The sequence below is a fragment of the Aethalodelphis obliquidens genome, unplaced genomic scaffold, assembly GCF_003676395.1.
Source record: "Aethalodelphis obliquidens isolate GAN/ISIS:26980383/991018 unplaced genomic scaffold, ASM367639v1 scaffold51, whole genome shotgun sequence".
NCBI lineage: Eukaryota > Metazoa > Chordata > Mammalia > Artiodactyla > Delphinidae > Aethalodelphis > Aethalodelphis obliquidens.
The window spans coordinates 12,601,998-12,730,745 of record NW_020837995.1 but is presented as its reverse complement, the minus strand read 5'-3'; the positions used below and the strand labels follow the sequence as shown (position 1 = coordinate 12,730,745).

The following is a 128,748-nucleotide window of genomic DNA, read 5'->3' as shown; positions in this document are numbered from 1 at the left end:
CACACACACACACACACACACACACACACACACACACACACACACACCTGCAGCTCTCAAAGATACAGACACCAAAGGTAGAGATGGTAATAGGGGTGGTGGGAGGTGGGGAGGACGTCCATCCACCATTCTCCTCACCTGTGGGACTGAATGAAACAGCTCAAGATTTCCCCACCAGCCAGGGCAAAAGCGAATGAACTTCAGACATTAAGTGGCACCAAACTAATGTGTCAGATCAAGGAAAGCCATAGAGCCATCTACTGGTCACAAGTGAAAAGGGAAGTCATCGGAAAACAATAAACGGGAAAATAAAAATAATCAAATTTGACTATAATAACTTCATTATAGAAATGTGAAGGGAAGTGTCATCTCATTCCCTTCAACACAGGAAACTATAAGAGACAAGGAGTTAGACATGCCTTGAGTAAATGTGTTTAGGAAATTAGAATTGTAGCAGGTCATCCAGCACACGGTTCTGAGGTGCTTTTCATTTCTCTCAATTCTACAGATTCAAATTCTGTAAAAATAGGACACGGGTTCATTTTATGAAACCCAAAGCCTCCACCTTTAATTAAGGAATTTGCAATCCTGCAGCTCGGCTGACAAATGATACACTTAGCACCCTGCTCTTAGGTGCTGTGCTCACAGCCTCCACGACGCTGTGACGTGAGACTGACGCTCCTGAACGGTCAGGAAGGTTTTTTTAACACAAAAGAGCTCCGAAGACCTGGATCGGGGGTGGGAGCAACAAAGGCCTCACTCAAGTCGTTCCCACTTTAAAGGCCAATATTGGATTTAGAAATTGAGCTATGTCAGCTAAAACACTAAGCAGCCTTGCTGCTTAAAAGAAAGCCAATGAGTTACGGTCAACCCAGTTTCCCCACCCTCACGGGCTTAGAATGTGACCTTAGTGTAGTCTCTGCTTCCAAGTACAAAACCCAGAAAAGACTGCCCAGGCAAAGGCTCAGAAGAAACACCTCAGGGTCATTTTCACAGCCTGTGGGCATAATTCCAAAACTCAGCCCAGGATATGATCCAGCCTACAGTGAATGCTACATTTGAGCATGCTACAGAATGCTACAGAATGGCTGACCTTCCGTTTAGGGTCAGAAATTGGCTAATCTGTTTCTCAGACTTGCTCCACAGAAGCTGAACAGAAAGATCAAGTTTAACTAAAAGGATGCCAGACGCCTTGCCTTCGCCAAACGGAAATCTTGGAGATACGCTGACCACCATGCACTGGTACACAGCGCCACCTACAGCACTACTGGTGCAATTCATCACAGCACTCTTCAAAGGCGGCGTTGGAGTGAATAGCAGAAAGTCTGGGAGAACCCTTCAGGAACCTGTACAGGGCAGAAAGAATCTAACCCAAACATCAAACTTGGCATATATTATGTTTACTTGGGGGTGGAAAAAATAGAGAAGTTTGATAACAGGGAGGAGGTTGGGCTGATTGGTTATAGGCTTGTCTATTTGCTTTCTTGCTGGCTTCAGGCTAACAGCATTGAATTCTGACATGTTGATTTTTTTTCTGATATCTGTTGCAAGAGTTCACCAAGGAGGAAAATCAATCAAAAATAACTGTCAAGAGCAGTTGCAATTGAAATCTGATGTGAAGCAGTCAGTCAATCATATCTGCCATCTCTGAAATTTAGAAAATAAAACCCCAGCAGAAGTCCTCATCTTACAAGTCCTTATGGATTTGAATGTGATCATAGCTGAGAGTTCTAAAAAGGGTTGCTACAATCATCTTCTCGCTAATTCCTGAAATGACGAGGATAGAGTGTGGGGTGTCTTGAATGACAGGTAAGAAGCTTGGATTCTTTCCTGCTTCTTCAAAACTGCCAGCTTGATCAAAAGATAATGACAGTAGCCAAACCAAATTAGATTAATCTGGTGAAAGTATAAGATGAATTTGAGGGGAAAGAAACTGGAGCTGAAAGGAGCAGTTACTTTAAAATAAACAATGATAGTGATGGGTTACAACCATTGAATAAAATGGGAATCGATAAGGCCTTAAAGATATAAGTAAATAAATGAGTACAAGTGTGAGTCTGGAACATCTTGTTGTGTAAGAAAGTAAGGAATCAATGCAATCCCTATCAAGATTGCAATGGCATTTTTTTACAGTAGAAAAAGCACTCCTGAATTTATATAGAACCACAAAAGACCCTGAATAGCCAAAGAAATCCTGAGAATGAAGAACAAACCAGGAGGCATCACACTTTCTGATTTCAAGTTATACTATAAAGCTATAGTCATCAAAACAGTATGGTCCTGGCATAAAAACAGACAAATTGACAAATAGAACAGAATCGAAAGCCCAGAAATAAACCCAAGCATGTATGGTTAGCTAATGTTTGACAAGGAAGCCAAGAATACTCAATGGAAAAAACAAACAAACAAACATTCTCTTCAATAAATAGTGCTGGGATAATTGGATTTCACATGTAAAAGCATAAAACTGGACCCATCTCTTACAGCACTCACAAACATTAACTCAAATGTATTAAAGACTTCAATGTAAGACCTGAAACCATGAAACTCCTAGAAGAAAACATAGGAATAAAGCTCCTTGATATGGGCCTTGGTAATGATTATTTGGATATGACACCTAAAGCACAGGCAAGAAAATTAAAAATAAAGTGGGACTCCATCAAACTAAGGCTTCTGTACAGCTTTTTAAAACCATCAATGAAGTGAAAAGACAACCTATGCAGTGGGAAAAAATATCTGCAAACCACATATCTAATAAGGGGTTAATATCCAAAATACATTAAAAACTCATACAACTCAATAGCAAAAAAGAACAAATAACCCAATTAAAAAATGCGCAAAGGACCCAAATAGACATTTCTCCAAAGAATATATGCAAAAGGCCAACAGGTACATGAAAAGATGCTCAACATCACTAGTCATTAAAGAAATGTAAATTAAAACCACAGTGGGATAACACCTCATGCCTGCTGGAATGGCCATCAACAAAAAGGCAGGACATAACAAATGCTGACCTGGATGTGGAGAAAAGGGAATCCTAGCACACTGTTGGTGGGAACGTAAACTGGTGTGGCCACTATGGAAAACAGTACAGAGGTTCCTCAGAAAAGTAAAAATAGAACTACCATATGACCCAGCAAGTCCACTTACGGGAATATATCCAAAGGAAATGAAAACAGGTATTTCAAAAAGATATCTGCCCCCCCCCCATGTTCATAGCAGCATCATTTATAATAGCCAAGACATGGAAACAACCTAAGTGTCCATTGACACTTGTATATTTCAATGAAATATTATTCAGCCATTAAAAAAACAACAACAACAAGGAAATCCTACCATTTGCAACAATACGATGGACCTTGAAGGTACTATGCTAAGTCAGAGAGAGAAAGACAAATATTATATGATCTCACCTATATGTAGAATCTTAAAAAAAAAAACCTCATAGAAAAAGAGATCAGACTTGCGGTTTTGCTAGAGGCAGAGGGTGGGGAGAGAGGGAATTGGAGGAAGAGGGTCAAAAGGTGAAAACTTCCAGCTACAGGCACACCTCTTTTTGTTGCCCTTCACTTTATTACACTTCACAGATACTACATATTTTACAAATTGAAGATTTGTGGCAACGTTGCAGTCAAACAAATCTATTGTCGCCACTTTTCCAACAGCATTTGCTCATGTCGTGTCTCAGTGCCACATTTTGGTAATTATCACAATCCTTCAAGGTTTTTCATTATTATTATATTTGTTATAGTGACCTGTGATCAGTGACCTTGGATGTGACTATCCTAATTGTTTTCAGGCACCATGAACCACACCCCTAGAAGACAGCAAACTTAACTGATAAATGTTGTGCGTGTTCTGACTGCTCCATCAACCAGCCATTCCCTCTTCTTTCTCCATCTCCTCCAGCCTCCCTACTGCCTGAGACACAGCAATATTGTGATTAGGCTAATTAATAACCCTACAATGGCCTCTAAGTGTTAAAGTGAAAGGAAGAGTTGTACATCTCTCACTTTTCATCTCTCACTTTAAATCAAACAAATAATTAAGCTTGGTGAGGAAGGCATGTCCAAAGCCAAGATGTGCCGGAAGCTAGGCCTCTTGCACCAAACAGTTAGCCAAGTTGTGAAGGCAAAATTTTCTTGAAGAAAATTGAAAGCAGTACTCCAGTGAATACACGAATGATAAGAAAGTAAAACTGCCTCGCTGCTGATATGAAGAAAGTTTTAGTGGTCTGGATATAAGATCAAACCAGCCACAACATTCACTTAAGCCAAAGCCTAATTCAGAGCAAGGGCCTAACTCACTTCAATTCTACAAAGAGTGAGAAAGGTGAAGAAGCTGCAGAAAAAAAGATTTGAAGCCAGTAGAGGTAGGTTCATGAGGTTTAAGGTAAGAAGCCATCTCTGTAACATCCAAGTGCAAGGCGAGACAGCAAGGGCTGACGTAGAAGCTGCAGCAAGTTATCCAGATCTAGCTAAGATAATTAATGAAGGTGGCTACACTAAACAACAGATTTTCAATGTAGACAAAACAGCCTTATTCTGGAAGAAAATGCCATCTGGGACTTTCATAGCTAGAGAGGAGAAGTCAGTGCCTGGTTTCAAAGATTCAAAGACCAGGCTGACTCTCTTGCTAAGGGCCAATGCAGCTGGTGACTTTAAGCTGAAGCCAATGCTCATTTACCATTCTGAAAATCCTAGGGCCCTGAAGAATTATGCTATATGTACTCTGCCTGTGCTCTATAAGTGGAACAAAGCCTGGGTGAAAGCACATCTGTTTACAACATGGCTTAATGAATATTTTAGGCCCGCTGCTGAGACCTACTGCTCAGAAAAAGAGATTCCTTTCAAAATATTACTGCTTATTGACAATGCACCTGGTCACCTAAGAGCTCTGACAGAGATGTACAATGTGATTTCATGTTGTTTTCATGCCTGCTAACACAACATCCATTCTGCAGCCCATGGATCAAGGAGTAATGTTGACTTTCAAGTTTTATTGTTTAAGAAATACATTTTATAAAGCTATAGCTACCATAGATAGTGATTCCTTTGATGGAGCTGGGTAAACTAAATCAAAAACTTTCTGGAAAGGATTCACCATTCTAGATGCCATTACAAACATTCGTGTTTCATGGGAAGAGGTCAAAATATCAAACATTAACAGGAGTTTGGAGGAAGTTGATTCTAATCCTCATGGATGACTTTGAGGGGTTCAAGACTTCAGTGGAGGAAGTAACTGCAGATGTGGTGGAAACAGCAAGAGAACTAGATTTGGAAGTGGAGCCTGAAGATGTGACTGAATTGCTGCAATCTCATGATAAAATTTGAATGGATGAGGAGTTATTTCTTATGGATGAGCAAAGAAAGTGGTTTCTGGAGATGGAGTCTACTCCTGGTGAAGATCCTGTGAAAATTGTTGAAATGACAAGGGATTTAGAATATTACATAAAGTTAGATGATAAAGCAGCGGCAGGGTTTGAGAAAATTGACTCGTTTTGAAAGACGCTCTACTGTGGGTAAAATGCTATCAAATATCAAAGAGCAGGCTTCCCTGGTGGCGCAGTGGTTGGGAGTCTGCCTGCCGATGCAGGGGACGTGGGTTCGTGCCCCGGTCCGGGAAGATCCCACATGCCGCGGAGCAGCTGGGCCCGTGAGCCATGGCCGCTGAGCCTGCGCATCCGGAGCCTGTGCTCCGCAACGAGAGAGGCCACAACAGTGAGAGGCCCGCGTACAGCAAATATATATATATATATATATATATATATATATATATATATATATCAAAGAGCATTGCATGCTAAAGAGAAATTGTTTCTGAAAGGAAGAGTCAATTGATGCAACAAACTTCATCGTTGTCTTATTCTAAGAAACCACCATAGCCCCCCAGCCTTCAGCAACCACCAGCCTGATCAGTCAGCAGCCGTCAACACCGAGACAGGACCCTCGCCAGCAAAAAGACTACAACTCACTGAAGGCTCGGATGGTGGTTAGCATTTTTCAGCAATACAATATTTTTTAACTAAGGTATGTACATTATTTTTCTAGACACAACGCTATTGCACACTGAACAGACTACAGTATAGTATAAATAAAGCTCTTATATGCACTGGGGAACCGAAAAATTCATATGACTTGCTTTACTGCAATACTCACTTTATTACGGTGGTCTGTAACCCAACCTGCAATATCTCTGAGGTTTGCCCGTATAAGATAAATAGGTACCGGGGAAGTCCAGCACGGTGACCATGGCTAACACTGCCGCTGTATAGGAAAGTTGTTGAGAGTAAATCCTAATAGTTCTCATCACAAGGAGAAAATTTTTTCCCTTTTTTTTTTCTTTCTATTGGATCTATATGAGAAGATGGATGTTAGATGAACCTGTTGCGGAGACCATTTCACAATATAACTATCAAACCATCGTGCTGTACACCTTAAACTTATATAGTGATGTATGTCAATTATTTCTCAGTAAAACTGGGGTGGGTAGGGGGGAGAAACAGATTTGACCTTCCACAAAAGTAAGGAAGCACCCAAAGGTTAATGAAGACATGTCCAAAGAGCTCAGGAGTCAGCTTGAAGGGGTTCCCGCCAGCCAAACTTGGGAAATGTGAGCTTTAGAGCAAATGATAATAATGGGGTTTACAGCCCATTAAATAAAATGAGAACCCATGAGACCTCAAAGCTGGATGGATGGATGGAAGGAAGGAAGGAAGGAAAGGAGGGAAAGGGAAAGCTCTTCCTTACAGTAAAATGCCAACTAATAAATGCGGCAGGAATGATGAAAATAGAAAATCACCACTTGGCAACCAATATGGAGGGTGTCATCAGTAATTGCAAAGACTGTGAGTAAAGGTTTGATGAGAAATAGGATATTGGTGTAATTTCAAAATATCTCCCCACAAAAATACTTACTAATCGCAAGGGGGGGAAATGGTGGCTTTATGGTGGAGAGATCTGACAGAAGACATTTGAAAGGTGGTCAAGGTGAATATCACCCGTGGTGGAAAGAGTTCTCATCAGGTACCTGCTAACGTGATGCACCAAGTGGAGCAGAGCATCACGTCTGTGGAATTACTGCCAAGAATGCGTGGCCTCAGTGGCCATGAGAACACATCAGACAGACCCAGGTTGAAAGCCAGCCTCCAAAATGAAAGGTCAGTGCTCTGTAAATCTTTCTAGGTCATTCAAGACAGTGAAATACTGAGGAATTATTCCAGACTGAAGGAGACTAAGAGACATGATAAGTAAATGCAATCTGATTCTGGACTGGATCCCAGACCGGAACAGCAAAAATGGCATTGTTGGGATAGTTGGGAAAACGTGGGTATAAATGTATCAATGTTGATTTTTTTTTTGGAGGATTGTACGATGGTTATTTAGGAAAGTGCTGTTTGGAGGGGGAAGATCCACTGTAGTATTTAGAGGTGTTGAGGCATCATATCCACAGCTTGCTCTTATTAAGTAGTTCAGGGGAAAAAAAGAGGAAAAATGATTCTATATAAGGTTTTGTTTTTAGTTGCAATAAGGCGATATATGCAAAACACCTGGAACATGGTAGCTCCTCACTTCAAGTTAGTTGTCTCCCCCAAGAAATTAGGAGGAAATGTTAAGGCTGTGTCTACACACTGTCTGAAATGAAGACTGACATCACATAAACTCTCCTTCTTAACATACAAGGGGAAAGCCCCCATGAAAACGGCAGTGATAGTAACTGGCATTTAGCAACATGCAGTATAATGATAGCTCTTTTTGGATTACAAAGCACTTTGGAGAACATTATCTCATTTTATCCTCATAGTACTTGGCGGGGGGGGGGGCAATTATCTTTATTGTTGCCATTTTTTAATATTATTATTACATTTTCTATTATGAAGAAATGGCAGTTCAGAGGCTTCAAATTGGGACTAAATAAATAATATTTTCAATGATGGTTTACTTAAAATACTGTATCACTGTAAATTTGTGAGGTTGATAATTGTACTGTGGTTACATAAGAGACTGTCCCTATTGCAGTACACCTAATATTGTAGTTCAGTATTTAGTGTAATATAGTATTTAGAGTTAAAGGCCATGATGCATGTAACTTACCCTTAAATTATTCAGAAAAGAAATGTATATACACACATATATATAGTATGTATAAATATATGTATATGTATGCATGTATATAAATGTATGTATATGTATATAAATATGTACGTACAAAGATTCCATATATTTAGAGAGCGAGAAAGAAAGATAAAGACCATGAATGATACAGTAAACCGGAGTAAAATGTTCCAAAGGGTGAATCTCAGTAAAGGGTATATAGGTGCTACTTGCACTATTTCATGTTTGCAAACTTTTTGTAAGTTTGAAATGATTTCCCCCCAAAATTGGAGGAAAGACATGGTAGTTCTGGCCCTCAGGGCTGGGTTCTGGAAGAGCTAACAAGCAGGAAGAATTCAGGTATGTCTTTGGCCCTCATCAGACAGACCCTTTTCTGTGCCCCAAACTTTTTAACAATAACATTAATTCACATTAAAATGGCTAATGCTTTAATAGCGCTCTTGTGCTTATCAGACACCACTTTACCTTAAGACACCAAAATGCCTTAAGTATATTAACTCATGTAATAATGGTTCACACACTATTATCCCATTTGATATCATAAGCCCAATTTTATAAATAAGAAGAGTATAAACCAGTAAGCCAGTGACTCTCCGTGAAAGGCGGTCACCTTGGGTAAGTGGTGAAGCCAGGACACACACCTGCCTCTTTCTGTTCCACGTTCCATCCTTTTTCCACCCCCATATGCTTCCCAAACCTGGAAGAGCACCCAACTTACTCAAGAGCCTTTTAAAAGTATAGACTCCTAAGTCCTCCCTCAGATTCACTGGTCAGAATCACCAGAAAGGGCATCCAGAGACCAGTTTCTGGATTTTGTTTGGTTGTTTGCCACCCTCTTCTGTCCCCATTATGCTCCCGCATTACCCCTGCTCCTAGACATCCAGTGTCCCCCTGATCACACCCTCCCAGACCTGCACTCCTACTCATCTGGCCTCTGGCCTCCTCTATGGAAACACCAGCACCCAGAGTCCCTGCGTGCCCTGGAAGGCCCTAGCTCAAGGATGTCTATGGCCAGCTGATTCGAGCTGAGGGGTAAAAGGCCCCATAGGCCAGTCCAACCTTCTATTTCACTCCCAGGTGATGTGGGATATGGTAAGCCTAGAGGATTCTATACTCGTATGCCCATTACCATACCTCCTTCACTGTAAAATGAGGTTTCTGGTCTGAAAAGCTGTTAGGTAGGCTCCCATGACAGTAAACAAGCACTCTGTGAACACTGGGATGATATTAGCGGAGGCGCAGGAAAGGCCAATGAATATCTGGTGGGATCAGTTCCAAAAAGGATGAATCACTGTCCCATATAGGGTGATAAAGGCCTGAGGGCATCAACTTGGTGACAAATGTATGGCTGGACTTCTTGAGAAATGGTACCATATCAAGAGTTCATCTTTTATCTCTGCCATTAACACATCAGGTATTCAGAAGTGACAATAACTGGACCAGCTTTGGGCAGAGGAAGCCCATGCAGAGCCTCTATCCCTGCTACTGTAGCTCCATCCATGGGCCCATTGGGTGAGCACCGGGACGGCCAAGAGCACAGGCTGACAGACGTCCATCAGACGAGTCATCTTGACTACCTGGTTGTTGAGTGACCCCTCTGCTGGGTATTGATGGTCAACATAAAGACCTGCCCACTCCCATAGTTCAATCACATGCTTCTTCCCCAGACTCCTGGTCTTGGATCTTCCACTCCTAATCCTTCCAGACACCTAACCAAATTATTTACCACTGCCCAGGAGTCCGTGGAAACTACCTCAGGCCACCTCTCCTTCCATGCGAAATGGACAAATAAGGGTACCACTCACAGCTCTGCCTATTGGGATTATCTCCCTCATCACAGTCCTTAAGGCCACTCTTGTGACAGCAGTCCATTTCAACCCCTGCCAACAGACCCAAGCTCTTCTCCCAGCATCATAGGGAACCTCCACCCCACCCCACCCCATGAAGCCATAATAAGAGCCGGGGGAGATATTGGTGTGGCAGAGGTAGATGCCACAGGGATGCGCACCACCTGTCCACGTAACACCGATTGCCAGGCTTCAGCCCAAAGTGATCTAGACAGAATCCCCAGGCAAAGACTTTAAAAAGAAAAAAAAAAAAAAAAAGTTGATTGTACTGTACCACCAGGTTTGGGAACCACAGATATGCAGCTGCCCAGCATCAAGACTCAACACAGTACATAGTAAGGCTTCGTTGCATAAAGTAGATAGATCTTTGCCCTCCAGAAACCTAAAGTCTGGTGGGGGGCAATCAGTGGCTACGTACTTCCTTAATGAAGGTTTAAAAACTATCACTTTAAATCGATTGATAATTAGAAACTAGAGTGGTTACTTACAATCAGAAATGACCTGTTGAAACGAGGCAATCAGGAATGGCCAATAGCAATATTCTCCTCTGTAACGAACACGTCATTTAGACACCCCTCAATCAGACCAAGAGTTGGGAGCAAGGGAAAATTGGGAGAGGGAAATAGAAAAAGAGGAAGACTGATGCCTTTAGGTTATCTCAGACAGAGGAAAACAGCTACTCCAGACTTTAATTCTAAGTGTTATCCGGCAAGGGAGAACCCAGCACTAGCCTGCGAGGACGCTCTAGGTAAGTGTGCAGCTTGCACGCATAGGCACACGGTGTGGATTGCCAGCCATAACTCACCAAGGCCTCTCGTGGCTTTACAGTTCCCTCCCATATGGTATCGATGACCAACATCCCAGATTGTAGAAGACTCCTAAATTCAAAAATTCTGCCTCCTGTCACACCAGATGTAGTCTAATTTCCAGTTCCAGAAACGTGTTCATCCTACCTACAGCCCATATTCCCAACGCTGTCCATTTCCTCCAATAAATAAACACAATACATACATACATACATACATACATACTGTGTTTATGTGGGTTCTTAACATTTGTCAAAATACATTGCGGGTTTTCCCCAAGGAAAAGCAAGACTCATAGGACAGTATTGAAAAAGGAGGTGCGCCCTCTTGTGGCTCTGGCCTGACCTGGTCGCTTCCTAGCTACGTGCGCTGGGCGAGTTACTTCTCTAATTTAAGTCTCAGTCCTTTACAAAACACAAGTAAAATGCCCTCCCGTATGGTGATCACGAAGATGAAGTATGAAACTGGATGCAAAGCCCCTAGCCAAGTGTCTGCCTCAAAGTACTCAAAATTATACCAATTAATTTTTCTTTCTTTTTTTTTTTCTTTTTGCGGTACGCGGGCCTCTCACCGTTGTGGCCTTTCCCTTTGCGGAGCACAGGCTCTGGACCCGCAGGCTCAGCGGCCATGGCTCACGGGCCCAGCCGCTCCGCGGCATGTGGGATCTTCCCGGCCCGGGGCACGAACCCGTGTCCTCTGCATCGGCAGGCGGACTCTCAACCGCTGCGCCACCAGGGAAGCCCCACCAATTAATATTATTTTGATTATGATTGTGATTATGGCTGAGCCGACTCACCTCGCAGGACCTGGTAAGGAAAGGGAACGCGGCGCCGTCCCTGTGGTCCCTGTGCCGTGTGAGGTGGTGGGGAAGGCGGCTGGACAGACGGGCAGAGGCTCCCAGTGACGCGGAATTCTGGCTCCTTTACTCAGCGCTCACCTGGCTGCCAGTTGATCAGGTGCAGGTGGTAAACACACACGGCTTGGCGTTACTTCAAACCTAGCGTTTACTGGGCCCCATTTGTAAAAGAAGATCCGCAGGCGCTCCAGTTCTCCAGCAGGCGGCGCCCACAGCCCGGCTCCGGGACCCAGCCAGGCGCGCTCTCGCCTTCCCCACTCCCTCTCCGCGGGCCAGGACTTCACTGGCTCTGTCACAGAGCCTACTGAGAGACCCTGGGAAGCTGAAAGGGCTCTTGTTGGCAGGTCCTGGCAGGAATCCCTGGTGTCAGCGGGCATCCTGGAGGAGCTGCAGTCCCCCTTCCTAGTCGGGAGGATGCTTTGCGACGGTGCAAAATGATCATTCCTGAGAACGCAGGCTCCCTGAGGGTCTAAGCTCCTCCAACGGGGGAACCCACCTGAGGACCCCAGCAGCCGGCCAGAGACTGAGTGAGTAAGCAGACTAATGTTGACAATGGAGAAGAAGATAGGATGTGTCCACCTTCTTATTCTTGTAGTAAAAAGAGGTTTTTAACCCCAGCATCTCATTGGAGAATCACCACCACCACCCACATTCTCAGTCCAAGTGGCTGCCACAGAGCTGACCCAATCCTCTCCCCCAAGATTGGTTCAACAAGTCACAAACTCAGCTTGGATCATCACACCTTTCCCCAGATTTTTGCCATTTTAACAGTTAGAAAAGAGGGACTGTGGGCTCTAAAGACCAGAGGTAAGCCTGACCCTGCCCCACTTTGTCAGCATGTGAAGTGGTGTACCTGAGGAAGAAACCAACACAGAGAAACGCAGAGCAAGAACAAGAGAGGAAGAAATTGAGCCTCTGTATCCAGCCATGCCTGATCTCCTTCCCAAACTTCTAAGTACATAAGCCAATAAATTGCTTTTTTGCTACTTGGAAAATGAGAGAACTTGGACTAATGCATGTCTCCTTTTTCTTTTACTCCTGAGAAGAAATATGACAGCACTGAAGTAAGAGAAGCCTTCCAAAGTAATCCTGATATCAACAATTTTTCTAAGACACAGTGAGAACAGACTGCGATGCAAATCCCAGTTCTGTGTCTCATTTGCTATGCAATCTTGAAAATCTTTTGGAACTTTTGACAATGAACACATAGTTCCTAGTCACAAATAACAGCTTTTTCCTAGATTTATAAATTGGATTCTAGAAAAGTTTCATTTTAACCACAACCATTCAAATTACTATATTGTTTGTACAGTTATTGATGTTGAAGTACCTACAGTATTGCATTTGCACAGAAAATCCATAAGAAGGCATTCCTCATTTAGAAGACAACCACTAATTAGTCAGATATACAGTGGGTTCACAGGATGTATGGATGGATTTACAAGCTGGACTATTACCAATTTGGAGGAAGTAAGCAATAAAATCAGCTTTGCTGGAGTGAAAAGGCCTCCATTTGCTGAGATAAGGAAGAAATAAGGTGGGGAGAGTTTTCTGCCACAATCTTGTTAAATTTCAGAGGATGGTCCCCAGTCAACCTAGGTCATCTACTCTGGGAAGAAGGGCCCTGACTGACCACCAAGATAGTAAACAGGGGCGGGCAGAGGCCAAGGGCTGGTCAGCAATCATCCCTTTCCCCACGTCCTCCCATTGCCCCCATACAGGGATTAAGTGACCACTGCCCTTTTTAATGAGGTCCTCCCAGGTGCAACGCTTTCTCTCCTCTCCACCCTCTGCCTCTCACCACCTCTCCCTCCACTCTGCTCTTTTCACCTCATTGCTTTGCTTCAGGCCTCTCTCTGCCATTCACGGGACTACACAGGCCAACAGGGCCCTTGGGCCAAAGAGATTGCCAATGTTTTCCATCTCCTGGAACGTCTCCTTTAAAAGGAATACTTATAACTTGCTTTAGCCTATAAGCTTGGAAAGATATGTTAATCCCAGGCTTGTAAATCCAATTTTCTTATGTCAAAACTCCTTTATGGTTTCACTCCATGAATATCACTGAGTGACGGAGTCTGAGTAAAACCCCATCGCAGGGGCTTCCCTGGTGGCGCAGTGGTTGCGCGTCCGCCTGCCGATGCAGGGGACACGGGTTCGTGCCCCGGTCCGGGAAGATCCCACATGCCGCGGAGTGGCTGGGCCCGTGAGCCATGGCCGCTGAGCCTGAGCGTCCGGAGCCTGTGCTCTGCAACAGTAGAGGCCACAACAGTGAGAGGCCCGCGTACCGCAAAAAAAAACCCATCGCAGAACTTGGCTGAGACCCCGCAGTTGGCAGGGATTTGGGAAACTAACCTGCTGGCAGTGCCTCTCTCCCTGTCCAGAATCTTCTCTTGCACCCCCCTCCCTCTCCGTGGCGGCACTGTCATCCATCACAGTCGCCGAAGCCTGGCAGTCATCCCAGCCTCCCTATCCCCCACCCATTGTAGTCATCCCAAAGCCCTGGGCTTCTGTATCCCTGTCTCTCCTATACTCACCTCTGTATCAAGGACGAAAGCTGGGAAAAGACAACTGGTTTCATCCAAAGTCTTCCAGTGAGGGAGGGGCATTTGCACCTCCTTCCAGATTGAAGATGGAAGGGAAGCCCTTTCCCTTTGGCAATGGCTGGCATACCAGTCCGTAGACATGAGGCTTGCAGGCAATCACCTGATTTGATGGGGCAAATCCTGAGATCAATGGGGCCAGTATTCCTGCAATTTCTGTAGCCTCTTGACCCCCTGAAAACCAGCAGTACTTGCCCATGATGTTTGTTTCCCCAGCCATTCCTAGAGTTCTATACGTACCAACTTCCCAATGTTCCAGGAGTTGGTGAAGTTTTTTCTGTAAAGGGCCAGCTAGTCAATATTTTAGCCTTTGAGGGCCACATTCAGTCTCTGTCACAACTACTCAGCTCTGCCACTGTAGTGCAAAAGCAGCCCTAGACAATACAGAAATGGAGGAGGATGGCTGTGTTCCAATAAAACTTCATTTATAAAAACAGGCAGTGGGCTGAATTTGGCTCACAGGTCATCGTTTGCCAGCCTCTGCACTTTCCAATTCCTTTCTGCCTGCACTATTTATATAGTGGTTTCTGTTTGCCTGACATACAGTATCCTAAATATTCCTGATTTTTTCCCCTCCTCTCCTTCCTTAGTGCCTTAATTCAAGCCCTCACCCTTCCTTGCTGAAGTTAGTTGGCCCTGGCCTTGGTCAGCCTGTCTGGAGTCTTCTCCTCCATGCATAGCTCACCCAAGCTGCTACAGTCTCCTCTCATTCACGCGTAAATTCCTTCAGTGGCTCTGCACCCCTTTGAGTTTACGTTGTGTCAGTCAGCGGCCCAACAGAAAGCAGATGACACGGTCAAGTGAGGCTAGTTCACGAAGGGCTTATGTACAAAGGTGGGCCAGGTTGGGGGAACCGCAGGCCCAGTGAGGTCCCTCGGGATTCGTAGGCAGGGAGCTGTTGCCACCCTTGTGCCCGTCAGGATGGGTGCAGGGAGAGGGCATCAGGCATCGGAACCCAAAAAGAGAGTGGGGCTTCTCCAGCCATCTGTGCTGAAGGACCAGATTTGTGGGATTTGTTTTCATTTTGTTTGATTTTTTAAAAATCTAATTCTTCTCAGACTAGTACTTCTGCAAAATACAATTAAAAATTATTGGGAAAAAATGAAATTTGAAAACACATAAAACACAAGCCCCCACAGGGAGATCAGCTCAGTGCTTTGTGACCGCCTGGAGGGGTGGGATAGGGAGGTGGGGAGGGAGGGAGACGCAAGAGGGAAGAGATATGGGAACATATGTATATGTATAACTGATTCACTTTGTTATAAAGCAAAAACTAACACAGCATCGTAAAGCAATTATACTCCAATAAAGAGGTTAAAAAAAAAAAACACAAGCCCCAATTTTTTTATTATTAGATCCAACAGGTAACATATATAAATTATCTCTGTCAAATTAACTCCTACTCTCAATTTCTGTTCTTACCTCATCATAGGGCCAAGATAGCCCCGCCAGGAGGGAGCCAGAAAAAGAAACGCCCCAACCTTACCCTCCTCCCTCCCTCCCACCTCTTACCAACCCACACTGGCCAAACCCAACCAGAAACTAGACAGCAGGGGAGACCATTCGCGGCCAGTGCTGGGCCGCCTCCCAGGGCAGACAGCAGGATGCAGAAAGTCCAGGGTGGGGCTGGAGGAACAAAAGGCAACATCAGAGATCCCAACCCAAGATCCTCCAGAAGCCCATTTCCCACCGTCTTCCTGTCGTTCAGTATCCCTCGTACACATACCAAGTTACCCACAGTCCCCACAGCCTCCCGCCTGCATCCCTTTACACATACAGTTCCCCACGCCTGGGAAGTTTCCACTCCTCTGCTCCTGGCCAAGTCTAACTCGCAGATCAGGACTGCAGTGGTAATAATGGTTTGGAGTGCTGAGAACATTTGTCCATCGATCTACTTCTTTAGGTAGCAATCCCCACTCCCCTAGCTATTAAGTGGGCACATGGCCAAAATGTAGCTGGTTCGTTCAGCTAACAAATATTTACTGAGAACTTACTGTGTGCTGTTCTAGGTACTGCTAATACAGCACTCAACAGAAAGAGCACTCTTTCGGATAGGGGAAACACATTTGTTTGTTCATCTGCTGATAAGCATAATCCTTCCCCAGAACTGGTCTGTGGACATTTAGAAAGCCAAGTTCTTTTTTCCACTAAGGAGGCCAAGCCAGGAGGACATGCATGTAGCCCTCTTCCCTGGGCACAGTGAGAAAGCCTGTCTGTCGCAGAGAGTGAGTCAGAGGGAAAAAGAATTGAGAGAATTGAAAGGAAAAAGAGAGCACCTTGATTATATTATGACTCCCAGATTTAGCCAAATCTGAAGTGAACACCTGAGTTTCCCAGTTACATGAGTCAATAAGTTCTCCTTTTTCTCTTAGGCTTATTTGGGTTGGATTTCTGTCCGAACCAAATGAGACCTGGCTAATACAGGGACTCATCTCAAACTTTACCTTCTGAATATTCTCCCTGAATGTCTGGTGTAAGACAGTGGCATATTCTGAATGCTATGACCACACACAGATGGGACATCTACCTTGGCGCTTTATGGAAAGAACCCAGCAGAGCTCACTGAGGACAGGGTTTTCATCTCTGAATCCCCAGGGCCTTGTGTTTATTAGATGCCCCCAAAATATTTGTGGGAGTAGCTGATAGTGAATTCTTGCAGTCAGTGAACCCCTATAACCAATAGTATATATCTATCATATGTATTTATACAGCCTGGAGATTGGGACTGATTGAGATCAAGAGAGATTGAATACAAAGGGCCTTCTGTGATCTAAGTTAACCAGTGGCCCAGAGAGTTTCAGGGACTTCCCCTAGGTAACACAGCCAGTGAGAGGCAGATCTGGGATTCAAACCAGGCAAGCTGGATCCAGACACGTGCTCTTAGCCACTACCCCACATGGACTAATCTATAATGCTGGCAATTTCCCAACTCTGAAAGTCAGTCGAAATGAGGCAGGGATCTGTGGTGGTATCAAGTGACAGAATCCGTCTTGCTAGAACAAGGATGTTGGAGAGCCGTCATGACCCCATGTCTCACAGACAGGCAGGAATTTCTAGTCTAAGGGGAAGCTGTATTTCTGAGCACTTCATTCACTTACTGGAGTTAACAACAACAATCACAGCTACAGTCTATGTGCCAAACTGCTAAAAGCTCTACCTCAATTCATTTAATGCTTGTGTTAACCCTGTGAAGTAGGTATTGTTACCCACTCTACAGGTTATAAAGTGGTGATGAAAACGCACTAGTGGGACGCTATGAGGCACGAGTCAGTGGGAGAGCCAGGACCTGAATCCCCGTCTGCGGCTCCAGATCCTGTGTTCTATCCAGCTGTCCCTCGAGAAATCTGAACCCAGCTTGTGCCAGGACAGCGCCAGAGTTCCTGCCTTTTTGCACCACTGCGGGCCTGGGTGTGGCCTCAAATTGTAGCTGAGGGATGCAATTACAGGAGTTTTACTGCATGTAAACATGGGAAGTTATAACTTCATTTGGGGTTGTTCACAGCATGCACTCCTCCCGGGAAGTTACTTTTTAAAAATCAGTACGGGGGTGGGGGGAGGGGTAGAAAACTGTTCCATATTTCACCATCCATCTTTCTCAACTGTGTCTTGTGACCTTTCTACCTAATATCTGTTGCAAAGTATTAGCCTTGACTTTCCCTAGCATGAGACAAGCAATCTCCTCAGCTACTTGGCAGTTAACCTATGCAGAGACCTGGTTTTCATTTATCCTTTCAGAAAGCCTCATCTTATCCAAAGCATTGCTCTTGTTCCTTCCCCCACCCCCCACCCCCACCCCCGCCCCCCTGAAATGATCACAATGAGCCTATCCCAAACGAAAGTTCCGTCTGTGGTCTTAGGGCATAAAGCAGGGACTTTGCTTTAAAATCAGACTGGACTTATCCAGTGCATACAATCAGAGGAGCTACTCTTAACTGTTGCATTACAGAGCCACCTTCCACAAAAAGACCTTCTATGTCTTTGATAATTACCTGTTATTGGAGGATTATGTGAGAAAAGTATCTAGTGATGACTATATGCCAATACTCTCCAAGGCACATGACATATATTTGTTACATTAATTAATTAGCAGTTTTCTCAGCCAGGACAAATGATCCGTGCACCTTGAGTAATTACTCACCGATCTCCTCCTCTCTACAACCAACCCCTGGGTCTTCAACGCATATTAAGTGTAAAACACAGGTCACAAAACAGTACTTACAGTATGATCCTATTTGTTTTCAGGAACTTTATATGTAACAGCAATATTAGGACACTGGAGAAAAAGACACCAAGATGCTATTAGCTGTTACAACTGGGTGATGAATTTGGAGTGATTTCTATTCCATTTGTTGATCTCTGTTCTCTAAATTTTCTACAAAATTTAGAAATAAGGGGGGAAAAACATCAAAAATGTTTTTAATACAAAAGAAATAAATAAATAAGAACCAACTGAATCTGAAACCCTGTGCTCTCCCTGCTGACTTAAGTCTCACTTCCCTCCCTGTATCTCAGTGGTCCCTAAGCTGCCACCCAGCTCTGTTTTCACTATATCCACAGCTCACCCCGGGCTGACACCAAGGGTGGGGGTGGGGGGGGGCAAGGAGGGATTTCCCAAGTCAGCAGTCCTAGCCCTGAGTCACTTCTGCGCTCTGCAGGCATCAGCCTCTGAGCTGGAGCCCTCCACAGGGTGGGACCAGCCACCTCACCCTGCCCCAGGCACCACCTTTGGAGAAACCACCACCTATCCTGGTCTTAACCCCTCCCCACTTCCTGCTGCTGACCCGGCTAACCTGAGGCAGTCCCAGAGAAGGGCCTCGGCCGCCCAGAGAAGGGCCTCGCCCTCGGCCGATCCCACATTCGTGGTTAAGGAGATATGGTTTCAAAGGCCAGACTTTTCTGGAATTCAGCACCTTTCTGATCTTTCCCAGCTCGGAGGAGGAACAGCTGGAGACCAGTGTACTGACCAATAGTGGTTACTGCTCCCTCCAGCCCCGGCAGTAAATTCTGCCCAGCATAATGTGAACAGAGGCAGTTTCCTGATGCTTGGAGGTTTATTCGGAATGCATGATCGTAAACAGACCCAAGAAGCTCCAGCTCACCCCAGGAGGGATTTCACAGTGACTCACCCCGGAGCCTCAGCCATTCCCAGAGACACAGCCTCACTCTCTGAAAATACATTTTTGTCCACATTTAGGGAGAGAGTCCTGGCTGGTTATTCCCAGGACTTCTTGGACCTTGCAGGGAAAGATCATTTGGGGTGAAGCGCCCCCAGCTCTCGCTGACTCAGCGGTCTCAGGCAGGAACTCTGTAAAGGCCCAGGGACTCCGAGAACAGGGCAGAAACCCACCTCTGCCTGTTTCAGAGCCGCACAGAGGGAAAAACAGTGCCACCTGTTATAGCACTGCTCTCCCATTCTAGAACTGAGGTGGGAGTGGGAGGGCTCAGTGCGACCACTACAGTGGTCAGTATAATCTATGGTCCAAATAGGACATTTCGGAGAGTGAAAGGGGGCGTCATGGATAGCTATGCCGGAATAACATATGTTAAACGGGAAGATGTGTGGTCATGCAGAAAACATCTCCCACTTCTAGTGCCCGATTAGGGGTCTGCTGCTAGGATGGTACCCCGTTCCTCCTCAGAACTGTGCCACTGAGGAAAGTCTACTTTCCAAATCAGAGCAAGGCCTCTTTCGGTGAGCTCCCCAGCATCCCAGGGAAAGGAGAGGAAACTATCCTTTAGGAACCACAAAACTGTGGCAGGGCCGTTATCTGTCGGTTCACCACTGCATCTCCAGGGCCAAGACAGTGCCTGGCGGCTTGTAGCAGCTCAGTAAATCCTTGCTGAATTAATGAATGAATGCCTAAGCAGAGTTTCTAAAGTCATCAGGGAACTTCAGGAAACCAGAGAGACTTAGCAACCCTAGGTAACACTGTTACCTAAACTAGGTAACAGTTTAGGTTTGAACTCTAAACTGTTATGAAAATCTAAGGCATTGCATAGACTGCTAAACAATGCCCTTTGGTGGAGTGTATAAATAAATGTGAAACATGCAAAGCTTTCAAATACCAGACTGAACTGAAACTGCAAGCTTCCAAATAAACTGGCTGGGGACAAATGATTTTGCTGCTGAACTTCAAATAAACTGCAACTACTTCCTGCAATATTTCCAATGTGATCTCATTCAAAATTTTTTTTTTTTTAATAAATTTATTTATTTTGTTTTAATTATTTTTGGCTGTGTTGGGTCTTCGTTGCTGCGCCCAGGCTTTCTCTAGTTGCGGCGAGCGGGGGCTACTCTTCGTTGCAGTGTGCGGGCTTCTCATTGCGGTGGTTTCTCTTGTTGTGGAGCATGGGCTCTAGGCACGCGGGCTTCAGTAGTTGTGGCACGCGGGCTCAGTAGTTGTGACACACGGGCTTAGTTGCTCCGCGGCATGTGGGATCTTCCCGGACCAGGAATCGAACCCGTGTCCCCTGCCTTGGCAGGCGGATTCTCAACCACTGCGCCACCAGGGAAGCCCTCATTCAAAATTTTATTGGCCAGAATTGGGACTGAATCAACGACATCCTCGCTGTGTGTATGTTCTCTGCAAAGCAGGGGCCATGAGAGAATTAGATTTGCAAGAGATTTACTGGGGGAAATGTCTGTCAAGGCTAAAGAAGGAGGAACAGGAGAAGGCAAGGGAGGGCTTTCAGACCATGATTCGGCAGGGACACCTGGGAAAGGAGGAGGGGAAGGAAGGAGGGATGGGAAAGAACCACCTCAGGCTTGATGCAGTCCCGAGAAAGTTTCAGCCAGGCTAATGGGAAATCCTGGAGCCAAAGTTGCCAGGAAGAAGAGTTCCACATCCTGTAGGAATAGGCCAGCATGAGTACCCACCCCACTCCCCACATCAGTCACTGGCTAGGAGAACGTGGCCTCCGCGTGAACATGGTGGCGGAGCAGAAGGGCAGCAGCCGGGCTCTCGGTCCACTGCCCCCGCAGCACCAGTTCTAGGCCGCACGTCTTTGGGGCTTTCACAGGCACTGTTTGAAATACTATTCTCCCTGGAATGACTCTTGTTTTCTGTAAATCCAAACAGGCTCTGGAGAAATTAGGCCCGCTATCAAGTAGATAACAGGTTAGCTATCCCACCACCACCATCTTTTCCTCGCCAGGGCCGTAACTTTTCATTCCACTAGTCAAGATAGAATTTTCTCACAGAATGTCAATCAATGGCAAGCTTTTATTTAAAAAATAGAAGTCTATTCTTTCATTTGCGTATTTCCAAAGAATCAAACTCATCCTGGGCAGCCTGCATGGTGGCTGTCCAGAGGGACTGAAAAGGGAGGCATCTGGTCACCATCATCCAGCAGTAAATGCTTTACGGGGTTAGATTTTGAGTTCTTCATGCTGCTCGCGGTCAATCAGTGGCTGTGATTTTGGTCCAGGAGCCATCCAAAGATGGATGGCCATCCCTGCAAGCCATCCAGAAGCTGAGCCATCCTCAGCTCCTACCCAGATGGAACAACTTCCGCAGAAAGGCTGGTCCTCCCCAGTAACCCCTGTAAGAAATGACACAGAAAAGTTCTTTGCGTCGGAAAAGATGGGGGTGACTTCGGCCAGCCTGGCGGCTGCTCACACAAAACACTTATCAGGCCATACAGCAAGACTGACAGCGAAGTAGAAAGATCCCAGGACTAGGAGGGGACAAGTCCTGGCTTTGACACTGACTTGCTATGTGAGCCTGAACACGCTGACTCGGTTCGGCCAAACAAAGCCCCTACTACGTGCAGACTGCAATCCCTTCTACCTTCACCTGCTCGTGAATTAAGTATAGGTCAGGGTTTCTCAACCTCGGCCCTACTGACATTTTGGACCAGATACTTCTCTGTGGTGGAGGCTGTCCGGTTCAGCAGCATCCTAGGCCTCTGCTCACTAGATGCCAGTAGCATCCCCTCCAGTTGTGACAACAGAATGTATCTCCAGATGTTGTCAAACGTCCCCTGGGGAGCAAAACCGCCCCTGGCTGAAAAACACTGGTATCGATATTCTGACTTACTTTTCTTAAAGGGTTTAGGAAAGTCAAATGAGATCATTTTTTTTTTGCAACAAAAAAAGAGGAATTATTAAGTTTGGTACTCTGTTTACTACTTGAATGCCTACTAGGTAGCTGTCTCTTTAGGTATTGCCTCATTCTTCCCCATGCTGTGAGGAAGACAATGTTACTTTCATTTTGCAGATGAGAAACTTAAAACACAGAGAGTTTAAGCAACTGGCCCTAGGACACACAGCTAGTAAATGGCAGACACGTGATTCAAACAAAGGTCAGACTCCAAAGCTTATGCTCTTAATCGCTATGTTTTCTTTGTCCTATAACATAATAAAAACAAAAGCAAGGTAGCAGATGATAAAGTACTTGACATGTCAAAGTGATTTACTATGATGATTACTATTATTTATCCAGCAGCAAGAAAGAACCAGAAACTGGAAGACAGAAGACTCGGTCACTGCCAATAATGGAGACAGCAGGCTGCATCCCCTGTGGGTGGTAGCTGTGCTAGGGCTCCCTTCCCTCACCCAGGGCAGCCTCTTTCCCATCACATCTGGCCGATGCTTCAGAACCCTTCTCAGGCGGCCATCACTAATCTATGAGACCTGGCACAGCAAGGTGGTTCCCTTTCGACAGTCCTGCTCGGGGTCATATCTCCTGAAGTTGGAAGGCCTTTTGGAAACAACCGCCCTGCACAAGTCGGTGCAATCTGCTAACAGCTGTGCCTCTCCCCCAGGCAATGCACTGACCTTAGCATCATATTCCAATACAGGAACGGCATCATGTCAGCCTTCATGAGGTACATGGAAAGCCTCTCTTTGCTCTGGTCAAAGGGGAAGGTTTCCAGGGGCTGAGCGTTGTAGTCAAATTCCGCGAGAATAACACGGTTGTAGCCAGTCACCAGTGGACACGACGTGTAGCCATCATACTAAAATTGGCCATGAGACAGAGTTGGAAAGTGGCTTCTTTCACGGTGCTATGTAGATACTTTAGAATTTATTATTTACTCTGAGCAGTTGTAATTTTTTTCTTTTTTTGTATATTCTAATTTTTTGTACAGTGAAAAAATAGAAATTATATAATACACTAAAGGCAAAAACTGAAGTGCCCATATTAGAGAAATTAATTAAGAAAGTGGCAAAATTGTGGGAAAACACTGTTTTCATGCAGAACGGAAGATGGTAAATTGAGACAGTGATTCTTACAAGGCATACAAACCTTCTTCACTGGTGTTTGATTCTTCATAATCAGAGAAATTGTTCTGTCAAGTATTCCTGACTGGGCAGCTACATGAGAAATGGAGAAGTCAGAAAAACATAAGCATCTAGATTTTCCATGAAAACTAATTTGCAAGTAACTTTAATGTGAACAAGTTAAGAAGACCACATCCCTCTAGACTGTAACTAGAGCACAACTCTTAACCCAGTGATGAAATCTAGCTTCACCAGGGACAAGACAAACTAACAGGAGGGGCTCCTGAGGTGACACAGTGGGAGGTACACAGCCTCACTGTGCAAGTCTTGCCGAAACGTATGATCTGAATCTGATCATCAAAAACTACTAGAGGGTTGTAAATTGTGGGATGTTCTACAAGGATAACCGGCCTGGACTCTTCAAAAATGCCAATGTCATGAAAGGAAAAAAAAAAAAAAAAACCCAAATGTCAGAGGCTTCTAGATTAAAGAAAACCAAAGAGACATGACAACCAATACAGAGTGTGGCCTTTGACTGGCTCATGAATTTAAGGGGAATTGGGGCCGGAGGGGCAGGGAAAGCTATAAAGGACATTTTTAGGGAAAATGGAGAAATTCAAACTGGATTGTATTGATGATTTTATAATACAATGTTCAGTTTCTTGGACATGATAATGGTCTTGTGGGTATAGAGGAGAAACTGCTTTTTCTTAGGAGATAGAGGTTGAAGTGTTTGAGGGTGAAGCATCAGGATGTCAAAACTTACTTTCTAATGACTCAACCAAAAAGTGTACATAGTGATCAAGCAAAATATTAAGTTATTGGTTAATTATTATGTTAGTCACAAAATATTAATAACTGGTTAACACCTGAAGGGTATATGGGTATTCACTGTACTTTCAAATTTTTCATAGATTTGAGATTTTTGAAATGAAAAGTTGGGGGAAAATTACTGTTAATACTGAAAAAGACAGGTTTCCCTGGTGGCACAGTGGTTAAGAATCCACCGGCCAATGCAAGGAACACGGGTTCAAGCCCTGGTCCGGGAAGACCCCACATGCCGCTGAGCGACTAAGCCCGTGCACCACAACTACTGAGCCTGAGCTCTAGAGCCCGCGAGCCACAACTACTGAGCCCACATGCCACAACTACTGAAGCCCGCGCACCTAGAGCCCATGCTCTGCAACAAGAGAAGCCACCACAATGAGAAGCCCGCACACCACAACGCACCGCAACAAAGAGTAGCCCCGGCTCGCTGCAACTAGAGAAAGCCCACGCACAGCAATGAAGACCCAATGCAGCCAAAAATAAATTTTAAAATAGTAATAATAATAATGAAAAAGACATTCAATGGATTTCCTAGAAAGTCTTTCTTAGGTTGACGTATTCAAGCAGAAGTAACACATGTTTGGCAGGTGTGTAATTCACACAAAACACTCCCATACCCGTCAGCAGGGAGGTCCGTGTTTCATAACATCTAAAGAAGACAGTCCCTGTCTACAGAAAACAGAATCTAAAAGGCAATTCCCTCCATCACTGCTAGAGCAGAACATCGAAGTGAAGAATTTAGTTTCCCAGGCTGAGGCCTTAATCATGTACCAATCAGGGCACTCTCCACTGTATCTGTCTTAGTGCAATTTTCTGCTCTGCAAGCTTTCAATTGACTTGCATGTGTTTTCTGGGGAAACAAATGCTTCCCTAGTTTTACGGTGTTTCAGGCAGAAGAAAAATAGCCAACCTACCTGGCATCGGGGGCAAAGAAGGCCAGGGATGTGAGCACGGCAGTATGAGAAGTAACAGAATCCTAGAGAGCTGGAAAAGCGGTACCTCTCTGTCTCTAATGCCCCCTCCCCTGAAAACCACCCCTCTGACAGAGAAAAGGCAGATGAGGTCGTGCTACTCTGGTGCAAAGCACTCAACAGATACTTTCTTCTTTACACAACACTAGGTTCAAGGACAACTTGCTTCTGTGTTGGGGAGGCCAAAGTCATTTTTAGGCCACAAAAGTTTCTTCATTATTAATGAAGATAATGAAATCTATCTTCATTAATATAATTAGCACATAATGAAATGCCACTTGTGCCCAACTTTTGTTTTTGTTATGACGGTGCCTGAGGATGACATCATGTTGAGTGGGGAAGAAACACAACTCGTGGTCTTACCTACGGCAGCAGCGGTCTTTGACGTCGGCAGGTTGGTGCAGTCCCCGATCCCAAACACGTTTGGGTACCGCTTGTGCTGCAGAGTGTCTTTATCCACGTCCACCCAGCCGGCAGCGTCAGCCACAGGACTTGTCTTGAGGACATCTGGTGGGCTCATTGGTGGCGTAACGTGAAGCATTTCATACTGCAAAAAGGGAGAGCATCCAAATGTGTGTTTCTTCTGTTATTTCTATAGCCCCACAAGCTCCCGTCCTAACTCCCTGTGGCTGTATGGAGCAGTATAAGTGCTCATTACTGATCCACACCCACTCCAAGATTTTACTCGCTCCTGTGCAAATGTGGTGATAAAATAACTGACATGGTCTCCCTATACAGAGGGCACGTGATCCCTTGGGCAGCAGGCATGGGGGAATCCGAAATACTGGAGTGAACCTCACTAACATTTTGAAAGAACTCATTGATGTTTCTATTTATTACTAAAACAAAGCAGGGGGTGTATCTCAGTTGCTCTCTCCCTGACCCTCAGCTGTCGACTTGTAAAAGTCTGGTACTTCAGTTTTATTCTGCAAAGAGGTTCTCAGAGCACCTGAAACTTTTAAAGGCCATGTGAGGAGCTCATAAGTGGGCACCATTCCCAAATGTGGGCCAACACTCAAAATACATAAAGGAAACCATCAAAATGCCAATTTAAGGTGAAATAAAGGTGGCAAGAATATTGGCTAGCACTTTGAAGAAGGAGGGGTCTGATTCAGTGCTGGGTTTACTGAACCATGCGGGAGGCAGGGTGGATTTTTTTTCCCCAAAAACCTGTATCAGGGTTACCCTTGGCAATAGGGCACTAACCAAACCTGGTCAATTCTGATGGCTCATTTAACTCTTTTGTTTATGTAATGTTCTTTTTTGTTTACATGATATTTTGCAGTTTATCCTTTTTATTCCTTTCATTTAATAAACTCCATCTAGCAATATCAAATTGATTTAAATGTCCACAAAACATTTCATTACGGTGAAAACTTTAGCATCTTAGGACAATCCTAACCTTGTAATAGTCAACAACCCCTGGTTTCCATAAGGAGCTCTGTCCCCTCACCAGGGCCTGGCAGTCATTGGTGGCAGAGGGAGTTAGGAAGGTGACTTGTATTTATTCCCACTCTCAGACAATTATAAGCTTAATCAACCTTAAGGTAGAAGGAGTGGGGCAAATGGGCAGTGTTCTGCAAAGCATTCTGGGTGGCTCTTTAGGGGCCTGGGTCCCTGAGGCTGGGTCTGTTCATTTACATGGAGACTGAGCACATGTCTGCAGGACAGCAGATGGAACGGTCAAGAACCGTCATCCACCAAATTATTAAGGCCATGTCTATATTTCTGCAGTTAACCAGACCACTTTTTTTAGCTGAGGGCTAAACCTTGCTAAAGTTACTGTGCTTGAATTTCACAAATACTCATGAATTTCATACAACTTTTCTAGAAGGAAGGTTAAATATTTCCACATAATCATCATAAAGGTATGAAGTTTTACTTGAGAAAAGAACTACTGGGGTTTGCAATATAGATTTGCTGAAAATTAACATTAGCATTCAGTTGTAGCTTGTTCTTTAGCCATTATTTCCATAAACTGAATCTGATAAATAACTTGGTTATCCTTCATTAACATAAATCATCTATTGAGAATATAAACTTTAATGTTCATAAGCAGCATTTGGGAGACTTGTGGAAAATGCAGGTTCCTGGGCCCCACCACCCCCAGATCCCAATCCAGTAGGTGTGGGAGAAGAACAGGAATCTGCACTTTAACAAAATCCCCTAGTGATTCTGACATATGAAACCTGTAGATGATAGTCTTAGAAGCTCTGGCTTGAAGGAACAGGTTCATTTACAATGAAAAATGAAATGCTATTACTTAGAAAGTGATTTCACCTTTCCTTTCCTCATCTATAAGGAAATGCACTACATTAGACAATCTCCAAAACCTCATCTAGTTCTAGGACTCCATGATATAAAAAAAGTTTAGGACTTCCCTAGTGGCGCAGTGGTTGAGAGTCTGCCTGCTGATGCAGGGGACATGGGTTCGTGCCCCTGTCCAGGAAGATCCCACATGCCACGGAGCGGCTGGGCCCGTGAGCCATGGCTGCTGAGCTTGTGCGTCCAGAGCCTGTGCTCTGCAACGGGAGAGGCCACAGCAGTGAGAGGCCCACATACCGCCAAAAAAAAATTTTAGATATTTATAAACGTAGGAGACTTGGACCAGTTCACAAGCTCTCTATGAAGGATCAGAGACTATAGGCTTTTGGGTACATTTAATTCTTTACAGCATGGTGCCCAATCCTGGTTACACAAGAGAATCATTAGGGGAACTTTTGAAATTCCCAATCCTCAGTCCACACCCTAGACCAATTAACCAGAATCCCTGGGGGTTAGACCCAGGCATCAGCACATTTTAAAAGCTCTCCAGGTTATTGCAATGTGCAGCCAGGGCTGAGAGCCACTGCTCTAAAGACTTTTGGTCGATTTTTTGAAATTCATATTTTAAACAGTGGAATTGGGTCTGGAGGGAAAATCTTACCTAAAATCTTATACTTCAAAAGGGCACAAATAATCTTCTTTCCTTATAAACCCTTTAGAAGAACCATAACCATTTATTTATGCAAGTCTCTATCTGCAGCCTCAACTATCCACAGCACAGCTGAGAACCAAAGTAAAAAGGCCCAAATAACAAAATTAAGTCCATGCACTCAAGCTCATACACTTTGCTCATAAAAGTATGCTGTGGGCCCTCACACATAGCCTATTTGCTTTTACTTTACATAAAATTTAATGAGTTTGGCTATCTCATTTTCCAGCCAATAAAAAATTAGAAATAGCGATTTAAAAGAGCTGAAGCTGGAGGGACTTTCCAAAGTCACAACTGCCTTACAGCCAGGAAAAAAGAAAACCGGAAAACCACAAAATGGACACACACAATAGCAAATAACAGAGTAGTCTGAGACTCTTTTGTAAGGTGATAACTAGCTCTAAACAACCCAGTAGGCCCTAAGAGCATAACTCTGCAAGAGCTATGCAAAATTATGACCCTGAGCTGGGGCAAGCAGATGAGCCTGAGACATACTGTGACACCAGAAAGCAAGGAAGTGCTCAAAAATATGATGGGGACATGTCACAACAGCATAGGAGCCATCCTGAAAGGGCTCCTACTGACCAAATCTGGGACAACTTGAGCACCAAAATAATTAAGGACAGGGATGAATTATAAACCATTGGGGGAAAAAACAGAAATTCATGAGTTCATACTAATAATTAATTAATTGAGAAGAGAGGGCTTTTGCTGACAGGATGCCGAGAGTCTACCAGTAAAGGTGGAGGGAATGCTGGACCGCAACATCATTTTGCAACCATCATAGTAAAGACTGAATTAGGCAAAAATCATCAATGGATGTTAAATCTAGTGGGAAACTTTACTGAGTAGGGTGTTTGCATGGTCTGAAATTGCACCCCCCTCACCGCCGCCAAACTCCTTATTATTAGCAAGGAAGAAAAAGAATAATAATTATACAGTGGAGAAATTGGACCATATCTTGACTGGTGATCAAAATGAACATCTTCAGGGAGGGGCAGATGAGCACTGCGTGCTTTCCAATGTGATGCCCTAGGAAAGACACACCACTTCTGCGGTATTTCAGTCCAAAAAGCAGAGCCTGAAACTCATCAGAAGAAAACATAAACAAACCCAAAATGAGGAACATTCTATTAAAAAATAAAAGTGGGGTGGGAGGGAGCTGTATTATTCTAAAATGTCAGTGTCATGGAAGACAAAGAAAGGCTGTGGAAACATTCCAGATTAAAGGAGGCTAAAGAGACATGGCAATTACACCAGCTTCTGTCCTGGAGGGGATAGCACTAACAAATGCTACTTGTCAATCAACAAAACCAGACTGTAACTCATAGATTAAAATATTGTATCCATGCTAAATTTACTGAATTGATAACTGTACTGTGGTTATGTAAGAGAATACTCCTATCTCTTAGGAAATTTACAGTGAAATATTTACGGGTAAAGGACCATGTTGTACGATGTACATAACTCACCTTTAAATGCTTTGGGAAAATATATTATATTACATTACATTACATTATACTTACATACAGAGAGAAACAGAAAGTGAAGTCAATGAGTAAAACTCTATAATAAGTGAATCTAGGTAAAGTCTGTATACAGTCTTCTTTGCACAATTTTTATTTTTGCAACTTCTCTAAGTTTGAGATTATTTCTAACTCAAAGTTTTTAAAAATATGACCTTGAGTCATTAGCAGCATTTTAAATGATAGTCATTACATGCCATTTAAGAAAGGAAAGATGTGTGAAATACATTTTAAAAAGAGTTTGTACTAGGAAGCTTAACATGTGAAGTTTTGATATTTACAAAATTCATCTTTGGTTCACTTCAAAATTTCCTTTTATGGACTCCTTCATTCCTCTAAAAATGCTGAATGAATAAACTGTGACTCTATGTACTGTTTCCTCATTAGTAACAGCTCTTGCCAGAATGACAATAAACAAATGATGCTTCCATGCATCTTCTCCAGATGGCTTTACATCTTGTTCTTAATGTACTAGTCCCACACTCCACAGAAGAAGAAACAGACACATAGAAGCCAAGTCCATATACAAAGGCTAGATCTTTCCAAGCAGGATGTGGCGCCACCAGATCTTTCAAGGATTTTTAAGCGTCTCCTTTCAGGCACAGGTGAAAGATGTTTAAAGACAGCCCCTTCCACAGATGAAAGATACCCATCATTCTTGAACTGCCCACAAGCAGGACTGACTCACAAACCATAAATTGAGACAATCACCAAATCCTGCATTTAAGGAGCCTTTCTTAAACTCTAGGCAATAAGTGAAGCTGTAAAATATTTTTGGCAGCTTCAAGTGACTCAATGCCAAGGAAGTACACACAAAATAGCATAAAAATTCACTTGGTACCAGTAGATGAACCCTCCTCACCTCCCATAGACACAGCCTCTTATCTCTTTCTCTTCCCCACCCATTTTGGTCCACCGTCTCCCCTGTTGCAACCCTAATATGCTCACTGTAACCAGCCTCCCAGGCACATGATGAAGATGGACAAGGAAGTGAGGGCCTCAGCGTCGCCTGCATCTATGGCACTGCTCAGCTGACAGCTTCACCTCCACACTCACTGAAATCACTTGGGTCTCTCCAGGTTTGTCCAGATTTTCAAAAACAGCCTCTTGTTTATCAGCTCGGACTTCAATGAGGTTTTGCTTGTAGTTAACGATGAGGTTCCTCTCCCGGATAATCTCCTGCAGGGCATCTGCATACTTCTTGACCCCAAAAATTGCTCCAAGAGAAGTGTTGAAAATGATATTGGCCTTGGATCGCTTCCCTGTCTGAGAAAAAGAAAAGAATGGAAACAACCAACATCAAAGTATTACTCCGGCCACCCTTTTTTTCTTTTTAACCTAGACAAGACTTAAAACCCTCAGAAGAGACCTCGCCAGCTTTCTCCATCACTATGCACTGGTGGGTGAGCTGTGGACCAATCCACTGCCTCCTCATTTTCTGTCAGTGACACAGCAACTAAGAGCAACTTGATTCAGGTGTTGACATGGACCCTGTTCAAAGAGGGCCAGAGTTGAAAGTCAAGCCCAAGGGAAGATAGAACTGAATTGTTTATTCATATATTCATTTGTTGATTCACTCAGTAAACATTTAATGAGGTCCTAGAGTTGGCCCGGTACTATTCTAGGTGCTGAGAGGACAGAAGTGAACAAAACAAAGTTCCCGTCCGCTTGGCTCATACGCTCTAGTATTGTTCATATGTTTCAGAGAGGCTGGTATCCTCCCAAGTGCCTAAGATCTTAAGGCACCTGAAAGAGAACCTTCCTCTCAGGCCATGTAAGACTTGGGAGATGTTATGCAAAGAGAATTCCAGGAGGGAAGAAAGCTAACCTCTGACTCTTTTCTTTTGTTCAGCTCCTTTTAGGATTTGCTCACCTGGATCACACTATTTGAAAGAAGATGGGTGGGTAAGAACCTCAAAAGGCTGTGCCAACCTGGAATTCTCATGACCCAGGAGCGACCTTTTCTTAGAAACAGCAGTGATGGTGGACCTGTTCCTTAACTGCCCACCCCACAGGGTTGGAGCAGGTTTACATAACCCAGGGGAAGGCCTTCCCAGTGCCAGCCTCCAAGCACACATTCAACACCTCTTCAGCCCCACCTTCCCCTCCCCTTCCGCCCACCTGTCCCTTTACAGAACCAGAGGCTGCTTTGAATCCTGTCACTGTCTCAAGTCAAACCGTGCTTTGGTAAACCAACTGTGACATCCCACACATGGGCAGGAGGGCGACAGCAGCTTCTCCACAGCTTCTCACCAGGTGTACCTGAGCTGTGGACACCTGAAGTTGTTTGAGGAACGCTGAGAAAGGATCCTCACCCAAACATCTCTTTCCACTAAGGTCCAAAGTTCTAAGTGAACAATTTTTTGTCTTTAGAGTTGGCGGTTTGCCTATTATACATCCAAGAATATATAATAAGAGCCAAAAAATATTCATAACACTGAAGTTGAGCGGGAGCAGCTGAGGATATTATTATGTACAAACATGAACAATGTGCAACTAATTGTGCAAATGCACGGATATATTTAAACAATCTGTAGCATATCTCACCAGTAGACTTTTATACACACATTTAAAAGTATATTACAAAGACTATTTAATAACATATAATACATATAAATTTGTATGTACAGTATGATTATAACCTTGTTAAAAAAATATGTATAGGGAAAAGAATGGAAGTACATGTCAAATTGATGACAGCAGCTATACCAAAGCGATTGGATTATGAGTGACTTCTTCCTTTTTTTCTATTTTGTAAACTTCCAATTACATAATTTTGTACATATGTAATAAAAATTTAAAAACAAAAAAGGTATTTTGACATGGATAAAAATGAAATCCCGGGCTTCCCTGGTGTTGCAGTGGTTGAGAGTCCGCCTGCCGATGCAGGGGACATGGGTTCGTGCTCCGGTCCAGGAAGATCCCGCGGAGCGGCTGGGCCCGTGAGCCATGGCCGCTGAGCCTGCGCATCCGGAGCCTGTGCTCCGCAATGGGAGAGGCCACAACAGTGAGAGGCCCACGTACTGCAAAAAAAAAAAAAAAAAAAAAAAAAAAACGAAATCCCTTCTGCCCTCCTTGTCTCTATCCCTGGAAAAGAAGCATACCTTCCTGAAATAGGCCTCTGATAAATACATGATCTTCTGCGGGGCTCCAGCGCACTTCACTGGGGTATTAGGGAAGGTAAAGATGGCATTGCCCTCCTTAAAGTCCTGCAGAGCTTTCCATGTCTTCTCTACCGTCCTAACTGAATAATTGGACCCTATTTGGGGATGGGCAAAACCTTCAGGGAGGCCTTTGATCTGCAACAAAGCACACAAAGAAATTATTATTTAACAAAAGTGCAAATGGAGCCTGTGTTTAGAGTCCTTGTTCTCTGCCATTTCTACAACCTCTCAAGTATTTCAGCACAATCATTAGCCCCAGGACTCACACACAGTGGAGCAGGAGGTGGCTGAGGGATCTGCTAAGCCCAGAGCTGTGGTGTCTGCAGTCACCTGTCAAAGCACAGAATAGGCTTGGCCCGGCGGAAACCCTCGGCCTCCCTGGCCTGGAGACCAGGATTTGAACCTATCTCTGCCCACCATCAGAGTGAGGACAAGAAGCCAGAATTACTTCCTTTTCAGAGAACCCGTTGCCTTACTGGGGAGAAAAAGAACAACAGGCAGAACCAAGAGCCATACTGTCAGTGATTAACAAAATTAAATTACTCTGTATCAGGCTGGACCAGGCCCAGCTCTTGGTAAAGGCCGCAAAGGCAGGAAATTAAAAGCATGGACTTGGGAACCCTACAGACCCAGCCTGGGTCCTAGCTTTTCCACTTACAAGCACTGTGATCCTGTGTAAATTACCCAATAAATCAGCTGGTGGGTCTCAGGTGTGGTCCCCAGAACAGGACCACCTGGGAACTTGTTAGAAATGCAAATTATCAGGCCCCACCCCAAACCTACTGGATCAGAAACTCAGAGACCAGCCCAGAAATCTGTTTTAACAGGCCCTGCAGGTGATTCTGATGCGCACTGAGAAGCTTATGTTCAGCATCTGTGAAATGGGGATAAAAGTAACTGCTTCATGGGGTTGTTGGCAGGAATAAAGGAGACCAAGCGTGTAAGGTGATTAGAAAAATGACACTTACGTGGTAGTGTTTTGTAAGTATTAGTGTATTCCTGCCAGGAAGATTAACTGGGTCCCTGTCTTAAATGTTAGAAGGTGCATACAATGCAATGAAGATGGAAAGGAGTGAGTTAAGGGACTCAGGCACAAGCAGGGAACCATCAAAAACAGTCACCAAGATGGCCTGGTCCTTCAGAACCTCCCCAGTCTGTTCTCTAGCCTGTTCTCTCGGCTGTAGGGCACCCACCTGCAGAGTCACCCAACACCTATTCCTCAGGTCTCAAGGAAACAGAGTCCTATGGTCTCCATTGCATCCAACATTAAGAGCAACTATTCCTCTGATTACTGACCATATCTTCTGCTGCAGTTTAAGTAGTTGTAATATTCTCAGTCTCAACAACAGTAACCATTTATTACCATAAAATCACCTTGCATTTTAATGTTTCTGCAGTTTCACATCTATGTTTATATTCACTCTATTCACTATACCCCTCTGAGGGAGGGGGTGGAATATTACTGACCCACAGACACAGACGAGGAAACTGAAGAGCGAGGTTGAGAGACCCACCTAGACTCTTACAGAACTAGATACCGAGGCCCCTGACCACTGCCTGTGGCTCTTCCCACAGGACCTCCATAACTCCCGGCTCCCAAAGAAAAACTCAGTGTCCAAGAGACAAACAAACAGCAAGTCTGCCTTCATCGTTTCTCTCTAGTCTGAAGAAGCTGTTGCTAAGGAAAAGGGTAACCAAGTTCCTTTTAAGGAGACTTGTTCGTAAAGGGCAGTTTATGACGCCACTGAATCCAAGTTGCTTCTGGGAACCCTGAAGCAGGAGGAGACGGGAAAGTCTGAGATGAGATAACAGGCTGTGCGCCGGGAGCTGCGGACCGTCCTACTGCACTGAGCAGACCAGCGAGCAGGACACGGCGCTGCAGAGACCCCCTCGGGAGCTGGTGGGGGAAAGAGGCGGAGGCAGCTGGGCAGAGGGAAGCTGCTGCGGTTCAACAGAGCCCAGATCAGAGATCCAGCCCTTCTGGAGGCCCAACTACATTCCTGCCCCCGAGATCCAAACACCCTGGTATCCTCATCAGAGAAATCCCTTTTTGTTTACACTAACCTGGGTAGTTTTCTAGTACCTGCAAAGACTGCTAAGTAACACAGTAGCCCTGGTAATGTTATTCACGCTCTCTTAGCCTCAGTTTCCTCATCTATCAAGAGGAGATAAAAATATCTACCTCACAAGCAGTTGTGAGGAGTCAGCATTAGATTCCTAGCATGGTCCCTGTACATAGTAGAGACTGCACAGTAACAGTTACTTTTAAATATTATTGTTTCTCGGTTTACTGCAAGAGGGTGCTAAGAACTCTCAGCACTGGTCTCTTCAAACAGTCCTCCTCTCACGGCACTGGGCTGTCGGGGCGACAGGATGGTGGAGATGGGCTGTCTTTGCTAAGTCAACTCTGGTGGGCTTTTTAAGAGGCACGGACGTCCCAGAAATTATAACTGGCACCTTTCTCCATAGAGTCTCCTCCACAGCTTGTCGTCCCCAGGTCATTTTCACTACACCCTAGCCTGGACATGTCGCGATTCTGGTTTTTTACACAGAAACACACTTCGAAGACCCTGCTGATCCGACTCAGACGTGGCCCTCACCTGGACCGCATTCCTGAAACTTGTGATCTGGTCATCACAATGCTTTATGTGCTTCAGCTACTTATCCACGGTCCCCAGTAAGCTTCCGGAAATCATAATTACTAACTCACCCCATTATGTTTTAGGAAAATAAATTTGAATCTCACAATTGTCAGAAGGCATCTGGCTCTCTAGCTCACTGAAAAGGAAGGTCTAAGGAACTTCTAGGGCAGCATTTATATTGTGTCGGTCAATTCATACCAAAAACCCCAGCTCTATGCAACAGAACTCAAGACATCCTTCCAGCTCCTGATAAGTTAACTGCTGGTATTCTACCCTTAAAGTCTGCTTAGGAATTCACAATCTAAATCTTACTTTCAAAGGAAAATTTAATCTGTAATATAACCAACTAAGTCCTACAGAGAAAGGTAGTTTTCTTGTAAGTGTGGAAAAGGTGGCTATTTTGCAAGAATTACCATCAGGCCATGGACACGCCGAACTCTGATGATAGTTCAAAGCTAGAACATATCATGATCATTGACAGAATCTTAGAGAAGACTTTTTCAAAACCATAAAAAGACTGCTGAGAAATAAAACTAGAAGTGGACTGCTTAATACTCTTTCTTGTCAAAATGAATGTAAAGCAACTAAACGCTGTTTTGATCGTAGCGTAAGGACGCCAGTGTAACATAAAAGTAGCTTAAGACAGTACCTTCTCATAGTCCAGCTGAATTCCGAGAGCAATGATAAGATATTTGTAGGAAATCTGCAACACACAAAAAATGACATTTTAGACCAGCACCCAAAAAGTGGCAGCCCGAGGGCTGACTCAGGCCCCAAATGTGTGTGGCCAACACTGCGTTTCCATTTCTTACCGTGACTGACTTGGGGCTGTGGGTAGTGCGCAGGACAGCAGGCAGAGATGCACGCTCCAGTTTGCCATCATGCCCACCGTTCTCTGCTGCCTCACACCTCACTGCTTCACAAATATTGTATAACCTGCCTGGCCTCTGGGAGCTGGAGACGCCTGTATTTTTACACAGTGGAGAACGACAGCAAAGAGGCCACAATGCTTCCCTAGTGCTCGTGTTAACACAATATTTTTCATGTTGAAGAGTGGGAGGATGACTTTCAAATCTTAAAACAATCAGCTTTTTTTTTTTTTTAACATCTTTATTGGAGTATAAGTGCTTTACAATGGTGTGTTAGTTTCTGCTTTATAACAAAGTGAATCAGCTATACATACACATATATCCCCATATCTCCTCCCTCTTGCACCTCCCTCCCACCCTCCCCATCCCACCCCTCTAGGTGGTCCCAAAGCACCGAGCTGATCTCCCTGTGCTATGTGGCTGCTTCCCACTAGCTATCTATTTTACGTTTGGTAGTGTATATATGTCCATGCCACTCTCTAACTTCGTACCAACTTACCCTTCCCCCTCCCCGTGCCCTCAAGTCCATTCTCTACTACGCCTGCGTCTTTATTCCTGTCCTGCCCCTAGGCTCTTCATGACCTTTTTTTTTTTTTTTTTAGATTCCATATATATGTGTATTAGCATACGGTACTTGTTTTTCTCTTTCTGACTTACTTCACTCTGTATGTAGGTCCGTCCACCTCACGATAACTCAATTTCGTTTCTTTTTATGGCTGAGTAATATTCTAAAAACAACCAGCTTTCTTTAAAAGCTATCTGGTAGCTTGTGAATCCCAAGCAAATCTGACCTGTCGTATGAATTGGATCAATATTGTAACTGAGAAACCGCTCTTTTGAGGGCCACTAGAAAGGATGTGTGTGGTATAACCTACCTGATCTTGTTTAATGATCTGTTTGGAATTTAAAACTCCTCTCTTTAAATATGGGCATTGTGCTTATCCATGCTGAAGGCAAAAGTATCCATGTTTATTGTGATGGAAATGGGGGTTTAGGATCAGAAGTTGGACAAGTTGAAGCACAAGAGTGTAAGCAAGAAGGATGTAAAGTGAAAGGACTTGCCTAGAAAACTGGAGAATGACTGCCGTGACAGGAGCCCAGAATGGAGCCACAGGTGGTGACTGCCACAGTCTTGTACCAAATAGAGAAGCACTGCTGTGTTATACAGCAGCAATGTTCTCCTCACTACATCGAATGCTCCTAGAGGATAAAGGTTATGTCTTGTTCCCTACAGTCCTAGAATCTAGCACAGTCACTAAATTAAAGTGAGGAAGTTGGTAATGTTTGTTGGATGAAAGGATAGGTGGATGGTTGATTTCAGTTGCTTGTGAAAAATACAGTTTATCAAAGTAGACAGATAATATATACATCTTCACCTGTATGATTTGCCTACCCACAGAGACTGGGCGCCCTTAAATTCCTTGGTCTGTTGGAAGGTGTACCAGGCCCATTAAATGGCTGAGTGAACTGTGTTGAGTCTTCAGGGTGTGAGGTCAGAGATGGCATGGGGTCTGGGGGTGGTGCCCTACAGGTAAGACATATGCACACTGTCAGCAAGAAAAGCCATTGGTTTGTGCATGCCTTGACGGTTCTATTAGAGCATAATATTGATTATTTTAAGGACTAGTAACAGACATGCTTAAGATTATTAAAAAAATAAATAAATAAGGGAGAATAAACCCTAAAGTAGCAAACAACACAAGAAAGCCTCAAGTCTTTTGAATGAGTTCAAGCTTCCAGGCCAGATGACCTAACTCTAAGGAATTGCAAAAAACTTGTAGACAAAACTTTTGAGCAATTTCAGAGAACAGTGCAGACCCCGCTGGAAGGCTAAATATGGGCAAGTGTTCTAATTTTATACAGGGGATGGGGGAGGTAAATTCTGACACTAACAATTTAGTAAATAGGATGTTTAAACATTTCAAAATTCCAGGCTCATCTACTAAATAGATGTCTTGTAATAATTTAGAAAAAGAAAAGCATCAGCATGTGTTCACAGATTGTAAACCTGCTTTCCATCAGTCAGCAGTCAAATACTCCGCGGGCGCAGGGGGGATACTCAATAAATCTTTCCTTTTCCTTTCTTCCATGTATTCTTTTTTTTTTTTTAATAGATCTTTATTGGAGTATAATTGCTTCACAATACTGTGGTAATTTCTATTATACAACAAAGTGAATCAGCCATATGCATACATATGTCCCCATATCCCCTCCCTCTTGAGCCTCCCTCCCCTCTAGGTCATCGCAAAGCACTGAGGAGCTGATCTCCCTGTGCTATGCGTCTGCGTCCCACTAGCTATTTTACATTCGGTAGTGTATATATGTCGATGCTACTCTCACTTCACCCAGCTTTCCCCTCCCACCCCATGTCCTCCTCAAGTCCATTCTCTATGTCTACAGCTTTATTCCTGCCCTGCAACTAGGTTCATCAGTACCATTTTTTTTTTGAGTCCACATATATGTGTTAGCATATATGGGTATTTGTTTTTCTCTTTCTGACTTACTTCACTCTGTGTGACAGACTCTAGGTCCATCCATCTCACTATAAATAACTCAGTTTCATTCCTTTTTATGGCTGAGTAATATTCCATTGTATATATGTGCCACGTCTTCTTTATCCATTCATCTGTTCATGGATTTTTAGGTTGTTTATATGTCCTGGCTATTGTAAATAGTGCTGCAATAAACATTGGGGTACATGTCTCTTTTTGAATTATGGTTTTCTCAGAGTATATGCCCAGTAGTGGGATAGCTGGGTCATATGGTAGTTCTATTTTTAGTTTTTTAAGGAACCTCTATACTGTTTTCCAAAGTGGTTGTGTCAATTTACATTCCCACCAACCAGTGCAGGAGGGTTCCGTTTTCACCATACCCTTTCCAGAATTTGTTGTTTCTAGATTTTTTGATAATAGCCATTCTGACCAGCGTGAGGTGGTACCTCACTGTAGTTTTGATTTACATATCTCTAATAATTAGTGATGTTGAGCATCTTTTCAGGTGTCTCCTGGCCATCTGTATGTCTTCCTTGGTGAAATGTCTATTTAGGTCTTCTGCCCATTTTTTAACTGGATTGTTTGTTTTTTTGATATTGAGCTCCATGAGCTGTTTGTATATTTTGGAGATTAATCCTTTGTCTGCTGTTTCATTTGCAAATATTTTCTCCCATTCTGAGGGTTGTCTTTTTGTCTTGTTTATAGTTTCCTTTGCTGTGCAAAAACTTTTAAGTTTAATTAAGTCCCACTTGTTTATTTCATGTATTGTTTAAAAAATAATAACAGCAACATTTCTTGAGCATTCACTCTGTACAAGGCACTGCTCTGAATGTTTTACATATTTTAATTCATTTAATCCTCACAGTAACCCAATGAAGTAGATATTATTAGTAGTACCATTTTACAGATGAAGAAACTGAGGCACAACTTGATCACAAAGATTTACTGAACACCTTCTATGTGACAGATATTGTGCTAAGTCCTGGACATATAACACTGAACAAGAAAGACCCAGTTCCTACCCCTCCAGGAACTCAGTCTAGTGGGCAAGACAGACATTACCAGGTAATCACACAAACAATTACTAAACCACAGAATGCTGTGATGGCATGTCAAGGGGGAACCTGACTAGTCTTGTAGATCAGGGAAGGCTTGTCTGAAGATGTCATCTCTAAGCTAACAATAAGCAGGAGTTAGCTAGGGGAAGAGGTGGAAGCAGCATGTGCAAATGTCCTGGGGAAGAAGGAGGCCAAAGTATTTGAGGAAATGAGAGGCCAGTGTGCTGGAGTAGGAACAAGGAAGAGAACAGAATCAGGTTAAATCTGGAGAAGGAGCAAGGACCAGTCTACGTGGGGCCTGGGGGACACATTCCAAACAAACAGAACTCTGAATCAGGGAAAAATCAGAGACACAGACACACTGAGGCTAGATTTCAGCAGTACCCTCACATTGTAAATAGGATAGGAAAGTGTAAACAAAGAATGGAAATGATTTGGTAAATTTTTAATATTTTCAAAAGAATATTGATTGATTTATGTAAGCTAGAAAAAAGTTCTCTAGGGGCATGTTAAAGAATTAAAACCTTAATGAATGAAACTTAAATGAAACCATCATGGATAATGGCAAGGAAAAATGGCTAACTGGATGTCTGAATCAAAAATCTAAAAGATCCAGGCAGGCTGGGAGGGTGAACCAAAACCAAGAAGAAGAGATGTTATATGTAGATTTCTGTGGCTATGGAATATTTTTGCTTAAAAAATCTCGGAGAAGAGTCTCACCAACTAATACCAACTTCTTTCACAGCCCTAAAACAAGACTCTACAACTCTCCCAAGGGTCTAGGCCTTAGATGTCGAAGCAGCACCTCCCAGTGCCTCTCATTCTCAAGAGATAAGACAAGTTTATGTTCCTTAAGATACACACAAACCCAATCACAGAGGACTCTGAGCTATTCCTATAATGCAAAGGGGTCTGACTAGGAGGCAGGCACTGCTGTACCAAAGGGGGATGTGTATTAGAAGATACAAGTCCGCTGGTCCCATGAGCTGGCAGCAGACTGGCAAGGGAAAAGAGCCTCAAAACTCAGTCTTGTGAATTGAGAACAATCTTGTGTTTAATCCAGTCTGCTCTCCTGGACATGCTGGGGAAAATATGGAAGTGTTTCAACAGGGAGAACATAATACATATATAACATATAAACTTTTTAATTTAATGTAAATAAATAAATATGTATGTATATATTTTAGGATGGGGGATGCTTGACTTGACAGTAGATCATGTGAAAAAAAGACCCAGTGGTTTGAACTGACCTCTAGCCCAGCATGAATCAGCACTGTGATAACTTGGCAAATGCTAGCTTGGATTCTATCTAGTTGTGGGAGAGAATGTCCCACTCTATTCTGGGCTGTTCTGTAGTGTTGGCTATTCTTCCAGGCACCTCTAGGGGCCATGGATCATGGGGGCAAAACAAGTCAGATGCCGTCTCAAGCAGGGTAAAGAGGGTAGTGAGAGGGCTGGAGCTCCTGAAATCTGAGGAAAGTGGAGACAGGAGGACAAGTCTACCTGAGGAGAAGACTGACACAGACTCTAGGAACCACCTTCAAATAGTTGGAGGGTTTCTCCACAGAAGGGAGAGAAGGCCTTCTCTCCCACACTGTAGGAAGAATAAGGGACAAGAACAGTATTATGGCCACTAACACCCTGGCCCAAGAAAGAACAAAAAAGAGGTTACAGGGAGGTAGATTCTGACTCATTAAAGGCAGAACTTTCATATAACCTGTCTGTCTATAAAAAATGAAGAGGGATAACTTGTCAGAGAAGTCCCTGGCCCTGGAGAGTATAAATACTAACCCATTTTAAATTCAACCCCCTACCCCACGTGCCCCAATCCCAGTAATTCGGCTCCATTTTTTAAAATTAATATTCATCACCTTCTAACACATTATATAACTTATTACGTCTACTGTTTATTGTATGTCCTCCTCCACTAGAATATAAAATCCAGGACAATAAGGATTTTTGTCTATTGTCGTTCACTTGTATATCCCTAAAACTGTACCTAGGTTATAATAATGCTTAATAAATATTGAGGAAGGAAGGAAGGAAGGGAGGGAGAGAGGGTGGGGAGGGAGGGAGGAAGGAAGCGGGGAAGGAGGGTTGGTTCAGGGTTGATCAGGGCTCAGGGAAAGGCTGCAAACAATCTCTGAACTCCTTGAAATTAAATGCAAAATTAGGTACCTATATGCATTCTCTAGACTGGGCTAATTAAGATCCACACTCAGAAAGATCCATGACCTAAGGAAAGGCTGAGAATGCCTGGCGCCAATGGTCCCTGCTTAGAGCAAGGGGTTGGATCTGAAAGATTCCCACCAACTCTCAGATTCCACAGTTCTGTGAAAATGCTGGAGTGCCCAGTCTGGAGGGAGCCGGGTCAGGATATTAAGGCCAATAACAGCCGGGTCAGGATATTAAGGCCAATAACACCCTGGGGGCCCAAGAACCATGGAAGCCCGGAACAGGGCTGTGCGGCACGACGGCTGTCCTGGGCTCAGCAGCAGACGAGGGGACACGACGCCCCGATGGTTCCTAAGCCTGTCTTCTCACCATCCTGCCCTCATGCCCTCAGTCAGACACAGGGGCTGCAGTTGCTGAAAAGCTGTGATCCCTGTGTGGTGGGGGTGGGAGGAGACTTCTGAATGGTGCAGAGCAACCATGAGCCGCAAGCTGCGGCAGCAGCAATTCTCAGCCCTGGCACCACCGCAGTCACACGGTCCGGCAGAGCTCCCCCGAGTGTGACTGGGATGGATACTTCCCAGCACCCCCTTCCTCTGCAGGACCAGGGTCAGATAGAGAGGCTGGCTGCTTCAAAGGAAAAAGGAGGGAGGTACCTGGTATTTTCACACAGAGCAGTAGTATTTGTGCAATAAAAATTCAGCCATATGATACTGTACCAAGCAACAGGACAAACAGTGGTGTTCAATAAATACTTGTCTTCGTTGTTCATTTATTAATTCAGCAGCACTCAGTCCTTCCATCTATCCCATCCTCCATTCCCCACACCCCCTCCCATCTCATGCAGTATTCAGCACACACACACATGCACACACGCACATGTATACTGCCCTCTTACCATGAAGCTGTCCAGTTTGATAATGGCTGTGCGTTCAATACAAGCCCTCAGGTTAACAAAAGCCAAAGGACCCGGACGGTTACCTCCTTGTCGTTGTCTGTATGGATGCAGTTCTTGTCTGGGTTCAGATCAACCACTCTAGCTTTGATCCACTCTACACCAGATGGAATCACACTCGCTGTGGGACGGCCAGATGAGGCTAATGGTTTGGCACCAGCTCCCACCAGGGTCCAGATTGGCTGGTAGAAATGTCTCTAAGAAACAAAGTATTGGGAGATTCATTTCAATGTGAGGCCGATCAAAAGGGTCACAGCTCAAAGTACCTGAGCTAGACTCTCTCAGTTCTTCCCTCCAGACCCCTGGAGCGTCACAGAGAAAAGTCTCCAGGAGGTGAGTCTTCCCCCCACCGACTCCACTGACGTCTCCTACTGTGTTAAGCTCTGAAGGGCAGTCACCTACAAAAGAACTCTGCCAAGATCAGCGAAAAAAGCCATAAACTATCTTTAGTGAGCGCTGTACTATTTATTGCTTAGAGTAGATTTGGTGTTTAACATGTACGTGTTACTTATACATGCATATGAACACACACACATTATTAATCCGTTTACGTGCACGGATATAAAGAAAAAGTAAGCCCAAAAACCTAAATGCGGTTCCTCAGAAATTTGTGAGGTGAGTCTGAAAAGTTTACTGCCGCTTTGGGGATGCTCAAAACTTCATTAACTTCCCACTGTGTTTCCCAAGACCATGGGGAGGACTACAGACATCCCCTATCAGCACTAGGATCCCTCTTCTCCTTTCTCAGAGGCATCAGATCCCACCATGATACCCAAACTTCCAGTATTTTCTGGAGTTCTTCTGCTTCAGATGGTCCACTCTTGATCTCAGTTAGCTGTGAAAGTTCTAGGCTTGGGGCCAAAGGGTATATTGGCTTAATGGTCTCTGAGAATTCCAATACATCCATGGAGCAGACCGGGGGACTAAGAGATCTCAACTTTGTCAAAATGCCTCATACTGGCCAGACAGAATTGCCAACACCCCCAGAGAGTGAAGAGGACATAAGGAACAGCTCTGCAATCTCCCTACAGCCATAATGCATGGGATCAAAGATAAGGGGGTTAGGGCTTCCCTGGTGGCGCAGTGGTTGAGAGTCCGCCTGCCAATGCAGGGGACATGGGTTCGTGCCCCGGTCCGGGAAGATCCCACTTGCCACGGAGCCGCTGGGCCCGTGAGCCATGGCCGCTGAGCCTGCGCATCTGGAGCCTGTGCTCCGCAACAGGAGAGGCCACAACAGTGAGAGGCCCGCGTACCGCAAAAAAAAAAAAAAAAAAAAAAAAGATAAGGGGTTAGAGGTCTCCAGTTGTGAGAGCTCCAGCTGTGAGAGCTCAACGATTTCAAGTCCATCTTGAACAGAAAAGGGAATGAAAATACAAACTCGGATTATTTTTTAGACTGCAAACAAGCACGAGCTCTAGCAATCACTAAACCAGACACAGGAGGGAAAGTGCCAAAGGCCTGAGCCGCTGGCAGCTCCTGGGACAGCCCCTGTCATGCACTTCCTCACAGAGCAGGACAGACTCCATTCTGGCCTCCTGAATTGTGTCCAGTGCCTTGGAGGGGCCTGTCTCATCACAAAGAGTAGCCCCACTGGGAGGCCTTCCATGGGTTAGCTACAATCCACCACAGGCCACCTGATACAGCTCTCAGACCACTGTCATTTAAAATGTTGTCCCTGAATTAAAGTCACTTTTAAAAGGAAATAGATGGAGAGTGCCCTCCAGTCTCCCCACAAATCACAACGTATCAGTTGGAGATTGTAAAAAAGCCCTGGGCAGCCTCGTTTGGTACTGGGAAGACTTCCTGAAAAGGACTGTGCCTTTCTTGCCCTACCCTCTCCACCAAACCGGCGCCAGATCCATTTTGCTTTTTCCTCCCAAAGATACAGCTTCCCACTGGTGCACACCCAGTTCCTTAGGAAAGATTAAGCCAACCGCCAAAAATCTTGACTAGTTTTTGAAGCTTTGGACAATCTTAAAATATTTTTCATGAAATAGTGCCTTACAAACACTTCCCAACTTCCCACCTCATGTCTGCTACCTTTTTCTGCTTTATAATCTGTTTATAATCTCTTACACTTAAATTTCTCAAGCCCACTGACACCTTTTCAGTGGGTTTTCACCTTTTCCCCACCGCCCCTCAACTCATCACCCTTTCTCCAGACTGGAACAGGGAAAGGAAAGTGCAACGGCCACTGATTTTCCTCTGGACATGAGACTGAAGGTGGAGGATGACATGAGTTGAACTGTTTCTCTCCAAAAAATATGCTGACGTCCTAACCCCAGGACCTGCGATCGTGACCTTATTTGGAAATAGGGTCTTTGCAGATGTAATCAAGTTAAGATGGGGTCACACTGGATTAGAATGTCCTTGACTCTCTAATGTCTATCCATCAGATTGTCTAACGTCTAATCCAATGACTGGTGTCCTTATAAGTAGGTCATGTGAAGACACTAGAGCCACACAGAGAGAAGGCCATGTGAAAACAGAGGCAGAGATTGGAGTGATCTACAACAAGCCAAGGAACACCAAGGACTGTCCACAACCATAGAAACTAGGAGAGAGGCATGAGACAGCTTCCCCTTCCCCCTCAGCCTTCGAGGGGAGCATGGCCTTGCTAACACCTTGGTTTGGGACTTCTAGCCTCCAGAACTGCGAAAGAATAAATTATCTGTTGTTTTACGCCACCCCCTTTATGGTAATTTGTTATGGCAGCCCTAAGAAACTAACAGAGAGAAGAACGTAAGCCAAGAGATCTGTCCTCGCTCTCTCCCTCCCCCCACCTTCTCCCAATTCTTTTGGACGACCTGCTTTTTGTGCCCAGAAAGAGAAGCACTAACCTGGGAACACGGTGGCCTAGGCATGACAGTCATCCCCAACCCAGCCCCTAACCTACACATGCATGTGCACGACACACACACACACACACACACACACACACACGCACACGCACGCACTCAAAAGGGGGAGACTTACCTCGCTGGGCTCAACGATGGCCACGTTCTCTGCGCCCACTTTCCTCTTCATGCGGGCAGCCATGGTGATCCCACCACTGCCCCCACCCAGCACCAGCACCTCATAGTGGTTCTTGGCTGCGAGCCTGGCCCCCGTGTGAAGCTGGAGTGGTTTGGCCTGCTGACAGCCCAGCCTGAGGAGGCAGGCAAAGAGTCGGACACGGGGGCCAGACACCACAGCGGCCAGCGGGGTCATCTTCAGGCTGGATCAGGCTAGAAGGGAACAGATAAGGCTCTGTGTAAGGAAGGAGCCACTATGGGACCGAAGCATTTTCATTCAGGGAGGGAGGGGAGGCTGGCATCTGGCTGGCTCGAGCTGGTTGCCGCCCTTTCAACACCACCTCCCCACCTGGCTGTGGTCAAGAGCTTCTCGGGAATGCTCCACAGATGGCTAACAATTGGCTAAGCTTTCCTTTTCTCCCTCTCCTCCTCCTTGCAGGACATCTCAGACTTTGAACCACGTAAGTCTCATCTTTTAAGCTCTCCTCATAATGTGCCTGTCCTTCTCCTTGTCCCTCCCTAAAGCTAGGGCATCATCTACAGTATCCCGCTGTCACCCTTCTCCTCTCAGGCACATTCCTCAATTCTTTCTTTGGCTTTTCAGTCCCCCAAATATGTATGAGTCTACAGATAGACACCTGAACAATCCCTTGCCACAAACGGCACCCGAGACCTTGCTGAAACAGAAAGAGTCCAGCAAGAAACCCACCTTCTCTGCAGCTCAGAGTTCAGGCCAAGGTAATCAGAGCCTCAGCCCCACTAAGAAGTACCCGGATCTGCCAGCCCAGCGACACACGATTTAAATCACTGGCTACAGACACATAAGCAAAGGCCCTCCATATCTTTGGCAGTTTCAACCCGATGATGCAAAAGCCATAAAAGGAGCCCTGCCTGGTATCATAAAGTTATATTTTATGAAAAGAATCTGCATATGCTGCTGACTAGTCTTTTATTATATCCACCCAATTCGGTAAATAATCTCCCCGAACAGTTTTTCCAAGAGACACACTTTAACCTTTAGGAAAAGGTGTTTCTGCTCTGAGCAGCTGGTGCTTTGGCGGTGAGGAAATGAAGGCGTCTCAGAAGCTGGCCTTGGCGTCATCCCATCCACAGATCCGGCCTTACATCTTGGATACAGTCTATTGTATAACTTGAGGGGTCCAGACCAAAATATCTCCCTCCCTGCGTATTGCAGCACCCCAAATTCCACCACCAAGCTCAGTCCTGTGGGTTCAACAATGTCCCAGGAACCCTTTATTAAAATGCAAGTACCCAGCTGGGGGATAACACTTCTAGCTGCTAAGTTCCCCAACTTCTTAATGGGAACAACTTAATTATATGACTCCCCCCCGCCCCCCCGCCCCACCGCCTCCAGTGGAGAAGAGGAAGGCTACACGAGGGAATTAGAGAAAGCTGGGAGGGAAAAGGAAAGGAAGAAAGAAGGGCCCTGGAGGAGTGAGAAGGAGGGGCCGGAGTGATGATTTTAATTAAGATTAACTCTACTCCAGTGTTTTGGAACCCCTGACAATTTCCTCAATATTTCAGATCTGAAAAGCAACCCAGAGCTGGGGGAAGGGACATGGGGGCTACAGAAAGTGGGGCAGGCTCATACACGGTTGCCACAAGTTTAAATCAGTATGACCCTTATAGAAAACATTTCTCATCCTTTGACCCTGCATTTCCATTTCTGGGACTCTGTTCTAAGGAAGTAACCTCTAATACTTAAGAAGACAAACCTTTACAAAGATATATCTCACATATTCATTCATAATACATTCAACCCTGAGTTAACTGGTTTGTGGATTGGATCTGATTACGTCCTGGTTACAGAAAAAACAACTGCAGCCTCCACACTGGCCAAGGAAGGCTCAGGCTCCAGTCTATTCTAACCAAGGCTAATTTATGATTACTTCTCTTTTAAATATGGGGGTGGGTGCGGGGAGATGGGCAGGAATAGCCATCTGCTTGTTAAAACTTTGGGGAAGGGTTAAGTAAAATATGGTTACACAAGATGACCTATGTAGTCTTTTCAAATTATGTTTACATAATTAGTCTTTTCCAGAATAATTACGTAACGATCAGGATATAAACTGGAATTACAATATGAGCTCAACTATGTAAGAGAAAGTGTATTTTAAAAAAATAGGAAAATGTTAACACTGGGTAAGTGGTTTTTCTCTGGGTTTTAGAATAATGGGTGATTTTGATTTCTTCTGCTTTTCTGTATCTTATAAAATCTCTACTGTACACATATATTAATGTTATAATAATGAAATCTATTTTGATGACAATAACAAACATGTACTAAGTCCTTTACATAAACATTTAACTTGTGAGATGGCTGTCATTATCATCCCCATTTTACAGATGATAAAACTGAGGCAGGGAGCTCACAAATGGTGGGCTGTGATTTGAACCTGGGCACTTCAGTGCCAGAGCCTCTGCTTTAAACCACTATATCTATTATCTCTATCAATAACAACAAAACAGTGCTTACATGATAATCTTAAATGAAAAAAATCCAGATATCTTTTCCACACTTCCCACAAAAGGGAAACCATTTTTTGCATACCATATTTGACACCTAAATATTAGCAATGTTTTGATAACACTATAATTGATTTTTTCCCTCTTCTTTGCATGTGCTTTTCTCACGTTTTCTTTAATGAGCTTTAAATTTTAAAAATCACTCAATTTGGTTTTATTTGTTTGGTTGGGTTTTTTGTTTGTTTGTTCTTTGTTTCTTAATCATTGAGGAGTGGAGGAAATCACCACGTAGGATACTGCTGTTTGCTAGGGAAGAAGATATTTTATGGTGAATAGACAGTCATCACATCCTGCCTTTCTATATGTCCACAGAACAACGGAATCACAGCAAAACTCCTCACTTGCCTTTTAGGGAAACCACTTTTTCATGGTCCTGACACAACATCTTAACTCCATGGAAAGAGTTACAAAATAATGATCTAAGAGGAGGCCTGGCTAAGTTTCTGCTTTCCAACCACGCCATCTGAGGCTCTTCAACCTCCTAATTCCCTTCCAGCCTAATACCCCATGGTTCTCCTCTTGAAAGAGGAAGAGTTTATGCAAATATTTCCCTCATTCAGCCAAGAAGGCTGGTTCTGTTTTATTTCAGCAGTTACCCATAGCCTATTTCTGGATTCGGTGTAAATAAACACAAAGTCCTCTGAACCAGTTCTATCAACTTCATTAAAAACAGTCATCAAGCAGAATATCCTGGTCTTTGCAGTCAAATTTCACTTGTGAACCATCAACAAAAATTTCACAAACATAAAAGAACGTGTTAGAGGAAATGTTCCAAGCTTGAAAACACTTGAAAATCTCAGGAACACTCCCATTCTAACAATGTAATGTCATCCTCACTTTCGGATCAGAAAAACCAGAACCACAATCTAATGCTATTTATGGAGAAGGTAGGGCATGATACAAGGTCAAAGACCAGAAAAAACCCAGGACAATAATCATAATTTTTTAGTATCCCACTTTGCAACTGTGGTATAATAAAATACATATATTTGCACTTTATTCCCTGTTCATGGTACAAAGCTCCTAAAACCCTTGGAATTTCCTGGGTGACAGGAGTTGTTATTCAATAGCAAATAATAATAAGGAGCCCCTTTCAACCATAACTGTTAATGTTAATGAAGCGACTCAGGGTGGGACCCCTAGATAGCTTCACGATGGAGGCCGTTCACCAGAAAGACCAAACACGTCATTAGAGGGTTGGAATTTTCAGTCCCGCCCCCAGTCTCTGGGAGGAAGTGGGGCTGGAGATTGAATTCTATAAAAACTCGTGAACAGGGGCTCCTCTGGTGGCACAGTGGTTAAGAATCCGCCTGCCAGTGCAGGGGACACGGGTTCAAGCCCTGGTCCAGGAAGATCCCACATGCCGTGGAGCAACTAAGCCCGGACGCCACAACTACTGAGCCTGCGCTCTAGAGCCCGTGAGCCACAACTACTGAGCCCGCGTGCCGCAACTACTGAAGCCCGTGCACCTAGAGCTCATGCTCCGCAACAAGAGAAGCCCCCGCAATGAGAAGCCCGCACACCGCAAGGAAGAGTAACCCCCGCTCGCTGCAACTAGAGAAAGCCCGCGCACAGCAACAAAGACCCAACACAGCCAAAAATAAATAAATAAATTTTTTTTAAAAAAAAACCTCTTGAACAATGAGATTCTGAGAGCTTCGGGGTTGGTGAACGTGCTGAAGTGCTGGGAGGGTGGTGACACACCCAGAGAGGTCATGGAAGCTCTGTGGCACCCCCCCACCCTCTCCCCCAACCCCAGCCCATACCTTGCCCTACGCATCTCTTCCATTTGGCCATTCCTGAGTTGAAATAAGCTTTATAAGAAACTGGTAAGCATAAGTGAAGTGTTTTCCTGAGTTCTGTGTGTCATTCTAGCAAATTATCAAACCTAAGAGGGCATCCTGGGAGCCCCCAAATTTGTAGTCAGGCAGGCAGAAGTGTGGGTCGCCTGGGATGCCATTTGCAGCTCTGGGAGCTAACATCCGAACTGAACTGTTGAACACCCAGTTGGTGTCAGAGAACTGGCTGGTGTTGGAAAAGACATACACCAGGTGTTAGAAGTAGTGTCAGAAAATATCGACAGGAACCAAGAGAAATTTCTGACATTGACCTAAACCAAGTCTGGAGCAACAATCAAAAAAACAGACAATTGAAGGAAGCAGGTCACACAATCTTAACCAGAATGAAAAAAAAGGAAAGGCCAAACTTGACCCTGAAGTCAACAGAAAAGAAATAAAAAACCTCTGTCAACAAAATAACTAAGGAGCATAAATCTAAGTCTCTGAGTCTCCCTAGAAGGGAGCCTGAAACACATCTACCTGTTAGGTTAAGAAATAAGAATTACCCACTAACGATGCGGACGAATGCAGTTGCTTTCTCTCTACCCTCTTACAAGGTGAAACACCCACTCTTTAAAAGGATCAATAAATAGGGCAAAATTAGCTGTCATTTAACAAGTGGCACATTTATTTAATTGAAAAAAATGTATTTCATATAACAAATACATGTCCTAGTTAAAGAACGTCATGCTTTTAAGTTAGATAAAAATTCAATTAATGCTAAATCAATTGAGGGCTTCCTTCAAAGAATCAAAATAAATGCTTTGTTCTAGCTGTAGTCTGACTGAAGTAAAATCCCTGCTGATTGAAAAATAATACAGCCTGCTAGGCATCTCCTACTTACATCACCGGCTGCTGACTCCAGACCCCCTGGTCTAGACAAGTCTTTGGGACTCCCCCACCTCTCACAGCCAGCCTTTCTGGGACAAGCCGCAGACCGCCAGTGTCGAGAGCTCTCTAATCCTATGCCACGTGCATGCCACTCACCGGGTGTCAGCTAGGACACTTGGCCCAGTTCAAAAAGAGCTAGCCTCTAAACAAGGATTATTCAGAGCATCTTAATGAAAGACCCAACAGGCCAGCAAGACTCAGTCAATCTTTCAGCTATTTTTGCTCTTGAGGAAACAGGGGGTCTTTGTATGGGTCACAACTGTCTTATCTCAAGCCCATGCCAGGCTGGGCCCTCATTGCTTTCGGTTTCAATAACTACAAGGCCAATCTTTATTATATCGTCTTTGTAGACAACTTCAAAAATCAAAGAGGAAAACAGACGATGAACAGCCTCCACCTCTCACCACCCACCCCGTTCCTCCTACCTGACCTCTGGACCTCCAGCTTCCCAGCCAAGCTTATGCTGAGCTGTGATGTCCTGAGGGTCTGGATCCCTGTGGGTCCCAGTCTCTGAGACACAAGTGAACCTTGTCTACACAGCATGGGTTGGGCTTACACCTAGTGCCCAGGTGGTAAGACTCCTGGAAGGCTCCTCCTCCTCCATTCGCTCCTCCCCCTTGGGCTTGCTGGGCCTTTTAACTTAAATCAGCCAAGTCTATCGTCAGTTATTTACATCTCTCAACAAAATTACTTCCAGAAGACAGGGTTCGATAAGAAAAAGTAGGCAGAAACTATCATAATAATAATAGCTAACATTTAGCTATTATTTAGCTAACATTTACTGAGTGTTTACTCTGCTGTCTCAGAGACAATAACTTTGTAAAGAGGGTGTTAGTATCCCCATTTTACAGACAAGAAAATTGAGGCTTAGTGTAAAGTTAGAGTACCGGCCTAAGGTCACCTCCCTGATTAAAGAGCAGAGGTTAATTCAAACTTACTCCTCAACTGAGTTCTCACAGTGTTAGACCTAAGAGATAATTCAGGGAAAATGCCTACCAGCTGAATTTTATTTAATTCAAATGTAAAGTAACTTATGCCCCAGGGAGTGAGTTGGGAGGGAATATATGATATTAAATTTTAGCTTACTAAACAAATTGGAAGAAAAAAATTTTAAGTTTTTTGGGGGATGAGTGAGGTAGAATAATAGTATTGATGTAAGTTTTTATGGGCCCTTGAATTTTTAAAATACTGGGATTCTTGCAGTTTAAATGATTTGGGATTTGCTCAAAAATATTACAGGAGGTGAGTAGGTAGGAGTGTAGATGACATCAGATTGGCCATGAGTTGATAATAATTTTTTTAATTGAAGTATAGTTGATTTACAATGTTTCAAGTGTACAGCAAAGTGATTCCATTATATATATATATATATATATATATATTCTTTTTCAGATTCTTTTCCATTATAGGTTATTACAAGATATTGAATATAGTTCCCTGTGCTATACAGTAGGTCCTGGTTGTTTATTTTATATATAGTAGTCTGTATCTGTTGCCAAATACAAATTTATCCAATTCCAAATTTATCCCTGCCCCCTCGTTTCCCCTTTGGTAACCATAAGTTTGTTTTCTATGTCTGAGTCTACTTCTGTTTTGTAATTGTAAATAAGTTCATTTGTATCATTTTTTTAGATTCCACATATAAGTGATATCATATGTTATTTGTCTTTCTCTGTCTGACTTACTTCACTTAGTATGATAATCTCTAGGTCCATCCACATTGCTGCAAACGGCATTTCAGAGTTGATAATAGTCTGAAGCCAACTGATGGATATATATATGGGCATTCCTTGTGGTAATCTGTGAATTTTTGTATATGCTGGAAAGTTTCCTCAATAAAAAATTAAAATGAACGAATGAATGAAACAGCAAAAAACAGAAATCAAAAAACAGTGTGTCAGGGTGGACATTACCTTTGCTCTTTAGTCACTGAAATGTTAAGGTCTAAGCCTATTTCAAGTAATAGCAAGATAACAGAAATACAAGTAGTAGCAACACAATTACGATACTTCCCTCCCAAGTGCCTAGAGCTTTACAATTCACAGGACCCATACCTGAGTCTACACTGGAGGTATCGATACCACTTTACAAATGGGAAAACTGAGGCTCAGAGGGCCGAGGTGATCTTCCAAAGGTCACTTGAATCTGCAGCAGGGTCAGAGCTACAGTGAGTCCTTTCCGTGAACAGCAACTTTTTCTGAATGCCCTTTGGAGCAGCAATGCAGGCATTAGCAGGAGCCTGCAATTCAGAGGTGGAGAGCTCCCAGTCTGGACCTTCTCCCGGCTCCGAATCTCAAGATGACCTCTTTGCTGGGGCTCCACATGCCATCCCCCAGAAGGGCAGCCCTCCAGGCAGGGGCAGATCCAGGTTTTATGGGCATTGAAGCCTATACACGTTGGAGACCCAAAATTACAAATACAAAATTAGATAGTTAATATTAATTTGGAATGAGAAAACAAGTCCAAATAAATGTCTGGATCCTTGGTGAGTCAAGACTCTTCTGAGATCTCTTTTAGGCAGTTTAACAGAAACATAAGCATAATGCTTTCTGGTTATAACCTGGCTACCCCTCCGCTCCTGGAACTCCCAGCACCCACAGAGACCTGTGCAAGAGAGAGGCCCAAAAGCTTAAACTTCATTTGCTTCTGGGTAAATCCACCTCTAGTGCCTACTGCACTCCTCTAGGGCACTCTGCCCACCCACCCCTCTGGGACTCACTGAACCGGCCTGGTCCCTCCCTCTACCAGTTCTCTGCAAAAGCCCCTCCCACCCCTTGCCAGCATACCATGGCTACTTTGGACAATCTGAAGCTAGACCCTGACCCCTGTTGTAAAACTGGCTCATCACTGCACCATCTCAGACTCCGATGTGCCAGGCGCTGTGCTAGGCACTAGAGGTAGACATATCATCCCCATTTTACCAGCTGAAAAAAGTGAGGCTCCAGGAGACTGGTTACATCAAGGCCACACAGCCAAAAAAGGACAAAACCAGGATTAAACCAGAGGGGATGGAAAGGAGAGAGGGAGAGAACCAAAGCAATCATCACTTTCCCTATTATACAAAGGGCACTCCTGGAAATTGGCTCACACGATTATGGAGGCTACACCCCAAGATCTGCAGTCAGTAAGCTGGAGATCCAGGAGAGGCAATGGTGGAGTTTCAGTCCAAAGGAACAGCGGGCTCAAGACCCAGGTAAAGCTGATGTTTCAGTTCAAGTACCAAGGCAGGAGGAAACCAATGTCCCAGGTCAAGGCAGGCAGACAGGAAGGGTTCTCTCTTCCTCGTGGGAGGGTCAGCCTTTTTGTTCTATTCAGACCTTCAACTGATTGGATGACACTACCCACACCGAGGAGGACAATCTTCTTTCCCCAGTCTACTGATTCCTCCAGAAACACCCTTATAGACACACCCAGAATAATGTTTAACCAAACATCTGGGCACCCTGTGGCCCAGTCAAGTTGACACAGGATATTGGCCATCACACCCTCTGACTTAAACTATAAAAGGGCAGGTCCAAATATGGAAAAAATCTCAGGAAGGAAATTGTCACTGTGACTGGATTGCCAGGAAAATACCAAACACTGCCCCCCAAACGCTATGGTAGCTTAATGTGATCTCATCTCAATCTGAAGTACATGCAGGTATGTAGGCATATTTGTGGCACTTATCAGTGGCACTGAATAAGACACTTCATGAAACCTTCCTGGAGATATTTTGAATCCTACTGTATTAATCATGTTTTTAATTTCTGTATTTTATGATTGTTTGACATTTGGGGGCTTTGTTAATCCTAAAGACACTGCCCCTCTCAGGGCTAACCAACTCCTAAAGACGGTACACAACGCAGTCTAGGAGCACACCTTTGATAAGTAAAGCCAACAAACCCAGAGTCCATACCCGAACCACTTCCTCTGTCTGGCTTTTACATTCCAGAAGGCAACATTCTTCTGCCCTGATCATCCCAGGACCAGACATCAGACAACCAGGGCAGTCCCTATACGCCAGAGCCCACTAAAATTATTCAAATTAGCCAATCCCAAACCTGGTCCGCCTGTTCCCCCTGCCTCATGAAAACCACATTACAGGTTTTCCTTAATTTTTCTGCCTCCTGACCAACCTGCATGCTTCCCCATGTGGCCCGGGTACATGGTGTACCAGGCCTCCCATTCCTAGGGAACTCGGAGTCAAAACTTTGTCCTTCATGGTGGTCATCTCCTGATGTGCTGGTTTCACCATGCCTCATTGAAAACAAATCCCAGGTACATTTTAATACACTAAAGTGCATTCACTACTGTCCAGTCAGATGGAAGATTTTACATGTTTAACAAGTTTTGCTCTACTCCTTCTCCTTACAAACTCGCTGAACTGTCAGGTGGCATTTAAAAAGCAATTTAATTACATATTACTGTTGAATGCTATAATTATGTGAGTGAGTGAGCCAAGTTTTGCAACTAAATAACATAGCTACGGTATGATTTTTTAATGCAATAATTACTCCTGAAGAATACAGCACCGGGCGGTCCTCTCTTTTGTCCCACTCTATTAATGTACTGAAACGGGATATCTTCTCCAACAGGGAAAGTTTTCCCATATATTTTAGCCATTTAACCTTGATAAAAGAGAGGTGTCATCAGCCAGAAGTGCTCAAAAAACATCACCTAAGCTGTATTTTTATTTACAGATTTATTTCCTACACAGAAGGTATGCAGATTAAATTACATTTAGCTGTGCTAAATGTGCAATCATATCTTTATGGAAAGAAAGAGTTACATGAAATCTGCATGGCCACAATTCTGCTGCATCTAAGAATGTTTCTACAAGTATTCGTTGAGTACCTACTACATACAAGGACCTGTGCAGATGGACAGAAATTTCCCCACCCAGTCCTGGTCCCATTCCCAGTCTATTAGCTTTAGATGCTAATGGAAGAACAGCAGAGCTTGCCAGTTACTGATAAGGTAGGCCAATAAAAAGGTGAGCCAAATTTCAGGGGAAAGGTGTTTGGTTGGTTTTGGCCGCACTGTGTGGCCTGCAGGATCTTAGTTCCCCAACCAGGGATCAAACCCAGGCCCCCTGTAGTGGAAGCGTGGAGTCCTAACCATTGGACCACCACAGGATTCCCCAAGGGAAAGTTTTTTTTAACATTAGAATGTCTAATTTAAATATCGGAAGGTTAAAGGTAGTGAGATGTGTGTACATCTTTCCCTTTCTAGCTTGAGTAGGGATGTGTCCTAGTGCTTTGTGTTTTCCTCTACACTCAATAGAGTGTTTCTGAATTAATTAAGTACCACCTCCCTTCACTGTGTACACATCTGACATACAAAGGTACTGAATAAATCCATCCATCTGCTAATTCATTCTATGCTCTAAATGTTTGTGCCCTCCCAAAATTCATACGTTGAAATCCTAACTCCCAAAGGTTATGGTATTAGTAGGTGAGGCCTTTGGGGGTGATGAGGTTATGAGGGTGGAACCCTCATGAATGGGATTAGTGCCTTATAAAAGAAGGTCCGGGGAGATCCCTCACCCCTTCTACTATGTGAGGACACAGGGAAAAGACATTGGCCCTGGCTCAACTATGCTGGCACCTTGATCTTGGACTTTCCAGACTCTAGAACTGTTAGAAATAAGTTTCTGTCGTTTATAAGCCACCCAGTCTGTGGTACAGTAGTCCCTCCTTACTCACAGTTTTGCTTTCTGTGGTTTCAATTATCCACAGTGAACTTCAGTCCAAAAATATTAAATGAAATTAAATTTTTAATTTCAGAAATAAAAAATTCATAAGTTCAAAACTGCATGCCATTCTGAGTGGTGTGATGAAATCTCACGCCATCCCACTCCACCCTACCTGGGACATCAATCATCACTCTGTCCAGCGTATGCTGCCCCTTAGTCACTTAGTGGCCACCTCGGTTATCAGATCAACTGTATTTCAGTGCTGTGTTCAAGTCACCCTTGTTTCACTTAATGAAGGCCCCAAAGCACAAGAGGAGCAATGCTGGCAATTTGGATTTGCCAAAGAGAAGATGTAAAATGCTCCCTCTAACTGAAAAGGTGAAAGTTCTTGACTTAAGAAAATAAAAGAAATCATATACTGAGTTTGCTAAGGTCTACAGTAGGAATGAATCTTCTATCCATGAAATTATGAAGAAGGAAAAAGAAATTCGTGTTAGTACTGATGTTGCATCTCATACTGCCAAAGTTACAGCCCCGGTGTGATAGGTGCTTAGTTAGGATGGAAGAGGCATTAAATTCATACAGCAAGATATTTTGAAGACCACATTCACATAACTGTCATTATAGTACATTGTTATAATTGTCCTATTTTATTATTGTTAGTCTCTTACTGTACCTAATTTATAAATTAAACATTATCACGGGTATGCACATAGAGGAAAAAACATAGTATATACAGGATTCGGTACTATGCATGGTTTCAGGCATCCACTGGGGCCGGGGGAGGGGGATGGGTCTTGGGACGTATTCTCCCACCGATAACAGGGGCCTACTGTCTTTCTTATAGCGGCCCAAACAGACTAAGACAATTACTGAGATCCTATCCTTCATTACGCCAGGAGCTGTGCTGGGAAAAAAACCAGTGAACGTGTCACATCAGGTCCTTGTGCTGACGGAACTTACATTCTAGTGCAATGGAGTACACGTTAGCCCCTTAACCCCCGGCTATTATTCCCTTCTGAAATGCCCCTTCCTGTCTCCTCATCTTAGCCGTGGCCCAAAGTGCAGTCCAAGTCCCAGCTTCTCTAGTCCCTCCAGCCCAGGTTGGTTCTACAAGTCATGGTACCTGTCTTGCCCTTCTTGGAACTTCCTTGTGGTCACTGTTATTTGTTGGCATTTTGATGCATCTGTTTTCTCAGAGAGATTGAAACCTCTTGATGGTTGGAGACTCTGGTTCTAACTCTGGTCCCATCTATCCCCACAACACTTATCGAGTATCTGGGCCCTTCTTGTCAACCCTGGGGTCCAAAGAGTTGGTGGCAACAGGCAGAAAACCTCGGCAGCCTACCAGGAGTGCAGCACTCTCTAGCCACCTCCTCAGGGACAGTTGCCAGAAAATGAGGCACCTGTATTTTCCACCACCTACATCATCTCTGGATTAGGGGAAGGAAAGTTGGCGCCGGCTTCCAAAAATCTGGGTTTATATCCCATATCTTAGATTTAACTAGCAGAAGCAAAGTACAATGTAATCAGTATGAGCTAAACACCTTAGGTGTTTTGAGGAGAGAAGAAATCATCAATGAAAACTTGGTGAAACAGAATCTGAGCAGCACGTAAAAGATTGGCAGCATTTGGACAGGTGAAGATGCTATGGGAGGGAACAGCATAGGTAAATGAATCAAAGAGTAGGCTACTGCCCTCCAGACCTCTCTCCAGCCTTCTCTGCCCTCTCCAAACCCTGGGAGCTGACCTGCAAGGTGCGCATCAGCTGGCCTCCCTGGTCCTCTGGCTTCCAGTTGGATTCAGCCAGTGGGAGGCACCAGGAGATCAGAGGATGCGAAAAGAATGAAATTCGGGTATTTATTCCCCAGACCCCTCGCAGCCAAGCCTCAGCTGAGCAATGCTGGATTCCTCCAGCTGAAGGCCTTGGTTCCTGTGGGGTGGCCTTCCCCTCAGCTACCGCCCTGACTCAGGGTTCGAGTAATCCCTCTGCTTGCTTCTTCAGGCCCCAAATCAATACCATTGCTTCACTACTCTTGTTGGTTCCCTTTAACCCTGCCCACATCTTTGTAAATAGTTGTTTCATTAAACCCTTCTTAACAGCACTGTTTGAGTGTGCCAAGTGTTTCATAAGACCCTGACTAATAAGCTGGGAAGGCCAACCAGATATGACTGATATTGAGAGGAGTAGATAATAAAGAAACATCATAGCCCGATTATAAAGGGCCATGCTAGGGAACTGAGGCTTTATATATCAAACTTTTCAGAACAGAGGGGAAAGCTTTGAGAAAATCAATCTAGTGTCCAGGAGAAAATTACATCAAAAGAGAGACAAAACCAATTCTGGACATCAGTTAGGAGACTAGTACAGAGGTCCAGGTATAATGATAAGGGCCTGATTCAGTGCTAGCATTAGAAATACAAATAAAGGGCTTCCCTGGTGGCGCAGTGGTTGAGAGTCTGCCTGCCGATGCAGGGGACACGGGTTTGTGCCCCGGTCCGGGAAGATCCCTCATGCCGCAGAGCAGCTGCGCCCGTGAGCCATGGCCGCTGAGCCTGCGCGTCCGCAAAAAAAAAAAAAAAAAGAAATAAAGATTCAGATAAGACAGAGGTAAGGGAAAGAGAATGACTGGATGAGAGGTAAGAAGGGCCCCTGTGGGGACGGAGCCAAAGTTGAATCATGGCAGCTGAAGAGAGAGGCATTGTGTGGGCAGAAACAGGGAAGTCTAGGCAAGGGCCGATCTGGGCTAGTTTGGGACAAGTTAGGGATTTGGGAGATGGAATCCCAAATGCTAGAATGAGCATGGCATAACTGTGGACAAGGAGAAGGGAGCCTAAGCTGGTGCCAACTGGGAAGACAGAGAAATAAGACTGTATAGGCATATTAAGTAAAATTTGGGGTTGGAAGCTTAATCCTAGACAATTCGTAATCTCATCTGGGGGTCACAAAGTAGCAACCTGCAGGCCCAATGCAGACCAGAGCTGTGTTCTGTTTGACTCGCAAATTCTGCTTAAATTTTGAATTAGTGCCAACATTAAAATTTTTGGATATCTTACCCTTGAGATTCCAGATTATTGGCCTCTCTGACAACACTGAACCCACATTCTCACATGTCAACTCTCTGGGCTGGAGCTGAGCCATCACTGCCCATCTGGACCCTGCACGAGGTTCCAGCTCTCACCCAGCCCCACGTGGCCTACGATACTCCTTTGTTACTGCTCAGCCCTAGCTGCACACGAGCTGTGGTCCCCGCTAAAGGCAGTGAGAGCCCTTGGAAGTTCTTAAGGAAACTGAAAAAGACCCCCTGGGGGGGGAGTCGAAAGGATGACTTAGAGTAATTCAGTTGAGTTCAGCATTTTTGAGTGTTTACTATGTCCCAGGCACTGGGCTAAGCACTGCGGAACCCGGGATGAATAAGAAGAGTCTATTGTCCCAGGGAAGACCAGGAATATGAAGGTCCATTAAATGGCTGATTCAGAAATTCAGGCACCAGCAAGGGCTTCGAATAGACAGGAGAACAGAGATGAAGGTGTGAATGCAAAACAGATGTTGAAGGAATTTTTGTGACAAATTAGCCATAGGGGATAAAGAAGGAAGGATGTGAACCGGGACCTTGTTCAGGTGGCTATACTGGAGAGACGGTGTAAGTAACAGTACTGGACTACTCAGAGTGCAGTGAAGATCCAAAGCAGGGTGAGAGAGAAGGAAACCACGCCTCTTGAGGGCCCTGAGAACGAAGGAGCCGAAGGAGCTGAGCCCGAGAAGGGATTAGGCAGGTGGCGCCCTTCCTCTCAGCTCACCTCCCCTTGAATTCAGGAACTGGATTACTATTTTGTTAACAAATAAAGAAAATGGGGCAATCTTCATTTAGGCCTGCAGGGCCATGTTGGAACTCTACCTCTAGAGCTGTTACAATGCCAAATATTTGTTTAAACGTGAAGCTGTGAAGGTAGTGCTCTAGTAGTGGACCAAGAGAAAATCGTCCAGGCAACAGAAACAATCCCGGACGGCTCCCTGATGACTCAGGGTTGAGTCACACTGGGTTTTTTAGTTCCCTAACTCTTTAGGGGGAAACTGTAGGAATTTTCTTTAAAGAATTACTGATTAAGAGTTACTAATGAGGGGGCTTCCCTGGTGGCGCAGTGGTTGACAGTCCGCCTGCCAATGCAGGGGACACGGGTTCGTGCCCCGGGCCGGGAAGATCCCACATGCCGCGGAGCGGCTGGGCCCGTGAGCCATGGCCGCAGAGCCTGCGCGTCCGGAGCCTGTGCTGCGCAACGGGAGAGGCCACAACAGTGAGAGGCCCACGTACAGCAAAAAAAAAAAAAAAAAAGTTACTAATGAGGACATGGCAATGAAACAGTGGCTCCCTTTGCTACTGAGAAATTTCCTACAAGTTTCCCTAGCCTATGTTCATTTTACAATCAGAGAGCTTTGCAATAGGGGGGGACTGACAACTTCACCAAACCATACATTTGCTAAGCAGAAAATAAAAATCCTATTTACAGAAAGAGAATTCTCTCACATTACGGCTCCAGAAAAAGAAACAATAAGACAGTCAATTGGATTATTTCAACTGAAAGTTAAAGGTTTTGTCTGAATTATATGGGGGGAAGTGCCTTGTTTCTCTGCTTATTTTAGCCAGTGGGAGCTTGACCACTCATGTTCTAGTGTATAAATCATCACAATTTAGCTCCCCTTCAACCCCACCATTCACAGTTGGCCTCTAGTCAAGTATACTGAAGGTTTCAATGTTTGCATATGCCTGTGTGTGTCCATCCTGAGACTGTACAACAAGACACACAGGAGAGGGAGGCCTAACGTGGAATTAATTTGCTTCCAGTCACACAGCAGGGATCCACCTTTGCCTTGATCTCCTGAACCCATTCAACGATCACAATAAAATTACTCATCAGCCTCTGGAGTGCTGGAATGCCCACTCAGAGTTTCACATACAAGAAGCCTCTGAGGAGTGGAGTTTCATTATAAACAGGGACTGGCCAATTTGTCAGGCGTATTGTTCCATGGAATCCAGCGTGTGAGGTCTTAACACAATGAGAAGAGACTCTTTAATTACACGTTACACATGTGTTGTTTGAACGTGATTGAAGAGATGCCAAGTTCAATACTTTAATGGTTAGGATAGAATGAGGGGGTAGACACAGTAACAGGTGTGCCAGGTTCCCTAAGCTAGTGTCTTTCCTATGTCTACATAAATGACACAGTTTCCCATTCCTGCAAAAGCCTTGTCTGAGGACATGTCAGGAGTTAGGAGACCCAAGTCCACATTCCAGGTAGTGCCAGGTAGGGCTTGTCCTTAACTATTCTGGGTCATGTTTTCTTCATCAGTGGAATAAAGGATTGGACTGGGTAGTTTCAAAGGTCCCTTCCTTTTTTAAACTCTGTGATCCTCTAAACGAGGGGAAAAGGGAAACAGAGGTTCACAAGCAGATACTCAAAGGTGAATACTTGTCCTACTAACTCCATAAATTGACTGGAGCTCTAAACTACTGCAGCAAAGAATGACAATGGTTTGTAACCAAGCCTTGAACATAATCAGAATGGAAACCATATCTCCCTTTCTCTTCCCCCGAGTCTGACACCAGCACCATTGCTGACCATGATTCACTGGGCAGTTGCTGTGCACTATCCCAGACACAACAAAAACATCAGAAAAAATTACTGAAGGTTTTCTATGTGACAGGCATTACACTGTGAATCACATAATTTCTCACAACAACCCGAGACGTTGGTATTATCATCCCTGTTTATAAGTGAGGAAACAGACATTGTGGAGCCACGAGCAAGTCGCAACCACTTTGAGTCCTCTTCCACGAGCGTAAAATAAGTGGATGTGTCCAGTTGACTTTAAAGGTCCCTCCTACTCTATGACTCAAAACAAGCTTGGATTTGATTACCTAGACCTTGAAAGGCTCACGATTATCGTGCAAACCCAGTTGGCCAGAAAATAGGATGGCCTGTCACCCACTTAAAGCACCACGCACATGCTCACAGAAACACAAAACCACATTTACTAAACGCAGCACCTCCTTGGGATGTTCTCACAATCTATACTGTAAACAAGGTGATTGTTAAAACACACCATTTTCCTATGAAGACACCATGGGCTGCCTTACAGCAAACTGCCAAGGGAAAAAGAAAGTATCATAGATTGAAATCACCATAGGCCCCAAGATTGAGGCCTCCCCCTTCCAGAAGTCAGGGATTGGTCCCAGGATAAAGACACAGATATTCCCTCTCCATTACTGTAGATTGGGCTAGAGCTGCTGGTTCCCAGCTACACAGAATGAAAGCTCCCTGAGGGCTGGGCTAGGGTCAAATTTGTAAATTCATTATGACTGGAAAGGAATTACCCCATGGTACTTAAGGATGACCACTAACACCATCATCCCATCACCCACCATGCATTTTTATAAAAGCATCTGCTCTGTACATGGCTCAGCAGCTAGGCTGGTCATTTGCTTAAGACTGTTTTTCCTAACAGTCAGGACCATGAAGGTGAAGAAGGCCTTAATGACCTCAGACAGGATCCAAGGGACAATACAGAGTGTCTGTAGAAAGAGAGCATAAGATATTCTTGGGTAGGTAAAGGAGAGGGGTCCTAAAAGAAAGTGATGGACCTGCTGGGATCACGACTTAGAATAGAGTGCCAAGTTATATTAACTTGTTAGAGCTGCCATTAAAAAAAAGAGAGAGAGAGAGAGAGAGAACCCACAGCTAAAGAACAGAAATTTATTTTCTCACAGTTCTAGAGGCTGGAGGTTCAAGAGCAAGGTCTCTTGGGGCCCTATGTAATTGCAGCAGTATAATATTTTGATATATTAACCAACTCTTTTCACCTTGAGATTCTCAGTTACCCTGGGAGTCAACCCCACTCATGCAACCAGACATGTGGCACCCACTGCCTCAAGGAGGGCTCATCCCATGGACCTGCAGAACCAAAAGGTCAGATGCTTAGCTTTTGTTTTCAAAGGGCAAGGTCCAGGTTGAATTAGTCTGCCTGATTAACATCAGGCTATCCTACAGCAAAAACTGAACCAGAAACATCAGCGGCTTGACACGAGAAAACTTATCTGGGTTGAGCCTGCCTCCTCCATCTTTTAGCAACATCATTTGGAACACATGGCCTTGAAGGTCAGTGCAACAAAGGAAGAAAGAGAATAAAGAGCTCACATTCAATGTAAAATTCCTCAGCCTGTATATTATTCTGCTCAGGCTGCCATAACAAAATACCACAGACTGGGTGGCTCAAACAACAAAAATTGATTTCTCACAGTTCTAGAGGCTAGAAGTCCAAAATCAAGGTGTCAGCATGTCTGGTTTCTCATGAGGCCTCTCTCCTAGGCTTGGACCTTCTTATGCCCTCAAATGGTCTTGTCTCTGCACACCCCTGGTGTCTTTTCCTCTTCTTATAAGGACACTAGTCGTAATGGATTAGGGCCCCACGCTTACGATCTCATTTGACGTTAATTACCTTTTTAAAGGCCCTCTCTCCAAATAGTAAGATCCTAAGGTACGAGGATTAGGGCTTCAACATATGAATTTTTGAGGGGACACAATTCAGTTCATAACACCAGCATTTGCCCTCTTCAAAGTTACAGGCGTAGACAGACCCAGCGTGCTCTAAATTTACTGTTCTTTACAAAGTTCTCTCCCCATCTCTCTGCCCCAACTTAGCAATTTTACAAAGTAAACCACAGGCTTCACTGGCTGGATCTACTTTTCTTCTTCCTATTACCATCCACATTTATTGGATTACATAGACTTTTAAGGCTGGGAATTAAGAAGCAACTAGTTGGCTTTAGGTCTAGTCTAGGCAGCTTGTAGCAACTTTCACCTTCTGCTCCTTTTTACCAAATCTTCAAGGGTCATAGAGGAGTTATGTAATGGGTGACGGAGCAGGGAAACGTGAAAAGAGAAAAGAGAAATGTGCATCTGTGTCCAGAAATGCCTCATCATGGGTCTGTCTCCACTCCCTATAAGACAATTTCCTGCGTTACATCACATCAGATTAACAGGCCTAGACACAGGCAAGATGGAGGAGAAACTGTTCTGCAAAGGAGTTCTAGTTCCCTATCAACACTCAATTTCATTTTCTCTGGCAAAACACCAGCCACACAGACCCACACGCACAGACCCATAGGCCCTGATTGACATTTCAAGCCCTCCAGCTCCAGATGTGTCTCTACATTGTTCAGCCAGTAGGAAAAAGCAGCTCGAATTTTAAGCAGAGTCATTTCGCAAACCACCAGCTGTCTCCTGGATAAATTCTGGGTTTTTTAGATGTAGTTACAAGCAACCCTCTCCAATGCACTTATTCATTCAAACAATATTTATTGACTACATTCCATGTACCAGGATTGGGGACATAATGGTGATTGCCACAAGCTTGGGGTCTAGTGAGGGAGACAAGTTCTAATAAATGGTACCTATCTCACCCCTCTGTGCCAGGTGCAATACTGGATACCTTAAATACTTGGGAAGGTACGATTATCTCCACTGTACAATGAAGAAGCCAAGGTGAAAAGAAGTCCAAAAGACAAGCTCGTGCTGCTAGTCAGTGGAAGTGTCAAGACCAGAAGCCATGTGACCTGACTTCCTGAACTTGGGTGGAAGATAAAAATTTCTATCTTTATTTTCACTAATCTCTAACTGAACTTTAGCACTTTCTTCATATATTTATGCAAGAAACCCCAGCAGTACCAGTAGTACCTATGACTGTGTCACCAATAGAAATCACAGATATTTTCTTACATTACAAGCATTGCCCAAATCCTGAAATATTATTTGTGTTCATTACTATTTCAAAATTATGATAGCTATTAGATCCACTGCTAGATCATGTTACTTAATGCATTCGTTTTTCTAAAGGCACATATACTACTGCATAAATTCTTTTCATATGTTGACAAGTGTTTTGAAATAGGTTTCCTTTATAATTCTATGCCTTTTATGTTACACCTTCAAAAGTACTGCACCAAAAAGTGGTCCTTAGTCTTCCCAGAAATGCCAAAGTGGCAATTGGCAGAAAAATGGGTCAGAACCCTTACATTACAGCAATGGGCAGCCCAGGCAAATCCAGAGGCTCTGCTCACTGTGTCTTTGAGTAAGAAGCTAGGTTGGGATTCTTTTATAACTAAAAGAGAGAAGCGAAGAGGAAAGGAAAGGACCCCAATTCCACGAGAGGACCCTTTCTACCCTTCCCACCAGTTCCTGCTCAGCACGTGCCCTAAGTGCTCTCCTCTGCTGGTTCCAGGCGCAGCTGAAGCTGATTCCTTGAGCGCCCCTCCGTGCCTCGAGCTGTGTGGATAAATGTGCCCCACTGTGGGCAAGCAGACTTCCTACCCCCGGGGGCTGAGCACCCCTTGCGCCCTGGGAACCATGCTGAGTGTCAACAAGCGGAAGGTGCCAGAAATTCCCACACACTAAGATACCAAGAAATTCCCATACACAAGACGACGGATACTTCGGGTTTTTAACCGCCCCTCGCAGGTCAGCTTCTCCGCGACCCCGAGGCCCGACACTGCCGGAAGGAGTCCCAAGACCCGGGTTCCAGTAAGGGCAGCACTAGCTGTAGATGCCGGGGGTGGGGAAGAAAAGTGTGAAGAGGGATGTAACCCGACACACAGGGGCCGCGCAGTCCCAGCTGCTGGGACAGAGTTGGGTTAACAGTCGGCCTTATGGGTGATCTCTGTCCCCGCCCGGTCCCCCTCTCCTGGCCAAGTGCCCGATATAGGCCGCAGGATGCCTCTTACCCAGGGGTGCGCAGAGCCTCCGGCCAAAGCGTTGGTGCAGCAAAAGCAGCCGCTCCCTGCGAGGGCTCTTGCCTCTGCTGGGTCCCGCCCGGCCCTGGGCGGAAGCTGGAGGCGGGGAGAGCGAGCCCACCCCCACCCCCACCCCAGGAAAGTTCCGGAAAGGTCCCGCCGCTGCCGCGGCCGGCGCCACGGGCCGGGGAGCCAAGGCCAAGTGCAAGCTGCACCCGGGCTTCAAGCGCTCACAGGGTACAGCCAGGGACGCCAGTCCAGAGGGCCCGGGGCTGTGCCGACAGGGCAGACGCCCCTACCCGCAGCGCACCCTGGAGCGCGGCCGGGTGCCCTTGGCGCGACATAGGAGGGCACGGAGGCCACCTGTCGCTCCCCTCATTCCCGGGTGCCTACACCGTTGCGTAACTGGGAGGAACAAAGGTGAAGGCGGGGCTGTGGATAGAGGCCCTGGCGGTTTGCTTTGGGTCGTCCAGTGAGCCCTGCTGGGCTTCTCATCTGGTTCCCAAGACTGTCCAGAGAGACAACTGTTCCCGGGTTCACTTCACAGATAAGGTAACCAAGGCTCAGAGAAGCCCCAAAACTTGCCTTGGTAAGCGCCGGAGCAGCGCTCTTCCCTCAGGGTGGAGGTCAGGGTCAGCTGGCTTTCAGACACTGGTCTCCACACCACGTTGCGTCCTACTTTGATGACTGGACGTTTTCAGTTGGCTGCTCCAAGTAGGTGCGAGGTGTAGGTGAGTGGTCCTCGACCACACCAGATCTAGAGCACCTTTTTATAACATATATAGGGTGTCCAGAAGTCTTACTGCAATTTTAAGCTTCTATAACTTCAGATGTGTTACAAACTTTAAAGTCCCTTGAAAGTATAATTACGTTTCTTTTACATTTATTTCGTTCTGTGAATTTTGAATAATTCTTTTTGAATTTTTTGTTTCAGTCAACTTTTTTTTCTTTTTTTCTTTTTAAAGAGGAACCCTAGCAAACTTAAAATTGAGGCAATCACAGAGGTTAGAGCTCGGAAAAGCAACCTAATAAAGTTGTCCCCCTGCGTTGGGCGCACGGAGTCTTAACTGCTGGACTGCCAGGGAAGTCCCTATGTACTGTCTATATTTGTCACTTGTTATCTTTTTGGCTTGAAGTCTATTTTGTCTGATATGAGTATGGCTACATCCACTTTTGTCTGCCATTTGCTTGGAGTATCATCTACCATCCCTTCATTTTTAGCTTATGCGTGTCCCTGGAGCTGAGGTTTGTCTCCTAGAGGCAGCATATAGTTGGGTCTTGTTTTTTAATCCATCCAGGCACTCTGTCTTTTGATTTGTGAATTCAATCCATTTACATTTAGGGTGATTATTAATAGACGAGGACTTAGTACTGCCATTTACCTTTTGTTTTCTGGTTGCTCTATATCTCCATTGTTTCTTTTTCCTTGTGTTTCTGTCTGCTATTCTAGTTTGGGGGTTTTCTATGATGTTTTTCTCAGTTTCCTCTTTTTTTATGTTTCGTGTCTCTGCTCTAGATTTTTGTTTTGTGGTTACCATGAGATTTGTATACAATGTCTCATAGGTAAAATAATCCTTTTTCTGCTGATAGCATCTTATCTTCATTTACCTATATGGGTTTCTTCCTTTTCCCCCTTTTTGTTTCTGTTGTCTCAAATTATCTCTTTATGTTGTGAGCTTGTTACAAAGTTGAAGTAGTTATACTTTTTTCTGCTCCCCCCTTTAACCTTTATGCTATAATAAAGTGTTTAAAACCTATTCTGATTGAGAGTTGCAATTTTCTGGTTCTATTTATCACCTTGCTCAAAGTTTTATGTACTTTTGCCTTTTTGTTTCTGGTAAAGAGCTCCTTTCAACACTTCTTATAAGGAAGGTCTAGTGATGATGAACTCTCTCAGCTTTTGTTTGTCTGGGAAAGTGTTTATTTCTTCTTTGTATATGAACTATAATTTTGCTGGATAGAGTATTCTTGGGCAACAGCTTTTATCTCTCAATATTTTAAGAATGTCATTCCACTTCCTCCTGGCCTGTAGGGTTTATGCTAAGAAATCTGCTGAAAGCCTAATGGGGGTTCCTTTGTGGATTACCATCCTTTTTTCCCCAGTTGCCTTTAAAAGTCGTTTTTTTGTCATTGACTTCTTACAATCTTAATATAATGTGTCTTGAAGAAGGTCTTTTTTCATTTAGGTAATTAGATGTTCTCTTAGCTTCATGGACTTCTACAACCAGTTCCTTCCCCAGGTTTGGGAAATTCTCAGATATTATTTAAATAAATTCTCTGCTCCCTTCTCACTTTCTTCCTTCTGGGATACCCATTACCCTAATGTCACCCTTCCTAAAAGAGATAACTCTCACAGAATTTCCTCACTTTTTTAATATCTCATTTCTCTTTCCTCTTCTAGTTGTATCATTTCTAGATTTCTATCTTCAAGCTCATTAATTCTCTCTTCCATATGGTCTGCTCTATTTTCAATGCTTTCTAATGCATTCTTCATCTCATTTATTGACTTATTCATCTCCAGAATTTGTTTGGCTCTTTTTTAGAGTTTCAACATCTTTGGTAAAGTATTCCTTCTGTTCACTAATTTTATTCCTGAGCTCACTGAACTGCCTTTCTGAGTTTTCTTATAGCTCATTGAGTTTCTTCATGAGAGCTATTTTGAATTCTCTTACCAGTGAGAACACAATATTCTGTGACTTTAAGTTGGGTTCCTGGAGAACTGTCATTTTCTTTTTGTGGTATGGTGTTACTGTGGTTCTTCATGGTGTTTGATGAATTGTTCCTCTGCCGGTGCATTTGAAGTAGCCAACAACTTTCTGCGTGATTCTAACAATTCAACAGCTTAGAAATTAGAGGCTTTTCTTTTATTTTTCCGGTAGGTGGCACTATAGGACAAGTTTTGAGTTTCTCTTACCTGCGCTGCCTCTGATAAATTATGTTTGAGAATCAGTACTTCCCACCCTCTACCACCTCTGTCACAGGGGTGGCCCCTTGCCCTCCTTATCATTTCTGTTCCTCTGGGGTCAGTGTTGCTGATGTGGCTGCTTTGTGCACCAGGATGGTGGGCTCTTCTGTTGCGTCCAAGATCCCCTGAGTCACAGGCTCCATTACCACTGGGAGGGAGGGTGGAGGCCGGCTGGGGTCATGCAGGTGCCTCTGCCGTGTCCAGTGTTGTCAGGTTTGCAGGGTCCACCACTGCAGGTGGTAGACCACGGGGCTAGAGTCACAGGCACCTCAGCAGCTGGTGTGCCGGTATCCTAGGTACCACTGCCACTGCTGCCCAGCTACTTGTGGCTGCAGGCACTGCTGTGGCCAGGAAGCCAGAGTCATGTGTACTGCCTCCCCTGCTACTCCTGGGTTCTCTGGGGCTGCAGGCTCAGCTGCCACGGTGGGAAGGCCGGGATTACAGGCACCACCTCCAGTGTTCCCTTGGTTCTGCCTCTTCTCTGTGTTCCAATCAACCCACCTGTTTTTCTTTCCTTTTTTTTTAATACTTAAATGTTGGGGCAAGAGGGGGCACCAGAAATCATGCAGGACTCGGGACAATTAATTGTGTATGGCACTATCCACAGAGTACAGGATGTTGGTATTCCCGGCTCCCACCCTCTAAGTGCCAATAGATCGTGTCCTAATCACCTTGACAAATAAAAATGCCCCTGTGTATTTCCAAAATGCCCCACCTCACCTCCCAGTTCCACCACCTGAATGAAATTAGAACATTTTCTAACACCATACACAAAAATAAAATGTATTAAAGACCTAAATGTAAGGCCAGACACTCTAAAACTCTTAGAGGAAAACATAGGCAGAACACTCTCTGACATAAATCGCAGCAATATCTTTTTGGATCCACCTCCTAGAGTAATGAAAATACAAACAAATTGGACCTAATTAAACTTAAAAGGTTTTGCACAGCAAAGGAAACCATAAACAAAACAAAAAGACAACCCACAAAATGGGAGAAAATATTTGCAAACGAAGTGACCAAGGGATTAATCTCCAAAATACAAAAACAGCTCATGGAGCTCGATATCAAAGAAACAAACAACCCAATAAAAAAAATGGGCAGAAGAGCTAAATAGACATTTCTCCAAAGAAGACATACAGATGGCCAAAAAGCACATGAAAAGATGTTCAACATCACTAATTATTAGAGAAATGCAAATCAACTCTACAATGAGGTATCACCTCACACTGGTCAGAATGGCCATCATCAAAAAAGTCTACAAACAATAAATGCTGGAGAGGGTGTGGAGAAAACAGAGCCCTCCTACACTGTTGGTGGGAATGTAAATTGGTACAACCACTATGCATAAGAGTATGGAGGTTCCTTAAAAATCTAAAAACAGAACGACCAAATGATCCAGCAATCCCACTCGTGGACATATATCCAGAGAAAATCCTAATTCAAAAAGATACGTGCACCCCAATGTTCAATGCAGCACTATTTACAATAGCCAAGGCATGGAAGTAACCTAAATGTCCACTGACAGAGGAATGGATAAAGAAGATGTGGTACATACATACAATGGAATATTACTCAGCCATAAGAAAGAATGGCTTATGTTCTTTGCAGCAACGTGGATGGACCTAGAGATTATTATACTAAGTGAAGTAAGTCAGAGAAAGACAAATATCATATGATATCACTTATATGTAGAATCTAAAAAACATTATACAGATGAACTTATTTATAAAACAGAAACAGACTCACAGACTTTGAAAACAAACTTATGGTCACCGAAGGGGAAACGTGGTGGGGAGGGATAAATTAGGAGTTTGGGCTTGGTATATACACTACTATATATAAGATACATAGTCAACAAGGACCTACTGTATAGCACAGGGAACTCTACTCAGTATTCTGTAATGAGCTATATGGGAAGGGAATCTGAGAAAAAAATGGATATATGTATATGTAAGACTGAATCACTTAGCTGTACACCTGAAACTAACACAACATTGTAAATCAACTGTACTCTAATATAAAAATAAAAATTAAAAAAAAAGCATCAGCAGTCCTGGTTTTAACAACAACAACAAAAAAAAGCAGCAGCAGCAGCCCTGGTTTAGATGGGAAGGGGGCAGGCAGGAAGGAATCACAAGAGATGTGCTGCTTGCTGGGTGGTTTGAGGTTGGTGGTGTGAAATCAGATTCAGAGTTAAGAAAGGTGTCCTGAGCAGATCCCACATGCTGGGGGCTTCTACCTGTATTCATCCTACTATCTCACCTAAGCCCTCTCTTAAGCCTTTGAAGAAGAGCTGGGACTGTCACATGAGACAGCCAGGAAGAGGGGGAGCTGAGAGTTCACTCATTCGCTCGCTTACTCACACAGTCGTTCTTCCATATGATGCATGATCCCTGGGCCCCTGCCTGCTATGCATCAAGAAAGCCCTGTGCCCACTGCCTGGCCATACACTGTTGAAAAACTCAGACTCGGTTCCTACCCATGTGGGGCCTGCCAAGTAGCGCAAGTGCACCTGGGGAGAAGGGAAACGAAGAGACGCACTGTTAAAGAGTGGGAAGAGGAAGTGATAGGCGGGGCGGGCACGAAGAGGAACAGACCCCAATTCAAGAAGATCCATGAGACAGAGTAGTAAACTGGCAGGGCTCTGGGAAGACACGCAGGCTAGTGAGCAGGAAGGGCTGGCAACAGGAATGGGTGGGCACGGGGAACAGAACAGAGGAAAGTGCTCTCTGGAGAACAGGAAAAGGAAGGCGCAGGAGGAAGCATTGTGAAGAGGCTGTTCCTGCAGGCATGCAGCTTTAAATAGTACCCCCTGCTTTAGCCGGATCAGCACGTCCCACCCTCGTCCCTTCCCCGTAGCAAATTCTCCCCTCCCTGAGTAGCTAGAGAAGCAGCCTCAGCCCCTGGCCCCAGCAAACCCTCCCTAGCTGAGAGAGCAGCGCAGCTGACAAAAAGCTTCTGAGGAGCTGCAGCGAGATGTGTGTGAGCTAGGGTAAGGTCCTAGTGCGGGGACCCGCCAGCACACAGTGTTCATCCTGCCCGACCACCAGGCACTCTCAGAAGCGGAAGGGGGTGGGCAGACAGAGCATAATGATTGGTGTATTATGCCAGGTGTGTTTTAAAGGCAGCCCCAGCACCTCCTGAATGTACTGTTTTCATCACAGTCATTCTGCATGTCAAATAAAAACTAGAATTGCTATCAGGTTACAGGGTGGCTGGAGTTTTCTCATCTGTTACATAGAAGATGAAGCTGTTTTTCAGACCAGAAGCACTAATGCATATGGAGGTGCTTCACAAACTACAAAGAGCTCTAACTCAATCAGCACTCTTGGTTGAAGGCAAGCAGCTCTGGATAACTTATACAGAAAAGGCTTTCAGGGGTTCACACTACCCTCAAAATGACAAAGTAATGATGGCAGGAAAAGTGCACAGGAATCAGCAGCTCTACAAAATCAAAAAGCAGAAAACGCAACACCATCTTTCAGCAGGAACAGCCTGGCAGCCCTCAGAATACTCCCCCTGCCTTGGCAAATGACTCCAGAGTAAGTGACACAAATATAAAGGGAATGAGAATTCAAGTCCTCATGGAAGTGTCCACTGACCAAACTGATGTCAAAGGCCAGCGCCACAGCTGTCAGAGGAAGGAGAGAGTGTACATGGTCCCTCTGACTTCCGTCAGGATTCTTACGATGAGTATTTCCCCCAAATTGGGAAAGGGACTGAATACTAGGCGGCCAAGAGAAAAAAAGAAAAAAGATGGCAACTATAGGCTCCGTACATATTAGATCTTATTATATATTGTTTTCTACTTATATACGCAAGGTGGTATGATAGTGAAAACCCTCAGCCCTAGAACAACAAAGACTTCTGCTAAATACACGTGCAGTAGAGGGACTTCCCTGGTGGTCCAGTGGTTAAGAATCTGCCTTCCAATGCAGGGGATGCAGGTTCGATCCCTGGTCAGGGAACTAAGATCACACATGCTGCAGGGGAACTAAGCCCATGCGCCGCAACTACTGAGCACTCGAGCCACAACTAGAGAGCCCGTGTGCCACAACTACGGAGCCCACACGCTCTGGAGCCCACGCACCACAACTAGAGAGAAGCCCGTGCGCCTAAAGGAAGAGCCTGCGTGCCGCAACTAACACCCGATGCAGTCAAAAATTTAAGGAAAAAAAAAAAGTACATTAGAGTGCTGGAGAATGACGGTGGGGCTCAGGCAGACTCAGACTCTCCATCCAAAGGGGTCTCTGAGGACATAAGAGTGGAATCAAGTCTTTCTCAGAAACTTAGCTTCATAAACTCAGTTTTGGGAAATTCCCTAAATTTCCTCATCTACATGATAGGAATAAATATGTCCTCCTACGTCAAGGATATGCTGGAGGAAAAAACACTATGACTTTTGGGCCACAAATACCTCAGAGTATGTGGGACTATGAAGACCAAAGGTTACCTTTGTGTTCATACACCACCACTCTCAGAAAGAATGAACTGACGTGCCTCGGTTAACTGTATCGGTAAAATGGGTATTTTTATGAGTACCTACCTCATAGTATCCTTATGAAAATTAAATGAGTTAATATATATAAAGTGATTGGTACCATACCTGGCATAGAATAAGTATTCAGTAAATTGTAGTTACTAAAGTAACTATAGTATTATAGGAATTATTGTTATCCAGTGTTCAGGCAGGCGTTATACAAGGTACTGAAAAGTAAGTTCTACAGGTCTGCCCTAAGGCAAGTGAAACAGTATAGTATTGAGTCTAATATAAGAATATTAGACCTCATTTCTCAAAGATGGGAGTAATCGGAAATGTACAAAAGCTAACTATTTACAGTACAGATATACTGCACTGCAAAGTGCCCCTTAGACATAAAATTGAACCTGAGAGTGGAACTGATATTCCCAAGAGATGAAGCAAAAAGTGGGGGAGGTCTCATTGTATCCTCCAGGGCAAATAAATGCTTGTGGGTATTCCTTTTGCCTCAAGATCAAGAGCTGGTGTGTAGGAAGGGCTCCATTGTAGCTGAGGGCTGGCTCCCTGTCAGCATCAGTTCCTTCAAGATGCTTCTTCCCAAACCTGCCTTCGTGCCAGCAGTGAGTCCCATCATTACCAGTTTCTGTTCCTTTGGTACTTCGTGTCATGGTTACTTATTACCCCTTTTAATAAAGTTATGCATAATGTGACAAACTGCATCTCTCCATGAAAAACATAAAGCCACTGAGGGAAGGAACTGTGTCTTCTACATCTTCTTGTCTCCAGGACTTAGCAATGTCTTTTTCCCAATAAAAGTGTGTTGGGTTCCATGGAATGGTTCCCAGGTAGGAGTGTCAAAAGAAGCTAAAACAGGCTGCCCCAAAGGGCTGTTAAAGGCCCAGTAAACTTGTGACTCGCATTTGATAAGCACCGGGAGAATAGTAGTCAGTGAAAAACTCAGGAGTTGCGGAGAGTATGAGGACCTAAGGCTTTCCTGACCCCTGGAGCAGGTAGCAAATCTTCTACTAGTTCATCTATCTCTTTTCTATGCACGTTTGAACAACACAGGAGAAGTCCACCTATAAGGGAGCACTGGGAGGCTCTGAAGTTGCGCAGCTGAGGTTCTGGGCAGCAAGCATTTCCCTGGAGGGGCTGGGAACCATGTCTCCTGTCCCCGCATTCACCCCTTGTGTCCTATAGATCTACTTCTCCATGCAGGTGCAGGGAGCAGCTCCTCATGGGCCTGTGGGCCTTCCCTCCTGAGGGGCAACTCAGAAGAGGGAGAAACTGGGTAAGTTACTGTCCCCTGAGATTACTAGAGTTGATCCCAAGGCCACATTTTTACTCACCGTCTCCCCTTTCCCCCCTCCCCTATCCATTCTACATCCCCTTTACCCTCAGCTCTCACGTAGGCAGGTCCTGGTGGCTCACCTGGTGGTGTGACCCAAACCTTTATTCCTGAGGGGTCTGAACACTTGCTAATCAAACCCTCCTCAGGCTGGGTTGCTGCATGTGTCTACTCACAGTTATAACGGAGCAAAGGAGTCCAGCAGATGCCCACCTGAAACACCTGAGTCTCACACATATTCCTCCTTGCTCCCCTTGTGTAAACGCAGCCTTCCTCCTCCCGATGACCAGGGTCAGTTACCCCTGCTGCCACGGCAACTCCTCTCTTGCCTGCTGGTCCCTGGGCACAAAAAGTTCAAAGTGCCCTTTGAACTTTTTACCCCATAGCAGCAGCTTTACCATATAGTTCAATGGGACCTTTATTGTGCCCCTGTCAATAGTGTGTTCTCTTTGGGGGCCAGAAACTCCAACCATGCAGAGCCCAGAGTTGCAGGGAAAGGAAGCACAAAATTCCACAGCGGGTCATTAGGAATGACAGTAAACAAGGCCATCCCTGCTCCCACCTCTTGGTTTCCAGACCCTTATATCCTTCCTACTGAGGACACAGCACCCTACAGAGGTCTCCGATTTAATAAAGACACCTTGTTCTGAATGACGGCACTCCATCCTTTCAGAGTGCTTTCTCAGAGCTGACGCTTCAATTGTGAGTAGAGAAGGCCCTCCCAATCCATTGGGCCAGTTACCTCTGAGTGGAGCAGTACACAACACAACCAGAGGACCCCTGGTCACGACCCTCTCCCACACCCCCTCCATTTGAAAGTGTATCCCCTGGTTGGATGCTCTGCTATATGAGATTCCATACCTGTGGATCAGACATTCCTTAAGCCTCCAGACAGAAATGCCGGTTGAGGCTCTGTAGGCAGCAAAAACAGACAATATTCATTTACAGTTTGCCTCGGGGTTATGTTAACTCTCCCACCTTCTATCATATTATAGTCTGAGAACTCTGGACCTCTTAAATATCCAAGAGAACATCACACTGATCCATTACACTGATGACTTCCCTGATTGGACAGGACAAGTAACAAGAGGCTAGAATGCTACAGTCAGTAAGATGCTTGTGCTTCAGAGGATGGGAAATAAACCCTATGGAGAGTCAGAAACAGACCATTTCAATGACGTTTTCAGAAGTCTACTGGTCAAGGGTATTCTGGGATAGCCCTTTCTAAAGCAGAAGACAAATTGTTGCATCTTACAACCATGTCACAAAGAAGGAAGCACACTGTCTTACAGACCTCTTTGTGTTCCCCAGGGATATTTCTCTGGCCCACGTACTGAGCGACACAGTGTTGAGTGGGGCTGGAGCAGGTAAGGGTGTTGCAACTGGTCCAAGCGCAGTGCAGGTAGCCCTGCCAGCTGACCCCCACGGTGCTGGAGGGGTCAGTGGTGGGAAAAGATGCAGTGTGACCACTACATGGATCTGTGGATCCAGTGGGCCCACTGTAAGCTGGACTTTACCCAGGACCTCACTTTTCACCTGGTCCTCATGGGCCCCCAATCCAACAGGAGAGCCAGGATGCTCCTTTGGGCCTCTAGGTATCAGTGTCAGCTCAGAACCTTTGTCCAATAGTCCTAATATATAGTCACCCAAGTAAATGGCCATAGGTAGATTCTTTTGAGGAAAGACTGGAGGAATCGCCACAGTATATACTTGCCACAGTGTTGCAGGGTCCGTCCTCCAGCCACTTCTTCAGTCAATGGGTTCCAGATCTGAAAACTGACTCAAGTCTGAGAACTGAGCAAGAGATCATGACTTTTTCTTAAAGTGACTGCTCTCAGCCTCTTGCTCCAATTTTGTTGTGTTTTTTTTTGTTTTTGTTTTTGGGGGGCACACCACACAGCTTGTGGAATCTCAGTTCCCCAACCAGGGATTGAACCTAGGCCACAGCAGTGAAAGCACCAAATCCTAATTGGTAGAACACCAGGGAACTCCCGTGTTTTGGGTTTTTTTTTTTAAATAGATGAAAGATCAGCAAACATGGCCCCATGGGCCAAATCGAGACAACCACCTGTTCTTGTAAACAAAGTTTTATTGAAAGACAGCTACATACATTTGTTTACATATTATTTATGGCTGCTTTTGTGCTATAAACAGCTGAGTGGAGCAGCTGTGACACAGACCATGTGACCTTCAAAGCCTAAAATATTTACTCTCTGGCCCTTTACCTAAAAAGTTTGCTGACCCCGTTACAGATGCTAAGCATCTTGTCAACTGTCTGCCTATTTTGCCCCTAGGTGCAAAATCGACACGGTGTCCCATTAGCCATCTCCACAACCCCCTGCTGGCAAAGCCCACTGATTGCCCTCCGGTCTTGCCTTTTGGTGAGGGAGGTAATTATGGCCTCCTGGCTTCTGGCAGCTAAGTGCCACCTCTTGGCCTCTATGAACCCCGTAGATGCTAACAAGCTCAGTTTGTAACCGTCTGTCCTTCCATCATCCCCAGCCTCCAGAACTTCTTAGTGATGTTGGTGCCCCTCTCATCAGTACACTTTGATAGCTTGGTGACTGGTGTGTCCTCTCAAGGGATGCACCCTCTGGTGGGTCTTTTGGCTTACATAATAGAGCCCTTCCAGCATGTCCACTTTCCTCAGCCTCTTTATTCCTTCCTGGACTGTCTGCTGGAGTGAAGAGGAGAAGCAGAGGTTGGGGAGAAGCATCCTAAACTGCTAAGCAGAATTTCATCAAAGCCAATGGGGAGTCCCTGAGCCAAAGCTGACATCACAGAAGTCCCATGTCTCCCAGGGAGCGGACCATTGGCTGGAGGCAGGCTGGAGAAAGCGTGCCTCAGTACAAATGCAGGGGGGGCCTCAGAGCACTGTGGCCAGAGCCCTTGGTCAGCTATGGTCCACTAGTTAGAGGTGTGTGAGACATAGTCTCACGGTGACGACAGGAGCACAGAATGAAGATTAGGGTGGGTGTGTCAAAGCCTGATTTACATGCCAGTCTGCATCCTTAATAACAGGTCTAACTTCTAAGGGGGCACGAGCTGCTGCTCAGAACGACACCTCTCTTAGGAAAGGAGGGTGAATCAGGAGAATAAGAGGCTCCGGGATGGAATGCAGAGAGGCAAGGTGTCTCATGTATGCCTCTCCTCCTCTCTCCTCGCCATTATTCTTTCAATCCAGACAGGAAAGGTACATCTGCCCTCATTCAGAAGCGATCTCTTCCCAGCTCCTTCATTGTGCGAGGGTAAATTCACGGACCTTAGGATTCTTCTGAGGCCCAGGCTGTGAGGTAGTGAAAGGCTACAAAAATCTCATCTGAGATGAGTGCTTTTGCCTGGATGCTGCCACTGCACCAAGCAGATGGACTGGTGAAGCAACAGCCCATAAGCCAACATTCCTTGAGAGCCATGGGATACAAGGTGTCTCATAATGTTAAGGCCGGAAGAGTCTTAGGGATCACCTCCTGTCTGCATGTTTACCCCTGAGGGAAACTGAACTGCTCAGGGGCCTCCAGTGAGGAAATCTGGCTTCTCGTCCTGTGTTCTTCCCCCAAAGCCATAAAAGTGCAAAAAGAGATGGAGCCGAGTGGGCAGAAATGAAGACCCAGAAATGCAGGCCGAGCAAGGCAACATCCATGCTTTCTTGAGGCGGTGGTGGTGGTGAATGTCTCAAAGCAGCTGTAATGGGAATGTCCTGGCCCTTCTGGAGTCACTCACTTCTCCCAGCAGCTCTGCCCTTCTTCCGTCTACTCCAGCAGTAGCAGCATCTCAAGGGAAGGCTCCTGAGCCGCATCTCACCCAGGTGCAGTCTCACCGTTGCTTGTTTCTATTGCAGAAATGTGGAGCTTCAGAGTCAGTCTAAAATTAAAACAGCCTTGCAGGAAAATCAAAGAAGAGTTCTGTGCATTCTTCCTACCAGGCTCTCTCCTAACAGGGAAACCCATGCTTCCTCCACTTCTTCCAATATTATCAGACTGGATTAAACAAATTAGCAGATGGTTTGTCCACATAATTCCCTATCACTGGTATAGCTGTAGAGAAAGATTTAAAGTAAAACTCCCAAGCCTATTTCTATCTCTGGTCCTAGGGTCTCTAGCCCAAGAAAACTCCCCAGCAATGTGGTAGTTTTGGGTTTCTCCCAGAATCAAATTCAGCTCCACCACTTGCAGCTGTGTGATCTGGGCAGTTATCAGACTCAATGTGTCTCAGCTGTCCTCATCTGTAAAGTGCCCTCATCTATAAAATGCTGATAAGGATATGGTGTTAGGGTGGTAACTGCTGAAGTTGTTGTTATGAGACGTCGTGTATAAAGCACCTGGCATATAACAGATGCTCAACAGAGCTAGGGCTCTGAACTTTAGGCTTGGGAATGAGCTGGAAGTAGATGTGGGATTAGAAATCCAGCCAGAGATGAGAACACTCTAGGAAACTGGATAATACAAGAGAAAAACCCCAGCAAGCAATGAGAGTAGGTGTGTGGCTGGCAGCAGCACTGCTCCTACCTGGGTGCTGGTCAGTGTGCTGGTCAGTGTTATCTTCTTCCTTGAACTCCTGGATTAGCAGGCATGGAAACACATAATCTCCTAAATAGCATCCTTATTATTAAATTAGTGCACACTAAAACACTTTGAAAGATATTACATGCTAGGGAAACTAAATGACAATGCTAGATGCTTAAAGTTGCAATAAATAAAGAATTGTTAAGGTTATCTCATAAATAAGGGAAGTAGGGGATGGGAGGGTGGTACTGTGGAAAACAGGAATCTTAGCCCAGTAATTAAATCCCATAGGCACCTAAGAAAAGCCCAGCACCCAGGTCACACAGAGCCTTATACAGGAAAATAGCTCGGGATCCAAGATATTTTGAGGGGTCTATGACCTTGTCCCCTTTCAGAAGTAGAAGTTCATGGATCCCTACTCCTCCCCACATAACACTCAGCTGTTCTGTCTGCTTCCGTGTGTCTTCTCATTTCTCCTTCAATTACTAAAGGGCTGATTCTCTCCGAGTATTCTAATACATATTCCCAAGACAGTAACCGACTAGGCCAATCAGATACTCTACGTCCCCATCTAGGCAGAGTTTTTCCTGCCAGGCTAATTATTCCACCACTGAGCCCATGGGTTGGCTGCCCTTGGGCCACGTGTTAACCCCAGATCCTATCAGCAAAGGCCCAATGGGGACAGTCAGGTGAATAAAAGCACAGAACTCCTGAGAACTTTGCCCACAGCAAGATCTTTGGCCTGGAATGTTTTTCTTAGAACAGTATTCTGAGCATGGTGGATGATGATAGACGATGGGAGAAGGGCGGTGGGGGGGCGGGGGATGACCGTCAAGCCTAACATCAAACTAAAAGATTCAAAAAGTTAGAAAAATGTAGTTTTAAACCTGATGTTTCACAGATCACTTTCAAACATCTCACTCAGACCATACAGAAAACCCTGACTTACCAAAAACACTATAGTTGAAAACGCTTAGGCCAAACTTCATCAAACTAGTTGAGACAATACAGAATTTGCTGAATAGGGGAGCAGAGTACCACAAGATGGCAGCATTGTCCCTTCTGTGCTTCATCAGGTTTTAATTTTAAGATGTGCTCATCTGTTGAGCCTGCTCTAAAACTGCCCACCTCTTCCTAGAAGCCATTTTTAAGAAAACTGAACAGCCCCTAATTAATATAGAAGGTATAAAGCTACAATTGATGTAGCATCTATTTTTCTGCAGTCCCGTACACATATTATCTCTGAGCTCATTTTATTCCCAAGATTTTGGGACTATCTTTTTTTTTTTTTTAAGTCTAATTGAGTATGTAATCAGGGATGGAAGCAGTGGCTCAGGTTATCCAAGGATTACAGACTCCCAAGCCATGTTTCAATTTCAGGAACTTAATCTTTTTATTTTAATAGTCCCTATTTGGCATTTATGTAATCCAGGTTTTTATTATAGCTATTTTTAATATCTGTTTATTTCTCTTACTATCAATTCAGTCTCAATCATGATGGCTAATTTTATGTGACAACTTGGCTAGACCATGGTACCTAGATATTTGGGCAAATATCAGGCAAATATCAGTCTAGATGTTGCTGTGAAGGCATTTTTTAGATGAGACTAACATTTAAATCAGCAGACTTTAAGATTACCCTCCATAATGTGAGTGGACCTCAACCAATGAATTGAAAGTCTTAAGAAAAAGACTAAGAAAATTCCCCCTGAGAAAGAGGGAATTCTGCCTCCATACTGCCTTTGAACTCAAGCTGCAACATCAAATCTTCCCTGTGTCCCCAGCCTGCTGGCCTGCCCTGCAGATTTTGCAATTGCCAGCTCCCACGATCATATAAGCCAATTCCTTAAAATAAACATCTCTGTCTCTACCTCTACCTCTCTACGTCTCTACGTCTACGTCTACGTCTACGTCTACCTCTCTCTCTCTCTCTCTCTCTCCACACACAGACACACAGACACACAGACACACACACACACACACACACACACACATTCATTCTGTTTCTCTGGAGAACCCTGATTAATAACTATAGGCCAGGCACTACTGCACCATGGAACAGAAATGACTAAGAAATATCCTCGATCTTGAGAGACATGTGAACACATAACAATACTGTAAATGCTAAGGCAAATGTATTAAGTACTACAGAACACAAGAAAAAAATTCTTTGGGAAGTGGTTTGAAAAACCATAAGGAAGAGACATTTGAGTTGCAAAAAACAAATAGGTGTCTAACAGGAAGATATTAAAGAACCAAGGATCCTAGTGGAAATCCTGTGAACAAAAACAGGCATGCACAAAGGGGCAAAATAAGCACCATCCCCACATGTGAATATGTGACTTCAAGATACCATGATATAACACCCAACATTTCTTGAGCTCTTCCTATTTTGTTACGGGCTTTTACATGGATATCATAAAACTTCATAACCTTATGAAGCCAGAAACACTTATCCCACCTTTACAGTTTAGGAAACTGAAAGGTACCCAGGGTTTAAGCAAGTCCAAGGCCCTAAAAATCAAGCAGGAATATAAACCACAGCAGTCTGACTTCAGGTCCACAATCCTAACCACTATATTACAAAGGTTCTATATCCTTTAAAATTTAAAGGTTTATGATCAAAGCAGAGGCCAGGAAACTTCAGGTCTATATACATGTATGTTTTTATTCCTTAGTATTTATTCTCTTGTACTAAATGTTCAATATACTTTTTGACTCTCTTTTCCAAAGTCCTAATAAAAGTCAAACCTGGAATAGGAGTGAGCAGCACCCACACACGCTTATCCAAATTTGAGCACTGCAGGCCTCCTGAAGCACTTTAGGAATATACATTATCTAAACCAGAATGAACAGCAGGCTACCACCTTTTCTTCAATTTATGATGAAGTGACAGTAGGGGGCAATCTCATCTTAAAACAGGTGGATATTATTAATTTATTATTCTTCACAAGCCTATAAGCCTCCTTTATTAAAGGTACGTAAAAGACACATCACCTTTCCCTTCTACCTCAGACTTGGCCTTTCCTTTTCTCTTTCTCTATTACCATCCCCAACCCACCCCAAATTTCACCAATCTTCTCTTTGACTGCCCTTCCTTCACATTGTATTTCTTTGGAATTTCTGCTTTAAGTGCTTTTTAAACTAGTCATTAGAACCATCTCCCTTGACTACTCGCCTTCACTCTCTTAATGGCTATGAAAATAAACCTAGTTTCACCCAAATGTTAACCTGAAGACTAGATGGCACCTGGCCTCATACATGCAAGCAGAGCTAAAACAGTGTGAATAAGCTATCAATAGAACAAATCTTAAATATCTGATTCATCTGTACAAGCATAATATCTGAACAAATATGTAAAATAGGAACTATCCTGATCCAAAAGGAAAGCCTAGAAACTAAGTAACTTTTAAAAATATGTGCACAGTGAGGTCTGAAGGTTTAATGATTAAGAATCATTGCTTTAGGGACTTCCCTGGTGGCGCAGTGGATAAGAATCCGTCTGCCTATGCAGGGGACACGAGTTCGAGCCCTGGTCCGGGAAGATCCCACATGCTGCAGAGCATCTGGACCCATGCGCCACAGCTACTGAGCCTGCGCTCTAGAGCCCGGGAACCACAACTACTGAAGCCCGCGTGCCTAAAGCCCGTGCTCCGCAACGTGAGAAGCCCAAGCACCGCAACAAAGAGTAGCCCCTGCTCGCTACAACTAAACAAAAGCCCGTGCGTAGTAACAAAGACCTAACGCAGCCAAAAATAAATAAACTAAAAATAAATTAAAAAAACAAAAGTAGTAGCTATTATTCTTATTCTCAAATAGTGAAGAACTTTATGAAGTTGGGTTATTGGTAGAATCTTTTCGTAACACTTTCAATCACCTTTCCGAAAAGGATTTCATGAGCCGACCAGTCATTTTGTGACACAACCTGCAGAGAACATTAAGAGGAAGATGACAGGAGAGGAAAGCAAAGGAAAGGAATGTCTGAAATAAAGTACATAAAGGGAAGTGTACAGTGCTGTGTGCACACCAGTGCTTGATAAATGATACTGGATAATTCATAGACCTTTCTTTTCTTTATTAAATGTGTAAAAAGGAGTCCTCATTTTACAAGCTCAAAATCAGACAAGTATATGAGGGTATATAATTGGCATATTTATAAACTGTATCCACCCAAAAATTCACTGCGGACACAATCCATACTACATTCAACGTCTGCATATTTACATGATACCTCCTACAAAGTAAATACAAAATTAACTCCCATCACTTTAGTTCAGTACATATATGATATAGTTTCAAAACAAAGGCAATTTTTTTCAACTAAAACACCATAGGCAATTTTTTTCAACTCAAGTACCAATTCATAATTTTGTGCAAAAATACAGCAAGACTAATTATAAGGGTTCTCTTCAGTTTCAGTCAGTAAGATATGTTTGTACGCTACTGAGATACAGCTAAAGTTTTAGATTTTAATTACCAAAGTAACAGTACTTCTGATTTACAATTGACCTAAAAATAGTGGATCCTAATATATATTCTTGACATTTTAAAAAATCTTCAAAATGTAAGTAATACATTTCTAAAAGTACATGTGCCTTGCCATTCATTCAATAAACATGATTTATTTAAATATAGGTCACAAAAGTTCAATTAACCAGAATTCTATACCTATTTCCGGCCTGCTATTTATTTCAGTCTTAAATCTGACTTTATATCAAAAGCAGCAGTTTAAGAATTTATTTAATAAGATTAATCCCAAGAGTTACTGGGTAGCTTTCAAACTATTTCACTCCTTATAAATATAAATCACTAGAAAGTCTAGACCAGTGGTTCCTTGCATTGGACTTATCTGGGGGGCTCTTTAAAATGTGCATGGGCCCTACCTAAGAACTAATGAGTAAAAATCTTCAAGAGTATATTTTTTTAAAGTTTCCAGGTGCTAATATGCAGCCCAGTGTGGAAACCTCTGACTAGACCAGCGGTTCTCAACTTATAAGGTACATCAGAATCACTTGAGGAAATTTTTTAAAAAGGAAAAAAAGAGAAGAACAAACAGATCTGCTTCAATAGATTGAGAGTGGTGTCCAGGAACCAGCATTTTAAACAATCATTGCAGTTGGCCACCACAAATCACTCTAAGAAACAATGCACAGCCTTTGTCAGGTTATCAATGAGTACATTCAGCAGTTTAGGTGACACTGTCCTGCCAGTGCTAATGATCCTGCCCTAGGAGTTTTAGCCAGTGTTTGAGGGCAACACATAGCCTTTAAAAATAAAGTATATTTATACTCTTAAACATAAGGTCAAAACCAAGAGAATTGTGAGATAATAATTCACTCACTACAGAAGGGAAAGGTTTTCAAACAAATTTTTTAAACCTTTAAACAGACCAGTTCTTAGCACTCGACGTAAATCTAATGCCTTCTCCATCATTGGTTAGCCTGATATGTGATCAGAGGTAGTGAGTGATTCCAGCTTACCAAATGTAACGTAGATTATAAAAGATACACATTCTAATCATAATCTGTAATCTAATCTGTACAGTCTCTATGTAAGAGATTGGACATCATGGATATTAAGTAATACTAAAACAGTGAATAATACACTCTCAATTTAAAACAATGAAACTTCATAATATTTCCCTCACATAATAAATTTCTACATGTAATATTGGGGGAGGGGGATCTAGAAAACACTAAAGGTATCATGCTGCCTCTTTTGTGAAGAAGCTATTTACTAATTTTCCACCATTCTTGTCATTATCTACAAAATGGGTAGTTGGTATGTATCATTCTACCTTAAGAATTTTTTTTAAAAGCACAGAAAAAGTAACCACATGTTAAGACCACACAGCAAATCAGAGGATAGCTAGGACTAGCAGTAAGACTTTCCACTTGGAAAGCCGGGTTCATTATCTTATCAGCTTGACAATTGTATCTCACAGTGTGTGATGACTGTTACTAAGAATTATAAACATTTAAACACATTTGAGTGTGTGAAAGCTACATCACCCCCGCCAAACTTTAGGAATAGATATAATCTACTTTGAACCCAGAAGCAGCATAAGGAAAAAACAGCAACAACAAAGCTAGGAAGCAGATATAGTATATGGTTAGTGGAATCTACACGGCATCTTGCTCACCTATCCTATGTCTAAGATGCTACTATTTCCTGTGTACACACTTTTCTATCATGTTCTTCACAAAGGCTTATACCACCTCTTTTCCAGTGGCATATGAGATTAAACAGCTGGCAATTCTTCTCAACCAAACAATGAAAAGGCAACTGCCAAAACCCAGCGCTGTATTGCCAGAAAGGCAATTCATTTCATAAAATGAGAAACTGAAACTTTTAAATCCACACTTATTAAGAAGCTAAACAATTCATACTAATTTTTAACCACTTATAGTCTAGACTATTAAACCATTTTCCAGTTTATAAGTGACTTAAGGCCAAAATAATGAATTTTAAAAAGCAAAACAAAGTTGAAAAATTACATATAAAATATCCAAACCAAGTGATATTATGTCTTCTACTTAGGAAAAAAAGCTTCTTGAATGGCTGAAATGAAGATAGAGAGACAGCACTCATGGGAAAAGGATTTCAAAACATAACACAATGGTATAAGGCACTACCTTAACTTCAGTCTACACTGGGTCACCTTAAATCCAGAACATGAACAGGGGAAGGAAGGACACAAACATCCAACTTCTCACATCCTTTTAGCTGGTTTGGCAGTTAACTGCTTTTCTCTTTCAAATTCCTTCTCCCGTTGCTGCTCCCTTTCCAACTCTTCTTTTTGCCTCTTCTGCTGCAGTTTAAGTGCTCTTTTCTAAGTCAAAAAAATTTAAAAACCAAGAGAGCAAAAGGCTTATAGGTTATGGCCTAATTTAAAAGTAGTAGTGGTTTTAGAGAACAAACTAGTGGTTTATGGGGGAGTACAATATAGGGGTGGGGGAGTGGGAGGTTCAAACTACTGGGTGTAAGACAGACTCAAGGATGTATTGTACAACATGGGGAATATAGCCAATATTTTGTAATAACTGTAACTGGAAAGTAACCTTTAAATATTAAATTAAAAATAAAAAATTTTAAGTAATAGTGCTTTGATTTAAGGTAATCAATAAATAATAATAAATTTCATGTTTAACTTTTAAATTCGTTCAGGGTAACTTTTTTTTATTGAAGTATAGTTGCTGTATAGTATAAGTTACAGGTGGACAATACAGTGATTCACAATTTTTAAATGTTCTGGGAAATTTAAGGTCTCCTTGATAAAAAAGTTCTGTTACTCAAAACTCTTATTATTAAATGAGAAATACAGTGACATATTCAGAGAATGTGAGCCCACCAGCCCAGCTATTAGTAGAAAAGCCCAGAGTGGGGTTAATAAGAATGTGTTTTAAAAGAAAACAATGTACCATGAATTAAGTACCCTATTGTATATGAATATATAAGAAGTCAGAAAATGAATACTGAAGAAAAACAGACAATTAAACCTCTACTTCTATAAAGACTGTGAAAGAATTTTCAACTCACTTTTAACTTTGATGTCTTTTCATGAAGCATCAGCATCTCCTTTCTTATATTCACCAACTTGGCATGATAGTGTTTAGCTTCAGTGAACTTAAGATGGAAAAGTAAATTTAAAAGTCAATTTAAAACAGACTGAAATATCAAAATGGATAAATAAATCAATACCTAAATTACAGTTCATTCTGCCTAAATTTGTCAAAATTTTTGAAGATCTAATTATCTCCATATTTTAATTCCAAGATTCAAATTTAATTTAAACCACTAGTAGGCTTTTGAGAATACTTGATTCAGTTCAGATTGATTAAAAGTTACTAAACATAAAATAGACATTTATATTCTGTACAGATAACATTTTGCCTTAAAAACATGCAATATAATTGGGAGATTGGGACTGACATATATACACTGATATGTATAAAACAGATAACTAATAAGAACCTGCTGTATAAAAAAATAAATAAAATAAAATTCAAAATAAAAACCACGCAATATAATTCTAAAATTTTAGTAAGACTATCCAACAATGCTATCAGTTTCATTTAAGAAAAGTAAAACACTCTCTACTGCCTTTACAAGGGAGAGACTGAGCCAGGATACACAGGACAGTTTAAGTGAAGTGTCTGCCCATCAGGAAAAACCAAGCTGTGGCCAGAGAGCCCTGAGAAGGCTGTGGACAAGTCTGATCATATTCTTTGGGCTTCTGAAGTCAGACCAAGGAGAACAATCTCTGTAAGGACACTTTTCTTCCCAAGGAGTGATAAGTATAGACTTTCCATCTCAGCCAGAGATGGGAGAGAAGGAAAAAGAAACACCTCATTCTTAGGAAGGAAGGTAACAGAAAGAGAAGATCAGGTAAAAAAAAAGGAAAGAAGTGCCAGTAGAGAGATTAGCAGCCTTAATGTAGCTATAAGTAAAGTCAGAGTCTGATGAGCTCTAGAGCTTACAGACCCTCTTTCTCTCTCTCTGGGCTTCTATTTTTCAGTTCCTGAATAACAATCAAAACCACTCTTGGGTGACTTCCCTGGTGGCACAGTGGTTAAGAATCTGCCTGACAATGCAGGGGACATGGGTTCGAGCCCTGGTCCGGGAAGATCCCACATGCCGTGGAGCAACTAAGCCCATGCGCCACAACTATTGAGCTTGTGCTCTAGAGCCCGCAAGCCAAAACTACTGAGCCTGAGTGCTGCAACTAGTGAAGCCCGTGCGCCTAGAGCCCATGCTCTGCAACAAGAGGAGCCACCGCAATGAAGAGTAGCCCCGGCTTGCCGCAACTAGAGAAAGCCCACGCACAGGAACAAAGACCCAACACAGCCAAAAATAAAATTAAAAAAACAAAAAACAACAATAAAAAAAACACCACTCATGAGCTGAGAGAAGGAAAAAGAGCAAGACTTAGTTTCTGCGACTTAGTTTCTGCCCTTTCAGATGGAAGCGTCAGTATTACATATGCTTGGTTCATTCATTCAACAAATATGTAGCTCTGCTGCAACATGAACTCAATGGAGAAGACAAAGACCACCTCCTTCACAAATCAAGAACTACTGAGTAGAAGACTTTGTATTTACTACCACAGGCCTCTGCCTAATACTACAGAAGGTGGACTTGGTTTCTGATTGTTATAAAAGGAAAACATTAATAAGCCACATTTTTCCAATGAAAAGTCCATTCTTTGACGTATATATGAAAGGCCACAAAATCATGCAAACTAAGCTATTTCTAATGTTCCGGGTAAAGAGAAAGGTAGCCACAAGTTCCTTATTTCTGTTAATTCTCCATTTCCTAAAATAAAGAGTATTAGTTCCTCTCATCAAAAAGCTATAAAGTTTCTGATGAAATTCAACTACTGTCACTTAAATTGAAAGATATAAAGGGAATGTAAAGGACCCTCAAACAGTCTATTTCAGTGTTAATTTGTTATGACATTATGAAAATGCCATACAATTAAATAAATACTAATTTTAAAAACCATGTACTTGATAAAGAAAGATGTGCTTTCCTTAAGGGGAAAAATAGTACCTCCAAAGTTCCTTACTTTTACTTCTCTTTTATTAGTCTTTAATTATGAGCAGATCTATTCCAGACTTTCATATATAAGTTCAATTTCCTATCACAAGTTCAACATTTGAAAGCTAATAATTCAAGACAATAGAAGGTCTAATAAAGTAAATCAAGGTTTCCTGTTAAACAACAAATTCTAAACTTTAAAAATTAGAGGAAAACATACGTAAGTATTTCAAACATACATAAGTACAAAGTTGGGAGGATAAACCTAGCTATTTCTAAAATAAGATGTCATTAAGCTATGTCAACTAAATCATACTTACCAAAGCATTAATATCCAACATAGAATGACATTCTTTAAATTTTGAAATCTCTTGTTCCAGTGTGTCTAATAATACAACTTGGTTCTGTCTGAAACAAAAGCACACAGCCAAAATAAACTTTACATACTTTAAGTGATGGTTCATTAAAAGCAACCACATTCATCTTGGTTAATGTTAAAAGTAGAAATTAAGTTGGAAATTTATTGACTCTCCAAGGCTTATTTAGTTTATCATAATCTTTTTCAAAATAATATTCCAAAGCCAAAATAATATTCCAATATTCTGATAATTAAATACGTCTTTTATTCTTGCCTCAATTTCAGATTTGAATAACATCAAACCATTTAAAATTATTTTATTACTTATTCCTAACAACTCTCTGTATTATCCCCCAAAAAGTTTTTTTTATACTATCTTGCCCAAGAAACTTGATGTTTTATATATATTAAAATTGTAACATCATCATAAAGGAAGAGGAGCAGTGACTTTTTAGATTAGAGTTGCAAAAAAATGCAGTATCAAGGGATAATAATCAGTTGGTGTGATCTTGGAAATTTAGTTTCTCTGGACCTAAATTTCATTTACAAAGTAAGAAGGTCAGACCAAGTAATTTCTAAGACTCCTCAATAAAATCTGATTCAAAACTTGCTATTGAGGAAGAGAAGCCAACTTCTCTGATATTCTTCTCCAGATCAACCAATGCTAGGATCACAGGAATAAGTGACACTGCGGGGGGGGGGGGGTCACTTAATTAAATATTTTAAAGAATACTACAGACAAAGAAAAATATGACATGATGTGCTTGCAGAAGTATGCTAAACAGAGAACAACAATGAAAAAAAGAAATAGCAATGAAGAGACTGAAGGGCAGTTAAAACATCCCCACCATCTAGCACTGAGTATGGCATATCCTACAGGTCATAAGTGTCCCTTCAGCTCTGACTGGAGACCACAGAAGGTGAAACCAGAATGGATGAGAGGAGAACCCAGCAAGCCAATGATCCAAGACAAGCAGGACAGCAAAAACAAACTGTTACAACTGGAAAACAATAAAAAATAAACAAAACCAAAAGTTGGTTCTTCCAAAATATTGATAAAACTGATAAACTTCTAGCTAGACTAACAAAGAAAAAGAGAGAGGAGATACAAACTACTAACATAATTTATGGAAGAGGGGTCATCACTACTTATCCCATGGACATTAAAAGGATAATAAAGGAATACTACAGGTAGCTCTATGCTCACCAATTTGATAACTTAGATGGAAATGACTAACTCCTTGAAAGACACAAACTACCAAAACTCACACAAGGAGAAACAGATAATCTAAGTAGGCCTATATCTATAAGTAGTAACCTTCCAGAAATCAAAGTACCAGGAACAGATGGCTTCATGACGATTTCTACCAAACATTTAAGGAAGAAATTATACCAATTCTCCACAATCTCTTTCAGAAAACAGAAGTAAAGGGAGTACTTCCTAATTCATTCTATGAGGCCAGCATTATCCTAAAATCAAAACCAGATAAAGACATTATAAGAGGGACTTCCCTGGTGGCACAGTGGTTAAGAATCCACCTGCCAATGCATGGGACACGGGTTTGAGCTCTTGTCCGGGAAGATCCCACATGCCATGGAGCAACTGGGCCCATGCGCCACAACTACTGAGCCTGCGCTCTAGAGCCCACGAGCCACAACTACTGAAGCCTGCGCACCTAGAACCCATGCTCCACAACAAAGAAAAGCCACCACAAGGAGAAGCCCACACACCACAACAAAGAGCAGCCCCTGCTCACTGCAAGGAGAGAAAGCCCGTGAGTATCAACGAAGACCCAACGCAGCCAAAAATAAATAAATAAATTTATTTATTTTTTTTTAAAAAGACATTACAAGAAGGAAAACTATAGATCATTATCTTTCAAGAACATAGATGCAAAACTCCTCAATATCAACAAATCAAATCCAACAATGTATAAAAAGAATTATACACCACAACCAAGTGGGATTTACTCCAAGTATGCAAAGCTGGTTCAACGTTTGAAAATCAATCAATGTAACCCACATCAACTGGTTAAAGAAGAAAAATCATATGGTCTTATCAGCGGATGAAGAAAAAGCATTTGACGAAGTCCAATACCATTCATGATTAAAAACACTCTAATCAAACTAGGAGGAGAGAGGAACTTCCCCAACTTGATAAAGAATATCTTTAAAAAAACCCATACAGCTAATATTGCACTTGTGGTAAGAAACTAGATGCTTTCCTCCTAAAGATCTGGAGCAAGGAAAGGATGTCCACTCTTACTACTCCTATTCAACATTTTACTGGAAGTCCTAGCTAATGCAATAAGACAAAAAAAGGAAATAAAAGGTATACAGATTAGAAAGGAAGAAATAAAATTGTCTTTGTTCACAGATAACATGATTGCCTATGTGGAAAATCCCAAAGAATCAACAACAAAAACCCAGGAACGAATATGTGAATATAACAAAGTTTCAGGATACAAGGTTAATATACAAAAGTCAGTTGCTTTCCTATATACCAGCAATGAACAATCAGAATTTTAAAAAATACCATTTACAATAACCCGTCAGATGAAATAATCTGGTATAAACCTAACAAAATATGTATAGGATCTATATGCAAAAACTATTAAACTCTAATGAAAGAAATGAGAGATATCTAAGTAATGAAGAGATATTCTGAGTACATGGAATAAAAAACTCAATAGTGCTAAGATATCAATTCTTCCCAACTTGATCTACAGGTTCAATACAATCTCAATTTAAATCCCAGAAAGTTATTTTGTAGATATCAACAAACTGACTCTAAAATTCACATGGAAAGGCAAAGACCTATAATAACTAAGACACACTGAAGAAGAACAAAGTTGGAAGACGTACATTACCAAATTTCAAGACTTACAGAAACTACAGAAATCAAGACAGCAGGATATTGGTGAAAGAACAGATACACTGATCAATGAGACAGTGTAGAAAGCTCTTTACTAGACCCATATATTTCTCTTTGTTCTTTCTCTGAAGTTTGCTTATCTTTCCTTAACACTCAAGAAGTTTAGTAACTGCTTATTCATCATATTCAACTGTTATAAACAGTAGCTGATTTTACTATCATCATCATCATCACTGTCTAGACGCCTAGGAAGATAAATGGGGTTATTGAAACACTAAATTTTAGCCAATGTCCTCATCAATTAAACTTTCCAATTAAACCTTGATTCCTAACTTCCTCTAAATAAAGTGTTACCAGATATGTTTTGTTTGCAGAGTTTCTTACCTTCCTTCAGTCTATCATATATCATCCAAACTCACCCACAAAATCTTTGACTTTTCTGCCACAAGGATTGGCTGGTGTTAAAATACAAGATATACCACACACTGGGGAATAAAAATAATCTTACTTGGAACTAGCAGAAAACTAAGAATGTTACCAGCTTCCGTAACTACAGTAGGGTATTACATGTAGTAGAACACAGTACCACTTTTATATTCATTTATCATCTTCAAACCCAAGGATTATAACATTAGTTACTAATATTTAAAAAACGGACATAGTTGTTGATTATTCCTCTCCTTTTGCCCTAATAAAGGCCTCTGAGAACAGTTTTCAAAGAGTAAGTCTTAGAGCAGCAGTGGTTCATAGTCAGTTTAAAGGTGACCACCACAAAAAAGAAATAATAGGCCAGCTTGGGCAATCCAGAGAGGTCCTGACCCAAGAGGAAGAAGAAGCTCAGGCTGCTGTTTCTGGGTGACAGCTGATAAAATCCGAGTGTATATTTTTGCATATTGATTACACTTTATGGATTCCATTCTTCCTTATCCTGTTCCTCTCTTATTCTCCAATCCTTTATTTAGCTAGTAGAGTTATAAACTAAGAATGAAATGGGTCATCTCCAAAAAAGATAATTAGGGATTTCTGGCAACTCATGTGAACCAGCAATTGAAAACAACTGTGACTCTTACAGAGGCAATTTTGCAGCTCTACTCAGAAACAGGTGTATACCCATTTGCAACATCCCCAAGAGGCGATTCTTTCCTAAAATAGTGGAGAGACACCAAAACTAATCAAAGAGTCTAGATAAGATTTAGGGGTACTTCTCAGAAGAGACCAAACACTCTAGGAGCATTCACTTCACCTTTTACATTTAGATTACTGTGTAATCTAAATTACATGTATACTATGTAATTTAGATTACTCCACTCCCATTTGCTAACACAAAAGACACAGAAATACTCCATTGTATTAAATGTTACAAAATATTATCCCTAATACAGTATATACTTTACTTATACAGTAAATTATGACTATGCCAGAGAAAAAATGAGTGCATCTATGTTTTTTTTTTTCAGCTCACGTGAGTTCCTGGAGAGCTTGTTTTGATCTCTGCAGATCTGGCAAGTAGTGAGAAAGCAAGCCTTCTGCCAGTTGCTCCACAGCTTTGTCTTCTATGGTCAAGTCCTCTATTAACCCTTCATCTGGAGAAGTGTCACTTAAACCTGTCCCCAAGCAAAAAATCAAATTTAGGAAGCTTTTAAACTGACATGGGGTAAGAAAGTAGCAGGGAGGAAGGAAAGGAGGCTGGCAGTGGAGTTCAGAGCACACACACAGGATACTATAGGTATCCTTTTTTTTTTTTTAACTTTTACTTCCTGAGCATCCTCTAAAAATCAAGTTATGAGCACTCAAAAAATATTTTAAAGCTACTAGTACAAGGTAAAATCTAGCTGAAAAGAACGTTAACACACGCAAAATTCCATATGTGTATGTATTTTTCAGGGAAGGAGATTTAGAGTTTTCGATGAATTATTAAAGGAGTCTGAGGCTTAAAAGGAAGGAACAGTTACTGAATGGAAGCAAGAAATTCTTCTTTCCAAAAGCTTGCAGAATTTTTTTTTAATTAATTTATTTATTTTGGGGTATGTTAAGTCTTTGTTGCTGTGCGTGGGCTTTATTTAGTTGCGGTAAATGGGGGCTACTCTTCATTGTGTTGCACAGGCCTCTCACTACGGTGGCCTCTCCCGCTGCAGAGCACGGGATCCAGGCTCACGGGCTTCAGTCATTGTGGCTCGTAGGCTCCAGAGTGCAGGCTCAGTAGCTGTGGCGCAGGGGCCTAGTTGCTCCGCAGCATGTGGGATCTTCCCGGACCAGGGCTCAAACCCGTGTCCCCTGCATTGTCAGGCAGACTTGTAACCACTGCACCACCAGGGAAGCCCCTAGAGATTATATATTTTTTAAATGCAGGGACTTCCCTGGCAGTCCAGTGGTTAAGACTTCACCTTCCAGTGCAGGAGGTGCAGGTTTGATCCCTGGTCAAGGAGCTAAGATCCCACATGCCTCCCGGCCAAAAAAACCAAAAGGTAAAACAGAAGCAATATTGTAATAAATTCAATACAGACTTTAAAAAAATGGTCCACATTAAAAAAAAAAACTTAAAATTTTTTTAAATAAATGCAATACCTAAAAATATTTTTTTTCAATTCTATGGAAGTAATATGAGTCAACATTTATTTTGCATAGAGCTTGATAGTTACATGTAAAGGGAGGGTTGTTTTGTCATTTGTTAGCAGGAAAGAAATTTTCTAAGAATTTCTCCTCTCTTGAAATTCAGAACCTTAATTTACCATAGAAAATAGTGTATAATAATTGTCTTCTGTGTAAATTTAGATTTGATGCCAGGAACTATTTTATTCCTACCTTTCCTTTGAATAACAACAGTGTAAGCATTGTACCAGGCATTCAAAAATGTCTAACATGAATACCCATCTATCACTACTCCTACCGAGAAAAGTACAAAACAATTTCTAAACAGGGTTCAATGAATGATTTGTAAGATTTTAGAATCACTGGTTTAGAATTAAAAACAAAAAAAGTGAAATGGCCACATTACTAAAATGGTACTCCAAAAGCATTTTTAAACTAATATTAAACTCTGAAACACCTCTTTAATCATAATCTGGTAATAATCCATAACATCAAATTAGATCATTATACAAAATACGTTCATCACAATACATTGCTTATATCTCATTTCCAAGTATAGTTTTTACCACAGATTTAAATTTTGGCAAGATTGAGGAAAACAACATGCTGTCATATTCAAAATTAGCTTTTAGAGATCAAAATAAATTAGCATGGTTTTTATTTGGATCCTGAGAAACATATGAACAAACTTTGGAATTCTCTAGATTGCAAGGCAATATTCAAACAAGTAAGAGCTAACTAGAAACTGAAGCACTCCACAAGTGAAATAAAAATATAGTGGGAAAAGTGAAGCATTTACAGATATTGCCATTGATGTTTCATCAGATGGGAAGTGAATAAAATATATCATTAATGTTATATATATTATATTATTATGATTAATGTCATTGCTAAAGGCTTGATTACAATAACAGTGCAAACAGCAGCAACTCTCTTTAAAAAATATAGAAGGGGGCTTCCTTGGTGGCGCAGTGGTTGAGAGTCCGCCTGCCGGGTTCGTGCCCCAGTCCAGGAAGATCCCACATGCCGCGGAGCGGCTGGACCCATGAGCCATGGCCGCTGAGCCTGCGCGTCCGGAGCCTGTGCTCTGCAACAGGAGAGGCCACAGCAGTGAGAGGCCCACATACCGCAAAAAAATAAAAATAAAAAAAAAATAAAAATAAAAAAATAAAAAATATAGAAGGGCTTCCCTGGCGGCGCAGTGGTTAAGAATCCACCAATGTAGGGGACACGGGTTCGAGCCCTCGTCTGAGAAGATCCCACATGCTGCGGAGCAACTAAGCCCAGGCACCACAACTACTGAACCTGTGCTCTGGAGCCCGCAAGCCACAACTACTGAGCCCACACGCCTAGGGCCCACGCTCCGCAACAAAGAAAAGCTACCGCAATGAGAAGCCCACGCCGTGCAACAAACAGTAGCCCCTGCTCACCGCAACTAGAGAAAGCCCACACACAGCAACGAAGACGTGACACAGACAAAAATAAATTTTAAAAATAAATAAATTTAAATATATATATATACTTAAAATATATATATTTAAATATATACATAGATATGTATACATATATATACATGTATATACATATGTATATACATATACATATATATACATAGAAAACATAAGTATTACAGACAAACAGAAACAACCAAATAAGGATATTTCAACTTTAAGGAATAACAACCAATACGCCTTCCTTAAACTATATATACATTTTAACTCACACCAACCCCCTTACCCTGCCCCAGTCTTCTGGTTAAATTATTGGAAGAGTTGAAGTTTCTCATGTTTTTACACACATTTATTCACTAAGTTCAAGGTACTTTATTGTGGGAGACAAGAAACATTTGCTGCACATACATTTTATGTACTAGTTTTTGAGGTTACAACAATAAATTAGGCAAGTCCCCATCCCTGAAAAAGCTCAATACAGGGGAATCAGAGAATGTGAGAAGTGCCATAGATTAGAGAAATCACTTTCATCAGGGATATCAGGGAATAATTCCTAAAGGAGGTGTGGTGGGCATTTGAGCTGAAGTTTGAATGGATAGAATATTCATTCCTTTCTTTTTTCTTTTTAACTGTTACTCATTGTAAAAACTTAAAATACAAAAGAAGGGGGTATAACCTGAAAAGTAAAAATACTCCTCACTACCTTACTCCACAGAGAGTCACTCTGGAGTTTCTTACATAGCCTTCAAGAAATTGTCTTTGCATACACATGGTTAAACCCTGTTTTTATCACAAATGAAATCTTGTTTATACTGTTCTACAAGTTTTCTCATAAATATATATCTCAGATATGGTCAACATGTATGAATCTACTCCATTCTTTTTAACAGAATTCTACCACATTTTGTTTAACCAGTTCCCTATCGTTATGAACTAAAGTGTGTCCTTCCCCCAAAATTCACATGTTGAAGCCCTAACCTCCAATGTAATGGTATCTGGAGGTGGGGGTCTTTGGGAAATAATTAAGTTTAGATGAGTCTGAGTGTAGGGTCCCCATGATGGGATTATTGACCTTAAAAGAAGAGGAAGAGAGACCAGAACTCTCTCCTTCCACCATGTGAGGACACAGTGGAAGGCAGCCATCTGCAAGATCAGAAGAGGGTCCTAACCAGGAACATATTTTGCCCACACCTAGACCTTGGGCTTCACAGCCTCCAGAACTTCAAGGAATAAATGTCTGTTGTTTAAGCCACCAGCCTATGTTATTTTATTATAGCAGCCCGAGTAGACTAAGACAAAGAAAATAAGACACCTATTCCACTTTTTGCTTTTTCAAACAATGTTGCAGTGAGCTTCCTTGCTTGTCTTTGCATATTCATATCACTGTTTCTATAGAATAAATTCTTATAAATAGATTAATGGAACAAGGTGTTTATGCATTTTTTAATAGACACTGCAGGGACTTCCCTGGTGGCAAAGTGGTTAAGAATCTGACTGCCAATGCAGGGGACACGGGTTCCATCCCTGGTCCGGGAGGATCCCACATGCCATGGAGCAACTAAGCCCGTGCGCCACAGCTACTGAGCCTGCACTCTAGAGCCCATGAGCCACAACTACTGAGCCCACGTGCCACAACTAGCCCGCATGCCTAGAGCCCGTGCTCTGCAACGAGAAGCCACTGCAATGAAGAAGCCCGCGCGCAGCAACGAAGACCCAACGCAGCCAAAAGTAAATAAAATAAATTTATAAAAAAAAACAGACATTGCAAAACTGCTTTCCTAAGAGATGTCACCAATTTACACTTCCATCGGCAACCTATGAGGGCTACTATTTCCAAATGGGTAAGAATTCTAAGGCAGGAGAGGAAGGGATGCAATATGGGTAAAGGAAGCAGCATGAGGAAAGGTGGGAATATAGGATGGCTCTGGAAAGAGAGGTTAGTTTGGGGTGTCTGGAGCATGAGACATATGCAGTAGTGAGCTCGAAGACCATGTGGCCAGCCTATGAGGACCCTTGAATGCGAAGATAATGTGTTTGGCCCTTAATTTAGTAAGGAACCATTTAAGGTTTCCAAGCAAGGAAATGGCATGATGGGAGCTTTATCTTGGGGCAGTGACGTGACAGTGGGATAGATGGAATGAATAAGAGACTGGAGGTGGACTAGCCTTACAACTGTTGTTGTAAAGGTGAAAATGCAAAGAGGAGATGGAAATTGTACAGTAGAATCCCCTGGACTAAACAGAGGTAGGAGGCAAGTGGGAGGAAAGAGACAAGAGTAATGTCAAAGTTTCAAGTGATAGTGACTTGGCACCATTAATAGGATCAGACATCTACTTTTATTTATGTACATGCTGTGTGTGAGATTAGTGCAAAATAACCATGTCAGAGTACCCAGCAAGCAGATGGAGGAGGAAGCAGAGAGAGACCCAACCTGCACTTACATACAAGGAAGTGATATTTACAGAAGCAACTTAGGAAGGTGTGAAGAGAGGGAGGTCACTGAGGAAAAGCACCACCAAGAAAGGGCTGAGAGCGCTATTTTGGGGTAACCCCTATATTTCTGGAACAGGAAGTACAAGTAAAGGTACATCCAAAGTCCTGAAGCCTTTCTCACCTAGGGTTCCCTATCTGAACCGCAGAACACAGAAACTGCTTTGAGTGACTACCTTCTCAATTCTCCCTAGGATAGTACAAAGATAGTATCATTATGGATGCAGAAGTCATTCATTACATTCAATAGATGCCCTAGGCCATTAGGGTTTAAATCTCTCCTCGAACTCGGGCTGAGAAAGACTGCTGGAAGAAGGACGCAGTAAGGTCAAAACGCAAGATAATCATTTCATGAGTGAGTGTGCAATATTACTGGATACATCAATTCTCTGAATTACAAACCAATCATCCTTCTGGTAAATTCATCCTCAACCACTAACGTGTAACAAATAGCCAACAGTGTGCTGGAGTCAATACACAAACTCAGAATGCCTTCACCATCAACCCCCACCAACAGCACCCCAAACCCCGCTTCCCCCCAGATCTCGTTTCCTGCCTCCTCCTCTGGCCAGGAGAGCCGGCAAGGTTCCCTAGTTCAGCGCTGGGCACAGAGCCTCGGGTCGGCAGCTGCCGAAAGCATCTTACTCCCGCGGGGCGGCCCGGAGACCCACCCACTCGGGTCCCGCCCGCCCCGCCCCGCCCCACAGCACGTACCCGGCGTCGGGCCCCCGGACTCCAGGCCGTCGGGTGGCCCTGCCAGGACCCCGTCCAGGGAAGGCGGCCCAGGGACACTCATGTCCCTCCCGCTGGGAACAGGGAAGGGGCAGTAGTACAGACTGTCAGGTACAGTAAGGAAGCACCGAACGCGTACAGAGCCCACCAGGACAGAAGCGACGGTCGCACCCGGAAGTGACGGAAGCGGAAAAACAGCTCGGGGCACGTGACCGAGGGTCCGCCCTCCCGCTTTTTGCCTCCTCCATCCACCCACCCACCGCGCTTCGGGGGTTCCGGGCGGACGTCCTAGTCTGGTCGGTCGGTGTCAGTAGAGTCAGCTGGGCGGGGCTCACATCTCTGCCTCCGATGGTGGTGGGGGGATGGAAGGGGCGGTGACGGGAAGGCGCAGCTTTTCAGTTTTGTGTCCTTGTTAAGGAAACACCTTAGGAAGAAGGACTGCGTGCTTTCCCTGAGATTTGGACCCATAAAAAATTCAGTGTTTAGGTCTCTTCAGCTTTGCTAATTGGGGGTCTGCCAGGATTCGTCTCTCCTCTTGTTGATTGTATGCCCTCCTTACCTTAGACCCTCTTAGACTGTAATAGTGGCCTCCTAATGTTGCACCCCAAAATTGCCTGTCCAAACGATTTTTTCTATGTTGCAGGCAAAGCTGTTTTCAAAAAAAATGAGAATTTATCTCTAACCTCAAAAACTTGCACCTGCTCCCCATTGCCCTTATCAGTGCACTTGTACCCCTTCCTCTTTTGGCCTTCTTTCCTCTCAAGGTTAGCTGCTCCTCACTACCTGTGGTAAGCAGAATAATGCCCCCACCAAAGATGTCCACAGACTTCACCCCCAGAACCTGTGAATAGGCTGTTTCACTGCAAAAGCGTAATTAAGGTTGCTAGGCCCATGACTAAAATAGATTACCCGGAGTTACTGAGTGGGACTAACATAATCACAAGGGCCTTCAAACTGGGAAAGGGCGGCACAAGAAGAGTCAGGAGGTAGATGTGACTATGAAGAATGACTAGAGCAATGCAACATTGCTGGCTTTGAAAATAGAGGAAGAGGGTTACCAGTGACCTCTAGAAGCTAGAAAACACAAGGAAATGGATTCACCACTAGAGCCTCTAGAATGGAACTCAGCCCTGCCAACACCTCAATTTTATCCCAGTGAGAGCTGTATTGCACTTCTGACCTACTGAACTCGAAGATAACATACAAATTTGTATTGCTTTAAGTCTGTGGTTATTTGTTACTACTTAAATAGGAAAATAATGTACTACCCTTCAAACATCCTTTGAGAACTATGCCCTTTCATGCCTGGAATATTTTATTCTTTTCAAAGTCCTACTCATCTTTCAAGGCTCGGCTTAAATAATACCTTTACTTTGAAATCATTCACAGTCCTGCCTCCCCTTTCAACTCTCAGAAAGTAATAACCTTTTCCCAACTACAAAGCATCCTCCTGCTATTTAGCACTTAATCCATTCTTGTATTCGTTACTTCTCTTCCTCTATCAAACTGCAAACTCCAAACAGAAATTCTTATTCACAGAAAACCATAATAGGTTCTCAATGAGTATTTGCTGAATGAGGTATTGATTTTCGAGCCCCAAATTCCAAATATCTATAATCTCCAAAGTCTGAATCACACAAGATGGCACCTGATAAATGCCTGGTAACCTTAGCTGATTGTTAGTATTATCTCCTAACTAGATACTAAGACCTTCTGGAATAGACCCTTGTTCTACAGGTGGTCTGTAACCTCTTTATGTCTTAGCACAGTATTAAGCATATTACTTGGACTTTTAAATACTGGTTATTTAAATTTAATGGATGAAATTAATTGAACATTAAAATGTTAAGCAAAAAAGAACACTTAAAAGAATGAATGTTCTTGTAAAGCATTTTAACTTTACTTAATGTGACAAAAATGAATCGGCCAAAGAGACAAGGAGGACTTTCTGCCAGACCCACATTGCTTTTCTCTTTCTCCTTTTCCTTCTTTACCCCCACAGATTTCAGCTCAGTGCATCAAGTGCTTGTTGAGGGCACTCTGTATTCCAGCCTCCATTAATCAAATACTGTGCACCTAGCACTGCATGTGACACAAAGCTCAAAATCAAAAGGTTGGAATTTGATGCCAAGGAAGTAAACACAGTTTGTTGAGTTATATATTTCTTTTGAAATGCCTTTCATTTCCCCATTGGTAGTCGCCATTCTCTTTTATGCACCAAAGTTATAACCCACTTCAAATAGCTGAGTACCTAAGACGGGACTAGGCACTGTAGGGTGTTTAAAAAAAAAAAACAAGGGTAAAAATGCTTGTTCCTGTCCACCAGGAATTTATATTCTACCAATTACACATAGAAGAATTAGAGAGTTTGACAGTAAAGTACTAAATTATGTGGAACAGACCTAGAAGAATATAAATACGTAATGATGTCATATTGGTTTCCTATTGCTGCTGTAACACATGACCAAAGACTTGCTTAACACTACACAAATTTCTCACCTTACAGTTCTGGAGGTCAAATGTCCAAAATCAGTCTCTGTGGGCTAAAATCAAGGTGTCGCCAGGGCTAGTTACTTCTGGAGGCTCTGAGTAAGAATCCTCTGCCTTGCCTTGTTTAGCTTCTAGAGAGCACCGCATTACTTGGCTCACGGCCTCACATCACATTGCCTTTTCTCCCTCTACTACCATTGTTGCATCATCTCCTCTCCTATCCTGGCCTCTTTCTCATAGGACCCTTGTGATTACACTGAGCTCACCAGCATAACCCAGGATAATCGCCCCATCTCATAGTCCTTAATTTAACCACATCAGCAAAGTTCCTTTTGCCATGTAAGGTAACATTCACAGATTCTGGGAAATTGAAAGTGGACACCTTTGCAGGGGGCATTATTCAACCAGCCACAGGTGTGCAGTTGTGTAGTGCATGATTGGGAAGTGACTAGAGAAATTTTAAAAACCTAATAGAGGAAATTAGCTGTACCTTGAAGGACAGGTCAATGTAATATGCAGACAAAAACTAGTAAAGGCTTCCAACAGGAAAAACAAAGACACCATAAGTAGCAAAAGTATACTTCAGACTCAAGGACCTCGAGGTGCTGTCTTTTGGGGAAGACAAGAATAACATAGATTAAATGGTTAGTAAAAGAACCTAATGCAGAAAATTGTTGTATAATCTTTTAGAGCAAAAGAACTTACAATGACAAAAGATAACACAAAATGTAGTCATATAGCTCTGGAGAAGTTAGTCCAAAGAAATGATAGTCAGAAAGAGCTAAATGCTGTATATATTCATAGCAAAAGGAAACTAAGTCCATTGGATTTCAAGAAACTTAAAATCCAAAAGAGGGAGAGCAAATCTTATGCAATAAATACACAAACCCTTTTATCCATTTTTCAGTTTTTTCTGTTTTCCTTAAATTTTCCTACATTATTTTTGCTAACAAAAGGGGAGTCGGTAGGTAGCAGATTGATCCAAGTAAAGAAATAAACATGTTAATACATGAATATTTTCTATTCCTTCTGTTGATCAGGTGTCCTATATTTAGAATGTGCTAAGATTTGATAAAAAAATCTATCCCAGTTTGACCTAATTCTCTCACAGGATTTGCTTGTCCCTTCTCCTCATCTCTCTCCATCCTTTTCCAAAAATAAAAGAAAGAATGGGGGTAGGGAGAGAAAAAGATTTGAGCAAGAAAGATGCAGGGACCAGGGGCTGCAGAGAAAAGGGATGGAAAAGGGGAAAATATACAGGAGAAAGATGTTACAGCCCATGACCTTATCCTTCTAGTGGATTAAAGTGTTGAAAATTTGAAAACATTCATATAGGGTGATGTGCTTGCAAAAAAATAAAAAGGAAAGAAGGGAACTGAAGGTAGAAAACGAAAGAAGTTGGGGTATTTAAAAAAAACAGTTTACCATTTGTCTGTGGTTAACCAACCCGAAAAGGTGTCTCAGCAGTTTTAACCACTTTTCTTACATTTACATGAGAAATACTCTTTCACATTAGCAAAGTACTAAAATTCTTCCACCCTATGCAACTCTACTACATTTCCATCATTCCTTTCTTGCATTATCTAAAAAACATATCCTTCCATGGATTATTTCACCAACACATTCTCCTACCCTTGCCACCAAAAAGTTTGTAAAATATACGCAGTGGTCAAAAGCAACAGCTTTTGACATTTTAAAATAGACTTTTTTTTTCTTTTTTAGGTGTGTTAGTTTCTGATTTATAACAAAGTGAATCAGCTACACATATACATATAGAGAGAGAGACTTTTTTTAAGAGCAGTTTTAGGTTCACAGCAAAATTAAGAGGAAGGTACAAAGACACCTTGTACTGTCATGCATTATCAGGTCGTCCCCCACCAGAGTGCTACATTTGTTACAACTGATAAACCTACATTAATACATCATTATCCCCCAAAATTGATAGTTTACCTTGGGGTTCACTCTTCATGTTGTATATTCTATGAAACTGGACGAGTATAATGACATGTATCCACCACCATAGTATCATGCAGAGTAGCCTCACTGCCCTAAAAATCCTCTGTGCACTGCCCATTCATCTCTCCCTCTGCTCTAATCCCAGGCAATCACTGATCTTTTTACTCTATAGGTTTGCCTTTTCCAGAATGTCATGTATTTGGAATCATATAGTATGTAGCCTTTTCAGATTGCTTTCACTTAGCAATATGCATTTCAGGTTCCTCCATGTCTTTTCGTGGATGGATGGCTCATTTTGTTTTTGGCATAGAGTAATAATCCATTGTCTGGATGTACCACAGTTTATTTATTTTTTCACTACTGAAGGACATCATTGCTGCTTCCAAGTTTTGGCAATTATGACTAAAGCTGCTGTACACGTCCAGGTGCAGGTTTTTGTGCATACATAAGTTTTCAATGCCTTCAGGTAAATACCAAGGAGCAGTCTCTGCATCCAGGGGGATATAGAGAGATCTGATGGGCTAGTGTGGGTCATATGTAACAGAAAGAGGCAAAGCCCCTTGATTGACAGTCCTGCTAGGAGTTACAGAAAGGCACAGGTGTAGTTCCTTAAAGGAAAATCAGAGTCATGTTACCAAAATGAGAAAGGAATTTGGCCCAACCAAAGCAATAGATATCAACTATATCAGTTATGAGATTTTAGTCAAGTCACTTAATCTCTCTGTTTTTTTTCCCATAAGTAAAAGAGACAGGGAGATAATACCAGACCCATTACTTGACATATTTCTTGTGAGAATTAAACACTCAGTAAGACATATGAAAAGGATCTGTAAGCTGTGAAGCACTATTACAAATAATAGCGGTCCCTGAGTACATATTACATGCCAGAAGAAACAGTATTATTTCTGTTATTAGTGCCTCGCTTATATCAAATGACAAAACTAGAACAATTCAGTAATGAGTTTGATGTCCTTTATTTAAAGGAAAACAATCCATGGATTGGGGGAGTAAGAGCCTTTTGTACAGAGGGATTTAGAGCAAGAGTGAGTTTTATAGAACATTAGAAGAGGCAATGTTGCACAGCAAAGGAAACCATAAACAAAACGACAACGCACAAAATGGGAGAAAATATTTGCAAACGATGTGACCAACGAGGGCTTAATTTGCAAATTGCAATTGACATAAACACACTACTATATATAAAATAGATAACTAATAAGGACCTACTGTATAGCACAGGGAAATCTACTCAATACTCTGTAATAGCCTATATGGGAAAAGAATCTAAAAAAGAGTGGATATATGTATATGTATAATTGATTCACTTTGCTGCACACCTGAAACTAATACAACATTGTAAATCAACTATACTCCAATAAAATTTTTTTTAAAAAAGATACATGCACCCCAATGTTCATAGTGGCCCTACTTACATTAGACAAGACATGGAGGCAACCTAAGTGTCCATCTACAGAGGAATGGATAAAGATGATGTGGTACATATATACAATGGAATATTACTCAACCATAAAAAAGAATGAAATAATGCCATCTGCAGCAACATGGATGGACCTAGAGACTGTCATACTGAGTGAAGTAAGTCAGACAGAGAAAGACAAATATTATACGATATCACTTATATGTGAAATCTAAAAAACAGTACAAATGAAATTATTTACAAAACAGAAATAGACTCACAGACATAGGAAACAAACTTATGGTTACCCAAGGGGAAGGGGGAGGAGGGATAAACTGGGAGTATGGGATTAACAGATGTACAATACCATCTATAAAACAGATAAACAAGGATTTACTGTATAGTACAGGGAACTATATTTAATATCTTGTAATAAACTGTAATAGAAAAGAATCAAAAAAAGAATATAGATATATATATATAAAACCAAATCACTTTGCTGTACACCTGAAACTAATACAATGTTGTAAATCAACTATACTTCAAAACAAAAAAATTTACAAATAAAAAAAATAAAGAAGAGGCAATGTGGAAACAGGGCATGATTGGCTAGAAAGTTGGGACTTCCTTGTAAGGCCAGCAGGTCCTATTTTCTAGGGTAAGGTAAGCTAGCTAAGGCCGAGTTGCAGGATCGCGAGCAGTATACGTTAGGATTCCTCGACAGGTGTTTCTGTAAGTGTAGGCTGACTTAGGTTTTGTTATGTGACATGGGCCAGGCCACTGCGGTGGCTTCCATTTTGTGGGTCCCCATATACAAATTAACTTTATCAGTTACATATATTCACCAACCTTAATTTGGTTTCTTAAATAGGTTTTAGGTTTCTGAAGTAACCCTTCAACTGTTATTTAGCTTCTTAAGTAGACTTCCATGGTGAGATGAGAGAGACTAAATGAATTAAGTGAGTATCAGAGGGTTCGGCAATTACGTTTTATTACAAACTCACTTCTTTTGTACAAGTCGATGTTATACAATAAGGTAGCTTTTTAGGGGTAAATCTCCACTGGCTAAGCTGGCAACTGAAGTTCCAGACTTGCAGAGTGAGATGATTGAGTCTTGAAGTATAGAGATCACTACCAACACCCACGGCTTTCTTTACCATCAATACCACTGTCAATATTCTGCTTCTATGGCGGGGGGGGCGGGGAACGAGGTGTCTTATTTTCTTCTTCTTTTTAGCATTATGATGTCTGACTCATGATGTTATTCATGAGTAAAGGAATATTCATAATATTGAGTGGTAATCATTTTAAATATCATCATTGCTTCTGGACTATTAGTAAAACTAGTGGTGAAAATTTTATTCATTGAAGAACTTTACATCTTAAAATTCTCTTTTAATATGCTTATATTGGTTCAAAAGACAATGATTCTTCCACTTTGGGGTTTTCACAAAATTCATGTATTATCTTAGTGTGTAGATATCAAAGTGGCCACCAACCATTACTGCTTTATTCTCTTTCTATGTGATGCAGAAAGTGGGATTATCAGCGACTATAGGCAGCATAAATTATTCCAGTGCTCAGCTTTCTTTTTAGGATAGATTTATTTAAATTAGCTAGGATATATTAATCTTGCTTAATTCAAAATTGCCAAAAGTAGTACATACATTAGCTTTCCAAAATAATCCTTATTTGTTACTACAAATGTTCAAGATCTTCAAAGTATTTCTGTTGCTAAACAAGAATAATTTCCAAAGATCCTTCAGACCAGATGGTGAAATGATATATAAAAATTCAATTTCTTGTAATATGAGGTCAATAATACAGAAAGTTCAGAGTCTCCAATTCCTTTTTCAATTTAAAAATTCCAGTGGATCAACTTATTTTTTAAATTATTGCTCTAGTCTTTGGGCTTCCTGTAAATTTCTTGTCAACATCTTTTGAATTACTTTATGAAAGTGCTGTCTTTACAATTAATTATTTACTTATCTTCATCCAAAGTAATTTTTCTAAACTGCTCACTTAATTCACTAATTAAAGAGCACATTTAAAAGCATTAATTTTTATTAACAGCTAAAGATTTCAGACAGATTTTTTTTTTTTTTTTTTTTTTTCGTTACCCGGGCCTTTACCTTTTTTGGCCTCTCCCGTTGCGGAGCACAGGCTCCGGACGCGCAGGCTCAGCGGCCATGGCTCACGGGCCCAGCCGCTCCGCGGCACATGGGATCCTCCCGGACCGGGGCACGAACCCGCGTCCCCTGCATCGGCAGGCGGACTCCCAACCACTGCACCACCAGGGAAGCCCAACAGCTAAAGATTTCAAAATGTCATTTTTCCTTTTAAGATTTCATAAAAGTCTTTATTATGTGTTTCCAGGAGAAAAATACACTCATTTAATTTACTTAGAGATCAATATAATCCCTCTATATTTCATCATTAACCTAGTACAACTAATTCCTTAATGTCAGTGACTATGCAGGATTTTTCCAGCCCTGGTGGCCCTCAGACCCACTCCTCACCTTTCCCTGTTCTGCTCTGTATTGCAGGTGCCCATGTTCTCTGGCCCCTGTGTCAGCTGGCTTCCAGATGGGTTTGGCGAATGGGGGGTACTGATGGAGACTGGAGGCTGGGATACTGAGAGATTGGAAGGAGAGAGGAAAGAAGAAATCAGGGTCTTTGTCCCTCCTTCCTCTCTGCCTCAGGAGACAACTGAAGCAGCAACTGGCTCTCCTGTCTGGTCCTAGCTCCCCACTGGGGAGTCCTACCAGGATTCCAGCTTTGTCGGGTATGCCAGTCACGGTCCAGTCAGGAGAGAAAACACCAAGTAATGTGAATGGAGAAGGTTTAATATAAAGAATTATTCACTATAATAGACACTGGAGTAATGCAGGACTGGCCAGTAGGAAATGAAGAGAAATCTAAAGAACACAATACTAGCAAATATAAGGAGCAGTTACAACTCTGGGGCTCAGAGAGAGCAAGTATGATCCACGCCCGGCTCACCAAGACTAAGATCCAGATCTTGCTGGAGACAGAATAGCTATGGCTCACTGGATGGTGGAGAAGCTTGCTATGGTATCACACCAGCAGAACGTGCTGAGATACTGAGGGAGGCCAGCTACAGGGAGATGCCCCACCTCATAACTGCAAAGCCATTCTAGGGGATGCTAGAAGAAACTACCCACAGGGAGGTACTGTACTGGCACACAGTAGCAGATAGTGCAGAAACTGCGTGCACTGCAGGAGCCGGGAGCTGTAGAAGCAGCATATACTTCAGGAGCACCAGTGAGAGAAGCACATGGGAATCAAGAAGAGAGAGGAAAAAACCCTCCTCCTGCAATGTCTCTCCAGCACCTCCTACTGACAAAGCTTAATATCATGCCAATTGACAAAGGAGAAACACTCGGAGGGAGAAATATTTACAAGGCCTGTATTACTTTGCTACGGCTGCATAACGTATTACCACAAACTCAGTAATTTAAACAGCACAGATGTATTATCTCACAGCTTCTGTGGGCTAGGGGTCTGGCACATTTTGTCTAGGTTCTCTGCTCAGGGTCTCATAAGGCTGAAATCAAAGTGTCAGCTGGCTGCATCCTCATCTCGAGGCTCAAGGAGGAAGTGATCATTTAGGTTGTTTCAATAATTCAGTCCCTTGCAGGTGTAGGACTTGAAGTCCTTATTTTTTTGTTGGCTGTCGACTGAGGACCACTCTTAACAAATAGAGGCTGCGCTTGCCCTGTCACCCCCTCAACAGGCTCTCTTAAACAACGGTTTTTTTCTTCCAGTTTTACTGAGATATAATTGACATACAACACTGTATAAATTTAAGATGTACGGCATGAGTTGACTTACGTGCATCATGAAATGATTATCACAATAAGTTTAGTGAACACCATCATCTCACACAGATACAACATTAAATAAATAGAAAAAAATTTTTTTCCTTCTGAGAACCCCTAGGATTTGCTCTCTTAACAACTTTCATACATAACATACAGCAGTTAATTATATTATATTCATCACATTGTAACTTACATCCCTAGTACTTATTTATCTTATAACTGGAAGTCTGTACCTTTTGACTCCCTTCCTCCAATTTCTCCCACCCCCACCTCTGGTAACCCCAAATCTGATCTCTTTTGCTATGAGTTTGCTTTTTGTTTTTGAAGTATAATTGACCAACAACACTGTATTAGTTCCTGTTACACAACATAGTGATTTGATATTACTATACATTTCAAAATTATCATATAAGTCTAGTTACCATGTGTCATCATACAAAGATATTACATAGTTATTGACTATATTCCACACACTATACATCTCATACCGTGACTCATTTATTTTGATCTAAAAGTCTGTACCTCTTAGTTCCCCTCACCTATTTCTATCCTGCACCCACCCCCTCCCCTCTGGCAACCACCCTTTTGTTCTCTGTGTCTATAACTCTGTTGCTGTTTTTCATTTCCAATTACTGTCAACCTCTTTTGAATAGCTTTTAGGGATGAAAAACTCATTACTTCACTAAGTGGCCTGTTACTTTTGAGGATTTATAATTGTTAAGAGATTCTTCACTGTGATGAACTAAAATCTGTTTTGTAATTAATTGAGGTATAGTTGATTTAAAATATTATATCAGTTTCAGGTGTGCAACATAGTAACTCAAACTTTTTATAGATTATACTCCACTTAAAATTATTATGGGGAGGGGGAAGGGTAAGCTGTGACAAAGCGAGAGAGAGGCATAGACATATATACACTACCAAACGTAAGGTAGATAGCTAGTAGGAAGCAGCCGCATAGCACAGGGAGGTCAGCTCAGTGCTTTGTGACCACCTGGAGGGGTGGGATAGGGAGGGTAGGAGGGAGGGACACGCAAGAGGGAAGAGATATGGGAACGTATGTATATATATAACTGATTCATTTTGTTGTAAAGTAGAAACTAACACACCATTGTAAAGCAATTATACTCCAATAAAGATGTTTAAAAAATTATAAGATATTGGCTGTATTCTCTGTGCTGTACAATATATCCTTGTAGCTTTTTTTAGTATTTATTTATTTATTTTATTTTTGGCTGTGTTGGGTCTTAGTTGCGTCATGCGGGATCTTTGTTGTGGCATGTGGGCTTCTCTCTAGTTGTGGTGTGCGGGTTTTCTCTCTCTAGTTGTGGCACGCGGGCTCCAGAGCGCGTGGGCTCTGTAGTTTGCGGCACGCGGGCTCTAAAGTTGAGGCGCACGGGCTTAGATGCCCTGCAGCACGTGGGATCTTAGTTCCCCGACCAGGGATCGAACCCATGTCCCCTGCATTAGAAGGCAGACTGTTTACCACTGGACCACCAGGGAAGTCCCAGCTTATTTATTTTATACATAGTAGGTTGTACCTCTTAATCCCCTACCCCAATCTTGTCCCTCTCCCCTTCCCTCTCCCCATTTGTAACCACTAGTTTGTTCCCATGTGATATCTTGCATCTCCAGGTGATCCAGGCCCCTTTGTACTATATTATGTCAGAGGATGGAAGGTTAACATAGCCCTAGGACAGGAACATAAATGTATATTGCTGTGTCCATCTGTGTGCAAACTGCTTCTTATTCTCCTTACTAGGACAGAAAAAAATGAATTCATCACATCAACAGTCTGTACCTGAGATCATATTAATCTTCTCTGGCAAGGATACAGCTAATGAAGCAGACTATACCCTTTGGGCTTTGGATCTGAAAACTGACTCACATACAGAAACTCGGCACGGAATCACGACTTTCTATTTGCATGGCGGCCCTCTGCCTCCTGATCATCCATTCTTGATTTCTTTCTATTTTTACAGATTGAGCAATACCCAAAACTCTTTATTGGCTGTCCATTCATCTTGACTCTAGACACACGATCTCTTAACCTCTATAGCTCTCTGTGTCAGACTCCTCTAAGGGCCACTCTACCCTTTCTGCTTATCATTATAATTGCATCCACTTTGCTTCTGATGGGTTTGGTGCTACTACTCGGCCTATGTTACTTTAGGATCCTACCATCCCCATGGCTATCACTTCGGAAGCCCTGACCTAGTTAACACTGAGATAGTTACCATTAAGTTTCTCAGTGATTCTTGTGCCCCATTTACCAGCACATTCCTTACCACTTTAGCCAATGGAATATCATCTGGATTCTTTTTCAGAACATAGGCAGCAGCAAGGTTTTTCAGACTCATATCTACTCTAGAATGCACATATCTCTGAGCCTTTTAATCTCTTACTGTCTTCCAAAGCAGTGTGAATTTTCTATTTCACTTTTTCAAATCTTCCTCAAAAACCATCCTTGCAGCAAGGTGACACTATTTTCCAAGGTGTTAAAGCCTGTGTTACAGAAGGATGTTCCCATATTCATAAATTCTTCTTTATCCAATGTTATACCTTATCTCACCCCCATTAAACCAGCATCCTTAGAATCCAGTCTCATATATACTCACTCAGCTCCTGCCAATACATGTTGGCTACATCCGGTAGCTCCTTTAGCATATGGTCCATTTCCTCCCTTAGAAGCTAAGGGAAGTGCTAGGTTATACTGTTACTTGACCCTACTAATCAGTCTGGTAGCCAGGATGGGAGATGGGGGTTGACTATGGGGAGTGGGTGCATATTATCTTACAAGGGAAGGGCTTCTACACCATCTTCAAGTACAGGAGGATCACTGGCCTTTAAAAGGAAGAAAAGGCCTACTTGTTCAGGCCCAGAGGGTCCAGGGAAATCTGAGGATTAAAGATTTTTAACTTCATCAACCCAGGTGAGATATCCCCATCTCAAGTTTCAGGGTTCCACTCCTACTCATTCAAGACCATTATTTGTCGTGGCTCAGAATTCATTCTTCGATGGAGTTTTGCTGCTATTAAAAAGTCCTGGGCTTCCCTGGTGGCGCAGTGGTTGAGAGTCCGCCTGCTGATGCAGGGGACGTGGGTTCGTGCCCCGGTCCAGGAGGATCCCACATGCCGCGGAGTGGCTGGGCCTGTGAGCCATGGCTGCTGAGCCTGCGCGTCCGGAGCCTGTGCTCCGCAACGGGAGAGGCCACAACAGTGAGAGGCCCGCGTACCGCAAAAAAAAAAAAAAAGTCCAGGTCCTGATCTTAAACTTTTGCTGATGTCTGACTGCAGGATTTGAGAGTTTGCTTGTATGCTGCCAAGGAGGGCTTTTGGCTTTCACATTTCATCATGAATTGGAGGTTAATCACCCTCAATATTTCACTATTTTTTCTCCAATGTTTCAATAGCATACAGCAAGAGCCATTTAATTCTGTAGCCCTTATATTTACTACTTCTTCCAGACATCTCAAAGACCTAAGTTATTATACCTTGCAGTACATCCCTTCCACTAGAGTTCTATCCCAGCTCACCACCAGTGAAGGTTTTAACAACTGCACAGATGCAGCATGCCATGCACCATCAACATTCCATCTACTACCACTGATGGAATCCACATTGCTAGCCAGCCAATGGGCTGTCATTGCTAAGACAGCATGGGCACCAACTTTCCTAGATGGAATTCCCTCAGAAACAGATTCTGAAGCATAGATTTCCATGCAGGAGGCTTACTGGAGGGTACTTTCAGGAACAATACCTGTAAGACAATGAAGGAAGTAGGATGGGGTGGAAGGAGATGAGTTGAACTGCTTAGGAGTTGCATCAGAGGCTTCAGGTGATCTTCTGGGGAGCTCTGGAGCTACAAATGACGCTTTGAGTTGTCTCAAATAGAGGCAAGGGGCTGAACCTTTGTACCCCTGCATCAACTAATCACTGGATGCAGGCATACCCTGAGAACAGGTGTGAATTCGGGCAAATTAGCACCCTTCAGCAAGGAACTCAGATGTGTGAGCCATCAGCAGTCAACATGCCCAACAGCTAGGAGAATTAGCACCTCTGTCCTGAAGGAGGGATCCAGACAGCACACCATAGCATCCACTATGGCTAGTTTCTGCTCATACCCTACAGATTCACAAGCCAAGAGAAAAGCAGGATGTATTGAAGCAGTCCAAAAGAATTTAGATAACTACTGTATTCTTAAAGATATCTGCTTCTAAGACGGGAATGCTGAGGAAACGATGGGTTAATAATGAAAGTATGATTTTGACACTACAAGGGTGTAAACTGAGGTCATTTACGACTTCCTTGATGTCCATGACCATACCTTTCCTTGAGTCTCTTCCTTCCTATCTGATCACGCTCTGGTTTCCTTCACTGACTCCTTTTCTGCCATCTTCCCCTTCCTCACACCTCAAAAGATGTGGCCTGGGGCTTCCCTGGTGGTGCAGTGCTTGACAGTCCACCTGCCGATGCAGGGGGCACGGGTTCGTGCCCCGGTCTGGGAAGATCCCACATGCCACGGAACGGCTGGGCCTGTGAGCCACGGCTGCTGAGCCTGCGCGTCCGGAGCCTGTGCTCCACAATGGGAGAGGCCACAACAGTGAGAGGCCCGCATACTGCAAAAAAAAAAAAAAAGATGTAGCCTATGTTTCCTCCTCACCGTCTCCTCACTCTGCACTTTCTTCCTTGTCTATTTCACTTCGTCCCTTAGATATGGATGACACCCAGATCTACATCCCAGTTCTCACCTCACTTCTGAGCTCCTCATTTCTGAGTTTCAGAATCTAATTTCCTGCTACATACTGGACATCCCTTCCATTCCCACCTCAAATTCAACACATCCAAAACTAAATTCCTTAATATAACATTCACAGGCCATCACAATCTGGTTCCTATCTAATTGGGCTATTCCTCCTCTGCATTCACCGACATTCTGCCTTTTCTGCTGGTTATTTTCTATATACGTGTGCATTTTTTGTCTTTTTGCTTTTACACATACTATTCCTTCTGCATGAGATGCCCTATTTATCCTCTTCCATTTATCAGAATTCAACTCACTGTCCAAATCCCAGGTTGCATGTCACATTATTTAAGAAGTCCTTCCTAATACTGCAACCAGAATTAATCTCTTCTACCAGGTTTTATTTATATCTCCAATCAGACAGTTACCATAGTCTACCCTTTATTATAGTTATTGAGATTTTACTTGTCTCTCTCACTAGGTTGTTAACTTTCTCAAGACTTGCACTGTCGGGCTTCCCCTGTGGCACAGTGGTTAAGAATCCGCCTGCCAATGCAGGGGACACAGGTTCAAGCACTGGTCCGGGAAGATCCCACATGCCGTGGAGCAACTAAGCCCGTGTGCTACAACTACTGAGCCTGCGAGCCACAACTACTGAGCCCGCGTGCCACAACTACTGAAGCCTGAGCGCCTAGAGCCCATGCTCCACAAGAAGAGAAGCCACCATGATGAGAAGCCCGCGCACCGCAATGAAGAGTAGCTCCCGCTCGCCGCAACTAGAGAAAGCCCGCACGCGGCAACAAAGACCCAACGCAGCCAAAAATAAATAAATTAAGTAAACAAAGATTTGCACTGTCAAGTTGTTTTACTCATCTTTAGACATTCACTGCCTAGCTCAGTATTTTGCCTATGGTAGGATTTATATTAGTTAGGGTACATATTCAGCTGCTGTAACAAAGACTAAGGTAACAGTGGCTCAAACAAGATAGAAGTCTACCTCTCACACACAGGGACACAGACTCCTTGCAGCTTGTTAACTCAGGCATCACTTGAGTGTTGGCCTCATCTGTATGACCCAGAGAACCCCACCATGTCCACATGTCAGGCAGCAGGATAGAAAGGAAGGGTTGGAGAGAGAGGACACACCCCTCTCCATGCCATGACCTGAAATTAGGTATATACTTCCACACAAATCCCATTGAACGAACTTTGCCACATGCCACACTTACTCGTTGAGAGGCCGCAAGTGGTAGTCTTTCACAGAACAACCATGTACACAGGTTAAACGTTGGGAAGAAGGGGAAAGTGGATGTTGGAAAGCAACTAGCAGTCTTGCCATAGAATCAATGGATGCCTGCTTTAAAAATAACATTAAAAAGCATTCGGGGACTTCCCTGGTGGTACAGTGGTTAAGAATTCACCTGCCAATGCAGGGGACACAGGTTCAATCCCTGGTCTGGGAAGATCCCACATGCCAGAGAGCAACTAAGCCCATGAACCACAACTACTGAGCCTGTGCTCTAGAGCCTGCAAGCCACAACTACTGAGCCCGGGCACTGCAACTACTGAAGCCCACGTGCCTAGAGCCCGTGCTCTGCAACAAGAGGAAGCCACTGCAATGAGAAGCCCATGCACCACAATGAAGAGTAGCTCCCGCTCGCCGCAACTAGAGAAAGCCCGTGCGCAGCAACAAAGAACCAATACAGCCAAAAATAAATAAAAAATTAAAAAATAAAAAAAAAAAGCTTTCGTTTCACTCACAGGAGTATGCTAGCAGACTGGGGAAAAGGGAAAAGAAAAAAAGTAGGCATGACTGCAACAAGATAGCTACTGAGTGGGAAAGAAGAGAGAATCAGTGTACCCTCCTCCTCAGCCAGCATTAATACTAGATGCCTTCTGCTGGCTGGGGTCCAGTTCTCTCTCAGTAAGATGGCCTTTCCCCCTTCAGCAAGGACTCCTTTAAAGTCACTTGGGCCTTGCAATGGGATTCACACGGACATGAGAAACAACTCAGGATTGTCACAGTCAATAATGATTCCAAGTAACTAGATATTTCATCTACTAAGAGTTATCTCTCTTTCAATACTATTTGCCCCAAATCTTCTAGAGTAGCAGTGTTTTTCCTTCTACCTGTGGGCAGTCCTGGTCTTTTGAATAGGCAGTAGTTTTCATTCTCATCCCTACTCCACCCCAAATCACACATACCTTAGCTTTTTTTTTTATTATTATTGTTTCATTCCTTTGGTTCATAAAGATTCCTTCATAAAATGAAAATATCCCCGAGAGGTATTCAGGTTCCATCAATTAACATTTTAGTTACCCATTAAGCCAGTATGTGAAAGCCACATCTTAAAGGAAATGAGGTGTGGTGGTCAGTTCTATATGCCAACTTGGCTAGACATAGTCCCCAGTTATTTAATCAAACACTAATTTAGGTGTTACAGTGAAGGTGTTCTGTAGATGTGAATTAAATCCATAATCAGTTGACTTTAAGGAAGATTCTTTATGGAAGATAATCTGGTGGGCCTGATTCAATCAGTTAAAAGGTTTTAAGAGCAGAAATGAGGTTTCTCGGAAGAAGAAACTCCTCTGTGGATAACAGCTTCAGCTGATGCCCAAGAGTCCCAGTCTGCCCTTCCTGATGGCCTACCCTACCAGTGTGCCTTGCCAGCCAACACAATCATGTAAGCCAATTGCAGGCAGTAAATTTCTAAATATATCTCCTACTGGTTGTTTCTCTGGTGGAATCCTGACTGAGGATTGGGGGCTGGGCAAGAAGAGGGGAGAGGCCTTCACAGAGGAGTAAAGGAGGAGGAGCAGGCAGCAAAGGGAATGCTGACAGGGGAGTTCATTCGACAATTCTGCCCAAGGAAGGATTTCTTTGAGAAAATAAAAGAAAGGACAGAACACTCTCAGAGGATGCTGAGAATTCAAAGCAAAGAAAGGTAGAAAAGGTGGGGAGACACACCCCAAACTCACTCTTCTTCAGCAGCTTTAGTTATTGGCAGCAGTGGGGTAGAGAGGGAATACTGACCTTCTAATGGAACCTAGTATCTGCAGATTGCATGAAAGCTCTTCCTCAGAACAGCACAAGCTTACTTTAGCTTCTTTGTACATTTCTATACTTTCATGTAACCAGAGAGGCAAAGGCATACCTTTGCAACTAATGCTTCCAGACTCATCTGCAAAATCAAATGCACCTGAAAAAAAAAAAAAAGAGCAGAGAGGAAATCGGTTTCCTTCTATATCTAGAGGGTTTCCCCAAATATCATGAATAATTCTGGCAAATTTTCCAGAAACTAGTACGTATTCTAAACTAAGTATGTATTTGAATAACTCAAGAGCAAGAATATAATGTAAGCTGGAAAAAATAGAATGCTTGGATAAATACACACTTAAATAAGCGTGTCAGTAAATAAGTCAGTAAAAAGATGCCAATATACACGAGCATTGAAAGGAAGAAAAAAATGGTGCAGCCTTCAAGGGACTCTAAGAAGAAAACTACATGGGCATGATAAAAAAACCAGGAATAAGAGAAAAGTTAGAGATCCAAAACTAGACAGAGTTAAAACTGTACCAAAAATTAAAGGAATCGGCAACTGGATGTTGCTACCAAGAATGGTTAGTAAACCTTTTAGAAAAGACAAACTGATATTTATTGAGCACTTAGTATACGACAGGCACTGTGTTACATGGTTAATCTCATTTAGGCTCCACCAGAACCCTAGAAGGAATACAACAGTAATATTGCCTTTATTTTACAAATGGAGTAACTAAAGCTCACAGAGGTTAGCAGCTTGCCCATGGCCACCCAGGTAAATACGTGATTGTACATGCCATGGTTAAAAGAAGTAAGTCTGTCTCTTTTATCTTTGGGTTTCCAATGTCTAAGCACATATTGATTATATAAATTATTACATATTGATTACACATCAATTACATATCAATATTACATATTGATTATATAAATTATTACAATTAAACTGTAGTGAATGGTGGAAGACTGGACTGACCTTAGAGAACACACTATCTCTATTCTACACTAACAGCCCTATTTTCTTAGTTATCACTTTTTCTTTTTTTTTTTTTTTGGCTGCTTTGGGTCTTTTTTGCTGTGTGTGGGCTTTCTCTAGTTGCGGTGAGCAGGGCCTACTCTTCGTTGCGGTGCACGGGCTTCTTTACCTTACTTAGTTAGACTGAGTAAGGTAAAAAGAAAAGATTCGAATAAATGAAATCATAAATGGAAGAAAAGACATACAACTGATGCCATGGAAATTAAAAGGATCATAAAAGACTACTATGAACAATTATACACCAACTGGATAAACTAGAAGAAATTAGAACTCTGGCACACTGTTGGTAGGAATGCACAACTGTACAACTGCTATAGAAAATGGTATGAAGGTTCCTCAGAAAATTCGAAACAGAACTACCATATGATCCAGCACTCCCACTTCTGGGTATTTATCTAAGAGAATTGAAATCAGGATCTCAAAGATATTAGCACTTCTATGTTCATTGCAGCACTATTCGCAGTAGCAAAGATGTGGAAACAAATGTCCAATGACAGATAAATGGATAAATAAAATGTGATATACACATTCAACAGAATACTGTTCCACCTTTAAAAAAGAAAGAAATTCTACAATATGCAATAAGATACATGAATCTTGAGGACATTATGCTAAGTGAAATAAGCGGGTCATAGAAGGGCAAATACTGCATGATTCCACTGATATCAGGTATCTAAAATAGTCAAATTCATATAATCAGAGTGGAGTGGTGAGGGGTTGGGGGTGAGGGAAATGGGGAGTTACAACAGGCAGAAAGTTTCCGTTAAGCAAGAGGAGTAAGTTCTAATTCACAGGTTGTTGGATGAATGGCTCCCAGATATCTGACTCACAGCAGGGAAGCCCTGAAAACAGAGTGGTAGGGCGCCCGGAAGTGTCTCAGGAGGACCCCTTCCCAGCCACAGAATGCCTGGTTGGAGGCTGCTGACACAAACCAATGCCCAGGTACTGGCCTGAGGCACGGGCAGCCTGGCTGCTGCTCGGGGCTTGGGGAAGGGAAGAAACATCTGGCTTCTGCTTAGAAGGCTCCACAGCAAGAGCTGTACTTGCTAGGACAAGCACCTTTGCAAAGAAAATGTCCCATTTGTTAAGCAGTTGATCTCTGATAAAAATAAAGCCCAATTAGTAAGTAAACTGCGTCCTCTGAAAGATGAACCATGGCCTTTATATCCTTGGGAACCAGGTTTCTCTAACGTTGGCCTTATCACACTGAAGCTGGGCATGATGCCTTTATGGACCAAGGACGGTCAAAAGCATATGGTCACATTACTTAAGATACAAGACTATCACATTCTAAAATATACTCCAAAGGAAAACCAGAATGGGAAAATGGCAGCCCTAACTGTAGGAGGAAAAACTGTAACACATGTCTATAGCTCTGCATCTCTATTGGAAATTTACTGAGAACTTGGATTGCTGCCAGTATGGAAAGTTAAAACCTTTCATGTAACAGACAACGCTGTCATTAAACCAGGCACTCCTCCTTACGCTGCTCATTTTCTCCCAGACAGTATATGAATGTCACAACAAAAACGATATTGGTAAAGGTTTTCAAGGCATCATGACAACATGGGGATTTAAAGGCCAGCCTCCTACTCATGGTCAAACAAAAATCCACAGGAGACTTTGAACAATTTCAACCCGTGATGTTGCCAGAGTCTGGCCTGGAACTAAAATGCCTGGACAAATGGGAAGCACAGATAGCACAGCATATGGACTGCAAGTGTGGATACAAAGCCCAAATAAGCTATGTAAATGGCTCTGTACTTGGACATAAAAATTGCTCAGAGATTCTAAACTGCCTGCATATAAGGATTCCTATTAAAATTGATTATTCCCTATATATTTTCCTAATGGAGAAGAAGAGGAACAACCAGACCATTTATATGATAAAAACATGTAACAACACAGTATGTAACCCTATTACATACAGTCTAACCTCACTGGACATGACAGAACCTCACATGTTCTTTGAGTTTTGATGAGCCAGAACAGTAAGATAGCCAGGATTTATATTCTCTTTTCTCAACCACAGCAATACCATACTTGTTATCTTTGTCAAAGGCATAAATATTCACTGGTTCTCCAACTGAATTTTGTTAGAAAAATTACTACTTAAACAAATTACTACTTAAAAAATTACTGCTTCAACAAAAATTACTACTTAAGTAGACAGGATATGCCAAATTTAGATGGATCGGCAGTTTGCATATTAGCAAAATCTTTGTAATTTGAAGGATTTATTCTCTTTTACTGCATAATTCCCAAGTTGTCTTAAAGTGTTCATAAATATAACCTCTTTTAATTAAAAGAAAAATGAGGGAGTAGCCAGGATGGTAGAGTAGGAAAACCCTGAGCCAGCCCCCTCTCACGGGCACGCCGCAATTACAACTACTTGCAGAGAAACTATTGATGAGAAAGACCTGAAGACTAGCAGAAATAATCTCCTACAACTAAAGATATAAAGAAGGAACCACAATGAGAGGGTAGGAGGGGCAGAGACGTGGTGTAGCCAGGACTCATACCCCGGGGGTGGGTGACCCACAAATAATTACAATTGCAGAGGCTCTCCCCAAGGAAAATGAGGTCTGAGTCCCACATCAGGCTCCCCAGCCCAGGGGTTCTACACCAGGAAGATGAGTTGCCAAAACGTTTTGACTTTGAAGGGCAGTGGGGCTTACTTTCTGGAGACCCAGAGGGCTGTGGGAAACAGAGTCCACTCTTAACAGGCAGAGACAGAATCTCACACACACTGGGTCTCAGGACAGAAGCAGTAATTTAAAAGGAGCCTGGGTCAGACCCACCTACTGATCTGGGAGAGCCTCCTGGAGAAGCAGGAGGCAACTGGAGCTCACCCTGGGGACACAGACACTGGCAGCGTCCATTTTGGAGAATCATCTACCAAAAGGACATTGGTGCTAGCAAGTGCCACTTTGGAGTCCTCCCTCTAGCTTGTTAGCACCAGGACTGGACCCACCCACCAGGCTGTTGGCACCAGTACTGGGATGCCTCAGGCCAAGCAGCTAGCCAGGCAGGGATTCAGCCCCAACCATGCAGTGGAATACTACTCAGCCATAAAAAAGAATGAAATCTTGCCATTTGCAACAATGTGGATGGACCTAGAGGGTATTATGCTAAGTGAAATAAGTCAGACAGGAGAAAGACAAATACTGTATGGTTTCACTTATATGTGGAATCTAAAAAATAAAACAAATGAACAAACATGGTAAAACAGAAACAGAGTTATAGATACAGAGAACAAAAGGGTGGTTGCCAGAGGGGAGGGGGTGGGTGGAGGATAGAAATAGGTGAGGAAGGTTAAGAGGTACAAACTCCTAGATGCAAAATAAATGAATCACGGTATGAAATGTACAGTGTGGGGAATACATTCAATAATTATGTAATATCTTTGTATGGTGACAGATGGTAACTAGACTTATTGTAGTGATAATTTTGAAATGTACAGCAATATACAATCACTACGTTGTGAAACAGGACCTAACATAATGCTGTAGGTCAATTATACTTCAAAAACAAACTCATGAAAAAAGAGATCAGATTTGTGGTTCCCAGAGGTGGGGGTGGGAGGAGGGGGAACTGGATGAAGGCAGTCAAAAGGTACAAACTTCCAGTTACAAGATAAATAAGTACTAGGGATGAAATGTACAACATGATAAATAAAATGAACACTGCTATATGTTATATATGAAAGTTGTTAAGACAGTAAATCCTAAGAGTTCTCATCACAAGGAAAAACTTACTTTTCTATTTCTTTAAACTATATGAGATGATGAATGTTCACTAAACTTATTGTGGTAATCATTTCATGATGTGAATCAAATCATTATGCTGTATACCTTAAATTTATACAATGTTGTATGTCAATTTTATCTCAATAAAACTGGAAGGAAAAAATAAAATTTAAAAGATGAATAAGTTCTAGAGATAGGCTATACAACTATCATACCTATAGTCAACAATAATATATTGAATACTTAAAAATTTGTTAAGAGGGTAAATCTCATGTTAAGTGCTCTTTCCACAATAAAATAAAATACAAAAATAACTGAATTGCCAAAGGATTCTAACAAGTATTGGGGTTACTCAAGACCCCCAAGTCCAGAACTCCAAAGTGTGAGACAGATACCTTGCCACGATCATCAGATACTAGACTTGGAGATTTAAATCCCACACACTCTTGGTGACATTTGCTCAAAACCGAGCAGAGGAAGGAAATAGAACTATATAAAAAGAAACACGAAATCAGACTTTTGGTCACCTCTGTGGTGACAGTAAGGCACGACAGTGGAGTGATTCAATTCACAAACTTCCCTTTGGGAACAATACTAAGGAGCAGAGAACCAGTGAATTTCCTCCCTACAGGTCAGTGTAATATCCTCACCCTCATACCTAACACAGTACTGTGACGCTTGGCTCTTCCATAGCAAAAAAGAAAAGGGACACACTCAGAATCACTGTAGCGTTGAACCTGCAGAATGTTCCATACATTCATATTCAATGCATGCTCCTTGAAAAAATGAACAGTATAACAACATTGTAAATCAACTATACTCCAATATAAAATAAAAAAAATTTTAAAACAGTATATAAAAGTGTAGAATATTTAAAAAGTCTTTTCTCTCCTCCCCACTTTGCCATGTATCCCCATACTTTGCTATCACTTTGATATATATCCTCCCAGCTTGGTGTGCAGGTACACTCACATGCATATGCACACACACAATATTCGGAATAAATTATTATAAATAATAAATTAAATATATTATCCTAACCACACCATTCTGCAGTTTGTTTTTCTTACTTAAAATTTGTATAGATGGACCTTGGTTTTTCTACTGGCTGCCTAGTATTACGTATGATTAAACAATCTCTCACTGATGGGATACTTTTTATTTCATTTCTTTTATTTCATTATTTTTTTATTTTATTATTTTATTATTTTATTATTTTATTATTTCATTATTTTATTTCATTTCTTTTTCCTATTTTTAAAATTTTTATTTAAAAGTAATACTCACCTTTAAGTCTTTAATCCATTTGGAGTTTATTTTTGTGTATGGTGTTAGGGAGTGTTCTAATTTCATTCTTTTACATGTAGCTGTCCAGTTTTCCCAGCACCACTTATTGAAGAGGCTGTCTTTTCTCCATTGTATGTTCTTGCCTCCTTTGTCGTAAATTAGGCGCCCATATGTGCGTGGGTTTATCTCTGGGCATTCTATCCTGTACCATTGATCTATATTTCTGTTTTTGTGCCAGTACCATACTGTATTGATTATTGTAGCTTTGTGGTATAGTTTGAAGTTGGGGAGCCTGATTCCTCCAGCTCTATTTTTCTTTCTCAAGATTGCTTTGGGTATTCAGGGTCTTTTGTGTTTCCATACGAATTGTAAAATTTTTTGTTCTAATTCTGTGAAGAATGCCATTGGTAGTTTGATAGGGATTGCACTGAATCTGTAGATTGCTTTGGGTAGTATAGTCACTTTCACAATATTGATTCTTCCAATCCAACAGGGAGGGGATATGGGGACATATGTATGCATATGGCTGATTCACTTTGTTGTACAACAGAAACTACACACAGTATTGTGAAGCAATTATACTCCAATAAAGATCTATTAAAAAAAAAAGTAATACTCACACGTTCTAAAAACTCAGACTGTACAGAAGTGCCTAAAATGAGAAACAGAAACCTCCCACCACCCATCCCCACCAACCCCACCGCTCCCACGCCCATTACTCAGAGGTTTTATTAGTAGTTTCTGTCTTAAGTTCTACTGTTGATTACCACTGAAACTGTATGTAATATATTTATACCTCTTTTTCTTGATTTATCAACTATATATATTATCTATTGACTCCTCCTGATGAAAAATTAGGAAAAAATAGTACATTCACCACATGGATGAAAATGAAATATGGCATTTGGCTACCGGAACAATCTCAGCCTGCTACTGATAATGAGTCATCCTCTATGGTACTATAACTTGGTTGCTACAAATAATATTTTAATTATAGAAATATAGTGGTTTAGTAATAGATTGGATTTAGATACAGAAAAGCTCCCCCAGGAGACAGAATACTTCACTTCACATCATGGTCCTGCTGCCAATTAACTCTATGACTGTAAACACATTACTTAACCTCATGGTGCCCTAACTTCTTATCTCTTTAAATAGGAATAACTATCTCACAGATCTGAAAAAGGATCAAATTAAATCATGCCTGTGAAAATGCACTGTAAACCATGGGGGTAGCATTAGCGCCTCTTTAGCCACCTCTGTCACTCCTGGAGCTGGTGAAGGGCAAACAAGGCAGAGAGTTGGGCAGACATGTCAGGCTGCAAGGCCAGGAATCCTCACCTTGCCCTTCGCTTCTCAGGTTTCAGCCCCTAAGACATCTGATGGAATGGAGCTGCCAGCAGGAACAGAAGCTGAACCAGCAGTTGAGTTAGCAGGGTCTGTCATGTATCCCAAGAATATGAGGTCTTAAAGCAAAACCAGAAGCTGGAAGCAGGAGAAACAGATCCCTGCTGCCACTGGTGGCAGCAATAGAGGCACCCACCCCCTCAGCCTGGAACAGGATTTAAGTGCCTGACATGGGGATGGGGAGTGGGACGGATGTAGACATCAGATGTCTAAGTCTTGAGACAGTCCCTGGAACTTACCTTGGGACAGAAGAGCAGAAGGGGAGACAGGAGCTCCTGGCCACAGATGGGTCAATGTCATTGCCTGAGTGACCATCACAGTCCCAGGGTACAGGGGTCAAACAGGAGAGCTCAGACCCAGAGGCCTCTGGAGCCCTCACTCTGTGCTCTTGAAGCGAGCTGTCATTCTGTAAAAATGATCTCTCTGGTGCTAATTCATCTGTAGACATGTGAGGAAAGTTCATTCTGTAATTAATCTAAACATCCCATAAGAATACAGCTGCTAACTCACAGATACAGAGAACAAACTAGTGGTTACCAATGGGAAGAGGGAAGGGGGGAGGGACAACATAAGGGTAGGGGATAGGAAAAAGAGATTATTATAGGATTCTATGAAATCACATGTGAAACTTTTGAAAATTGTAAAGCACTATAGAATTTAAAGAATCTTACATTCAATTAAAAAAGAAAAGAAAAAGAATGTTTCAGTGAAAAAAAAAACAGAATACAGCTGCTAGAGGTCCTTTGTGGAGGGCAGCACGTCACAGCTCTGTAGTGCACCCCCTTACCGTGAGGCTGATTTTGTCAGACTACAGGCTTGTTCCTGCTGGTCTTGAGCTGATTAGGCTTTAACTGTGATGGATAATGGACAGCTCCATCGGAGACATGGCTGGGATGGGAGGGAACAACCGTGAGGTGCCCCTCAAGACTTGAAATGAGAGACTAAGCCATCCTCTGAAAAGTTAAACACAAAGGGGAGGATCAGTTGTCTGTTGGAGTAAAGCAGGAGGCTGTGAATGAGTAAGCAGAGAGTTCGGGGGCACTCAAAGATGCTCTGGTTGTATTCTTAGGGAGATGGGACCATACTGGAGTTGTAATTTAGTAAACAGAATTGTTTTTGGAGGAAGATGTGGAAAACAGAAAGGATAGTTCAGTCATCTTATACGGTTAACAGGGCAATCGTCTTTTCTGGTACACACTGTCATGTTACAAAAATAACAGAAATTACAGCAATATAGTAGTGAGGTGATGTTCTGGGTTTAGACACAGATAGAATCCTACAAGCCAGAAGACTCAGCTTCTATCTGGCCTAGGGCAGCTCAGAGAAAGCCAGTAACTTTTCAAGCAAGTCTGAGGGATGGGAGTCCTGCCAGGCCCCCCCAGTGGGTGACTCTCCTTGGTGGAAATGACCCCAGAGCATGGAGCCATTAGCTTGGATCCTCCAGCTAACGCCCCTTGCTAGGACTGCAGGTGTACCCAGCAGTCTTAAATCAAATTAGCTTTCCGTGTTGTATTCTTGGTGAAGGTAACTTGAACATCCAGGTAGCTTATTTTACTTCTCTCTGTAAATTATTGTCATTTTCTTTATATTTTTAAATTTTACATGAAGAAAATTTCCAACACAAAGAAGCAGAAAAAATAGTATAATGAATATGTATAACATTATATAATGTATAATGAATAATGTAGAATACTCATTAACCAAGTTAAATCATTATCGAATCCTATACTTGCTTCACTTTTCTGTACTTTTCAAAACTAAAATATTTTTTAAAAAGAGAGAAAAAAAAAAAGGGACTTCCCTGGCGGTCCAGTGGTTAAGACTTCACCTTCCAATGCAGGGGGTGCGGGTTCGAACCCTCGTCAGGGAGCTAAGATCCCACATGGCTTGCGGCCAAAAAACCAAAACATAATACAGAAGCAATATTGTAATAAATTCAATAAAGACTTTAAAAATGGTCCACCTCAAAAAAAAATCTTCAAAAAATAAAAGAAAATATTTTAAAGCAAATGCTAGACCAAAGTCATTTCATCCCCACTTACTTCAGTATGGATCTTGTAAAGGATTAGTGTTCTTATAAAGGAGAGCCCACTGAGCTCCCTAGCCCCTTCTACTATATGAGGACACAGCCAAGAAGGGCCAGCCATGAACCAGGAAGAGGGTCCTCACCAGAACACAACCCGTGCTGGTACCTTGATCTTGGACATCTAAGCCTCCAGGAATGTGAGAAATAAAATTCTGTTGTTTATATGCCATTTGATTTGTGGTATTTTGTTATAATAGTCCAAACAGACTAAGCTAACCTGTTAAGGAATATAGGCTGGACAGACGGATGATGAGCGGTTTAAATCAAAGGGTAATACTTCAAGACCTACATGAGTTTTGATGGAACTCTAACGTGACACTGAGGGACCATTCGCCAAAATGGGTAACCAGTCATAACAAGTGGCTGCTCCCCCAAAAGATTATATAAGTGAGAATGTTACATACACACCTTCCCACCACCATCACCAACCACCAAGCATAAGAAGGGAGGAAAATGTCAGATTGGAAAGATGATGGACACTTGGCTGGGACAAATCTTGACTCCACCATTTCCTAGTTGTGAAGCTAATAAATTTCATTTATTCCATTATTTCATTTTTTACGTGGAATAAATTTCATTCCACGTACAAAAATGGGGATAATAGTGTCTACTATGTACAGTTGTTATAAGGATTAAATTAAATGATGTATGTAAGGTCCCTAGCACAGTGGTTGTCATGTACTGGGCTCAAAATATTGTAATTTATTTTTTGAATTTTATTTTTTTAATATTTTTATATAGCAGGTAAGATATTATAATTTTTATTACATGATAATATTCATTATCATTGGGACTTCCCTGGTGGTCCAGTGGTTAAGACTCCATGATTCCAATGCAGGGGGAGTGAATTTGATCTCTGGTCGGGGGAACTAAGATCCTGCATGCCACGCAGCACGACCAAAAAAAAAAAAAAATTCATTATCATTAAGAAATCTTGGAGGGAACCTGGGAAGTTATGGTTTCCTTGTGAAATAGGCAGGCTAAACACTTAAAATTAACTTCAGAGAAGAATGGCAAGAAGGGTAAAACTTGACAAATTTAGTTAATTTTTAAGGAGTAAATAGCATGTGATAAAAGGGAATTGCATAATATCATCCACTTTGAGACCTTAAGAAAACCTTTGACAGGTTTCCAAAGGAGAGGCTGAAATAAAAGTCGCATGAGATTGGAATGTTTTGTGAGGCAATAAAGAGCTAGCTCAGCAGCAAAAACAATGGGGGGGGCTGTTGATTCCAGTAGGGGGAGGGAACTTGAGGGTCCAAGTGGCAGCTCCTGGAAAGGCAGCAGATGTGTGAAGGGTGTGGTAGTCACGTTTCTAATTCTGGACTTCTCAGAGGAAACGCCTCTTCAGGAAGGTGGAGTCCTGTACACTTGAGGAATCTGGGCAAGAGGTAGTTAGGCGTCAGGCAACCATGGAGTTGACATCCATGAGAGGAAGTGGGGAAGGGGACTAACATTAATCTCACCATAACTGGGGCAGGCCATGTGCCAGGTACATTATCTCTTTAAGTC

The 128,748-nt window shown here is 42.7% G+C and overlaps 2 protein-coding genes and 1 pseudogene across 4 annotated transcripts; 1 reads left to right on the top strand and 2 right to left on the bottom strand.

The window, feature by feature from the left end:
- Positions 1-15,716: 15,716 nt before the first annotated feature.
- SQOR (sulfide quinone oxidoreductase) lies at positions 15,717-66,976 on the bottom strand. Of its 3 annotated transcripts, XM_027084208.1 has the most exons (11): positions 66,842-66,959; positions 46,074-46,324; positions 43,124-43,294; positions 36,201-36,254; positions 32,850-33,044; positions 30,802-31,011; positions 25,609-25,792; positions 23,472-23,539; positions 23,003-23,181; positions 18,443-18,496; positions 15,717-15,849 (listed from the first exon to the last, which is right to left on the bottom strand). In XM_027084208.1, exons 2-11 carry the CDS (start codon positions 46,305-46,307, stop codon positions 15,732-15,734), a joined length of 1,467 nt encoding a protein of 488 aa, XP_026940009.1. In that variant the 5' UTR covers positions 46,308-46,324; positions 66,842-66,959; the 3' UTR covers positions 15,717-15,731. The 3 variants fall into 3 exon arrangements, with proteins under 3 accessions (XP_026940009.1, XP_026940011.1, XP_026940010.1); XM_027084209.1 differs by lacking the exons at positions 15,717-15,849; positions 18,443-18,496 and adding an exon at positions 21,427-21,765 and having other exon boundaries at positions 66,842-66,976; XM_027084210.1 differs by lacking the exons at positions 32,850-33,044; positions 66,842-66,959.
- Positions 66,977-84,202: 17,226 nt separating this feature from the next.
- Positions 84,203-100,364, bottom strand: BLOC1S6 (biogenesis of lysosomal organelles complex 1 subunit 6). Its single transcript, XM_027084217.1, has 5 exons — positions 100,166-100,364; positions 94,384-94,525; positions 90,009-90,096; positions 87,688-87,774; positions 84,203-86,980 (listed from the first exon to the last, which is right to left on the bottom strand). Exons 1-5 carry the CDS (start codon positions 100,245-100,247, stop codon positions 86,861-86,863), a joined length of 519 nt encoding a protein of 172 aa, XP_026940018.1. The 5' UTR covers positions 100,248-100,364; the 3' UTR covers positions 84,203-86,860.
- Positions 100,365-119,096: 18,732 nt separating this feature from the next.
- LOC113608128 (39S ribosomal protein L3, mitochondrial pseudogene) lies at positions 119,097-121,800 on the top strand (annotated as a pseudogene).
- The last annotated feature ends 6,948 nt before the right edge of the window (positions 121,801-128,748 follow it).

Coding starts and splice junctions, on each gene's coding strand:
- SQOR (XM_027084208.1), bottom strand. CDS start 46,307: ATGACCCCGCTGGCCGCTGTGGTGTCTGGCCCCCGTGTCCGACTCTTT. Junction 36,255..43,123: donor ATACAGACAACGACAAGGAG/GTAACCGTCCGG, acceptor TGTGTGTTGCAG/ATTTCCTACAAATATCTTAT. Junction 15,850..18,442: donor AAAACAAATAGGATCATACT/GTAAGTACTGTT, acceptor TTGTTCCTCCAG/CCCCACCCTGGACTTTCTGC.
- BLOC1S6 (XM_027084217.1), bottom strand. CDS start 100,247: ATGAGTGTCCCTGGGCCGCCTTCCCTGGACGGGGTCCTGGCAGGGCCA. Junction 87,775..90,008: donor TGTTGGATATTAATGCTTTG/GTAAGTATGATT, acceptor TTCCATCTTAAG/TTCACTGAAGCTAAACACTA. Junction 86,981..87,687: donor AAAAGACATCAAAGTTAAAA/GTGAGTTGAAAA, acceptor TTTTTGACTTAG/AAAAGAGCACTTAAACTGCA.